Source organism: Scyliorhinus torazame, chromosome 5 (assembly GCF_047496885.1).
Source record: "Scyliorhinus torazame isolate Kashiwa2021f chromosome 5, sScyTor2.1, whole genome shotgun sequence".
Lineage (NCBI taxonomy): Eukaryota > Metazoa > Chordata > Chondrichthyes > Carcharhiniformes > Scyliorhinidae > Scyliorhinus > Scyliorhinus torazame.
In genome coordinates this window covers 202,808,576-202,914,605 of record NC_092711.1, presented here as the reverse complement: position 1 = coordinate 202,914,605, position 106,030 = coordinate 202,808,576, and the positions used below count along the sequence as shown (strand labels likewise).

The window sequence follows — 106,030 nt, the reverse complement described above, 5'->3', positions numbered from 1 at the left end:
ACCGACCCACAACTTTCAATAGATTGTGGTGTGAGAAGCACACGGCGTACTCTCAGGTGTGATACAGCAGAAATGGACAAGTGGTTTTTAAAACAAAACAATGTTTATTCTATGAACTCAAGTTAACCTTTTAAAACAAACATTGAATATCTTTATACCCATTACTTCTAAGATAACCCGAAAAGACTACAACACTAAATAATCCTTCAAACTGTTCCGTTAAACATCCAAAAGACTTCAAACCTTCACAAATAGGAGCAAATTAGGTTACATTCAGTATATTTATAGTCTTTGGATTGCAGAAATCAACAGACCAGCTCTGTGTTTCTTCCTGCAGCTCACATCAAAAAAAACAGACACTCCCAGCTGTGTTCTCAAACTGAAACTCAAAAAGCAGAAATGAGCTCAGCTCCCCTCACCCTCTGACATCACTTCAGTAATATGATCAGCTCCATTTCTTAAAGCCACATTGCTTGAACATCCATTTCTTAAAGGTACTCTCACATGACACCTCCCCCCAAGAAACAAAAAATAAAACATCAACTTCAAGATGGTTTCATTTTTCACCTTTGCACCATCAATTGAGAAATGCACACAGTAAAAGCACTTTACAGGTTCAAAATAAAACAACACATGCAAATAGGTATAATAATATAGTCCATTTTGTTTTCCTGTTTTTCTTCATCCAACCAAAATCCTTCCGTTCATCACATTCGTGACAAAGCATCAGGTATCACGTTTTCCCATCCTGCCACATGTACTATTTTTAAATGAAATGGCTGTAACAATAAACTCCAGCGAAACAGTCTGGCATTGTTATTCCGGAATCACTCCAAAAACGTCAATGGATTATGATCAGTACATATAATGGTGTCAGACGGATTGCTGGTCATATAAATGTGAAAATGTTGCAAAGCCAGCACCAAACACAAAGTCTCCTTCTCAATCGTGGAATAGTTTTTCTGGTGAGAATTCAATTTCTTTGAAAAATAATCAACAGGCCGCTCTAGCCCTTCGTCATCGTCTTGTAGAAGCACCACACCTACGCCCAAATCGCTCGCATCCACAGCCACTTTGAATGGTTTGGTATAATTTGGGATGACTAACACAGGAGCAGTGGTTAACACCACCTTCGGGCCGTCAAATGCCTGTTGACACTCCGCTGTCCACTGGAATTGTTACGCTTCTTGAGCAAGTCCGTCAGTGGAGCGACCACACTGCTAAAATTTGGTACAGATTTCCGGTAAAATCCACTCATACCAAGAAATCGCATTATTTCCCGTCGTGGCGAGGGTATCGGAAACTCCCCAATAACTTTTGTTTTCACATCCCGTGTGACCATTCGACCCTGTCCGATTTTATGGCCAAGGAAAGTGACTTGGGCTTTTCCAAATTCACTTTTGGCTAGGTTTATCACCAAACCCGCCTCCTGAAGTCAATTGAATAACTCCATAAGATGCTTTAAATGTTCTTTCCATGTCTGGCTGAAAACTAACATATCGGTGATATATATCGCACAATTGGGCAATCCCAAAACAACTGTATTAGTTAACCGTTGAAATATGAAATGTGGCTCGGGCGTTTTTCATGCCAAATGGCATAACTTTGAATTGGTTTATCCCATATGGAGTCACAAAAGCTGAAATCTCCTTCGCCCTTTCGGATAAAGGTACCTGCCAGTAACCTTTCAGTAAATCCAATTTGGAAATAAAAGCGAATTGTCCCACTTTCTCAATGCAATCCTCCAAACGTGGGCTAGGATAAGAGTCCGTTCTTGTAACTGCATTCACCTTTCTATAGTCCACACATAACCGTTGGGTACCATCTGGTTTAGGTACCATCACTATGGGTGAGTTCCATTGGCCGCAACCCACTTCAATTATGCCATTTTTAAGCATACTCTCAATCTCTTCGTTAACCTGTGCCAATTTTAAAGGAGAAGTCGAGATGGATGTTGTTTGATAGGAACAGCATTTCCCACATCTACATCATGTATAGCCATTTTAGTACTTCCCAATTTATCTCTACAAACTTGCCCATGTGATATCAATAACTCTTTGATGTCAGTTTGTTTTTCCTCTGGAAGGTAACTTAACAATTCATCCCAAGTTTTAAGAACATCCTCATTTTCCAATTTAATTTGAGGTATGTAAAATTCACAGTCATCTGTATTTGGTTTGTCACTTTGAGTTAGAATCATTAAAACCTCCTTTTTCTCTCCTTCCCTTTCAAAGTACTTTTTAAGCATATTCACATGACACACTCGGTGAGTCTTCCTTCTTTCTGGTGTTTTTACCACATAATTCACCTCACTTAATTTCTATTCAATCTAATACTGTCCACAAAACCTAGCTTTTAAAGGCTCCCCTACCACTGGTAACAACACTAAAACTTTATCTCCACTGACAAAACTTCGAACTTTGGATTTCTTGTCCGCTACCCGTTTCATCACATTTTGTGCAACTTTCAAATGTTGTCTAGCCAGTTCACCTGCTCGATTTAATCGTTCCCTAAAATTTGACACATAATCCAATAGTGTAATTTCTGATTTCTCACCCACCAATTTTTCTTTAATCAATTTAAATGGCCCTCTTACCTCATGACCAAAAATTAGTTCAAAAGGACTAAATTTGGTTGACTCATTAGGTGCATCCCTAATTGCAAACAGTACGAATGGAATTCCTTTATCCCAATCCTCTGGATAATCGTAACAATAAACTCTCAACAATGTCTTTAATGTCTGATGCCACCTTTGTAACACTCACTGCGATTCTGGATGGTACGCAGTTGATTTAAATTGTTTTACTCCTAAGTTATCCATAACTTATTTGAATAACTTTGAGGTCAAATTTGATCCTTGATCCGAATGAATTTCTGTGGGTCGTCCATATCTAGTAAAGAATTTAAGTAACTCCTCCACTGTCTTTTTAGCTGTAATATTACGTACTGGAATGGCCTCTGGAAACCTAGTAGACACATCCATTATAGTCAAAAGATATTGATTCCCACTTTTTGTTTTAGGAAGTGGCCCTACACAATCAATTAGAACCCTTGTAAAAGGTTCCTCAAATGCTGGAATGGGTATTAGGGCACTGCTTTTATCACTGCTTGAGGTTTCCCTATCACTTGACATGTGTGACATGATTGACAACACTTAACTACATCTTTATGTATTCCAAGGCCAATAAAAATGTTTCTGGATTTTAGCTTGAGTTTTCCTTATCCCCAAATGACCTCCCACTGGTACCTCATGTGCCATTCGCAATACCTCCTTTCTATATCCTACCGGCAATACTACTTGATGAACTTCTGCCCACTTTTCATCCGCCTGCATACGTACAGGTCTCCATTTTCTCATCAAGACATCACTTTTACGGTAATAACACTCTGGTATACTCTCAGATTCCTCTTCCGTATATGCTTTCTGACATATCTGTTTTATTTCTGTGTTGTAACTCCGCCAATTTTACTGAACAAAAAATACCCGTCTCCTGCTCCACCTGATCTTGTTCTTTTTCAATTATTTGATCAAAAACCGTTTCAGATAATTGCACTTCCACTTCATCTTCACTCTTTGATTTCTCCTCTTGCCTTAACCTGTGACTTTGCGACCTTGTTACTACACAATCCGGAAAAATCCCATGATATTCATCCTTCAACACTTCAGTTGTCTGATTTTACACTGGCTTATCAACCACAGTAGCGATCCAGCTATATCATTACCCAAGATAAACTGTATCCCTGGACAAGATAGTCTCTCTATTACTCCTACTACCACTTCACCACTCCTACTACCACTTCACCACTCTTCACTGGACTTTCCAACCTTACCTTATATAATGGAACTATTCCTCTCACCCTGAATTCCACATATTACCAACTTTTCTGGCAACATTCTTCCCAACGTACATAATTCCTCATCTCTTACTATTAAAGATTAACTAGCTCCTGTATCTCTTAAAATTGTGACTTCTTTATCTGCTCCTCCTGATACACATGAGTAAACATTACCCACACAAGTAAATTCTTGAAAGACATCTGGCACCTTCTTATCAATTACTTTTTGAACAGGCTGTACAATCGTTTGCACCTCCTTCGCTTCCCTTGGGCTTTCCTTGACCACTCTAACAAACCCCACTGTCTTATCCTGTTTTACCACATTAACCTTCCCAGCGCTTTTCTTCAACCACCAACACTGTGACTTTACATGGCCTAGTTTATTACAGTGAAAACATTTGAAACTTTGCATTTTTCTTCTACCCTCCTGGATTTCATTTTTAATCTGAGGTACACTCTCTTTATTATCTCCCATCAGATCACCTTTACCACTTGAGTATTTCTCATGTCCCCAGTTTCTACCCCTCACTGGCTGAAAATGATGTCGGAAACCAGGCCTTGATTCATGAACTAATTCATAATCATCTGCCATTTCCGCTGCTAATCTCGTAGTTTTAACCCTCTGCTCTTCCACATGAGTCCTCACTACATCAGGAATTGAATTCTTAAACTCCTCCAAAAGTATAATTTCTCTGAGAGCTTCATACGTTTGGTCTATTTTCAAAGCCCTAATCCACCTATCAAAATTACTCTGATTGAGCCTTTCAAACTCCATGTATGTTTGACCAAATTCTTTCCTTAAATTGCTAAACCTTTGTCTATAAGCTTCAGGCACTAGCTCATATGCACCTAAGATGAATTTTTTTCACCTCCTCATAAGTTCAAGATACCTCCACCGGTAGTGGTGCAAACACTTCACTAGCACTACTAACTTTGTTTGAATCAGTAATACCCACATGTCCTGCGGCCATTTCATTTGTTTAGCTACCTTCTCAAATGAAATGAAAAAGACTTCTACCTCCTCCTCATCAAACCTTGGCAATGCTTGGACATATTTAAATAGATCCCCACCACATCTTCGACTATGACGCTCTGTCTCACTATCCTCATCAATCTCATCCAACTGTATGTTTCCCTTTGCGACTGCCAATTTTAACTGACTTTCATGTTTCAAAGCCATTTTATGAAGTTCAAACTCTCTCTTTTTCCCTTTCCTCTCTATCTCTTTCTTTGTTTCTTTCGTCTCTCTCCTTTTCTTTTTCCTCTCTATCTCTTTCTTTGTTTCTTTCTTCTCTCGCCTTTTCTTTTTCTCTCATTGCATATTCAAGCTGCTTTAATTCTTTTTCATGTTCAAATTGCTGAATCTGCAACTGGAGCTTTGCCATTTCTAATGAGTCAGAATGTATCTCAAGTACCTCATCTACCTCAGTAAGTACCTCATCTTTTCGCATTTTGCCAGGCAATGTTAACTGCAATGCTTTTGCCAAATCTAACAGTCTGCTTTTAGTCTCTGTCCGTAAGGTATTGCGTGTTACCGTGTCCACCCCCAAAAACCCCTGAGCCTTTGAAAGAGCCATTGTCCACAACACACTCCCCACTTAAACTAAAATACCACACCTGAAAAGCAACCACAATATGCTCACCCGTCACTGTCCAAGTTCGTTAAGCCAATTCAATCAATAGACTTTTATCCCCCTCGAGCCCCCAATTGTTATGGATCCGGGTTTACAGAACCCCAAAGTGTTTCATGGAGTTCAACCGACCCACAACTTTCAATAGATTATGGTGTGGGAAGCACACGGCGTACTCTCTATGTGTGATACAGCAGAAATGGACAAGAGGTTTTTGAAACAAAACAATGTTTATTCTATAAACTCAAGTTAACCTTTTAAAACAAACATTGAATATCTTAACACCCATTACTTCAAAGATAACCCCAAAAGATTACAACGCTAAATAATCCTTCAAACTGTTCCTTTAAACATCCAAAAGACATCAAACCTTCAAAAATAGGAGGACATTAGGTTACATTCAATATATTTATAGTCTTTGGATTGCAGAAATCAACAGGCCAGCTCTGTGTTTCTTCCTGCAGCTCACAGCAAAAAAACCAGACACTCCCAGCTGCATTTTCAAACTGAAACTCAAAAAGCAGATGCTTCCCCCATCCTCTGACATCACTTCAGTAATATGATCAGCTCCATTTCTTAAAGGTACATTGTTTAAACATCCATTTCTTAAAGGTACTCCCACATGACAAATCCCAGACGTTAAATGACACTACCCATGTTGAAAACGTAAGGGCAGTGCCCTGCACCGTACCCTGTGTACCCAGCTGCCCATCACGCCAGGGAAGACCCAGAGGGAGAATCCCGCGATGGCCCTGTATATATTGGGCCATCGTGGGCTTCTCCCTCTGGGTCCTTCCCTGGCAGATCATAGAATTTACAGTGCAGAACGAGGTCATTTGGCCCATCAGGTCTGCACTAGCCCTTGGAAAGAGCACCTTACCTAAGCCCACCCCTCCACCATATCCCCCACCATATCCCAGTAACCCCACCTAACCATTTTGGACACTAAGGACTTTTAAAATGGCCAATCCACCTAACCTGCACATCTTTGGATAATGGAAGAAAACCGGAGTACCCACAGGAAACCCACCCAGAAACGGGAAGAACATGCAGACTCCGCACAGACAGTGACGCAAGCCGGGAATCGAACCCAGGTCCTTGGCACTGTGAAGCAACAATGCTAACCACTGTAACAGGGTTTCCTTTACTCCACAACAGGCTGATATTGGGTGTCACAGATAACTGTGAGTGTCTCTCTCCTGCAGATGTTGAAACCACAACCCGGCAGTGTCGCAATGGGACAGCTTCGTAAGAGAGAGGGAACAAGTCTCATTGTTTATACCGAACCAGTTGGATTGCCCTAATGCCAAACCAGTTAGGTATAAACCAGAGAGGCAGTTATCTGGCAGTCACCTGAGGCCTGTTTTGGGGCACAAAGGTACACATTGTATTCTTCTCTTTGAAGTTTAAGTAGTTGAGTCATCCTAAAGTCTGTATAAAAGACAGACAGAAAGCGCACTTAGTAAGCGTTGCGCTGGTCAAGGAGACACAGCCTGAGTGAGTGAGACACAGACAGAGTGAAACTTGGTAATTTGGTGCAGTGAGGTAATTCGGTGAAGAGTGGGAGAAGGTGCTTTTTCCCTACTATGTTGTTCTCTCTCTTTCTTCTGGCCTGTAACTTTTAATCAGCGGGGAGAGAACCTGAGAACATCTGAGACTCTCAGAAGGTAAGTAAATGATGTTTACTCATTTTTACTTTTATTACCTTTTCAAATTGTGTGTGTGTGTGTGGGGGGGGGAACTGAAGTGACATCACAGAAAAGCTGTGACCTGAGTGGCTGGTTGAGAATCTACACTAAATTTAAACAATTACGCATTGGTAACTAATTAAACATAATTACTTAATTATAATTTAGAAGGGTATCTAAGCCAGAGATCGGAGAGTACTATATTTAGCTTTCACATTTATAGTAGAAATTTAGTGCAAGGAAACAGATAGTTAACAGTAACTTAAAAAATTTAAAGAAAACGTTTAACTTTAATTTACTAATTAATTGACGCAATGTCAGTTAGAGGGGTGCAGTGCTCTGACTGTGAGATGTGGCAGGTCCGGGTGGCTTCCAGAGTTCATCTGCAGAAAGTGCACCCAACTGGAGCTCCTCACAGACCGCATGATTCGGTTGGAGCAGCAATTGTATGCACTTAGGAGCATGCAGGTGGCGGAAAGCGTCATAGATAGCAGTGATAGAAATGTGGTCGCACTCAAGGTGCAGGCAGAGAAATGAGTGACCACCAGAAAGGGCAGGCAGTCAGTGCAGGAATCCCCTGTGGTTGTCCCCCTCTCGACCAGGCATACCCCTTTGGATACTGTCGGGGGGGATAGCCTCTCAGGGGAAAACAGCAGCAGCCAGAGCAGTGGCACCACGGCTGGCTCTGATGTTCAGAAGGGAGGGTCAAAGCGCAGAAGAGTAATAGTAATAGTGGACTCTATAGTCAGGGGCACAGATAGGCGCTTCTGTGGACGTGAAAGAGACTCCAGGATGGTATGTTGCCTCCCTGGTGCCAGGATCCAGGATGTCTCCGAACGGGTAGAGGGCATCCTGAAGGGGGAGCGCAAACAGGCAGAGGTCATTGTACATATTGGTACTAACGACATAGGCAGGAAGGGGCATGAGGTCCTGCAGCAGGAGTTCAGGGAGCTAGGCAGAAAGTTAAAAGACAGGACCTCGAGGGTTGTAATCTCGGGATTACTCCCTGTGCCACGTGCCAGTGAGGCTAGATGGGCGCATTGATTGGAAGCAAATGGGCGTATTAGTGAGAGGCAGCATGGTTTTGTGAAGGGGAGGTCGTGTCTCACTAAGTTGATAGAGTTTTTCGAGGAGGTCACAAAGATGATTGATGCAGGTAGGGCAGTGAATGTTGTCTCTATGGACTTCAGTAAGGCTTTTAACAAGGTCCCTCATGGTAGACTAGTACAAAAGGTGAAGTCACACGGGATCAGGGGTGAGCTGGCAAGGTGGCAAGGTCATAGAAGGCAGAGAGTAGCAATGGAAGGATGCTTTTCTAATTGGAGGGCTGTGACCAGTGGTGTTCCACAGGGATCAGTGCTGGGACCTTTGCTGTTTGTAGTATATATAAATGATTTGGAGGAAAATGTAACTGGTCTGATTAGTAAGTTTGGAGACTTGTTTGGAGACTTGGGCGGAGAGATGGCAGATGGGGTTTAATCCGGACAAATGTGAGGTAATGCATTTTGGAAGGTTTAATGCAGGTAGGGAATATACAGTGAATGGTAGAACCCTCAAGAGTATTGAAAGTCAAAGAGATCTAGGTGTACAGGTCACTGAAAGGGGCAACACAGGTGGAGAAGGTAGTCAAGAAGGCATACAGCATGCTTGCCTTCATTGGCCGGGGCATTGAGTATAAGAATTGGCAAGTCATGTTGCAGCTGTATAGAACCTTAGTTAGGCTACACATGGAGTATAGTGTTCAATTCTGGTCACCACACTACCAGAAGGATGTGGAGGCTTTAGAGAGGGTGCAGAAGAGATTTACCAGAATGTTGTCTGGTATGGGGGGCATTAGCTATGAGGAGCGGTTGAATAAACTCAGTTTGTTCTCACTAGATCGACGGAGGTTGAGGGGCAACCTGATAGAGGTCTACAAAATTATGAGTGGCATAGACAGAGTGGATAGTCAGAGGCTTTTCCCCAGGGTAGAGGGGTCAATTACTAGGGGGCATAGGTTTAAGGTGAGAGGGGCAAGGTTTAGAGTAGATGTACGAGGCAAGTTCTTTATGCAGAGGGTAATGGTGCCTTGAACTCGCTACTGGAGGAGGTGGTGGAAGCAGGGACGATAGTGACATTTACGGGGCATCTTGACAAATACATGAATAGGATGGGAATAGAGGGATACGGACCCAGGATGTGTAGAAGATTGTAGTCTAGTCGGGCAGCATGGTCGGCACGGGCTTGGAGGGCCGAAGGGCCTGTTCCTGTGCTGTACATTTCTTTGTTCTTTGTTCTTTGTTCAGTTGCCCTGACTGCCACCTACACCTGTGTGAGTCTCTCTCCTGTGATGGTGAAATGTCACCTGGAAGCGCCACACTAGTGCAACTTCACAAGAAAGAGATAACGAGGGACCACTGTTTATCCCTAACCAGTAGCCTCTCTTGAGTGAGCGTGTTCGATGTGCTCGTTGCACGACTATGGAATTATGTCTTGGCAATTATTGTGACTCAACCTGAGCAGACAGTGAAAGGAAGGTGAGACTACAACAATGGTAGATTTAAAATTAAATAATTTATTCAAGTGAGTTAGGTTCTCCACAATTCAAACTATCACACACAAACACCGGTTATAAAAATACTATGGAAAAAAGGAGAGACTAAACAGCATGACGAAAATGCTTACTTTTACACAAATTTCCTTTAATGCCCACAAACATAAACACACTCATAAATAAACACAGAGTAAGAAATGTGCTGCTGCAGAGGGGAAGGAAGGCAGGGGTTTGGGTCTTCCAAACCTAATGTATTATTACTGGGCGACGAATGTGAAGAAGGTACGGAGCTGGGTCAGAATGCAGGAGAGTTTGTGTAGGGGGTCGGGATTGAAGGCGGCAGCAACAGCGCCGCTCCCGATGGCCCTGGGGAAATACTCAGGGAGTCCGGTAATAATAGCTTCATTGACAATTTGGAGGCAGTTTCGCCAACACTTCGGGTTGGGGGCAGGGTCAAGGGAAATGCCAATTCAGGGGAACCACAGATTTGAGTCAAGAAAGTGGGACGGAAATTTTCGGAGATGGGAGGAACACTAAAATATTTGTTTCTTAGGGGTCGGTTTGCAGGATTGAAGGAGCTGGGAGCAAAGTATGGGCTGGAGCAGGGGGAAATGTTTAGATACAAGCAGGTTTGAGATTTTGCCAGGATGGAGATACAGAGCTTCCTGGTGGAGCCGGCCTCCACATTGCTGGAGGTGCTGACGACAGGGGTGCTGGAGAAGGGGGTAGTTCCGGCAGTTTACGGGGCTATTTTGGAAGAGGAGATAGTACCGCTGGAAGGGATCAAGGCAAAGTGGGAAGAAGAGTTGGGAGTGAGTATGGAGGAGGTGTTCTGGTGTGAAGTGCTCCAGAGAGTGAACTCCTCCACCTTGTGCACGAGGTTGATGCTGATACAGCTGAAGGTGGTATATAGAGCACACCTTACAAGGGCGAGGATGAGCAGGTTGTTTGAGGGTGTAGAAGATGTGTGTGAACATTGCGGGGGGGCGGTCGCGAATCACGTTCATAAGTTTTGGTCCTGTCCAAAGCTAGAGGATTACTGGAAGGACGTTTTTAAGGTAATCTCTAAAATGGTGCACGTGAAACTGGACCCGGGCCCTGGGGAGGCCATATTTGGGGTGTCGGGCCAGCCGAGATTTGAAACAATTGGGGTTGGGGTGCGGAGGCAATTGTTGTGGCCTTCGCCTCATTGATCGCCCAAAGGCGGATCCTGTTGGGATGGAGATCAACCTCTCCACCCTGTGCCCTGGCGTGGCGGGGGGACCTGTTGGAATTCTTAACGCTTGAGAAGGTTAAGTTTGAACTGAGGTGAAGGATGGAGGGGTTCTACAATTCATTGCTATTATTCGTTATGCACTTTCAAGCATTGGATAACATCGAACATTAGGGGGTAGGGGTTGGGAGGGTTGGGGGGAGGGGAACTGTATGTGTTAATGGTGACTATGGGTGATTCCCGATTCCTTTTTGTTATTTGTTTCTGTTAACATGCAGGCTGCTGCTTGGGGGTTTGGTGGGAAGATGGGAATGTTGTTGTTGTAATGCGAATTGACATTGTATTTGTTGCTGCTTATTGTTTATTGTTGGTGAGTGTAAATTTGGGAGAAAATGTGAAAAAGGAGAATAAAAATATTTATTAAAAAAAAGAAAGTTGACGTGTTAATGTGCGGTGTAATGCATCCCACTTGATTAACGAGGAGGCAGTTTTTCTTTTTCCTGCCCTCTGTAGAAATCATATTAAGTTCTGTGGTAATTGAGTTTAGATGTTCATATCCAGCCTGGATGCAGGAACTCCAAATGTTAAGTTACGATGCAAGATTACTCAAACTGGGCTTTCTCGGTAGAAATCTCCTTTCGGCTTCCTCCTGCCCCACTGAACTGATGTCTTCATATCTCAATTCTACTTTTTTTCCTCTTGTCTCATCTTTTCCCACACATCTGTGACTCTGCTGATCCCCTCCTTCACCTTAACAATTTACAATTTTCACTGTCTCACCTTCATCATGATGTCCAGTCCGTCTACACCTTCATCCCCCATCAGGACAACCTGAGAGCTCCCCTTGTATTCCATAAACACACACCCTACCAGTTCCCAGCCACCACCATCCTCCTTCACCTGGCTGAACCTGTTCTCACACTGAGCGGCTAGCCATTGAACTCCACTCACTTTTTCCAAATACATTTGGAAATAAAAGATTGCCTTCGCTTTGCCTGTCTTTTTGTGGGATATGTGGAACATTCCTTGTTCCAGTCCGACCCAAGCCCCTCCCCTCACTTCTTTTTCTGGTACATCGATGACAGTATCAGTGAAGTCTCTTCAGTTCACCCTGAACTGGAAAATATCATCAACTTTTCTTCCAACTTCCACCCTCCTTTCACATTTACGTGATCCATCTTTTACTCTTCCTGAAATTCTCTGTCTTTATTTCAGGACATAGACTATCAGTGCCAATCTAAAACCAGGGGACATTATCTAAGTATTCTTCCAGTTTCTCAATAATTTTTAATCTGTTCCGAAGATGCAACTTACCAAGCTAACACTTTAGAAATATTCTCCTTTCTCCTTGACCAAGGATTACCCCCTCTATGGTTAGCAGGACCCTTGATCTTGTCTTCCCCATTTCTGGCAATTCTGCTCTACCCTTTCCCCCTCCATCCAAGAATCATGACAGGGTTTTCCCTTTTCCTCATCTTCCATTTCCAAAACATTGGGAGGCAACGGCATTGTGGTATTGTCACTGGACTAGTAATCCAGAATTTCAGGGTAATGCTTTGGGGACCTGGGTTCGAATCCCACCATGGCAGATGGTGGAATTTTAATTTAGTAAAAATCTGGAATTAAAAGTTTAATGATGACCATAAAACCATCGGCGATTGTCGTTAAAACCCATCTGGTTCACTAATGCTCTTTAGGGAAGGAAATCTGCCTCCTTACCCGGTCTGACCTACATGTGACTCCAGACCCACAGCAATGTGGTTGACTCTGAAATATCTTCAGGAATGGGCAATAAAAGTTGGCCTAGCCAGAGAAACCCACATTCCCATGAACGAATAAAAACAAATTCACCAGCCTCAATATTTAATGGATTATCCTCCATTATTTCTGTCACCTCCAACAAAATGCCACCATCAAACACACTTTCCACTTTTCCGCCCTTCCAGAATTGGGAAGGGACCATTCCCTCTGTGACATCCTGGATCACTCGTCAATTACCCCCAACAATCCCTCTCTTTGCCACACAACCTTTTCATCGAAATGCAGAAGATAAACCCTGTTGTGGGGAGAAGGCAGGAGATTGGAGACGAGAAACAAATCAGCCATGATTGAATGGTGGAGCAGACGTGATGGGCTGAATGGCCTAATTCTGCTCCTATGTCTTCTGGTATAAGTGTATTTTACATCCTCTCTTCTATTGTCCAGGGCCCCATACATTCCTTCCAGGTAAAGCAGCTGTTTATATATTTCAAATTGGTTTACTATATTTGCCACTCACAATACAATCTGCTCTACATTTAGAAGACCAATGCAGATTGGGTGAGCACTTTGTGGCACAACTCCCTCTGCCAGCATGACCCTGAGCTCCTAATTCTTCACCTTGCTTTCCTGTTGACCTCTCTGCATTTTTTAATTGAAACTGAATGTAAACTTGAGCAACAGCACCTCACCTTTCAACTCTGCACTCAACAAACTTCCAGATTAAATTTCAGTTCAACAATTTCCAACCATAATCTCTGCCTTCATTTTGTTTCCATTTTCTTTGCAGGTTTTGGTTTTACCCTTCCTTTCCTCTTGTTTTTGCTTCTGCACAGCAACTGTTCAGTATTCTACCATTCACACCTCCCCTGGACACATTATTTTGTTTCTTTATTTGTCCCATTACCACTTTCTCCAGTTCTGTTCACCAACTCCTTTGTCATTTAACCTCCCCTGTCTTCCACCCAATCCTAAACCTTCCCTGTTGTCCTTTTCCCCAGTCTGCCCCCCTTTCACTTTCTCAAAACCTATTACAGTTCTAAATGTTCCCAGTTATGATGAAGGGTCATCGGCCTAACACAATAATTCTGTTCCTCTCCTCACTGATGTTGCCTGACCTAATAAGTATCTCCACATTTATTACACTAATTCCTTGGAATTATATTCACTGGAATTTAGAAGATTAAGGGATCATTTGATTGACATTTTCAAGATATTAAGGGGAACTAATCGGGTGGATGAAATAAATTATTTCTGCTGGTTGGGGAATCTCAGACTTGGCGCACCGCCTAAAAATTAGAACCAGACCATTCAGCGGTGAAGTTAGTACTCAGAAATATTGGGAGAAATTTGGAGTCTCTTCTGCCTGTGGCAGTTAACGTTGAATCAGTTGTTAATATTCAATCAGAGATTGAAGGATTTTTATCAACCAACAGTATCAAGGTATATGGGACAAAGTCAGGTGGATTGTGTTCACTGACTGACTTATGCACAGTGCAGTTGTCTCTTTCCTGCTGTGTGGTGGCAGTGTTTCAGACTCCTGACTGGGTCTGCTCCAAGAACGTGCTGTAATGCCACATTACTGCAAACATGACTGGATTCAACTGGATTCAACTTTGATGGAAGTTATGGGGCAATACCTGCAAAGCTAACGTTTGATTCCTGATAAAGGCATTCAATAAAAGAACCATTAGTCATGATATCTTCAACGTGCTAATCAAATCAGTGTCCAGTAACTGAGTAATTTGCCAGCAAACTACATTCACACACAGGTTGGCAGGGCCTTTTGTCCAACTTGGTAAAGGGTAAAAAGTTCAAGGGATATGTTCTGTTCAATGTTTGATTTTGGCTTTAACAGACAGATCATAACATCGGCACTTAATTATCAAACAATTAACTAAGATCCAAACGAATTGTGTGGAACTGTTGTTTTAGAAAGCAGTTATGAATGACTTGGCGATGCTGTGAATGCTGATGCCAAGAATATTGTTATTCTGGAGTCAGACAATACCTTGACAGCCAATTTATCTCAATGACTTGCCCTAATAAATCATGGGCATGATTGAGTGGACTTCAAACTAAGCCCTGCTAACACAGCGTCACTCCCCAACCCCAACCCAACCTGCCCACCAACCTGAATGACCCCCCAACAAAAATGACATGCTCACAACGTGACTGACAAACCCCCCCATATCCATTCCCTCCCCAAGTCCTAACAGCCCCCATGTCCGACACGCCATCGCCGGGATGCCCCGGGTCCAGGGGGTCATCGATGGGGTGCATGTCGCCCTACGCCCACCGGCGGATAACAGGCCGCTGTTCACCAACCGAAAGGGGTACCATTCGATGAATATTCAGGTGGCCTGAGACCATTAGATGTAGATCCTGCACATCTGCGCCCAATTCCCGGGCAGTGTACATGACTCTTTCATCTTGACGCACTCAGTGATTTCCGACATGCCTAGGGAGCCCCCCCCCCCCACCCCCCCCCCTCCCCCCCACCCCCCCACCCCCGGCTGCGGTGCTGGTTGCTGGGTGACAGGGGTTACCTGTTGCGGTTGTGGCTGATGACGCCGAGATGGAGACCACAGACCGATGCGGGCGGAGAAACGCTACAGTGATGTCCATTGTACGACCAGGGGTGTGGTTGAGTGGTGCTTCAGGGTCCTGAAAATACACTTCCGGCGCCTGGACCGCTCTGGTGGGGCCCTCCAGTACGAGGCCGGGAGCGTCACACGCATCGTTGTGGTCTGCTGCATCCTCCACAATATAGCCCAGCAGAGAGGCGATGTGGTGGAGGAGGCTGAGGAGGAAGGGCAGGGCTCATCAGATAAGGAGGATGGTGGGGAGGGGGACAATGAGCGGCACATGGGCCTGGTCAGGCACGGGAGGCTGCACAACGCCATCACCAGGGCCAGCGCACACGGGACACACTCATCGAAACACCGTTCACAGACTGGAGGGAAAGGGGACGCTGGCCAGGGGCACGGATTGGTTCCAACTCCATCTACAAGTTTGCTGACGATACGACCATAGTGGGCCTGATCTCGAATAACGACGAGTCCGAATACAGGAGGGAGATAGAGAACCTAGTGGAGTGGTGTAGCGACAACAATCTCTCCCTCAATTCCAGCAAAACTAAAGAGTTAGTAATTGACTTCAGGAAGCAAAGTACTGTCCACACCCCTGTCAGCATCAAGGGGGCCGAGGTGGAGATGGTTAGCAGTTTCAAATTCCATGGAGTGCACATCTCCAAAAATCTGTCCTGGTCCACCCACGTCGACGCTACCACCAAGAAAGCACAACAGCACCTATACTTCCTCAGGAAACTAAGGAAATTTGGCATGTCCACATTAACCCTTACCAACTTTTACCGATGCACCATAGAAAGCATCCTATCGGGCTGCATCACAGCCTGGTATGGCAACTGCTCGGCCCAAGACCGCAAGAAACTTCAGAGAATCGTGAACACCGCCCAGTCCATCACACGAACCTGCCTCCCATCCATTGACTCCATCTACACCTCCCGCTGCCTGGGGAAAGCGGGCAGCATAATCAAAGACCCCTCCCACCCAGCTTACTCACTCTTCCAACTTCTTCCATCGGGCAGGAGATACAGAAGTCTGAGAACACGCACGAACAGACTCAAAAACAGCTTCTTCCCCACTGTCACCAGACTCCTAAATGACCCTCTTATGGACTGAGCTCATTAACACTACACCCTGTATGCTTCATCCGATGCCAGTGCTTATGTAGTTATATTGTGCTGTGTTGCCCTATTATGTATTTTCTTTTATTCCCTTTTCTTCTCATGTACTTAATGATCTGTTGAGCTGCTCACAGAAAAATACTTTTCACTGTACCTCGGTACACGTGACAATAAACAAATTCAATCCAATCCAATCCAATACCACACCCGCTCACCTCCTACACCACCGAACACCCTCACCTCCAACACTACCTCCCACACCACCGAACACCCTCATCTCCCATACCACCAAACCAACCGCATGCTCTGTTATAGAATCATAGAATTTACAGTGCAGAAGGAGGCCATTCAGCCCATCGAGTCTGCACCAGCCCTTGGAAAGAGCACTCTATCCAAGCCCATACCTCCACCCTATCACCATAACCCAGTAACCCCATCCCAACTTTTTAGGCACTAAGGGCAATTTAGCATGGCCAAACCACCTAATCTTTGGACTGTGGGAGGAAACCGGAGGAAACCCACGCACACACGGGGAGAACGTGCAGACTCCGCACAGAAAGTGACCGGAGCCAGGAATCGAACTTGGGACCCTGGAGCTGTGAAGCAACTGTGCTAACCACTGTGTTACTGTGCTGCCTTCTATGCTACGTTGCTGCCCTAATATACACCCGTGGGAGCACTGGGTTGGCAGTGACAGCGGGTCTGGTCCATGGGATGGAGGATAATGACAGCCCACTCAGTGGTGAGCTCCGCATCGTTAGACAATGTCTGACTCATGCCCACAGTAGCACCTCCCACCTGGGTGATCCCTGCATGCGAGCTGGCCAGTCCATCACACAGCCCTGTCGAATAGCTGGGGAGGGGTTGCTGAGGATGGTTGGAGGGAGGTGGGGGGGGGTGGGGTTACACGGTGCACCCATTGGGCCTCAGTCGTCCCCCACCCCCCACTCCCAGTGGCCAGCACTCACTACCCCACCCCCACACCCATCATCCAGAGCACAGAGACAGGTTTGAACAGTGTGAATATGTGTTTATTGTGAACAAATATATACAGTCTGTGCCCTAGTCCCTATAACTAAGCTGTGCCCTGCACTCATGCCAATTTAACTGGTGTCTAATTTTCTGGCCTTACGGGCCCTACCACTACGCCTTTGTGGTTCCCCAGACGGCACAGCAGGAGTGGAGGCGGCCTGCTGTGACTCCTGCTCTGCAGCGAGGGTCCCCGTTGGCGCACCTCTCCTGCGGTGGCCCGGCCTGAATAGGCCCGGGATTCTCCTTGGGCGGCCCCAGTGGTGTGGTGCTGCACTGTTCTGCCCACTGCCCACCAGATTCACCAGGCACAGGAAGGGGGGGAGTCCGAGGTGCTGCGGTGTTCCAGCGGGAGCCAACAGCATGGGCCCCATCACCGACTCCTCCTCAGGGTGCCCAAGGGCCCCTGGGCATCTCCATGGAATGCGGGTGCGAGCGGAACCATCCCCCCGAGGCCCCCCCCCCCCACCACCTGGCGCTGCCAGTCCTGGAGGCCCGCTCTGGTATCGACAGGGGTCTGAACGTTAGCGGCCATGGAGCACAGGGAATGGGCCATCTCCATCTGGGACTGCAACACATCACTCTGCGACAGTGCCACCATCCGGGGGTCTGTGCCACATCCGCCAGTGAGTGAGCCGTGTCCCTCAGGGTGTAGGCCACATCAGCCAGTGAGTTGGCCGCACCACTCATGGTGTGGCCAATGTCCCTCAGGGTGTGGGCCACATCAGCCAGTGAGTGGGCCACATCCCTCTGGGACAGGATCACCTCCCAATGTGTCTGCGCCATGCCGGCCGCACCTGGGCAATGCCGCCGATGTTCTCAGTAATGGCCTGTCGTGACAGGGCCATGCTGAGGAGTGCCACTGCAATCTCCAGCTGGCCCCAGCACAAGATTACCCGGGAGTCTGTACAGAATGCCCCAGGCCTTGCATAAGTTAACCCATGTCTGACACCGTCGCCCCCATTGCCTCCACCGCAGACGCCACCTGTGCAGTTTCGGCCTGGGTGACACGCTTGACCGGCACAACCCTTTGCCCCTACACGCAGATAGACTCCTCCACCTGCCCCTGCAGGTGCTGGAAGCCGGCCGTCATCCCCTCCTGTAGTCCCTGGGTCTCTGACTGCACCTGCACTATGGGTGGGACTGGATGTTCCAGGAGCCCGGGACCCATCTGGGTGGCAGCTGGTTCCTGGGCCCAGGCTGCCCTCCGACCCCTCGGCTGCTCCTACCTCTAACTGCTGTACCGGACCGACTGTGTCGTGCGCACCAGAGTGTGTCCCAGAAGCCTCTTCACTAGTCTGCCCAAATGTGGTGATAGTCTCTGAGATGGTGGAGGGTGTTGGAGACAGCAGTGACGGAAAATCAATGTCCTCCTCTGACCCGAACTCCGGGGTATGCTGGGTCACGTGCAGAGGACTGGTGTTCTGGCTGCTCTTCCCATCAATGCTCCACCGTCCGGGGGGCACTGGCTCTGGCACTGGCTGGGGCCGGGGGCACCCGAATGGGATGGGCCCATCTCCGGCAGGTCCTGTAAGACACAAGACGGCATGTACGGTTAGACAGCCAGACGGGGCCGAGTCGTGATGTGGTGAGGGCTGAGGTGAGGGGATGAGGGATGGCGTGAGTGGGGTGAGGGGGTCGGGGTGGGGAGAGGGTGGTTGGGGATATGTGTCATGAGGATCCTCAACAAGGCAGAGGGTTGTCATAATATACACCAGTATATCATGGTGCAGACACACACACTGATGGACACACAGTGGGACCAATCAACACACTGTGATTGTGTGCAGCCAACACCGCAGCCAATCACCAGTGAGAGCACACGCACTATAAAGACAGGGGGCATCAGAGTTCCTGCTCATTCGAGCTGCAGCTTCCTAGTAGGACAGAGCTCACAGCCTGCAGCACAGACATTCACCATGTGCTGAGTGCATCGACTGGTTAGGACAAGGCAAAGGTCTTTAGTTAAAGCTAGTATCGTGTTAACCCACAGTGAGAGTATGTTAAACTGTTAATGACTCAATAAAATAGTGTTGCACTATTTCAAGTGTTGGTGACCTGTATGTGTTCCACGGATCCAGAGGGCCCAACAAAACAAGGGCCTCACTTCATCGCCCGCCGCCAGCCTGCCCATCTGCGACCTCCCTCTCCTGGGGGCCGCCGACCACGTCCAGTGCCCTCTACCCGGGCACGGTGAGGGGACGCAGGTCTGGTGGTCCCCCGCTGGTCTTCTCCCGCTCCCGGCCTTTGTGCGCGGCCTTGTCCTGGGGCAGGAATGCAAACAATGGCACTGTTAGACAGTCTGCGCATGCAGCCCAAGGGTTGGGTAGATGATGGCATCAGCGGCCAGGGTACCCGGCCATTGCGGTTGGCATGGGTACTGGTATGTGGGGCAGGGTGGGGGTCCGGCCATCCTCCGGACGGTGGGTCTGGGTTACATGTATGTGGGGGGTAGGGAGGTTAGTGCCAGGGGCACAGCGTTGACTACTCACCCTGGCTGCCCTGTGGAGGTTGTGCAGTTTTTTTCTGCACTGGTTGCCAGTGTGGGAGACTTCGCTGACGACGCTGACGTCGGCTTCCACCTCCGCCTAGGCATGGCGAATGGTGGCGCCTGAGGACCTCCCTCCCAGGCTGGGGTACAGCACCAGCCATTTCCCGTCCACCGAGGCAAGGAGGGCCTCCAGTTCTGCATCGCGGAAGGGCGGCACTGCTCTCTTTGCGGCCATGTTGGCTGCGCCGCTTGTGTGTGGGAGGGGGAGAATCCCTTAAGTGCAGCTGCAGCTGTGCAGCAATCACGGAACTGGTGAATCCACCGCCTTTCTGCTTCCAGAATGCGGCATTTCACGTGACGCCCGTGCTAGCCCCTTTGGAGTGCCTGAATATCTTCACCTGGGGCGCCGTTTTTGCCGTCGTGGAACTCCATAGTTTTCATGACGACGTCAACTCTTAGTCTCAGAAACGGAGAATCCAGCCCTTGTTAACTATTGATAAGTTTCTCACTTTCAACTCTGATTTTCATCAACAAACAATTGTTACCTTTTAATTGTCATTAACCCAGGCTTGTTTGACTTCCATTTACATCAGGGTTTTATTTGCTAGTTTTTAATAAAGTGTTTCCATCCTTCAACATTAACAAACTCCAATTCCAACATATCAATTATAAAACTAAATATTTGCCCCACAAAATTTAATGCAGAGATTTTGAGCAATGATTAAAACCTTTTTACACAGGGAAAAATAAAAGCAAAATATTACGGATGCTGAAAACTTGAAACAAAACCAGATGGAAATACTCAGCAGGTGTATCTATTCCTATTTTAATAACATTTAATCATAATGAACAGGATATTGTCAGAACAGTAAATGAGTTTGAAACCCTGAAATAATGCAGGTTAATCTGCCGCATTGTAGATCAAACATTACTTCAGTCTGTAAAAACTGAGCAGTAATGTTGGTCGGTGTAATGTGCGAGGTTCATGTCAATCTCTGCTCAGTGCAGCCTGGACCAGCCGTTGTCCAGTTTCCAAAAGGTTGTTCAGTGAATCCTTCAGTGACTTGTAGGTAAAAGCAAAGGACGACGCAGCCCCAAAGATAGAGACAGCCATTGGACTGAAGCCGTGTTTGATCCCAGTTATCATACAGGTGATGGTGGTGATTCCTAACAGCACGTTGGTAACTGTCGGTGATATCTTCCTTGGAAATCGATGATTCGTTTCAGCTTTAAAAACTGAACTGAGCTTAGTGACTTTGTTGGCCAGACTTTGCACCAACCTGTCACTGAATCCCAGCTGCTTCCGGAGGTATATCCACCCAGAAACTGTGATCACGATGGTGGTAAATAAATACCACACTGGCACTAACATTGGCTCTGGAAATGGTGCTAACACTGGCACTGCACCCACTGTTCCGGAGAGAATGGCCAATAACAGGACTCTGGTCATCAATGTGCTTCTTTTGGGCTCTGTGATTTCCAGCATCATCTTTGGGATTGCGAGAGAGAAAACATTTGATTTAATGTTCGGGAGATCCCTGGCGAGGGTGGACTTAAATCTCGGGAAGTCATGTTCCTCCCGCTCAAAACTAGAGATCAGAAAAATGTCTGGTGGCGTCACCCCAACACTTTGGAAGTTAATGATACAGTCCCTGCAGATTATGCTCCAGCCTTCATTCAGGTCAGCACCTTGCATCTTCAGTGAGCGAATATCATTGTCTATTTTGGATCGGATATAGCAGAACTCTTTACCCTGTTCCTGAATCTTTTTGGCAATTTCTGCATCGTTCTCTCTGAATCGGGCCTGGGACACAATGATGAAAAAGTCAAAACTTTCAAACTTCACCTGCTTTAGGTAATTATTTAGTTCAAAACCAAAGGAATTTGTTCCTGGAAGGTCCCAGAGTTGGACATTAGGCAGAGATTGATAAGGATACCTGGTCGGCTCCATCCAGGTTTCTTCATTCCCAGTTGGAGCAGCTCCTTGGTCATCTCTCCGAAGATCTCTCATAGCGTTGATGAAGGTGGATTTCCCTGAACCCACATCACCCATCACTGCAATGTTAAGCTGCACATTGTCTAAATGGTCTGATTTAATCTTCATCTGAAGAATCATTGTTTCCAATTCCCCCGTGTTGTACAGAGATTGCAGGTTCCTGCTATCCTGAGCACAGAAGAACTTGGAGAGAGTAGACTGGGCCATTTGATCTCTGAAAATGACATAAATATACAAGTGTTAGGCATGAGCTCAAGAATATTTGAGAATATTCAGATCTTTAGGAGGATATTATCTAGTCCCATGTTACTGTGCATCGTAAAATTTAACAAAAAGATCACTCTGATGAAAGGTCATCAACCTGAAACATTAACTCTATTTCTTTCTCCAACGATACTACCAGACCCACTGAGTGAATCCAGCATGAACTGTTTTTATTTCAGTTTTCAAGCATCTGCAGTATTTTTCTTTAATATTCATAACATAGATTAAGTCAGTAGATGGTCAAGCTGATAACCATTTTGACTGCTATTCAATGTTATTCCCGTGTAAAACTGTGCTTGCTAAAGTTAGTCCATTCATTAAAAGTATTCAGTGTTTATTAAAGGCCAATTCCAGGTCAGCCCAACTCAGCATGGGACAATTCTTTGCACTGAAACCATTGCTTACAGTTATGTCTAAGGGGAAATTGTGTCTCATGTTACTTGGGACCAGCATCTCGCGCAGGACAAGGGGGTGAGAATCTGTTTCATCGGAGTACAATGGATCAGTGTTCATGTCGCGCTATTCATAAATTTACTATTTTATCATTATTTTAATTCACCATTCAGTAATTCGCTATTCACAAAGCCACTTGCACAGCCAACCCTCATTGACATGTGTAAGCAGTCATGTAAATAGTGATAGGGAAGACCTCAACCAGCAGGTGGCAGTAGATAACAAAACAACTGACACTTTACCTCGGGGAGTCTGGGGATAATCTTTGTAGTGGATAGTCACAATTTATAGTAGCTCTTAGTTAATTTAAAATAGTTTGTAGTTTTTAATAATATTCTTATGGTTATCTAACCCACACTATTGTTGAACAATAAAACTTTAACTAGTCTAGAATTAGACATTCTTTAGTGTATTTATTCCAACCAGCGAAGCACCAGAATGTAACAGACGTACCCTAGCATAAAATGTGGTCCCAGCAGCGGTGGCCATTTTAAGCGAGTAATCAAAATCACCATTTTATGCAAATGATGGGGCAACAAGTAATTACAAAGGCAAAGTCCAGCATTTAGAAAAATCTGTTCCAAATGCAAAGGCAAAAATCACTTTGCTAAACAGTATTTTTCTCATAAAAAATCAGAAATACCAAAGTCAATCAACGTGATTGATGAAATAAATCTCGAATCACAGGTGTGGCTCTGTGATCGAAGAAGACCAGAGACATTATAACTTGAGAAGAAAGAAAAATAATTTTGACTAACCACGTAGAGGACTGACAAATCTCACTCAATGCACTGCAAGGCATTGAAGTCCTTGATGGAAGGTCTGAAGATACCACACCAACTTTGAGTCACTGGTAATGTAGCTACAAATTGGCACATTTTTAAACAGCAATTCACACTCTAGGCAGCAGCTCTAGGTCTGCAGGCACAGCCCCTTGAACAGAGAATAGTGTTGTTGCTCATTGTAACAGGTCCACAAGCGATACACGTCTTTAACACCCTCGCATTTGAGAACAAAGAGGATAAAAATAGCTGATGAAGTTGTGAAAAAATGTGACCAGCACTGCATACCAAAGAAAAACAAAACATTTGAGTGCTATGTTTTTCGCATGCGTACACAGCAGGCAGGTGAACCATTTGATTGGTTTCTAATGGGCTTGAGGTTGAAGGCGCAGACCTGTAATTTTGCAACCCTACAAGCATTGATGATCTGCGATCAAATTATGTTTGGCATTAGTAATGACAAGGTCTGGGAGTGACTGTTGAGGGAGAAAGAACTCCAGCTCCATGATGCCATTAAGATTTACCATGCCAGCGAGCTAGCTGTGCAGCAGAATTGCACTCTAAACCTGAAGAATTTTGGAACAAAGCTCGAAGATGCAAGCAACACCATTAGTGTTGTGACGTACCCTAGCATAAAATGTGGTCCCAGCAGCGGTGGCCATTTTAAGCAAGTAATCAAAATCACCATTTTATGCAAATGATGGGGCAACAAGTAATTACAAAGGCAAAGTCCAGCATTTAGAAAAATCTGTTCCAAATGCAAAGGCAAAAATCACTTTGCTAAACAGTATTTTTCTCATAAAAAAATCAGAAATACCAAAGTCAATCAACGTGATTGATGAAATAAATCTCGAAGACACATTTTTAATAGATATAATATCTAGTGAAGATAAGCATTGTCACAGCATTCAAGTTAAACAGGCGTCAAAAGCAAATTTGTAGTAATAGCAATGCAGATGCAAGTGTTCAAAGAGATAACTGGACAGTTCATCTGATGATTAATAGAACATTAATTGATGTTAAACTCGACATTGGATCAAGAACAAACAAAGAACAAAGAAATGTACAGCACAGGAACAGGCCCTTCGGCCCTCCAAGCCCGTGCCGACCATGCTGCCCGACTAAACTACATCGAGAGGATCGAGAGACAATTTAATCAGTTTATCCGATTTGCAAGAAATGAAGACTAAACCGCACATTTTAAATACTACAACACCATTAAAAGATTACAATGGCAAAATAATTAATGCACCGTGTCAAGAACAAAGTGCAGACAGTGAAGCTTTCAATTGTAGACGCTGAGCGTGAATCTTTATTGGGAGTGAAGCACTCAAATTAATGAAAAGAGTCTACACTACACAAAATATATCAATGGATGCAATCCTGAAAGAACTTCCTGAATTCTTTCAAGGATCTGGAGTGTTACCGTTCACCTACCGTATGCAGTGAAAAGAAAATACACACACCAAAGGAACGGCTTAAGAATGAACTGGAGAGAATGATGAAACTGGGGGTGATAAAATGCATTGAAGAACCAATGGTTTGTGTGAACTCCATGGTTTGCGTGAAGAAACGGAATAATGACCTCATAATCTATATGGATCACAAGGATCTCAATTCAAACATAAAAGGAGAGCGCTATCCTATTCCAAAGAGAGAAGCAATCACGTGTGAGATGTCAGGGCAACATGTTTTAGCAAATTAGATGCATCACATGGTTTTTGGCAACTCAAGTTGGATGAGGAAAGCACAAAGCTGTGCACCTTTAACACTCCTTTTGGGCGATACTGTTTTCTCAGAATGCCATTTGGTATTATCTTAGCATCTGAAATTTCCATCGGGCAATGGAACACGTCGGAGAAGGAATTCCAGGCGTCAGCGTATACATAGACGCCATGATTGTATGGGGCTCAACAAGAGAAGAGCACGTCAAAAGACTTAGCAAAGTGCTGAGAAGCATCAAAAAGCATGGTTTAAACTGAATAAAAAAATACCAGTACCTTTCTGATAAAGGTATACATCCTGACCAAGAAAAGATCAAGGTGATTTTAACGTGCCACGTCCAACAGACAAAAAAGGAGTCTTCAGGATGCTTGGCTCGATAAATTTTGTCTGAAAATTTATTCCTAATTTTTCAGTGAAAACAACATGCTTAAGAGAAACCATCAAGAAGGACACCATTTTCCAGTAGTCGGACAAACATGAGCATGAGTGGCTAATGTTAAAGGAAGCATTGACGACAGCCCCTGTGTTAACATTCTTTGACCCTACGAAGAATATAAAAGTATCGACAGATGGGTCGAAAGATGGACTGGGAGCAGTGTTATTGCAGCAAGACAATAACGAGAATTGGCTTCCAATTGCCTATGCTCCAAGGTCAATGACTGACACAGAGCGGAGATATACTCAAATAGGAAAAGAATGCTTGGGCTTGATAAATAGATGAAACAAATTCCATGACTATGTGTATGGCCTACCGACGTTCTTAGTGGAAACTGACCATTGACCACTTGTGGCGATAGTAAAAAAAAATCTCAATGAGATCTCACCAAGGATACAACCGTATGATGAGGAAGTTGCAAAGATACGATTTTGATCTCATCTGTACGCCAGGTAAACATCTTGTTGTATTGGATGCACTATCACGTGCTACGGACATGAAAGAAGAGCAACACTTGGATGAGGATGTACAAGCACAAGTGAATCTTGTGACGGAATCCCTTCCAGTCTCAGATGAGAAGTCAAAACTAATAAGAGATAAAACCACTAAAGATGAAATCTTACAGAAGATAATAAGATATCTCACAGAGGGATGGCCGAAAGGATCCTGCTACAATTATTATAATATCAGAGCAGAGCTACGTGCAGCCAATGGGCTTTTGCTAAGGCAAAATAGAATAGTCATTCCACAACCGTTACGATCAATGAAGCTGAAAAAGATTCATGACGAGCCAGAGAGACGGTATAGTGGGCGGGTATCAATCAAGATATTCAAATCATGATTGGAAAATGTGCAACCTGTCAAAATGTTCAGTGCAAAGAGTGAAAAGGACCAATGCAAATTGGCAACATCATTACGAGTGCATGGCAGAAAGTAGGGATGGATCTGTTATCTGGCAGGAAAAGAATAGCTGTTTGGTAATTGACTATTTCTCTAAGTTTCCAGAAGTGGTACAACAAGGAAACCCATCAGCCAGGTGTGTCATCAACCTCACCAAACACATTGTTGCTCGCTATGGAATAGTGAATACCTCAAATTGTCATGAGCGACAATGGCCCATGTTTTACCAGTCATGATGGACAGCGTTTGCACAGATCTGTGATTTTCAGCATACAACGTCTAGCCCTCTGTATCCACAATCCAACGGGAAGGCTGCAAAAGATGTTCACATTGTGAAGCAGCTCCTCAGAAAAGCTATGGACAGCTGTGAAGATCGATATCTCAAGTTACTGAGCTATAGAGCAGCACCATTGATAAATAAATTATCTCCTTCGCAGTTATTGATGAACAGACAGCTCAGAACAACCTTACCATACATTTTATTGGAACAAACAAATCAAAATCTTGTGAGGAAGCTCACATTTCAAAAAAGGAGGCAGAAGAGGTATTATGACAAAACGACAAGAAGGCTCCAACATTAGAAAAAGATGACACAGTCAGGGTAGAAGATCCTGATGGAAATGGATAGTTGAAGTATGCTCAAGTACTAGAATCATCAGGTCCTCAATCATATATCATCATCACCGATGACGAGTAAGTTCTGAGACGAAACAGGAGAGCCTTGATGAAGGTTCAGCAACCTTTTGTTATGGAACCACAAGATGATGTTGTAAGCAATCCAAGGACAACTGAACAAGAGATACCTCAGCATACAGAACCAGAGCAAGATGAAAATGGACAAAACCAAGAAAAACAGCAAGAATCATCTTTAACAACACATGAACATCAAGCAAACTCACAGGTTCAACCGGTGCTTAGAAGGTCGACAAAACACAGAAGAAAACCGGACAGATTGAACTTGTGGTGAACTGTAAATATGTAAATAATGAACACAATATGCATATCATGTATATTGTATCGGAAATTGAAATAATGTATGCAAAACCATACATTTACAAAGGAAAGGGGATATGATGATATGTATAAGCAGTCATGTGAATAGTGATAGAGATGACCTCCAACCAACAGATGGCAGTAGATAACAACCACGTGACACTGTTACCTTGGGGAGTCTGAGGATAATCTTCATAGTGGATAGTCACAATTTGTAGTAGCTCTTAGTTAATTTATAATAGTTAGTAGTTATTGATAATAGTCTTATGGTTATCTAACCCACACTATTGTTGAACAATAAAACTTTAACTAATCGAGAACTAGACGTTCTTTAGTGCATTTATTCCAACTGGCCAAGCACCAGAACATAACACAGACCCTGACTAGAAATTCTGAATTCAGATTTCCCCCGTTGTTTCTCACCCAGTTTAACAGATAATTCAGTGAAATAGGTGCTTCAGTACAGATCTGGTTCAGTCTCAGAGCGGTTATAACATGGCTTCAGTTCGTCAACATTACTCCAGATCCCTGGATATCCTGTAATTATGGACTGAAAAGAATTGAAGTGATGTAACTGGTCAATTTTCAGCTGCATACTATAACTATAGTTATGCCTGTGACTCTATAAGAATGGACATAACACAGTATGGGATTAAATCGGATTGGCCGCTGTTGAATTTTCTCGGTTTGTCTGTGTGGGAACACAAGGGTTAAGGAGTGAAAACAGAAGAATGAAAACCTGGTCAGTAAACATCAGCATGAAATGTTCTGAGTTTTGCATCCGAAGGCAGCATATGGGCAATGAAATGACCAAACGCCTTTAATTAGAATATGTCAATATTCTGGTTTCTTTTTACAGTCATTTTAATGGTGCCAATACTTATCAAAACTCTAACAGGATAGAGCTGATTAAAAGAGCCTTCTAACTTCTTCTGCATTCACGAGTCATCATTCCAGTTCAAGCACTGAGAAACCTCAAAACAGAGATGCTTATCAAGAATGGGATGCTCGACCTCTTTCTAACAGTCAATAAGGGCATTTTGAAACAGTTCATGGGGAACGCTGTCACTCAGAGATGGCATCACCCTTGACCACTTGCTGAGCTGACCATTCAGTGAGTAGCCAATCCCTGATCACCACAGGTACTGAAAACATGTTCAGATGGGTATGGGGGAGCTGTAACTTGCTTTCTTCCTCACTGCACAGCCAGATGTTGGCCAACATGTCAAAAATTAGATCTTTTCCTCTGGCCATCTGACCAGTGTTCCAGGTGTGAATAGAGATGAGTGTGGGCTTGGAATTGTGACTATCATTCAGGGAATGTATAGACCTTTGGTCTCTTGGTTGACTTAAAGCAGAGAGCTGGAGGGCAACTGTCGTTTTCTTCATCTGGCTAGATTTAAAGACAGACGGCGGGATTCTCCGTTCATGAGACTTTGGGCGGGATTCTCCATTTGCCGACGCCAAAATCACGAAACGCGATTGGAGAATAGTTACCAACGCCAACATCGGGGTAGGCACCGGTTTGACGCCAAATTGGGATGCTCCGGCACCCCCAAAATGGCGTAAATGCGTCGCTCGTCACACGGGGTTAAAGTACAATAGGCATATCATAAGCGGGCCTGTCACCCTATTCTCCGAGGCCTCCCAGATTCACCGCCTCCGATGGGCTGAGTTCCTGACGCCGTGGTTCACTTGTGGTCTCAAAAGTTCTGAACCTGACGACGAGCCGGCTGAGCCAGAGAAAGAGGAGGTAGGAAATGACGTGGAGTGACTGCGGGCTGCTGGCCCGGACACCCCTGCTGGCTGGGGTGGGGTCCCCCTGCCAGGGCCAGGGGAAAGGAGGGGCAGGCTGAGCAGCCTGGGTGCCCCCCCCTCCCCACAGGATTGGGGCGTTACCCAGGTGCCGGCCGCCATTATGGCAGCCATCCTGCTACCATCCACCTCGGCACCTGGCTCTATACAGTGACAGCGGCCAGATGGGTGCACCCACCCCCGCACCCCACCTCCTGCCACAGCGTGCACCCCGCCGCCTAACACCCCATCCAACCGGCCGCCCAACAGGGGGACCACCCAGGGCAACACCCACGGTAGCCGCCAGTGAGGGTAGTGCCAGCCAACGGTACCCCTGGCAGCAGGGATGAGCTGACGGTGCCGGATACCAACAGGGCAGGGGTGCGGGGGTGGGGAAGGGAAATGCGTGGGCAGAGCCCACAGTGCCAACCGGGACCACTGTATAGCCCATGGAACCTGGCTGGGCGCGGGTGTATGCGCCATGCTAACATATTGAACTTTGAACCCCAGCAGACAATAGCAATGCTGGCCGCCGTGGCGATGGTCGCAGCTCTGCGAGATGCCTTGCGGCCGCGTTAGAGGGGGCAGCTCGGAGAAGAGGGGGAAGCTGCAGCAGCAGAGCGGCAAGTCGAGGAACAGGCTGCAGAGGACCGGGCTGCAGATGAATGGGCAGCAGAGGGACAGGTGGCGGCCACACAGGCTGGAGGGCCGGCTGCCCATCAGGCCGATGGGAAGGAGGCATCGCATGAGGCCTCGTGTGTACCGGCGCCGTCTGTCATTTGTGGACCTGCTGCACCAGACATGGCATCAAAGACTGCGGCTGAACAGAGAGACAGTGCAACACATCTATCAGATGCTGGCATACCTGGCACCGCCAGGGCATGGCAGAGGACAACCGCTCCCGCTGACCTTCAAGGTGACGGTCGCCCTGAACGTCTATGAGACGGGGTCCTTCCAGTCGCCGAGTGGGGACCTGTCAGGGATCTCACAGACCGCAGCGCACAGGTGCACCCGCACCATCACTGAGGCCCTATATGCCAGGCAGTGCAATATATCCATTTCCATGTGGACCGAACCCACCAGGATGTCCAGGCAGCAGGGTTCGCTGCCATCGTCGGGATGCCCCGGGTCCAGGGGCGATAGACTGGATACATGTCATCCTACAGGCACCTGCAGATCACAGGCCGCTCTCCACTAACCAAAGGGGATACCACTCGATGAGCATCCAGCTGGTCTATGACCATGAATTGTGCATCTTGCAGCTCTGCGGGAAGTGCACCCAACTTCAGCTCCTCAAAGACCGTGTTAGGGAACTGGAGCTGAAGCTGGATGAACTTCGGATCATCCGGGAGGCAGAGGGGGTGATTGAGAAGAGTTACAGGGAGGTAACCACACCCAAGGTACAGGACAAGAATAGCTGGGTTACAGTCAGGGGGAAAAAAACAAACAGGCAGACAGTGCAGGGATCCCTCGTGGCCGTTCCCCTTCAAAACAAGTATACCGTTTTGGATGCTGTTGGGGGGGATGACCTACCGGGGGAAGGCCCTAGCGGCCAGGTCTCTGGCACTGAGTCTGGCTCTGGGGCTCAGAAGGGAAGGGGGAGAATAGAAAAGCAATAGTTGTAGGAGATTCAATGGTTAGGGGAATAGATAGGAGATTCTGTGGTCGCGAGCGAGACTCCCGGAAGGTATGTTGCCTCCCGGGTGCCAGGGCCAGGGATGTCTCGGATCGTGTCTTCAGGATCCTTAAGGGGGAGGGGGAGCAGCCAGAAGTCGTGGTGCACATTGGTACCAACGACATAGGTAGGAAAAGGGGTGTGGAGGTAATAAACAAGTTTAGGGAGTTAGGCTGGAAGTTGAAAGCCAGGACAGACAGAGTTGTCATCTCTGGTTTGTTGCCGGTGCCACGTGATAGCGAGGCTAGGAATAGGGAGAGAGTGCAGTTGAACACGTGGCTGCAGGAATGGTGTAGGAGGGAGGGCTTCAGGTATTTGGATAATTGGAGCGCATTCTGGGGAAGGTGGGACCTGTACAAGCAGGACGGGTTGCATCTGAACCAGAGGGGCACCAATATCCTGGGAGGGATGTTTGCTAGTACTCTTCGGGAGGGTTTAAACTAATTTGGCAGGGGAATGGGAACCGGATTTGTAGTCCAGCAACTAAGGTAGCCGATATTCAGGACGCCAAAGCATGTAATGAGGCAGTGGGGAAGGGAACACTGACAAAGGAGAGTATTTGCAGGCACGGAGATGGGTTGAAGTGTGTATACTTCAACGCAAGAAGCATCAGGAATAAGGTGGGTGAACTTAAGGCATGGATCGGTACTTGGGACTACGATGTGGTGGCCATCACGGAAACGTGGATAGAAGAGGGGCAGAAATGGTTGTTGGAGGTCCCTGGTTATAGATGTTTCAATAAGATTAGGGAGGGTGGTAAAAGAGGTGGGGGGGTGGCATTATTAATTAGAGATAGTATAACAGCTGCAGAAAGGCAGTTCGAGGAGTATCACCCTATTGAGGTAGTATGGGTTGAAGTCAGAAATAGGAAAGGAGCAGTCACCTCGTTAGGAGTTTTCTATAGGCCCCCCAATAGTAGCAGAGATGTGGAGGAACAGATTGGGAAACAGATTTTGGAAAGGTGCAGAAGTCATAGGGTAGTTGTCATGGGCGACTTTAACTTCCCAAATATTGAGTGGAAACTCTTTAGATCAAATAGTTTGGATGGGGTGGTGTTTGTGCAGTGTGTCCAGGAAGCTTTTCTAACACAGTATGTAGATTGTCCGACCAGAGGAGGGGCAATATTGGATTTAGTACTGGGTAATGAACCAGGGCAAGTGGTAGATTTGTTAGTGGGGGAGCATTTTGGAGATAGTGACCACAATTCTGTGACTTTCACTTTAGTAATGGAGAGGGATAGGTACGTGCAACAGGGCAAGGTTTACAATTGGGGGAAGGGTAAATACAATGTTGTCAGACAAGAATTGAAGTGCATAAGTTGGGAACATAGGCTGGCAGGGAAGGACACAAGTGAAATGTGGAACTTGTTCAAGGAACAGGTGCTACGTGTCCTTGATATGTATGTCCCTGTCAGGCAGGGAAGAGATGGTCGAGTGAGGGAACCATGGTTGACAAGAGAGGTTGAATGTCTTGTTAAGAGGAAAAAGGTGACTTATGTAAGGCTGAGGAAACAAGGTTCAGACAGGGCATTGGAGGGATACAAGATAGCCAGGAGGGAACTGAAGAAAGGGATTAGGAGAGCTAAGAGAGGGCATGAACAATCTTTGGCAGGTAGGATCAAGGAAAACCCCAAGGCCTTTTACACATATGTGAGAAATATGAGAATGACTAGAGCGAGGGTAGGTCCGATCAAGGACAGTAGCGGGAGATTGTGTATTGAGTCTGAAGAGATAGGAGAGGTCTTGAATGAGTACTTTTCTTCTGTATTTACAAATGAGAGGGGCGATATTATTGGAGAGGACAGTGTGAAACAGATTGGTAAGCTCGAGGAAATACTTGTTAGGAAGGAAGATGTGTTGGGCATTTTGAAAAACTTGAGGATAGACAAGTCCCCCGGGCCTGACGGGTTATATCCAAGGATTCTATGGGAAGCAAGAGATGAAATTGCAGAGCCGTTGGCAATTATCTTTTCGTCCTCACTGTCAACAGGGGTGGTACCAGGGGATTGGAGAGTGGCGAATGTCGTGCCCCTGTTCAAAAAAGGAACTAGGGATAACCCTGGGAATTACAGGCCAGTTAGTCTTACTTCGGTGGTAGGCAAAGTAATGGAAAGGGTACTGAAGGATAGGATTTCTGAGCATCTGGAAAGACACTGCTTGATTAGGGATAGTCAGCACGGATTTGTGAGGGGTAGGTCTTGCCTTACAAATCTTATTGAATTCTTTGAGGAGGTGACCAAGCATGTGGATGAAGGTAAAGCAGTGGATGTAGTGTACATGGATTTTAGTAAGGCATTTGATAAAGTTCCCCATGGTAGGCTTCTGCACAAAGTAAGGAGGCATGGGATAGTGGGAAATTTGGCCAGTTGGATAACGAACTGGCTAACCGATAGAAGTCAGAGAGTGGTGGTGGATGGCAAATATTCAGCCTGGATCCCAGTTACCAGTGGTGTACCGCAGGGATCAGTTCTGGGTCCTCTGCTGTTTGTGATTTTCATTAATGACTTGGATGAGGGAGTTGAAGGGTGGGTCAGTAAATTTGCAGACGATACGAAGATTGGTGGAGTTGTGGATAGTAAGGAGGGCTGTTGTCGGCTGCAAAGAGACATAGATAGGATGCAGAGCTGGGCTGAGAAGTGGCAGATGGAGTTTAACCCTGAAAAGTGTGAGGTTGTCCATTTTGGAAGGACAAATATGAATGCGGAATACAGGGTTAACGGTAGAGTTCTTGGCATTGTGGAGGAGCAGAGAGACCTTGGGGTCTATGTTCATACATCTTTGAAAGTTGCCACTCAAGTGGATAGAGCTGTGAAGAAGGCCTATGGTGTGCTCGCGTTCATTAACAGAGGGATTGAATTTAAGAGCCGTGAGGTGATGATGCAGCTGTACAAAACTTTGGTAAGGCCACATTTGGAGTACTGTGTACAGTTCTGGTCGCCTCATTTTAGGAAGGATGTGGAAGCTCTGGAAAAGGTGCAAAGAAGATTTACCAGGATGTTGCCTGGAATGGAGAGTAGGTCTTACGAGGAAAGGTTGAGGGTGCTAGGCCTTTTCTCATTAGAGCGGAGAAGGATGAGGGGCGACTTGATAGAGGTTTATAAGATGATCAGGGGAATAGATAGAGTAGACAGTCAGAGACTTTTTCCCCAGGTGGAACACACCATTACAAGGGGACATAAATTTAAGGTGAAAGGTGGAAGATATAGGAGGGATATCAGAGGTAGGTTCTTTACCCAGAGAGTAGTGGGGGCATGGAATGCACTGCCTGTGGAAGTAGTTGAGTCGGAAACATTAGGGACCTTCAAGCAGCTGTTGGATAGGTACATGGATTACGGGAAAATGATATAGTGTAGATTTGTTTGTTCTTAAGGGCAGCACGGTAGCATTGTGGATAGCACAATTGCTTCACAGATCCATGGTCCCAGGTTCAATTCCGGCTTGGGTCATTGTCTGTGCGGAGTCTGCACGTCCTCCACGTGTCTGCGTGGGTTTCCTCCGGGTGCTCCGGTTTCCTCCCACAGTCCAAAGATGTGCGGGTTAGCTGAATTGGCTAATGATAAATTGCCCTTAATGTCCAAATTGCCCTTGGTGTTGGGTGGAGGTGTTGAATTTGGGTAGGGTGCTCTTTTCAAGAGCTGGTGCAGACTCAAAGGGCCGAATGACCTCCTTCTGCACTGTAAATTCAATGATAATCTATGATTAATCTAGGACAAAGGTTCGGCACAACATCGTGGGCCGAAGGGCCTGTTCTGTGCTGTATTTTCTATGTTCTATGTTCTATGTTCTGCGCCTGACACCCGGGCAGATTGCACAACTCCTTCATTCTGGCACACGGTGATTCCTGACATGTTCGAGGAGCACCCACCCCCCGGCTGAGGGGTTGGCTCCTGGGCGACAGGGGTTACCCGCTGCGGCCTTGGCTGATGACCCTTATCCGGCGGCAGCAGACCGACAAGGAGACCCGCTACAATGACAGCACGGTAGCATAGTTGGGGCAGCACAGTAGCATAGTTAGTGCAGCACGGTAGCATAGTGGTTAGCACTGTGACTTCACAGCTCCAGGGTACCAGGTTCGATTCCCGGCTTGGGGCACTGTCTGTGAAGAGTCTACACGTTCTCCCCGTGTGTGCGTGAATTTCCTCCGGGTGCTCTGGTTTCCTCCCACAGTCCAAAGATGTGCAGGTTAGGTGGATTGGCCATGATAAAAATCCCTTAGTGTGCAGAAATTGTCCTTAGTGTTGGGTGGGCCCCACAGCCCACCTTCTTGCCACCCTCCTACTCCTCCCCGTCCTGGCAGAAGCCCCCGGCCAGTCGCACAAGTGCCAGCAAACTATGCGAAGTTGGAGACGTTCCCCCTCATCCAACACGACGGCTGTTTCAACCTCGTCATCGATGGAGGCGGAGGAGCGTGGAGGCCCTGGAGAAGACCGGGTCAGGCCCACTAATAATACACCAATGGCGTTTACTGTATGTGCGGAGTGGACGCATTGACGCCGCTATCGAGGCACAGGAGAATTGCGATTTGGCGTGAACCAAGCGCCCGCCACGAATTCGGCGTCAGAAATGATTCTCCGCCCAATCAGAATCCCACCTCGAATTCCTGGCTGATAGAGACCAGGGGTGGGATTCTCCGTTTGCAGGCGGCGAAATGTGATGGGTGGAGAATAGCCTCCAATGCCAAAATTGCGGTGGGCGCCGGTTTGACACCAAATCATGATGCTCTGGCACCCCGAAAATGGCACAAATGCATCGCTCGCCGCACGGGCTGAAAGTACAGTAGGCATATGATTAGCATATGTGTCATGGGCAACCGCAACTCTGCTGGGTCTCACTTGCCCGCCGTTGACTGCACTCCCCCCGGCAACGTTCCTTTCCTCTGGGCCACCAGCCACGTTCAGGGTCCTCTGCTCGGGCATGGTGATGGAGTGACTCGGCAATGTCCACCTGCATCTGGGACACATCCCTCGGTGACTGAGACATGGTGTTGAGGCCCTCAGCCATCGTTATCACAGACTGAGTTATGCCTTGTACATCAGAATACATGGCTCGGACATTGTGCTCCAGGTTTTCCACTGCGCTCGTCACCCTAGGTAGTGTTGGCCTCAGTGCCATGCATTGTCGGCATGTCTCCTGTCCCTGAAGCCTTTGGGACTCTTCCAATCACCCTTGCAGTCATTGGAATGTCATTGACACCCCCCCTGAATCTCATTGCTCTGTCCTATCTTCTGCAATAGCTCTGGCTGAACCGTATCCAGAGGATCAGCATCTGGCTGGGACCCAGCTGTGTCCTGGGATCCAGGCGACCTCCGACTGCTGTCTCGTTTGGATGTTCCTGCCTCCACCTGGCGTGCATCAGCAGCTGTGTGGTGATCACCAGATTGTCCCCCGAAGCCTGTCCACTGATGTCACCCACCGAGGTGTGTGTCTCTACGCTAGTGGAAGTTGGGGGTGTAGCTGTGACTCATCGCTGGTGATATCCTCAGAGTGGGGGGGGGAGGAGGGGGGAGTGGACACAACTCCGACTGACTTGACCGCATCAGTTGGAGACCCTGCGAGACAATGGACATGTGGTCAGTGAGAGGGAAGGATCATTTGTCAGGCATGATCAACTCACTTGAGACAGGTCATTCAGATGAAGGGGTACTGGTTCCTTACCTCTCTGACGCAGGCCAATCCTGGTGTTGGTGCCTGCTCTCTCCTCGGGCAAACCCTCGATTTCCAGGACCCATTCCTTATAGTGGGTGAGGACTCGCATCTCAGGTATTCCTCCCCCACCCCCATCTTGGCACTTTTCTGCTTATGATTGGCTATCCTCCCCTGCAGGGACAGAGTAGGCCATGTGAGCCGCACACTTGACGGGTCAGGGGGTGTCTATAGCAGGTGGCATCTGTGGCCACGATGCCTAGATATGAAGGGGTTGTGCTGGTGAGTGCCAGGGGGTTCTGAGTAACAAGCTTAAAGATCGGATGTGGGGAGGGTGTGAGGTGTCAGCCAGTGGATTGAGGGGAGGGGGTTCTGTTTGGGAATTTGAGGGATGGCAAGTAGAACTGATGCCCGAAGAGAGGTGGTAACTTACCCTTGCAGCTTGTTGGAGGTCATTTGTCTTCTTCCAACATTAGATAGCAGTCCTCCTGGTCATGCTGTACACACTCACAGCCGCTGTCCCAGGCAGCATTGCTAACCCTGTTGCTAGTCCTCCAACCTCCTCGAGAGAACAGGAGGCCCACCTCTCATCCGCAGCGTCGAGAAGCCTTGTGAGGTCGGCATCCCCAAAGCGAAGAGCAGATCTGCGCGCTCCCATGCTTGTGTGTTGTTGGGAGTGAGTGGTAATGTTGAGATTTCGTGCAAGCTAATCTTTGGAACTAAGTGCCGTTGAATACAGGCCGCAATCTCACCAATGCGGCTAGCGTGAAACTCCCCGCCAAACGCGGCCAAAACCGGACTTCAACTTTTGTCCGCTGAATCGTTCCCTTCATGTTAATAAATGGTTATTTTGTTGTCAAAAGCTAATCGACAGTCCTGTGACTCTATTTATCCATATTTTCTAAAAACAAAGTTAACATTTGTTTTTTTGAGACAGGGTTCCATTCTAGGACATTCCCATTCAGCAGTAACATCAACTGGGATCGAAACGTCACTAACAGCCCCACTCTTTTCACTGTGCCCAAACGTACTAGCCTTTGTTTACCACACAACATGCCTCTTCCACCACAGAGCTGCAAATAATGTGCTGGATTCTCTGATTTTAAGGCTATGTCCTGAAGCCGACATGGGAATGGTGGTGTTTTATGACCGAAAATGCCGCGCAAAACGGCCACCTAACCTCCGTTTGGCTGGGGGTTAGCAGCCAAGCAGCATAGAGTCCCCGGCTCTAGCTGCTGACACGGCCCGGAGAATTGCCGGGTCCGTGGCCGCGCTTGCGCCACGTCAGCGGCCGTGCCGTGCAACATGGCGCCAGTTGAGCGCGGACCCGGCCTGCAAAATAGTGCCCCCACTTTGGCGAGCTCGTGAGCCCTGGACCTCCCCCCAACAATGCCCCCAGCCCTTACGAGAATCCCCACTGCCCGCGGATCGGCCCTCCTCCGTCTGTTGCGGCGCTGGACTGAGTCCGCAGTCGCCACGCCGAGTTCCCGACAGGTAATACCATGAGAGACACGCCGTCGGGAATTCGGCTGGCCCGGGGTGGAGCATCAGAGGGGCTGGGCCTCAGGCAACGTCCTGAGGTCGGCGATACGGCATGCAGCGTACTCCTAGAGTACACCGCATTGGAGGGTGCGAAGCATCGCGAAAGCGGCGCTACTCCCGATTTCGTCGGAAGCTGGTATTCTCCAGCCGATTGCCAAGCGTGATTTCGGCATCGGCGACCAGAAAATCCCACCCCCTGGCTGCACTTCCCACCATCACTCACCTGCCACTGAGCTCTCAGCACAGGGAAGTTTGTCAATGGCAGGATGGTATTGGGCGCTGGCCTGACAGAGCCCCACACCATTTTACTAGTCCCCTTGTCGCTGATCCACCACCATGGGGCAGGTAAAATCTTGCCCTTACTTTGTAACTCTGTTCTTCCCAACAGAACAGAACTTTGCCCGTTAGGAAGTTGATTCGTAATAGTTTGTTACCTGCTTTCTGTTGTTGACAGCAATGCAGCTACAAATATAATACTGAGTGCACCTAATGCTCAATGAATGAGAGCGACTCGTGTAGTACATTGGAACAAGGAAATCATCTTAAGTTATTGATCATTCATTTTAACTGGAAAGTTTACTTGTTTGTCAAGATTCTACCTGACAACAAGTGATCAGTGCAACAGTTGGGTCTTATTGGCCAGCCGCTGGGAATCTGATTGTTCAACAGGGATGTTGTATCAGATATTAAACCGTGTGACTGTTTCCCTCAGTCCTCCCGACATTGATTCAGAGATTCTGAAACAGCCTCATTACTAGATCAAGGTATGAATGTGTCAGGAGCATTAAGTTCTCCACAGGGAAACCGTGCAGAATAAGAAAACTGTGGCAGATCTGTGACGCTTCCAGTGTTCCGGTTGACTACGTCTGCAGCAAATGTAACCAATGGCAGCTCCTCACAGACGGCATGGTTCGGTTGGAGCAGCAGTTCGATGCATTTAGGAGCATGCAGGTGGCAGAAAGCGCCATAGATAGGAGTTACAGAGACATGGCCACACCCAAGGTGCAGGCAGAGAGGTGGGTGACTGCTAGAAAGTGCAGGCAGTCAGTGCAGGAATCCTCTGTGGCTGTCCCCCTCTCTAACAAGTATACCGTTTTGGATAGTGTTGGGGGGGGGAATAGCCTCTCAAGGGAAAACAACAGCAGCCAGATGTAATGGGCAGCACGGTGCAGAAGGAGGCCATTCGGCCCATTGAGCCTGCACCGGCCTTACAAAGAGCACCCTACTGAAACCCACGTAGCTACCCTATCCCCGTAACCCAGTAACCCCCACTTAACAATTTTTGGACACTAAGGGCAATTTAGCATGGCCAATCCACCTAACCCGCACATCTTTGGACCGTGGGAGGAAACCGGAGCACCCGGAGGAAACCCACGCAGACATGGGGAGGACGTGCAGACTCCGCACAGACAGTGACCCAGCCGGGAATCGAACATGGGAAGCTGGAGCTGTGAAGCAACTGTGCTAACCACTATGCTATCGTGCTGTCCTCCCAAGATTGCGCCTGTCACGGGTCCTATCTAGACCAACCAACCGCCTGTATCCTACTTTAGATGTGCAGGTTAGCTGGATTGGCCATGATAAATTGTCCTTAGTGTCCAAAACAAAAGGTCAGGCGGGTTATTGAGTTAAGGGGATGGGGTGGGCTTAAGTGGGGTGCTCTTTCCAAGGGCTGGTGCAGACTCGATGGGCTGAATGGCCTCCATCTGCACTGTAAATTCTATGATTCTATGAGAACAGTGGCACCACAACTGGTTCTGTTGCTCAGCAGTGGTGGGAAAAGTGCAGAAGAGCTATAGTTGTAGAGGACTCGAAAGTAAGTGGCACAGATAGGCACTTCTGTGGACATGAAAGAGACTCCAGGATGGTATGTTGCCTCCTTGGTGCCAGGGTCAAGGATGTCTTTGAATGAACACAGTACATCCTGAAGGGGGAGGGTGAACAGCCAGAGGTCGTAGTACACATAGGTACTAACGACATAGGCAGGAAGAGTGATGAGGTCCTGCAGAAGGAGTTCAGGGAGTTAGGCAGTAAGCTAAAAAGCAGGACCTCTAGGGTTGTAATCTCTATTACTCCGTGTGCCACGTGCCAGTGAGGCTAGAAATAGGAGGATAGTGCAGCTAAATAGGTGGCTAAACTGGTGGTGTAAGAGGGAGAGTTTCAGATTTCTGGACCACTGGGATCTCTTCTGGGACAGGTGTGACCTGTACAAGAAGGACGGGTTGCATCTAAACGGGAGGGGCACCAATATCCTGTCTGGGAGGTTTGCTAGCGTCACTCAAAGAACAAAGAACAATACAACACATGAACAGGCCCTTCGGCCCTGCAAGCTTGCGCCGATCATGTGTCCTACCTATACCAACCGGCTGTATCCTTCTACACCCCGTCTGTCCATGTGCCTATCCAGCTAAGTCTTAAAGGTCGCTAACGTATTTGCCTCAACCACTTTACTTGGCAGTGCATTCCAGGCCACCACCACCCTCTGTGTAAAAAACTTCCCCCGTACATCTCCACTGAACCTATTCCCCCCTCACCTTGAACTTGTGCCCCCTTGTAATTGTCATTTCTGCCCTGGGAAAAAGCCTCCAACTGTTCACCCTATCTGTACCCCTAATAATTTTATAAACTTCTATCAGGTCGCCCCTCAGCCTCCTTCTCTCCAGGGAGAACAATCCCAATTTATTCAATCTCTCCTCATAGCTAATATCCTCCATACCAGGCAACGTCCTGGTAAACCTTTTCTGCACTCTCTCCAAAGCCTCCATGTCCTTCTGGTAGTGTGGTGACTAGAATTGGACACAGTATTCCAAATGTGGCCTAACCAACGTTCTATATAATTGTGGCATAATTTTCGAGCTTTTACACTCGATACCTCGTCCTGTGAAGGCAAGCATGCCATATGCTTTCTTTACCATCATTTCCACCTGTGCTGCTACTTTTAAGGATCTGTGGACCTGCACGCCCAGATCTCTCTGTGTCTCTACGCTCCTGGTGGTTCTGCCATTTATTTTATAGCTCCCCCCTGAACTGAATCTACCAAAATGCATCATCTCGTATTTGTCCAGGTTAAATTCCATCTGCCATTTCTCTGCCCAATTTTGCAGCCTATCTACATCCTGTTGTATTCTCTGACAATCTTCATCACTATCTGCAACTCCTGCAATCTTAGTATCATCCGCAATCTTGCTAATCAGACCCACTATGTTTTCTTCCAAGTCATTTATATATATTACAAAGAGCAGAGGTCCCAGAACTGAACCCTGCGGAACACCACTAGTTACAGACCTTCACTCGGAAAAATACCCTTCCACTGCTACGCTCTGTCTTCTATGGCCAAACTAATTCTGGATCCATCCAGCAAGTTCACCTCTGACCCCATGTGATCTCATCTTTTGCACCAGCCTGCCATGAGGGACCTTATCAAATGCTTTACTAAAGTCCACGTAGATAACATCCACAGCCTTTCCCTCGTCAATCATTTTTGTCACCTCCTCAAAAAATCCAATCAAATTAATGAGACATGACCTTCCTCATACAAAACCATGCTATGTGTCGCTAATAAGACCATTCACTTCTAAATGTGCATAGATCCAATCTCTGAGAATCTTTTCCAACAATTTCACTATCACTGACGTCAGGTTCACTGGCCTATAATTACCCGGATTATCCTTGCAACCCTTTTTAAATAACGGTACAACATTGGCTATCCTCCAATCTCCTGGGATCTCACCCGTGGCCAATGAGGACACAAAGATTTCTGTCAGAGGCCCAGCGATTTCATCTCTTGCCTCCCTCAGTAATCTGGGATAGATGTCATCTGGCCCTGGGGATTTTTCAATCTTAATACTTTTTAATACACCTAACACTTCCTCCCTCGTAATAACGACCTGTTCTAAAGTGTTTACACATCTCTCTGAGACTCCACCAATCAGCCAAGGTCCCAGGTTCGATCCCAGCTCTGGGTCACTGTCCGTGTGGAGTTTGCAAATTCTCCCCGTGTTTGCGTGGGTCTCACCCCACATCCCAAAGATGTGCAGGGTAGGTGGATTGGCCACGCTAAATTGTCCCTTAATTGGAAAAATGAATTGGCTACTCTATTTAAAAAAAGGTGTGAAATCAGGAAGCTACTGATTCACTGTCACCTTTTTCCATTGATCCCAATGGGAATTAAAATCTGGGGAGATGTAAAACAGGCTTTGGATTCACTGTTTTACATTGTAAGGGTCATTCCTGTTGTTCCATCTTTATTCCTTCATTTCCCATTTCTTTTATTTTGCTGTTACATTTTTGACCCATGGATGATTAATAGACCTGTGACTTTAAGGCAAGCAGCTTGTAAGAAGGCCGTACCTTTCATTCAAACAGAAGAAACCGGAAGGCTATGCTGGTTTAGACTGAGATTGATCACTGACAGAAAGATCAGTAAAGACTTGGTTTGGTTTATTGGATGTTGGTCAATGAATTGGCCCAAAAGGCTGGACTCTGCCTGGCAACAGCTGATGATTGGATCTGGCCCCACTGGAATGTTTTTCAGTTTCAAAGGCTAAGTTTAGTTACAGTTTTGGTTCTGGCAGGAAGATGAAGGAGAGTCTCTGCAAACTCTCCAAAAATATCCAGCTAATTGTCTCCAGAAAGCCACTGTGATGGCTGTCTCTCTCTCTCCCGCAAGCAACTTGGTACTATTCTCTGGAGGCTAGTACAGAGGTCTGAAGACAAACCATGAGCTGAAAGCAAGGTTGATGTGAAATAAAGTGTCTCCCGAGAAAGCTGCTGTGAGCCATATAACTCTCCCCAGCAAGCTGCCTGTGATTACTATATTTTATAACCTATAGGGACTCTGAATGAACAAATCTGCAAAGAAGATCATTACAGGCTGTAAACCAGAGACTTTAATCTTCAAGCTGGCGGTGACTGATTGCCCTGCGCCAAGGGAAGAACTCCCGCACTCCCGACAAGCGACCCCTTTTGTACCTGTGTCATCCCAGCGTCCACGTGGCCAACAGTACTCATGCCTGTGAGTCAGAAGGTAGTTTGTGGACTACTTGGTGATTGATCACAAACATCTCAGCTAACACTCCAGCGCAGCACTGAGGGAGAGCTCTGTCTTCAATTACTGATGTATGTAACTTATTCCATGGAATTCTCTTAAAGAAGACCAGGAGAGTTATCCCCTCTATGAGCCAATAGTTAATGCTTCACTTCACTCAAAAACAATTAGCTTTCATTATCTCACTGCTGTTTGTGTTTGTGTAAGATTCCTGTGTGCAAAATTGCTGCCATATTTCCAACATTTCAACAGTGGCAACATTTCAAAAGCATCTCATCGGCTTAAAGCATTTGGAACTTGCGAAGATCATGAACTGTGCCTTATAATTGCAAGTCGCTCTTTAACTGGACAAGAGATAATTAAAGGTGATGGTGCAGATTCCTTTATTTAATTGCTTCTCCAATTCAAAAATCAGAATTGTTAAAACAATCATTTAAAACATGACAAGAAATGGAAATTGCAGTCAGACAGATTTAGCTGCATTCTATTTGGTTTCAAAGTATAGATTATTTTGCAATTAACTCTATAATATTGAATTACACTGCAATTGACTATACTATTGGATTACACTGCAATTGACTATACTATTGGATTACACTGCAATTGACTCGGTACTATTGGATTATACTACAATTAACTCTATAATATTGAATTACACTGCAATTGACTATACTATTGGATTACACTGCAATTGACTCGGTACTATTGGATTATACTGCAATTAACTCTCAAATTTTGAATTACACTGCAATTGACTATACTATTGGATTACACTGCAAGTGACTATACGATTGGATCATGCTGCAATTGACTCCATTGTATTGGATTATACTGCACTTGACTCTATACAATTGGATCACACTGCAGTTGACTCTATACGATTGGATTACGCTGCAATTGACTCTATAATATTGGATTACATTGCAATTGTCTCTATACGATTGGATTATGCTGCAATTGACTCTATTGTATTGGATTATACTGCACTTGACTCTATACTATTGGATCACACTGCACTTGGCTCTATACTATTGGATCACACTGCAGTTGACTCTATACGATTGGATTACGCTGCAGTTGACTCTATACTATTGGATTACACTGCAGTTGACTCTATACCATTGGATTGCGCTGCAATTGACTCCATACCATTGGATTACACTGCAATTGACTCTATACCATTGGATTACACTGCAATTGACTCTATACTATTGGATTACACTGCAATTGACTCTATACCATTGGATTACGCTGCAATTGATTCTATACCATTGGATTACACTGCAGTTGACGCTATACTATTGGATTACACTGCAATTGACTCTATACTATTGGATTACACTGCAATTGACTCTATACCATTGGATTACGCTGCAATTGACTCTATACCATTGGATTACACTGCAGTTGACGCTATACTATTGGATTACACTGCAATTGACTCTATACTATTGGATTACACTGCAATTGACTCTATACCATTGGATTACACTGCAGTTGACTCCATACTATTGGATTACACTGCAATTGACTCTATACTATTGGATTACACTGCAATTGACTCTATACCATTGGATTACACTGCAATTGACTCTATACCATTGGATTGCGCTGCAATTGACTCTATTGCATTGGATTATACTGCAATTGACTCAATGCGATTAAACAATAATTGGATGCTGTTCGTGGCACACCCCAAATTTTGGAACCACCCATCTTTACAGGGCCTCATAAAGGGGCCTCATAAAGGGGCCTCGGCCTTACTCCTTGAAGACAGCACACCGTCTCTGGATCAAACCACCGTAATCAGTATGCATACTGCCCCTGTGGAACAGACTAACTGTACACCCCTAGGAATGAACCCTGTTCATTTGGGGTCCTCAGTATCCCGAAGGTGGGGAATAATCCTATACCAGAAGTAAGGGGACAGCCGGTGCAAAATAGGCACCCGTCGGACAAATTCTCTTATTTTTAAAATAATTTTAGAGTACCCAATTATTTTTTTTTCCCAATTAAGGGGCAATTTAGCATGCATTGAGGAACAAGGAGTCAGCCTGGAGGGGCCCCCAGAGATAGAGGTCCCCAGTGTATGACCCTCTCCCCTGCAAACGGCGTCACTCCAGGCTCTTTTCCATAGATGTCACGCCCAGTTCCCGAAAGAAAAGAGGCAGGGAGATAGTGAGGAAATCCCAGCAGCTGCCGCTGTCCCCCAAACAGGGCCCGTTCCACCCAGTACAATTTAGCATCCCGGATTTGTTAAATTTCTCTGGGGAGGGGGTCAGCGATAACCCCCTGCTTCTAAAGTTCCCTCTGTCGCAACCGCTGTCTTCGGGCACCACCATTCCGGAGCTGTTTCCAGAGTTATATTCGGAGCCTTCCGGTGACCAGGCGGCGGGGTTGAGCAGGCATCGGCACCACCGCCTCCCACTGGCCCGGGACCCCGGGAGGAGCCTGAGCAGATCCTGCCTGTCGATGATCCCGGTGGCGTGATCAAGGCAGGCACTGGGTTGGTTGGTGGGCCCGTGTCGCCCGCCGCATTCAGTGTGGTGGAGCATTTAGGGCTGGAGAGTGACTGTCCGAAGGCTGTCAGCCGCCCAGTCTCGGGAGCGGAGGGTGCACATGAGGCTCTCTGCAGTGGGGTGCAGGGCTCACTCGTGCCTGACACTGTGTCGCCCCTCACACCCTCTGGGGGGACTAACGGAATCTGGCACATCATAATTGAAGGTTCTTTTGTTTTTCTGCCTCCGTAGATAGTTCAGGCAGTGTTCTATTGGGCAACCCCCCTCCGCCAACACCCCGACTCTGTCCCTCCCACTACCCTCCTTTCCGCTCTTCCCCACCCCCCCCCCCCCCCTCCTTCCTTTCCCTTCTGTTGGTACAGAGGCGAGGGTATCCGGTCTCTCCAGCGCAAAGTTTAGCGCTTATACCATTTTTTTGGTACAACTGTGTTGTGAGCTGTTTTAATGATCAGAGTATCCCACCCTCCCTCCCTGTACGTTGGTACTGAGGGGAGGGTACCCTATTTCTCCAACACAAAATTAGTGTTTTTACCGTTTGGCCTTGTATATATTTTTTACTGTTTAAATAAAAAGATATGGCTAATCCACCTAACCTGCACATCTTTGGGTTGTGGGGTGAAATCCACGCAGACACGGGGCGAATGTGCAAACTCCACACAGACAGTGACCCAGGGCCAGGTTTCGAACCCGGGTCCTCAGCGCCGTAGTCCCAGTGCTAACCACTGCACCATTGTTTTTGGGACCTTGATTTGAATTAATTTGATTTATTATTGTCACATGTATTAGTATACAGTGAAAAGTATTGTTTCTTGCATGCTGTACAAACAATGCATATCGTTCATAGGGAAGGAAGGAGAGACTGCAGAATATAATGTTACAGTTATAGCAAGGTGTAGAGAAAAGATCAACTTAATACGAGGTAGGTCCATTCAGAAGTCTGATGGCAGTAGGGAAGAAGCTGTTCTTGAGTCGGTTGGTACGTGACCTCAAACTTTGGTATCTTTTCCTGACGAGAGAAGGCGGAAGAGAGCATGTGCGTGGGGTCCTTAATTATGCTGGCTGCCTTTCTGAGGTTGTGGGAATTATAGATAGAGTCAATGGATGGGAGGCTGATTTGCGTGATCGACTGGGCTAAATTCACGGCCTTTTATAGTTTCCTGCGGTCTTGGGTAGAGCAGGCTCCACACCAAGCTGTGATACAACCAGAAAGAGTGCTGTCTACGGTGCATCTGAAGTTGGTGAGGGTCGTAGCTGACATGCCAAATTTCCTTAGTTTTCTGAGAAAGTAGTCATTGGTGGCCTTTCTTAACTATAGTGTCAGCATGGGGGGACCAGGACAGGCTGTTGGTGATCTGTATACCTAAAAACTTGAAGCTTTCGACCATTTCTACTTTGTTCCCATTGATGTAGACAGGGACATGTTCTCCATTATGCTTCCTGAAGTCGATGACAATCTCCTTTGTTTTGTTGACATTGAGGGAGAGATTATTGTTGTCGCACCAGTTCACCAGATTCTCTATCTCATTCCTATACTCTGTCTCGTTGAAATCCGACCCACTACGGTGGTGTCATCAGCAAATTTGAAAATCGAGTTGAAGGGGAATTTGGCCACACAGTCATAGGTGTATAAGAAGTATAGTAGGGGGCTGAAGACACAGCCTTGTGGGGCACCGGTGTTGAGGATGATCGTGGAGGAGGTGTTGTTGCCGATCTTTACTGATTGTTGCCTGTGGGTTAGAAAGTTCAGGATCCAGTCGCAGAGGGAGGAGCCGATGCCAAGGCCACGGATTTTGGAGATGAGTTTCGTAGGAATGATGGTGTTGAAGGCTGAGCTGTCGTCGATAAATAGGAATCCGACATAGGTGTCTTTGTTATCTAGGTGTTCCAGGGTAGAGTGCAGGGCCATGGAGATGGCGTCTGTCGTGGACCTGTTGCAGCGGTTGGCGAACTGTCGTGGATCAAGGCAATCCGGGAGGCTGGAGTTGATTCGTGCCATGACTAACCTTTCGAAGCACTTTTGCTGTACAAAAATAGTGCACTATTCACCTACATTACAACAGGATACTTCAAATGTCATTCATTTGTTGTAGGCTAATTAGCATTGTCCTCAGGATGTGGTAGATGTCAAATCAACACAATAGTATGTTTCTTTCTTGAATTTATGATGATTTATCTGTGCTCAGTGTTCCGATGTTTTAGTGCTGACCATTTTAATCAGTCCCAAATGCAGCTTTCGCTACTCCCTTTGCGTTCTCTGTAAGATCATCCAGTGCATCATTCAGAAATTTGTAGGTCACAGCAAAAGATGATACTGCTCCAAAGATGCTACCAATGACTGGTATCCAATCGAGAGCTATTTCAGCTGCTGAAACGGCAGCATATCTGGAACTCAGCAATGCTGTTTTCACAAATTCCTTGCTTATTTCACCCAACAAGGGAGTTTTCGCCACGTCTTTCAGATTTTCCATATGTTTCCCTGTTGTGTTAGCTAGTCTTTGAAGAGAGGCATCATCTAGACCCATATGTTTACGGAAATCGATGATTGTTTTAGCCAGTATTCCAAGATCACAAGCAAATGACAGGCCAGGAGCTGGCACCGCTCCCACTGCTCCGGAAATTATGGCCCACATCCAGATTTGTTTCTTTAGCTCATTTCGTTTCTTCTCTATAATCTCCACTGATGTGTTTTGAAGCGACAGCAAGAAAACATGTTTTTTTATGTCATCAAGATCACTTTCGAGGGCTTCCTTTAATGCTGGAAAATCAAACTTATTAATTTTAAAGTTTGATATCAGGAAAATAGCAGATGTTGGAATCCCTGCCTTTTCCAAGTTGCTGACACAGTAATTCCTGATCTTGTCCAGTTCTTCACATGTGTTAAACTTTCTACCTTCCAGTTTAAGAGATCGGAGATCATTATCAATTTTAGTTCGAACAAAGTAGAATTTCTTCCCCAGCCGTTTAATCTCTTTGGCCAGTTTTACATCATTTTCTCTGAAGCGACAGTCTGAGATAATGATGAAGAAATCATACTTATTAAAGTTCATTCTCTGCAGGTACATATCTGTTTGGAAGTTCGAAGTCCCTAGTCCTGGCAAGTCCCAGAAGCAAACACTTGGCAGGTTGGGATGTGAGTATGAAGCTGGTTCCATTGTGGTTTCTGTGGTACCAGATTTAGCTGCTCCCTTATCAGTGCTCTGGAGTCCTCTCATAGCATTGATAAAGCTGGATTTCCCTGCGCCTGACTCCCCTGTCACTGCGATTTGCAGCTCTGTATTGTGCAGCTCCTTTACCTTCTCCTGCACCAGAGACACAGCAGCCCCCAGCCCATCCTTTTCACAAATGGCCTTGAATTCATTCATCTCTTCAAGTGAAGAATATTGATATTGAAGATTGAGTGATCTCTGAAAGAGAATGAATATTTCATAGTGTATCATTTCCCATTGTGCCCTTACTTAAAGATTCAAGGAACACTATAATCAGTATTTATTGATTTCAAACAGAACAATTCACTCATAGCTACTTGAAGATTAATTGAGCGGAAAAACAAATGGGGTTGTCACTCTGTAAAATTAATGATCTCTCTATCATCATACTTTATTCCTGTTCTCAATGCTTCTAGGACATGTGTTGTAAAGATACTCCTGACGTTTGAGTAACTTATGTTCATTTTGGATTGAAACAGAATGTGCACCTACATTGTGGATTTATACTGATGGAGATTGGAATCATAAAGGACAGTGTGCTTATTTGATGCTGTTTTTCTCAATCGGGTAACAATTACTCTCACTGTCCTGGAGGAGTAAATAGATTAGCAGTGTTGTCATGTCAGAGGATGGAAAATAGATTCTCCCACCCCGCCTGCTGCAAGAATGCCACGGATGAGCCGCGTACAATGGAGAACTCCATTCACCTTGAGCGGGATTCGGTGGATGTGGCTGGAGAATCCCGCCGTATCTGAAAATGGGTGACAACATGTGCAGGCTGTGGTGACATAAGTAGAGAATGTAGACAGGAATTCTTGAGAGGTTAATGTACACACGGAAAATAAAAAACTCAATTAGGGATCATGTTCCAGTAGACAGAACCCAAAGTTAATTGTGAGATATAGATCCTGCCTCATGATACTGGAAAATCAGGGAAGGACAGAAGGAAAGGAAATAATGGATTGATATTGAGCTTGAGAAAATGATGGCAATAAATAGAAGAGGAAAGGAGCAAACTCATGTCAAAGGAGTAGAACGGAACGGGAAATGGATGATTTTGTATTTTTGTAGATCATCGAGCACAGGATTAGTTAACAGGACTTAGTGTGAGTTAGCTTACAGGCAGCAGGTCTTTGGATGATTTTAAGTCCATGGAAGGTGGAGGTCAGAAGAACATTGGGTGTCAGGTTTAGAAATAACAAAAACTTTGGTGCGGCCCGGTAGCCGTTGTTAGCCCTGGGACTACGGCTCTGAGGACCCCGGTTCGATCCCGGCTCTGGGTCACTGTGTAGAGTTTGCACATTCTCCCCGTGTCTGGTGGGTTCCACCTCCACAACCTCAAGATGCGCATGTTAGGTGGATTGGCCAAGCTAAATTGCCCCTTAATTGGAAAGAAAATAATTGGACACTCAATAAATGGAAAAAAAACTTAGAGGGTTTCAGCATAAATAAACTGAGTTTGGGACAGAATTTAGGAGAGAAAACTATACGACTCGATTCAACTAAATAGGAACAACGTCCCAAAGCGAGCTCGTTTAGCTGCGTGTTTCCCAGCGTTGCAGCGTCGAGAAACACATGGCTATTCAACGCCGAGGCTGCACATACTCCCGTTTTGTACACTGGGGGGCTCCACTCGCCAGAATGCGGCAGTATAGTGAGAGATTGGGACGTCATTTTTAATGCCGTCCTGAGGTCTGTGGCCCCCGAACCGATCCCCGACCTCCCCAGGACAAACTCACTATGGGAGGTTCCCTACCCATCCCCCCACCCACCCCTCCCCCGACCCACACAGGGCACCCCTGGCCCTGTCGTGCATGTGCACAAAATGCCAAATTGACAGTGCCAACCTGTCACCCTGGCAGTGCCCCCATGCCAGCTGACAATGCCACATACACACCTTGACAGTGCCAGGCTGGAACCCAGGTGCCACTGCCAGAATGCCAGGCTGGCACTGCCAGTCTGCCCAGGTGGCACCAGCAGTACCAGGACACCACCATGTCCAAAGGGCATGCAGCTGGGGGCCTCTGATCCTCTGGGAGATCTGGTCCCCATTTGCTGCAATTCTTCCTTAAAGTATCAGGTCTTTCAGTGACCATCCTGCTCTTGGAGAGTGGCTACTTGCCAGGAAGAAGGCAACATGTTGTTCAAGCCTGATCATCTACCCAGCATCCTTCTTCACCTCTGAGAGCACCTGTGCCCTCTCACATGCCTTGAGCCTCCTATCAACCTTCCATCATCATTGATAAACCAGCTATATCCCAGGCTCATCATTCAAGTATGGCTCAGGGGGAAGAGGCAGAAGAAGAAGGGAAAGAAACTAACTATATTGTTGATAAACATCCAGCTATGATTGACAGCTGATGGCCACATGAAAAGCAGTTAAGTGCTTTCTGTTGAGAAAAAGAGGGACTTAACTCCGAAATGTTTATAAATGGCGATCAGGTTCAACCCAGGATACTTGAGGTACATTAAAGCGTGAATAGAAATGAAATGAAACAATCCTGACGTCTGGCTGCCAGGAAGCTGTCAATTATAGCCTAGTAAAAGCTATTTCTCTGGTTCTGGTGGTGGCCATGGAGTGAGTGGTCATATATTTGGTAGATCCCACTCGTGGTGGATTTTTTTGGACCTTTTTCCCTGATGTACGGTGCATTTGATTGTCAAAACAGAAAACTGGTGAAGTAGAGGAGAAGGATTTCCCACCAGTGTATGAATTCATGGACCAGAAGTGGTCTGAAAAGGAGAGAACATTGGTCGAAGACGGGATTGGAGTCTGCAGCACAGGAGAATATGGTGGAGGGTCAGGGACCAGAACTGCCAGCCCAGTGGTCAATGGAGCAGCTGGTGGTCTTTCTTCAGGAGAAATTCGCTCAGCAAAGAATGGAATACCTGGACCCATTTATGACAAGGATTGATTGTGTGGAACAGAGACTGGAATCCCAGGGCCAGGTGATCCAGAAGGTGGAAGAGGTGGTGCCTGAGCACGAGGACCAGCTAGCCGCGATGGCGATGGAGATAGGGCTGATGAAGGACGATCAGAAGAGGCTGCAAGAGAAAGTGGCGGTTTTGGAGAACAGATCGCAAAGGCAGAACCTGATGATTGTTGGCCTGCCGGAGGGCAGCGAGGGATCGGACACAGGTGCATATGTGGCACGTATGTTCGAGAAGCTGCTGGGCGAAGGTGCGTTTGCTTGGCCTTTGGAGGTGGAGAAGACGCACAGGACGCTTATGAAGAAGCCGCTGAGGAATGAGCCACCGAGGACGATGGTGTTACGAATGCACCGGTTCCTGGACAAGGAACAGATCTTGAGGTGGGCCAGGCAGACGGGGAGCTGTTTCTGGGAAGGCAACAATCTGCGTATCTACCAGGACTTGGGTGCGGAACTGGCCAAATGAAGGGCGAGTTTTAACAGGGTGAAATCGGCCCTCTTTAAGACAGGGGTGGTTTGGTGTGCTGTACCCAGCATGTCTGTGGGTCACTTATGAGGGCCAGGAACTTTACATCGGATCACCAGATGAGGCGATGAACTTTATAAAAAACAGGGAACTGGCAGCTGATGGAGGACATTGAACTTGGGGGCGAGTAGATGTGTTTTTGATCTGCTGCTAAATTTCTCTTTTTTTCTTCTGGTTTTGTATGTATTGTTTTGTAGTAAGTTTGGGACCGTTGCTCCGTATTGTTTGCAGGTTACATTTGTTCTTAATGGGGGATAGTGGGTGGAATTTTCTTCTTTGATTTTACTGGGGACAGTAATGTTTGCATATGTATGTTCGAGCGGAGGGGAGGGAGATCAGTGGGGGGTAGCTTGTTTAGCACCATGGGCGGGGGCTACCAAGCTAGCTGGGCGGACTTGCTCACGGAAGCGCAGTGCGGGGGGCGAGCAGATGATAATCTTGTTGAGGGGGGTTGGGATTGTTATTTTGTTATGGGGGTGGGAGGGGGCATTGATCTTCTGACAGGAGTGGGGCTGGTGCTTGGAGACAGACTGGGGGTCGATGACGGTGGGCGCCCGAGGGCGGACCTGAAGAGGCGTGGGACGCGGGCTGAAGGCTGGCCTAAGAAGAGTTATGGTTGATCGGCAGGTGGGGGGGGGGGGGGGTGCCCACATGGGGCTGATCACATGGAGATCAGGTGAGAGGGTTGAATGGGCCGGTCAAGAGGGCTTGCATGTTTGCGCATTTGGAGAGCTTAAAGGCGGACGTGGCAATGCTACAGGAGACACACCTGAGGGTGGTGGATCAGACTAGGCTGAGGAAGGGGTGGGTTGGGTGGGGCTACACTCTAAAACTAGGTTGGTGGTGATTCTGTTCAATTTGTGGTAGGGAGCATAGTGGCGGGCTCAGGGGGGAGGTACGTTATGGTAAATGGGAAGTTGGAGGGGATGCCGGTGGTATTGATGAATAACTATGCACCAAATTGGAACGACACGGAGTTTATGAGGTGGGTGTTAGAGAAGATCCCGGACCTGGACTCGCATAGGCTGATCATGGGGGGGGGGGTGCTTTAATACGGTTATAGATCCGAAGTTGGAACGGTCAAGTTCGAGATCAGGGAGGGTGCCAGTTGCGGCGATGGAACTAAAAAGGTTTATGGAGCAGATGGGAGGGGTAGATCCATGGAGGTTTGGACGGCCAAGATCGAAGGAGTTTTCGTTTCTCTCCCATGTTCACAAAGTGTACTTCCGGATCGATTTTTCCGTTTTGGACAGGGCTTTCCTGGTGGGGGTGGTCGATGTTGTGTATTTGCCGATTGTATGTTGGACCATGCCCCACACTGGGTGGATTTACGGGTGAGCAAGGAGGGGGGGGGGGGGGGGGGGGATCAGTGCCCACATTGGAGATGAGATGCCGGGCTGTTAGAGGATGAGGTGGTGTGCGGGCGGTGAGGGAGGCCATCCAGAATTATGTGGAGATAAATGACACAGGGGAGGTTCTGGCAGCAACGGTATGGGAGGCACTGAAGGCAGTGGTTAGGGGGTACTGATTTCGGTGCGGGCTCACAGGGAAAAGGTGGAGCGGGCAGAGATGGATCGGCTGGTTAGGGAGATACTCTGGTGAACAGAAGGTACTCGGAAGACCCGGAGGCGGGGCTGTTGAAGTTACGGCAGAAGCTGCAGATGGAGTTTGGTCCATCAGGGAAGGGGGAAGGTGGTGGGGCAGCTGAGGAAGGCGAGATGGGCAGTGTGTGAATATGGGGAGAAGGGCAGTGGGATGTTAGCATAGCAGCTCAGGAAACGGGAGGCGGCCAGGGAGATAGGAAGAGTGAAGGATAGAGGGGGGAACATGGTCTTGGACCCAGAGGGGTGAACGGGGTGTTCAAGGTATTTTACAGTCGGCTGTATGAGTCGGAGCCCCCAGCTGGGATAGAGGGGATGAGGCAATTCGTGGAGGGTTTGGAGTTTCCGAAGGTGGAGGAAGGGTTGGTGGAGGGCCAGGAGCCCTGATTGGGATTGTGGAAGTAGTTGAGGGATTGAAGGCCTTTCAGTCAGGCAAGGCCCGGGGCCGGAAGGATACCCAGTGGAATTTTACAAGACGTTTTCTGGGATGTTGGGCCCGCTGCTGGTGATTGCATTTAATGAGGCTAGGGAGATGCCTGATTGCTGGACAAGATTTGGCCATGAGAATAGAGGACTGTTTTCTGGGGGTGATAGGGGAGGACCAGACGGGATTTGTCACAGGAAGGCAGCTGACGGCCAACGATAGAAGGCTCTTGAATGTCACCATGATGCTCTCCGAGGGGAAGGAGGTGGAGGTGGTGGTTGCTGTGGACGTCGAGAAGGCCTTCGACCGGGTGGAGTGGAAGTATTTGTGGGAGGACCTGGGGCAGTTTGGGTTTGGTCGGGGTTTTGTAGACTGGGTCCAGTTGCTGCACTGGTGACGAGTGTGCGGACGAACCGAGTGAGCTCGGAATATTTTAAACTTAGCCGGGGACGAGGCAGAGATGTCCACTCTCCTCACTGTTATTTGCCTTGGCTATAGGGCCATTGCCGATGGCGCTGAGAGCGTCAAAGGACTGGAAGGGGCTAGTCCAGTGTGGGGGGTGAAACACAGGGTATCATTGTATGCAGATGGCCTACTCTTGTATATTTATGACCTGTTAGGGGAGATGGGAGAGATTATGCAGATCTTGGGGGAATTTGGCCAGTTCTCGGGGTATAACTTGAATATGGGTAAGGGAGAGATTTTTGTGATCCAGGTGAGGGGGCAGGAGAGGTGGCCGGGGGAGCTGCCGTTTAAAGTGGTTGGAGGGAGTTTTTAATACTTGGGAATTCAGGTTGCACGGGGGTGGGAGCAGTTACATGAATTAAATCTGGTCCGGTTAGTTGAGCAAATGAAGGAGGACTTTCGGAGGTGGGACATGTTCCCGCTATCACTGTGGGGAGGGTGCAGACCGTAAAGATGTCGGTTCTGCCGAGATTTATGTTTGTCTTCCAGTGTCTCCCTATTTTTATCCCAAAGGCCTTTTTGAAGTGGGTTAATGCGGTGCTTTCTGGGTTTGTCTGGGTGGGTAAAACCCAGCGAGTAAGAAAAGTGCTGTTGGAGCGGAGCCGAGGAGGGGGGTTGGCCTTATCAAACTTTAGGAATTACTACTGGCTGGCAAATATAGCCATGATCAGGAAGTGGGTAGTGGGGGAGGGGTCAGTGTGGAGTGGGTGGAGGCGGCGTCTTGTAGGGGCACAAGTTTAGGAGCACTGGTAACGGTACCTCTGCCGTTCTCGCCAACTCGGTACTCCACAAGCCCGGTGGTGGTGGCAGATCTGAGAGTCTGGGGGCAGTGGCGGAAGCATATGGGAGTGGAGGGAGCCTCGGTATGGGCTCCAATTTGTGGTAATTACCGTTTAGTGCCGGGGAGGTTGGATGGAGGGTTTCGGAAGTGGCATAGAGCAGGGATTGAGAGGCTGGGGGATTTGTTTATCGATGGGAGTTTTCCTTGTTTGGAGGATTTGGAGGGGGAGTTTTAATTGCCGGGCGGGAATGGTTTCTGCTATCTTCAGGTGAGGGACTTTGTACGAAGGCAATTTTTGACCTTTCCGCTTCTACCGTGCCAGGGGATACAGGACAAAGTAGTTCCAAAAAGGGGAGTGGGGGAAGGGTAGGTCTTGGATATTTACAAAGAATTCATGGAGTGGGAGGGAACCCAGATCGGGGAGGTAAAGCGCAACTGGGAAGATGAGCTGGGTAAGGAGCTAGAGGCAGGTCTGTGGGAGGATGCTCTGAGCAATTCAACACGTCCTCATCATGTGCCAGGCTCAGCCTGATACAATTCAAGATGGTTCATCGGGCACACATGACGGTGGCCCGGATGAGCAGGTTTTTTGGGGTAGAGGACAGGTGTGCGAGGTGTGCGGGAGGGCCCACAAACCATGTCCACATGTTTTGGGCATGTCCGAAGCTCAGGGGATTCTGGCACGGATTTGCTGATGTCATGTCCACAGTGCTAAAAACAAGGGTGGCCCCGAGTCCAGAGGTGGTGATTTTTAGAGTGTCAGAAGACCCAGGAGTCCAGGGGGCGAAAGAGGCTGACGTTTTGGCCTTTGCCTCCTTGGTAGCCCGGAGACAGATCCTGTTACCCTGGAGGGACTTGGAGCCCCCGAAATTGGGGGTATGGGTTAGCGACATGGCTGGGTTTCTCAGGCTTGGGAAAATTAAGTTCGTCCTGAGAGGATCAATGTTAGGGTTTGTTCGGAGGTGGCAACCGTTTATCGGCTTCTTTGGGGAAAACTAAAGTCAGCAGATAGGATCGGAAGGGGTGGGGTTAGGGAATGGGGGCGGGGTAGGGGAGTTAGTTTAGTTTAGTTTAGTTCAGGCAGGATCAGCGAGAGGAGATGGAGGGACTGGGGAATTGTGTGTATAAGCCAGGTTGACTGGGTATGGTTGTTGGCTGTTGGGTGGGGGGGGGGGGGGGGGGGGGGGGGAGTTATGTACTGAATTATATTTACATTTGTTTTTTTACTTTGTTATTATAAAATCATAAATGCCTTAATAAAATGTTTTTTTTTAAAAAGCTATTTCTCTTTGAAGTGAATAGAAGCCTTGTAGATCAAAGGATCTGAGGGGGTTAACACCCTTGTGAAGTGGTTTTTACTTTCTATGAAGCTAAAGTTGCTGCATCCTCTCTCTGAGGCAACAGCCGTAAGGGACAGGTGAGTTTTAAAGCAGTGATTATTTTTCACTGTTTCTGTCTGGACAGCTCTTTAGCTTCCATGCAAGGGGACGGATTTATTTGGGGGGGTCTCTGTTACAGTGGGCGTCTGTTATTGTGGGGATAGAAGTGTGACTGCTATGAGTCTCTGGTGGTCGGGGTCTGTTGGGAGTTTCTGGTGGTGGGGAGTCTCTGGTGACAGGGATCTGGTGGAGGGGGTGGGGATTGAGTGGGCAGGATTTGCATTGTGGGGGAGGGGGGCCCTTCAATGAACATGGAGGCACCTACCTCACTGACATATACCTCCAACAATCTATGCCCACGTGAATCCCGGCTGAGAGGACCGGAGAATCATAGAGGCATGGAAAATCTGGTGCCGAGACCGTTAAATGGGTGCAACCCTTGATGCCATAGCCCCGATCCTGTTTCCTCCCCCTGATACTAGTGCTCTGCCTACACATTCCAAGGGTCACTTTACATCACACCAGGGTGATGAGCCTGGGTTGGCAGTGTCAGCAACTCTCTTCTAAAAGCAGGAGGGTGATGTTGACTCACTGTGAGGAAAGCTGTGGTGCTCCTCCCAATCTGAGGAAGTCTAACTCATGTCTTTCTGATGACAGTTCACTGATCTCCCAGCTCATTTCTGGGTATGCAATGGGGGAAATTTCTTCTGGGCCGCAGTAAATAGGGGGCAGGCATCCAGGGGGGTGGGGGGGCGGTTGGGAGAAGAGAGTAGTTCTGTCACACCAGGTTGTCTCAGAATGGTGCCCTCAGGACCTTTCATGTGGAGGTTGACCACTCCTGTGTCACCTTATTATGCCCACTGCCCAGGAGATGCAGTGCTGTCAGGAGGGGAGGATTCAGATGAGCTGGTGACTGCCAGAATCTGAGGGAGATGCTGGTGCATTGGGTGTTGTGGGGTTAAGGTAGAGTGTCAGAGTTTAGGGGTGGCAGTGATGCCGGGGCTGACAGGTGGGCACTCACTCTGGGAACTCGAAAGAGGTCATTTATCTTCTTGCGGCATTGGAGGCCGGTCTTCCTCGCGATGCTGCCAGCACTTACATCCTCTGCCACCTCATCCCAGGCTTCATGCATCACATGGGATGGAAGTCTTCTGCCAACCCTGGGGAGTAGGTTGGCCCTCCTCTCCCCCACTGCATCCAACATCTTCCCAATATCTGATCAAGGAAGCATGGTGCCGATCTTCGTCCAAGCTTCTTCTTGGCTGAAATGAGGCTCAGTGCTGCAGGGGGCATTTAAATGCTGCACTCGCTTGTCAAGGGCTAACAGCTGATCCCCAACTCCAGTGAATCACGTGCCTGGGAGTTGGAAATTCAGCATGAGTGATATGTGTGGAAAGATGGCTCATTTCCATAGGATGATGTGGGCTTATTCAGTGCTCCCAGCGGAAATGGGAAACATTTTAGTTTTCCCACTGGTAGCAACACTTAGAATAAAATCAGGAGAATTGCATCTGTAATTTGATATAATCTATGTTTGTATTGTTGAGTTTTAGAAATAAGGTATAGATTTCAATGAGTTCACTTTAGTGTTTCTGTGTAAGAATATGTTAAAACTTTACTTAGATTCATGTTGAGGAAAGGTGTTTGCATGTATGGGTGTTTTGATCTAATTTCAAATTGTGTTGGAGAGTTTATGACCTAAAAAGCAAAAAGAGATTAGAAATGGAATGAGCTGTTGCTCAGCAACTGGGGCTTCCTTTATGTTCGAAAGCACGTCTGAGTTTAGGGGTATGATTCAGCGGCCTTGTTGTGCCTGACTTGGTGTCGGGATTGTCATGTTCTTTAGACTGGCTGAAATGAATGATGCACTACAGAACATCTAGTTCTTGACTAGTTAAAATAATTTATTATGAAACAACTGTGTGGTAAAGATAACTAGAATAAATATAAAACAAACTAGTCACACTAACTAATTATTCTAGAGCTACTGCAAAATGCGTCGATCCACCAACACGATTTACACTACCACCTGGTGGTCGGAGGGCAGGTACAATATTATACACAGGATTGCTTATGCATATCACCACCATTGGAAATGTAGTTATTTACATTCATTAGATAATTTTTACAATTTAATAGGATATGCATACATATTTACATCTTTAAATTATCATAGATTATCATAGAATTTACAGTGCAGAAGGAGGCCATTCAGCCCATCGAGTCTGCACCGGCTCTTGGAAAGAGCACCCTATCCCCATAACCCAGTAACCCCACCCAACACTGAGGGCAATTTATCATGGCCAATCCACCTAACCTTCACATCTTTGGACTGTGGGAGGAAACCGGAGCACCCGGAGGAAACCCACGCACACACGGGGAGGATGTGCAGACTCCGCACAGACAGTGACCCAAGCCGGAATCGAACCTGGGACCCTGGAGCTGTGAAGAAATTGTGCTATCCACAATGCTACCGTGCTGCCCCATTATATACAGTCTGTCACAAATTCAGTCTCTCAGGTTTAGGTTGTAGCATTGTTTATCTTTTGTTTATCTTCTGAGTGGCTGCTGAACTTGTGAAGTTACTTCATGTTCCTTTGTAGTTGTGGATGCTGCTTGTTGTTCTTCTTGTATTGTTGTGTCTGTGTCTTGTTGCTGTGTCTCTGTATGCTGGACTGTATCTTCTGCAGCTTTCTTGGGACTACTAACCACTTCTTCTTGCGGTTGTATCACAAAAGGTTGCTGAACCTTCAGCAGAGCTCTTCTGTTTCTCCTAAAGACAACACCTTCATTCATGATGATGAGATACGAGTTTGGACCTACTTGTCGCTGTACCTTCGTATACTTAGACCATCCATTCCCTTTGGAATCTTCCAATCTGACTGTGTCATCTGGCTGCAATGGGTGGAGTCTTCTCACTGATCTATCGTAAAATCCCTTTTGCCTCCTTTTTTGTGAGATCAGTTGCCTCTCTATGGTTGACTGGTTCTTGAGGAATACAGGGCAAGGTCGTTGTCAGTTGCCTGTTCATCAGCAACTGAGCTGGAAAAAGCCCATTGATTAATAGTACAGAACGATATCTTAGGAGCGTGAGATAAGTGTCATCTCGGCTATCTAAGGCTTTTTTCAGGAGCTGGTTAATGGTATGAACGCCCTTCTTATCCTTCCCATTCGACTGAGGGTACAGAGGACTCAAGGTGACGTGTTTGAAGTTATACTGTCATGCAAATTCTGTCCACTCATAAATGTCGAACAGGGACCATTGTCTCTCATTACTATATTCGCTATCCCTTGGTGCGCAAAAGTCCATTTAACATTCTTCATGACACATCTGGCCGTGGAATTCGCCAGCTGTGCTCCTTCTGGATAATTGCAAGGTAGTTAATGACCAGAAGGTATTCCTTTCCATTCAAGTAAAAGAGATCCATGCCGACCTTCTGCCACAGAGTTGTGACAATCTCACCCATCGGCTCTTTGCTTTGTTTGCGTTTAAGTTTTGACAGGTTTTGCAGTTATCTACCGTCATAGCAATGTCGTGGTTTATCCCTGGCCAGTAAACGGCATCCCTGGCTCTACGCTTGCACTTTACTAATCCCAAGTGCCCTTCATGGAGTTTTGTTAGGATCATTGACCTTCATGATTGTGGAATCACAATTCTTTGTTTTCGCAGCAAAAATCCATTTGCATCACTTAACTCTGCTCTTACATTATAAAAACTGGAGCAGGAACCGTTAGGCCATCCCTCATGGAGATATGTTCTCATCTTTTGCAAGACTGTGTCTTTGGTGGTTTCTGTCTTTATTCATTTTGATTTGTTGTCAGATACTGGCAGAGACTCAGTGACGAGGTTCACATAGACCTGCACGTCCTCATCCAACTGCAGTAGGACAGCTCCCAAGCCATCCTTTGATTTGTTCGTCAAAATTTTCGTATTTTTCGCTGTGTCGATAAACGTCAGGATTGGCGCTGTTGTCAATGATACTTGCAATGCTTGCCATTCCTGTTCATGGCTAGTAGACCATTGAAATATTGCGTCTTTCATGATAGTTTCTGTGAGGTGTGCAGTTTTAGCTGCAAGATTGGGAATGAATTTCCCAACAAAATTTACCATCCCTAACATTCGTAATATACCTTTATTTTATCTTGATCAGGTTGAACGCCTTGTGCGGAGAGCTTGTCTCCCAGGAAAGTGACGCTGTCCATACCGATTTGACATTTCATACTGTTCAACTTCAAGCCATTCTTTTTAATGCTCTTCAGGACTCTGAGAAGCCTTTGTCAGGTTCTTCCTGTGTTGACCCCATATGATTATGGCATCCACATAAACTCGGACTCCTGGAATCCTTTCCACTATGTGCTCCATGGCATGATGAAAAGTTTCTGAAGCAGAAATTATGCCAAATGGCATCCTTAAGAAGCAATATCTTCCAAAGGATGTGTTGGAACATACATAACTTCATGCTTTCTTTATCTAATTTAAGTTGCCAGAAGCCTTGTGACGCGTCTAACTTACTGAAACATGTTGCTCCTACCATCTCACATGTTATTTCTTCCCTTTTCGGTATCGGATAATGCTCTTTTAATGTTGAGGTGCAGATCTTTAGGGCCCGTACAGATTCGTAGGCCTCCATTGCGCTTCTTGACACAAACCATAGTTTACCCAGTCTGTAGATTCTTCTATGTGTTTAATTATGCCTAAAGCTGCCATCCTCTCTATCTCAGCCTTTAATTTGTCTCTCAATGGAGCTGATACATGTCTCAGTGCGTGAATCACTGGCTTCGCGTTGGATTTTGTACGTGTAAGATTAAGTGCCAAAGCCTTGAAATATCTCAGGAAATTCCTTCAGGATAGAATCTACCGATGCATGTTATCTGGTTGCAGCGTTGTCTGCACTGCAAACACATTTAACTAGCTGAAGTTCCTCACATGATTCTACTTCTAGCAGAGATTCATGTTCCGCTGCTACAATGGAAAATTTCAACGTGTGAATTCTGTTTTTCAAATTGACATCGAGTTCACATGCTGCGAACATCGCAATTTCATTTCCGTTGTAGTCTCTGAACAATATTGTTTTGTTTACTCCCTGCAGTTTAATTCTCAGCTCCTTTAAATCTGATAAATTGATGAGGTTGGCCCTCGCACCTGTGTCGAGTTTGAATGTTGCAGTCTACCCGAGTTCCTCCTCACTAGTGTGGGAGCTGATATTCCATGACTTTCACAGATTGAACAATTGGAATATACCCTTGGGTCCATGAAGATTATGAAACAGGGATTGAAGAGAAAGATTCCAGGAAGATTAAAGTCAAAGGGACAACAGGAACTGGAATTTAAACTGGGTACTGTTTATCGTAATTCAAGTAAAAGGCAGAGAAAGGTCTCACAGTATCATGGAAAGATAAAGGGCTGGATTCTCCATTTGGGAGACCAAGTGCTGACGCCAGCGGAGCATATGTGGACTTTCGCGCCGAATGCAACTTCCACGTGCCAAAAAACGCACAGAGAATGACAGGGTCCCGGGCCATGCATAAGCACGGCTGGCAACCTAAACCGGTCATGGCATACAACAATGAGCAGGTTGTGCGCAACCCAGCCCGCCAACCGTGATCCCACAGCCCACCCCCTGGAAACCCCCCACCAGTCCACCCAGCCCTAGCAGAAGCCCACCCTGCCTGCGGCAATGATCCCGGCTGAGTGTGGCAGCGCTGGACATAGTCCGCTGCTGGCACGCCAGATTCCCGCACGGTTGGGACCGTGCCGTCGAGAACTCGGCCCATCGGGGGGCGTAGCCGGCCGATGACGCGCCAACGCCGTTGAGCTGGTGCGCGGCGCGTGTCAGTATGATACCAGATTGGAGGGGGCGGAGCATGGCAGATCAGTGTCAAACCTGTGCCGGCCCTGATTCCTGCGTCAGAATCCATTCTCCGCCCGATCGCCGATCTCGATTTCGACGTTGGCGACAGAGAATCCCGCCCAAGTGTTTTCAAATCATGGGATGTGAACTGGATGAATGAGTTGTTCCATTATCTGAAGGTGGGAGAGAAGGCAGCAAGGCAATGGAGAAGAGAGGAGAGTATGGGGGCAGGAATTCCTGAGAGGAGAAAATTCCCACCTCAATTACACTGTTAAATTGGATTTCATGTTCCAATAGGAGCGGAACTGAAGAGAATTTAATTGAGGGAAATGGAGACCAGCAGGATATGGGAGAACAGGGAAAGTGAGGGACAGAGGGAAAGAAGGTAATGATGGGTCCGATTCTCCGACCTCGCTCCACTCTCGCTTGAGTAAAACAAGGTTGGTGAATAACGGGAAGGCTGAAAATGAGAATCGTTCCAGGCACCGAACAGTTTGCGGTACTCCTTTAGACGAAATTGGGATCTCGCCGTAGCATGGCAAAAAGCCAATTATCACCACTTGAGCCGTATTTCCACAATTAACGAGGGGGACCCCATATCCAGTGTCCTCACCTGATTCATCGGCCTCCCCAGCAAGTGGTCACGTTGGCACCGATTAGTACTCATTTTGAAAAACATGAACCTGGCCGAAGAGTTGCTGCGGGGAGCCGAGAAGGTGAGTAGCCATCTTTGCTGCTTCCCCAGTGCATGGTGGTGGGGTGGGGGTCGCTCGGCTGTGGGGGTTGGGGCTGCCCTTCGCAAGGGTGGGCCATGATGGGAGGTTGGGAAGGAGGCACTAGGGGGCAACCGCGTGCGGCACCACTATGTCAACCCCTGGATCCTGTGTACCCATTCCGGGGGAAACCCTTGTCCCTGACTGTCTGCCCCCAGACCACTCATAACCCCCACCATCTGCCGAGGCATCTGGCAGTGCGGGTGAAGGCTATTGCTTATAGGGAATTAGCAAACGTGGTTAAGTGAGCATTTTGCACAATCCAAGTGGATTCCATGGGTGTGCGCAACATGTAGCATGTGGGAGTCATTGCCCAGCATTCTGATCAGACCATGATGTCTAAACAGTGCAGGAGACAAGACCACACATGCAGCAGCCAACATCCATACACCCAGGAGATGGTACACAGCTCTGGATCATGATCGCAGCCGGGGGGTGGGTGAGTGCAACGGGTAGGGGACCAGCTCCCAGTTCAGGTGAAGTTATGAGCCGTGTCTGAGATTCAGGGTCTAGGGTCCATTGAGGGCAGCCCGCTGCAGCCTGGAGTGTGTGGGCAGGGCATTCCGGGTGTGGGGGAGGAGGAATCAATGGGGGAATGGAGAGTCCTGGGGTGGCAGCCACTGCTGTTTCTCTGTCTAACAGCCTAGCCCAATGCCTTACAGATATTCAACACTATGGACAGTATTTTGGACCCCACAGAACAGGCGCGAGTGGTGCTGCTGCTAGGCTGGGCAGCCAGACCGGAGACAGCGGTAGCAGCAACGTCTGCAAATGCTCAAGGCAGCGGCTCATGTGCCAGAACTCGCAGCACACCCTGAGGACCCAGCAGCCCGTGAGGGACCTGTAGTGATCTGTATATCTGATGGTGTATGAAGGGTTAACAACTGCATCATAGTGTTAGACAACCACTAGATGGTAGCACTAGATTCAGGTATATAAACTGAACCTGGAAGATCCTCCCTCTCTTCGAACCAGAAGTGTCTAGACAGCAGAGATATAGCTGAGATATAGAGAGATATAGCTTAGTTGGCACGTGTAGTTAAACATAGTTAATATTTCTTTTGATTTACTTTATCATCAGTTTTTGTTCTGTAGAGTGAACAAACTCATTAGTATTTATATTCATCATTCATTCAACGTAATTTGCTTTAAATTGGAGATTGGTAGTTTCATTTAAATCTAACCATCAGACCATTTTGGAAGTAAAGCAAAGAGTAACGACATATTACGATCACATAATATAACATGGTACCAGGTTTTCGCTTCAGTAAACTAGCTAGAGTGATATGATTAGATCAGAAAAAGAAAACCGTAGCAGCTGTTCAACTGGAGAAGCATCGCAACAAACGAATCCTTCGAAGACATACGCCTCGATGGACCACGCACAAGCTCCACATCACCAAAGGATGATCGGTAATTTGAATGCAAATTGGAACTGTTTAATCAGCAATTTCAAATATATGTGGAAGCTGCAGACTTAACTAATGCAACTGATGCTTGTAAAATTGCATTGCTCTTAACAATGGCAGGACAGCGTGCAATTGAAAAAGACAACTCCTTTCAGTACTCTGCTGGTCAGGACAAAGCTAAATTTGATGTTATTAAAAGTAAATTCGACGATCACTGCAAGATCCAAACAAAGGTGACATTTGAACACTTCATTTTACATAAGAGATTGCAAAAACAGGGGAATCGTTTACGAACTTTGTGACAGACTTAAAACTTCTAGCTCAATCCTGTAACTTTGCAGCACTGCATGATTCTTTAATTCGTGACCAGGTTGCATTTGGGATAAATGATGAGCCCCTCAGAGAAAGACTTTTGAGACAACAAGATTTAACGTCAGAAATAGCGATTGAAAAATGCCGAGCACATCAGCAAAGTAAGAATCAGTACCAAGAGTATTATATCCGTGAAAAAGACGCAAAAATCCACCACAAGGTTTAGTGTGTAAAAATGGTGTCGCAAAAGATGAAGAAGCACGTTTCAGATGGCAACCACCTTGCACACGTGCACTAAAGCCCTGCACATGCGCATTTGTGAAAAATTGCGAGACGGACGAAAGCCGATCTGCGCATGCCCGAAGATGTGTTGTGCGTCATGACGTCAACGTCATGACGTGTTCTTAATGTGGAACCTCCCACTTAAAGAAGGAATGTCCAGCACATGGTAAACAATGCTCTAAATGTGGCAAATTAAATCATTTTGCTGCACAGTGCAGTTCTTCGCTCGCATTTGAACCTGCTAAACAAAACTACAGGCAGATTAATGTCCCCAGTATCAAATCACAAGAAAAAGAAGAGAATTTATCATCCGATACTGACAATTACTCACTGGAAAACATGTTCTTTGTTGGCATAATGGAGCTGTGTGAAGAATCCAATGAAACAACAAACGATCCTAAACAAATTAATTAAGTAAATTTTAATAATGAATGGAACACAGTCGTACAAGTTAACAACTGCCCAATTCTGTTTAAATTGGACACTGGCGCTTCAGTTAACCTGCTCTCAAGGCTGGATCTCAACAAGCTTCAAGATGGACCTGAGATACTTCCAGCAGCCTGCAGACTGAAAGACTATAACGGCAACTTGATTTCTTCAATAGGGTCATGCCATTTAAAAATCTCCAATAAACAAATGGAAAAGATCTTAAGATTTGAGATTGTCAAGAGTGACAAATTTTCACTTCTAGGTGCACAAGCATTTAAAGAATTGCGTGTCTCGTGCAGCATATTTATTTAGCGACCGCATCTACACCACTATTGGATGATGATATCCAATGCATTTTGAATCAATATCTTGATGTTTTCAGAGGCATGGGTATACTACCATTCCAATATAAAATCCTATTAAGGAAGGATGCCAAGCCAGTGGGACATCCGCCTAGGAGAATTCCTACTCCTTTGTGAGAAAGATTGAAGCAAGAACTAGACCGACTTCAGAACCAAAGGATAATCTCACGAGTCACTAAACCGACTGACCGGGTCAGTTCACTGGTTTGCGTTTAAAAGCTGTCCGGTGATCTACGCATCTGCATTGATCACAAGGACCTCAATAAGAACAAAAGAAGTGAACGCTATCCCATACCAAAGCACGAGGAGGTCACAAATGAGATGGCGAATGAGATGGCGAATGCACGCATCTTTAAAAAGTTAGACTCACAGGGATTTTGTCAAATGCAACTTGACGACTCGAGCAGACAACTCTGCACATTTAACACGCCCTTTGGAAGATTTTGTTTCAATCGTATGCCTTTAGGTATTGTAGAAGGGACTTTAGTTGGCAGATTAGTTACGTTAATACCCTGCATTCATTTTAACCAGCTGCTTGACTATATTTCATGGAAATAGGCACTTGGCAAAGCATGATGGATATTTAGCCTTATTTCAGTCAAGAAGTTCTGTATGAAATAGTCAGAAGGTCATACAATGTAAACAAGCGTTCAGCTGCACAATAGTTTGCTTGATGTGGAGATGCCGGCGTTGGACTGGGGTGAGCACAGTACGAAGTCTTACAACACCAGGTTAAAGTCCAACAGGTTTGTTTCGATGTCACTAGCTTTCGGAGCGCTGCTCCTTCCTCAGGTGACAGCATACAATTATTATTTTTCTTAGGCAAGGAACCCAAGACCTGTTATTAAAATCTAACTCCGGCCTGCTCGGTTTTCTGTCACTTGCTAATCTAAAGAATGCTTTCTGTCCTAGATATTGCTTACTGTATCATATAAATTGCCTGCCTTTACCTCTGTAAAGTGGGAACATTTGGAATTACTGTGGTCCCTTCAACTCCCCACGAACTTCGTGTTTAATTAAAGGAGCTTTGGTGAAAACTCAAAGTGCTGACGTATAATTTCTTCAACAAATTGACGTAGTCGTGCAGTTTCCCAAATTTAAAGGGAAGTGAACCCTGAAATGAATCTCGAAACAGGACTCTCTCAGCTGAAAGGGAGAAAGCCATAGTGTGACCCCAGCTGAAAGGGGGGTCCGCCGCTTGGCAGCCTTAATTACTGGCCAGTGACTCATGCTAATGAGAGTTATCCTAATTAATAAATTAACTATAGCTGCATGAGAAGAACAAAGGTGCCTCAGAGACTAAAAAAAACTGAACAATCAACAGCAAAAGGACTGATACAAGTGAGCGCTCCTTGTAGTATTTGTTAATAATTTCCCGCGGTCCTTGTTGTTATATGTATATCCTCTAAAGTATTTTTCAGAAGGAACGATGAGCATTAAACTCGATGCCCCCTCACAGGTGGTCCCGAAGCCTCGGTAAAGATATCCGGAGCGAGAAAGAAGGTGAACTCCTGAAAGAAGACAGATAAGGGAGTCAAAATGAGTAAGAAAATGAAAAGAAACAATCATAAAGCAATGGAATGAGGTAGGAAAACCTTTATGTCCCCCATAGGAATCTAATAAAGCTGACCCCCCTCTCAAAACAAAAAAACAGGGGAGTAAAAGAAATAGAAGATGAAGGTAAAAGCGTAACCGATGGGTTCCAGTCGGAAAGGGAATTCAGATTTGTCTGTAGCCGTGAGATAAGGTTAACGGTTAACTGTGATATTTGTGAGCTGTGAGAATCTGTTGTGTTTTGTTTAACCAATTAATTTTAGTCAAAGGATGAAGTGCTAAGTGGGCTGTATTTTTTTATCGTCTGTCATTGTGAGACCGAGATTATAACTTAAGTGATTTGTGTTGAGATTTCTCTAATGCACTGAAACATTGGAAATTAAAATCAGTTTAAAAGAAAGAAAATGTCTTTCCGAATAAAAGTAATTGAACATGAATAAGTTTTTAGATTACGTGAAAAGACGTAAATGGCATCATTCCAAGTTCTCCGCCCCTTTAGGTTCTGCAGGAAACATTAACGCACTGGTTACGAAGTAATCCTCTCTAAAACCAACTTTTCCTACAAGCGAGCGCCAGCTGTCACCCTGCTACAGTCTTGCCTGCGCCCTCAGAAGCAGAACATATGTATGATCATGGCTGTTTACAATTGGTTGAAGCCACCATAACCCCTCGACCTGATTTATTGAGTCACCTACTAGACAATCCAGACATCATCTTTTTCACTGATGGGTCAGCAAACCGACCAAATGATATGACCCTCTTGGCCGGTTGTGCAATAGTAACTCCATTCAAGGTAGTGGAAGCTTTTGCTCTGCCTTCGGGAACGTCTGCTCAAGCGGCCGAATAGTTTGCCCTTACTAAAGCATGTATTCTAGCTAGAAATAAAACAGTCAATATTTATACTGATTCATGATCCGCTTTGGGGTACTACATGATTTGGGCCAATTATGGAAAAACAGGGGATTCATAACTTCCTCCGACCAACCTATTAAACATGCTAAATTGGTTATAAATTTACGAGGTGCTGTTCAGCTGCCCAGCAAGATAGCCGTTTTAAAGTTTGAAGCGCATACTGCTGCAGACGATGAAGTCTCCAGTGGTAATAGATTTGCAGATAAAATAGTGAAGGAAGTGGCTCTCAAAGAGCAGCCACAACTACAAGCTGCTGCAGTTGAACTTCCGTCCACCATAACAGAACCAAAGTTAAAGCAGGCACAGGAGCAAGCCTCGCTACAGGAGCATCGCTCTTAGCTAAAAGTGGGTTGCTATCAAGACAATCATTAAATCTGGATCCATCCAAATACCCATGCAGCATGCCCCAGAAGTCTGTTTTTGCCACTATGTCGCCTTGCCCATGGGCAGGCTCATGTGGACAAAGGAGGAATGACACATGCCATATGTCAACAATGGTATGCTCGAGGTATTACGGTAACAATTGAAAAAGTAGCTCGCACATGGATGATTTGTCAAAGGAATAATTGGTGATAGTGGACATGTTTTCACGGTGGGTAGAGCCTTTTCCAACCAAAAGAGATGATGCTAGGAATGGTTGAATTGGATGGAATAATTAAAACTGCAGTTACAAAAGTGTGTCAACAAAATGGGCTGCTATGGCCAGATGCCATACCCATTGTAATGTATGCCCTGAGAAATCAGTAATAAGGGTTTAACCCCGTATGAGATATTAATAGAACGTCCCATGACAACTGGAACTAAACCCCCAATGACTCCAGCAGAAGTAGCCTTAATATGGGTAGATGAGGCATCACTAAAATATGCCCAGGCCATGTGTGAAACCACTGAAAAAAAAAATACATGAAAAGGTGCGACAGGCTCAGATGCATCCAAAAGAGGGAAATACACACCCTTTAAACCTGGAGATCAAGTGTATGTGAAAGCACTAAACAAAGATTATTTTTCTCCGAGGTGGAATGGACCCTACCAAGTGCAGCTAACAACCCGAACAGCCGTTAAAGTAAAAGAAAACCAAATGGGATCCACGCAACTCGTGTAAACTACATCATACAGAACTTTGAGAGTACTAGCGAAACGCTGACCAGAAGAGAATGATGGCGCGACCAGTAAAGAGGTAGCAGAATGGGCTCTAAGACAAAATAGTACAGGACGTGGAGAAGATACACAGAATATGTTCGATTGTAGATTAGCTGGATACGATATGAATAGGTCTGAGGAATGGTGGGGGCCTAGGTTTAATGTAACAAGTCAACAGCCCTGATTGTACTGGAGTCCCAAAAGGAAGTAAATGCTTTAAGAATCATAAAACATATGGGACCCACTCAGTAGGCACGAGTCAGTGTGATCAGACCTTGAATTGGCAACCCCCTATGTTCCAGCTTACAGCTAAAGGATTATTCATCTTTGATTGGTCAGGAGTTGAAAATCAAACTAGTGGAGGCTCCTGGGAAGGGTATCCGATTAGACTAATGATGACTGATAGTAAATGAAACGTGACTGCAGATTACAGCACGTATTTTATCTGTGGCCATAAGGTTTCTGGTTACCAGAAAATTGGGAAGGCTCCTGCTATTTGGGATACGTAGTCCCTTATGTGCATCACGCAGGACCATCCCCATCACAGGACGACACAAAGTATTGTGACATGGCACAAATGCTGGGAATAATGAGACCACCATTAGGAATAGCCACTAATAAGACCATAAGACATAGGAGCGGAAATAAGGCCATTCGGCCCACCGAATCCGCTCCACCATTCAATTATGGCTGATTTCAAATCCATTTACCCGCTCTCTCTCCATAGCCCTTAATTCCTCGAGAAATCAAGAATTTATCAACTTCTGTCTTAAAGACACTCAACGTCCCGGCCTCCACCGCCCTCTGTGGCAATGAATTCCACAGGCCCACCACTCTCTGGCTGAAGAAATTTCTCCTCATCTCTGTTCTAAAGTGACTCCCTTTTATTCTAAGGCTGTGCCCCCGGGTCCTAGTCTCCCCTGCTATTGGAAACAACTTCCCTACGTCCACCCTATCTAAGCCATTCATTATCTTGTAAGTTTCTATTAGGTCTCCCCTCAACCTTCTGAAGTCCAATGAATATAATCCCAGGATCCTCAGACGTTCATAGTATGTTAGGCCTACCATTCCTGGGATCATCTGTGTGAATCTCCGCTGGACCCGCTCCAGTGCCAATATGTCCTTCCTGAGGTGTGGGGCCCAAAATTGCTCACAGTATTCTAAATGAGACCTAACTAGTGCTTTATAAAACTTCAGAAGTACATCCCTGCTTTTATATTCCAAGTCTCTTGAGATAAATTACAACATTGCATTTGCTTTCTTAATTACGGACTAAACCTGCAAGTTTACCTTGACTCCTGGACTAGGACTCCCAAGTCCCTTTGCACTTCAGCATTATGAATTTTTTCACCGTTTAGAAAATAGTCCTTGCCTCTATTATTTTTTCCAAAGTGCAAGACCTCGCACTTGCCCACGTTGAATTTCATCAGCCATTTCTTGGACCACTCACCTGAACTGTCTAAATCTTTCTGCAGCCTCCCCACCTGCTCAATACTACCTGTCCCTCCACCTATCTTTGTATCATCGGCAAACTTAGCCAGAATGCCCCCAGTCCCGTCATCTAGATCGTTAATATATAAAGAGAACAGCTGTGGCCCCAACACTGAACCCTGCGGGACACCACTCGTCACTGGTTGCCATTCCGAAAAAGAACCTTTTATCCCAACTCTCTGCCTTCTGCCTGACAGCCAATCGTCAATCCATGTTAGTACCTTGCCTCTAATCCCATGGGCCCTTATTTTACTCAGCAGTCTCCCGTGAGGCACCTTATCAAAGGCCTTTTGGAAGTCAAGATAGATAACATCCATTGGCTCTCCTTGGTCTAACCTATTTGTTATCTCTTCAAAGAACTCTAACAGGTTTGTCAGGCACGACCTCCCTTTACTAAATCCATGCTGACTTGTCCTAATCCGACCCTGCACGTCCAAGAATTTAGAAATCTCATCCTTAACGATGGATTCTAGAATCTTGCCAACAACCGAGGTTAGGCTAATGGGCCTATAATTTTCCATCTTTTTTCTTGTTCCCTTCTTGAACAGGGGGGTTACAACAGCGATTTTCCAATCCTCTGGGACTTTCCCTGACTCCAGTGACTTTTGAAAGATCATAACTAACGCCTCCATTATTCCTTCAGCTATCTCCTTCAGAACTCTAGGACGTAGCCCATCTGGGCAAGGAGATTTATCAATTTTTAGACCTCTTAGTTTCTCTAGCACTTTCTCCTTTGTGATGGCTACCATATTCAACTCTTCCCCCTGACTCTCCTGAATTGTTGGGATATTACTCATGTCTTCTACTGTGAAGACTGACACAAAGTACTTATTTAGTTTCTCAGCTATTTCCTTGTCTCCCATCACTAGATTACCAGCGTCATTTTGGAGCGGCACAATGTCTACTTTTGCCTCCCGTTTGTTTTTAATGTATTTAAATAAACTTTTACTATCATTCCTAGTGTTACTGGCTAGCCTACCTGCATATTTGATCCTCTCTTTCCTTATTTCTCTCTTTGTTATCCTCTGTTTGTTTTTGTAGCCTTCCCAATCTTCTGACTTCCCACTACTCTTTGCCACATTATAGGCTTTCTCTTTTGCTTTGATGCATTCCCTGACGCCCTTTGTCAGCCATGGCTGCCGAATCCCCCCTCTGATAACCTTTCTTTTCTTTGGGATGAACCTATGTACTGTGTCCTCAATTACTCCCAGAAACTCCTGCTATTGCTGTTCTACTGTCTTTCCCACTCGGCTCTGCTCCCAGTCGATTTTCGTCAGTTCCTTACTCATGCCCCTGTAGTTACCTTTATTTAACTGAAACACCTTTACATCTGATTCAACCTTCTTTCTTTCAAATTGCAGACTGAATTCTACCATATTATGATCACTGCCTCCTAAGTGTTCCCTTACTTTAAGATCTTTAATCAAGTCTGGCTCATTACATAGCACTAAGTCCAGAATAGCCTGTTCCCTCGTGTGCTCCATCACAAGCTATTCCAAAAAGCCCTCCTGTAAACATTCCATGAATTCCCTTTCTTTGGTCCACTGGCAACATTATTTACCCAGTTCACCTGCATATTGAAGTCCCCCATGATCACTGTGACATTGCCTTTCTGACATGCCCATTCTATTTCGTGGTGCATTTTGTGCCCCTGGTCCTGACCACTGTTAGGAGGCCTGTACATAACTCCCATCAAGTTTTTTTTTGCCTTTGTGGTTCCTCAACTCTACCCACACAGACTCCACATCATCTGACCCTATGTCGTTTAGTGCTATTGATTTAATTTCATTCCTAATTAACAAGGCAACCCTGCCCCCTCTACCCACCTCTCTGTCTTTTCGATAGGTTGTGAATCCCTGGATGTTTAAATGCCAGTCCTGAACCCCCTGCAACCACGCCTCTGTGATGCCTACCACATCATACCTGTCAGTCACAATCTGGGCCACAAGCTCATCTACCTTGTTCCGTACACTGCGCGCATTTAAATATAGCACCTTTAATTCCCTATTGACCGTCCATTTTTGTTTTCTTAGTGTGGTGGACCTTGGTTTACTGCATATGAACTATGCGAACTACGAGACATCCTTGAGCAGGTAGCTAATAACACTGCAGAAGCTGTTAACCAGATAGAAACTGAGATGGTCGCTATAAGAGCGGTTGCCCTGCAGAATAGAATGGCCCTTGATTTCTTGTTAGCTGAAAAGGGAGGCACTTGTGCCCTGATTGGAAGTGACTGTTACACGTACATCCCAGATAACTCAAAGAAAATTGATAATCTGGTGGATCACATTCGTAGAGAGGTAACAAGATTATATGAAAATGAGGGATGGGAGTTTGGCTTTGGATGGTAGGATCGTTAGGACAGAGGATTGTGTTCTGGATTATAATGACCATTGTAACCTTGATTGTCGTATGGTTACTGTTTTAATGTTGCGTAAGATATTTTTATTGTACGAACACAGGAACAACCCTAGCCACCTTGCGTCCTTACTACCAGGCTCATAACACGCAGGGAACCGGCATACATCCGTTCCCCTTACATTATAACCCACCCTTCTCAACGGAGGGCACAATAATTTACTAAAAGGTGTTGATCAAAAGATCAACAAGGAGGGAATTGTGGAAGGGAAATTAATGAGTTGCCAGCTCAGAAGCATGCTGGGAAATGCTTGACTATATAGTTTAACACTGCTTTTGAATGAAAATAAGTAGGTCAGGTAACATAAATGAAATACTGCTTAATATTTTGGTCTCGGCCTTATTATGATAACACATTGTCCTCCGAAAGATAACAAAATGTGTACTTGAGTTGTTTTTAGCCAAGGGCAAGAACATATGTACTATGTATTTCATCTTACGTATTTTCCAACGTCTATTTAATATAAACATGACTGTTTCCTTCTAGCTGTTATTTCAGACTATAAAGATCTGGGGCGCGATTCTCCACTCCGACAGCAGAGTGTCAGTGCCGGTGTCAAAACAGGATTGTTTCACTCCGCGGTCGGCGCCCATTCTGGGACCCCATTCTGCGCTATACAAGGGGGCTAGCAGGGGCGGCTATCAAGCCAGAAAGCTGTTTCTGTGGAATAGCTAATGTGGAAAATGAATTTCAGTTTTGGTGGGATGGCAGGTATTTCGGTTGTAACTCCCAAACACTGATGGATCGTATCAAAGAGCATGAGCAGAGCTGGGTGCCCTGTTTCACAGAGACATGGCTCACCCCCGCCTCACCGGACTGTGCCATACAACCTGAAGGCTTCTCAATTCATTGGACGGACTGCACGGCTTAATCAGGCAAAGTGAAGAGTGGAGGGGTTTGCCTCCTCATCAACTCCTCTTGGTGCTTACTGCACCTAGAATACCTGAGGGTGAAGTGCTGCCCATACTATCTTCCATGTGAGGTCACTTCAGCCATTATCACAGCGGTCTACATCCCACCCCAGGCAGAAGTGAAGAAGGCGCTGGATGAACTGTACACAGTTATAAACAACTACGAAACAGAACACCCAAACACCATGCTCATCATGGCTGGAGACGTCAACAAGGCTAACCTCAAGTGTACTGCCAAAATTCCACCAGCACATGTTCTTTCCCACCAGGGGCGACAACACTCTTGACTACTGCTACTCAAAAATCAAGGTCTACCGTTCCATCCCCAGACCGCACTTTGGGAAATCAGGCCATAAGACAGTGCTCCTTCTCCCAGCATACAAGCAGAAACTCAAGCAGGAGAATCCAGCGAAGACTGGAGGATAGCAAATGTTGTCCCCTTGTTCAAGAAGGGGAGTAGAGATAACCCCGGTAACTATAGATCAGTGAGCCTTACTTCTGTTGTGGGCAAAATCTTGGAAAGGTTTATCAGAGATAGGATGTATAATCATCTGGAAAGGAATAATTTGATTTGAGATAGTCAACATGGTTTTGTGAAGAGTAGGTCGTGCCTCACAAACCTTATAGAGTTCTTTGAGAAGGTGACCAAACAGGTGGACGAGGGTAAAACAGTTGATGTGGTGTATATGGATTTCAGTAAAGCGTTTGATTAGGTTCCCCATGGTAGGCTACTGCAGAAAATACGGAGGCATGGGATTCAGGGTGATTTAGCAGTTTGGATCAGAAATTGGCTAGCTGGAAGAATACAAAGGGTGGTGGTTGATGGGAAATGTTCAGATTGGAGTCCAGTTACTAGTGGTGTACCACAAGGATCTGTTTTGGGGCCACTGCTGTTTGTCATTTTTATAAATGACCTGGAGGAGGGCGGAGAAGGATGGGTGAGTAAATTTGCAGATGACACTAAAGTCGGTGGAGTTGTGGACACTGCGGAAGGATGTTACAAGTTACAGAGGGACATAGATAAGCTGCAGCGCTGGGCTGAGAGGTGGCAAATGGAGTTTAATGCAGAAAAGTGTGAGGTGATTCATTTTGGAAGGAATAACAGGAAGACTGAGTACTGGGCTATTGGTAAGATTCTTGGCAGTGTGGATGAGCAGAGAGGTCTCGGTGTCCATGTACATAGATCCCTGAAAGTTGCCACCCAGGTTGAGAGGGTTGTTAAGAAGGCGTACGGTGTGTTAGCTTTTATTGGTAGAGGGATTGAGTTTAGGAGCCATGAGGTCATGTTGCAGTTATACAACACTCTGGTGCAGCCGCATTTGGAGTATTGCGTGTAATTCTGGTCGCCGCATTATAGGAAGGATGTGGAAGCATTGGAAATGGTGCAGAGGAGATTTACCAGAATGTTGCCTGGTATGGAGGTAAGATCTTATGAGGAAAGGCTGAGGGACTTGAGGCTGTTTTCGTTAGAGAGAAGAAGGTTAAGAGGTGACTTAATTGAGGCATACAAGATGATCAGAGGATTGGATAGAGTGGACAGTGAGAGCCTTTATCCTCGGATGGTGATGTCTAGCATGAAGGGACATAGCTTTAAATTGAGGCGAGAAAGAAATAAGACAGATGTCAGAGGTAGGTTCTTTACTCAAAGAGTAGTAAGGGCGTGGATTGCCCTCCCTGCAACAGTAGTGGACTCGCCAACACTAAGGACATTCAAATGGTCATTGGATAGACATATAGACAATAAGAGTATAGTGTAGATGGGCTTTAGAGTGGTTTCACAGGTCGGCGCAATATCGAGGGCCGAAGGGCCTGTACTGCGCTGTAATGTTCTATGTTCTATGTTCGATGTTGTGCAGTGCAGGTCCGAGGAAACAGAAGAGCTCATACGTGACTGCTTAGAGACAGTGGACTGGTCCATATTTAAGAACTCATCAACCAGCTTAAATGAGTATGCCACCGCCGTCACAGACTTCAATCAGCAAGTGTGTGGATGACTGCGTGCCAAAGAAAGCAGGACATAAATTTCCCAACCAGAAACCATGGCTCAATCATCAAAGAACAAAGAAATGTACAGCACAGGAACAGGCCCTTCGGCCCGCCAAGCCGGTGCCGACCATGCTGCCCGACTAAACTACAATCTTCGACACTTGCTGGGTCCATATCCCTCTATTCCCATCCTATTCATGTATGTCTCAAGATGCCCCTTAAATGTCACTATCGTCCCTGCTCCCACCACCTCTTCTGGTAGCGAGTTCCAGGCACCCACTACCCTCTGTGTAAAAAACTTGCATCGTACATCTACTCTAAACCTTGCCCCTCTCACCTTAAACCAGTGCCCACTAGTAATTGGCCCCTCTACCCTGGGGAAAAGCCTCTGACTATCCACTCTGTCTATGCTCCTCATAATTTTGTAGACCTCTATCAGGTTGCCCCTCAACCTCTGTCGTTCCAGTGAGAACAAACCGAGCTTATTCAACCTCTCCTCATAGCTAATGCCCTCCATACCAGGCAACATTCTGGTAAATCTCTTCTGCACCCTCTCTAAAGCCTCCACATCCTTCTGGTAGTGTGGCGACCAGAATTGAACACTCTTCTTATTCTTTGAACACTTGTTCTTTGAAAACAGCGCGGGAGGTGAGTGAGCCGGGACTTTGAAAACAGCGCGGGAGCTGAGTGAGCCGGGACAGTGAAAACAGCGCGGCAGCTGAGTGACCCGGGAGATTTAAAAAGCGCGGGAGATTTAAAAAGCGCGGGAGCTGCGAGTCGGAGCGGAGATTTTAAAAGATCGCGGCCTAGTTTCGGGAGCCGTTCGGAGGAGGAGGAGCAGTCTCTGTCAGGGAGAGAACCTGAGAACATCTAAGACACTCAGAAGTTAAGAAGGTAAGTAAGTGATTTTTACTCATTTTTACTTTTATACCTTTTTTCAAATTGTGTGTGTCGGGGGGAAACTGAAGTGACATCACAGAAAAGCTGTGGCCTGAGTGGCTGGTTGGGAATCTATACTAAATTAAAAAAATTAAGCATTGGTAACTAATTAAACATAATTACTTCATTATAATTTAGAGGGGTATCTAAGCCAGAGATCGGAGAGTACTATATTTAGCTTTCGCATTTCTATTAGAAATCTACTGCTAGTAAACAGATAGTTAACAGTAAATTTGAAAACTTTAAAAAAATATGTAAAACATTTTTTTAAAAAATTTTTTAAATTTTAATTAATTGACGCAATGTCAGTTAGAGGGGTGCTGTGCTCTGACTGTGAGCTGTGGCAGGTCCGGGAGGCTTCCAGCATCCCGGATGGCTTCATCTGCAGAAAGTGCACCCAACTGGAGCTCCTCACAGACCGGATGGTTCGGTTGGAGCAGCAATTGGATGCACTTAGGAGCATGCAGGTGGCGAAAAGCGTCATAGATCGCAGTTATATAAATGTGGTCACACCCAAGGTGCAGACAGAGAAATGGGTGACCACCAGAAAGGGCAGGCAGTCAGTGCAGGAATCCCCTGTGGTTGTCCCCCTCTTGAACAGGTATACCCCTTTGGATACTGTCGGGGGGGATAGCCTATCAGGGGAAAACAGCAGCAGCCAGAGCAGTGGCACCACTGCTGGCTCTGATGGTCAGAAGGGAGGGTAAAAGTGCAGAAGAGTAATAGTAATAGTGGACTCTATAGTCAGGGGCACAGATAGGCGCTTCTGTGGGCGTGAAAGAGACTCCAGGATGGTATGTTGCCTCCCTGGGTGCCAGGATCCAGGATGTCTCCGAACGGGTAGAGGACATCCTGAAGGGGGAGGGCAAACAGGCAGAGGTCGTTGTACATATTGGTACTAACGACATAGGCAGGAAGGGGCATGAGGTCCTGCAGCAGGAGTTCAGGGAGCTAGGCAGAAAGTTAAAAGACAGGACCTCGAGGGTTGTAATCTCGGGATTACTCCCTGTGCCACGTGCCAGTGAGGCTAGAAATAGGAAGATAGAGCAGCTAAACACGTGGCTAAACAGCTGGTGCAGGAGGGAGGGTTTCTGTTATCTGGACCACTGGGAGCTCTTCCGGGGCAGGTGTGACCTATATAAGAAGGACGGGTTGCATCTAAACCGGAGAGGCATAAATATCCTGGCCGCGAGGTTTGCTAGTGTCACACGGGAGGGTTTAAACAAGTATGGCAGGGGGGTGGGCACGGGAGCAATAGGTCAGAAGGTGAGAGCATTGAGGGAGAACTAGGGAATAGGGACAGTGGGGCTCTGAGGCAGAGTAGACAGGGAGAAGTTGCTGAACACAGCGGGTCTGGTGGCCTGAAGTGCATATGTTTTAATGCAAGAAGTATTATGGGTAAGGCAGATGAACTTAGAGCTTGGATTAGTACTTGGAACTATGATGTTGTTGCCATTACAGAGACCTGGTTGAGGGAAGGGCAGGATTGGCAGCTAAACTTTCCAGGATTTAGATGTTTCAGGCGGGATAGAGGGGGATGTTAAAGGGGAGGCGGTGTTGCGCTACTGGTTCGGGAGAATACCACAGCTGTACTGCGGGAGGACACCTCAGAGGGCAGTGAGGCTATATGGGTAGAGATCAGGAATAAGAAGGGTGCAGTCACAATGTTGTGGGTTTACTACAGGCCTCCCAACAGCCAGCGGGAGATAGAGGAGCAGATAGGTAGACAGATTTTGGAAAAGAGTAAAAACAACAGGGTTGTGGTGATGGGAGACTTCAACTTCCCCAATATTGACTGGGACTCACTTAGAGCCAGGGCCTTAGACGGGGCGGAGTTTGTAAGGAGCATCCAGGAGGGCTTCTTAAAACAATATGTAGACAGTCCAACTAGGGAAGGGGCGGTACTGGACCTGGTATTGGGGAATGAGCCCGGCCAGGTGGCAGATGTTTCAGTAGGGAAGCATTTCAGTAACAGTGACCACAATTCAGTAAGTTTTAAAGTACTGGTGGACAAGGATAAGAGTGGTCCTAGGATGAATGTGCTAAATTGGGGGAAGGCTAATTCTAACAATATTAGGCGGGAACTGATGAACATAGATTGGGGGCGGATGTTTGAGGGCAAATCAACATCTGACATGTGGGAGGCTTTCAAGTGTCAGTTGAAAGGAATTCAGGACCGGCATGTTCCTGTGAGGAAGAAGGATAAATACGGCAATTTTCGGGAACCTTGGATAACAAGAGATATTGTAGGCCTCGTCAAAAAGAAAAAGGAGGCATTTGTCAGGGCTAAAAGGCTGGGAACAGACAAAGCCTGCGTGGAATATAAGGAAAGTAGGAAGGAACTTAAGCAAGGAGTCAGGAGGGCTAAAAGGGGTCACGAAATGTCATTGGCAAATAGGGTTAAGGAAAATCCCAAGGCTTTTTACACGTACATAAAAAGCAAGAGGGTAGCCAGGGAAAGGGTTGGCCCACTGAAGGATAGGAAAGGGAATCTATGTGTGGAGCCAGAGGAAATGGGCGAGGTACTAAATGAATACTTTGCATCAGTATTCACCAAAGAGAAGAAATTGGTAGATGTTGAGTCTGGAGAAGGGTGTGTAGATAGCCTGGGTCACATTGAGATCCAAAAAGACGAGGTGTTGGGTGTCATAAAAAATATTACGGTAGATAAGTCCCCAGGGCCTGATGGGATCTACCCCAGAATACTGAAGGAGGCTGGAGAGGAAATTGCTGAGGCCTTGACAGTAATCTTTGGAACTTCACTGTCTTCAGGGGATGTCCCGGAGGACTGGAGAATAGCCAATGTTGTTCCTCTGTTTAAGAAGGGTAGCAAGGATAATCCCGGGAACTACAGGCCGGTGAGCCTTACTTCAGTGGTAGGGAAATTACTGGAGAGAATTCTTCGAGACAGGATCTGCTCCCATTTGGAAGCAAATGGACGCATTAGTGAGAGGCAGCACGGTTTTGTGAAGGGGAGGTCGTGTCTCACTAACTTGATAGAGTTTTTCGAGGAGGTCACTAAGATGATTGATGCAGGTAGGGCAGTGGATGTTGTCTATATGGACTTCAGTAAGGCCTTTGACAAGGTCCCTCATGATAGACTAGTACAAAAGGTGAAGTCACACGGGATCAGGGGTGAGCTGGCAAGGTGGATACAGAACTGGCTAGGTCATAGAAGGCAGAGAGTAGCAATGGAAGATGCTTTTCTAATTGGAGGGCTGTGACCAGTGGTGTTCCACAGGGATCAGTGCTGGGACCTTTGCTCTTTGTAGTATATATAAATGATTTGGAGGAAAATGTAACTGGTCTGATTAGTAAGTTTGCAGACGACACAAAGGTTGGTGGAATTGCGGATAGGGATGAGGACTGTCAGAGGATACAGCAGGATTTAGATTGTTTGGAGACTTGGGCGGAGAGATGGCAGATGGAGTTTAATCCGGACAAATGTGAGGTAATGCGTTTTGGAAGATCTAATGCAGATAGGGAATATACAGTGAATGGTAGAACCCTCAAGAGTATTGAAAGTCAAAGAGATCTAGGAGTACAGGTCCACAGGTCATTGAAAGGGGCAACACAGGTGGAGAAGGTAGTCAAGAAGGCATATGGCATGCTTGCCTTCATTGGCCGGGGCATTGAGTATAAGAATTGGCAAGTCATGTTGCAGCTGTATAGAATCTTATTTAGGCCACACTTGGAGTATAGTGTTCAATTCTGGTCGCCACACTACCAGAAGGATGTGGAGGCTTTAGAGAGGGTGCAGAAGGGATTTACCAGAATGTTGCCTGGTATGGAGGGCATTAGCTATGAAGAGCGGTTGAATAAACTCGGTTTGTTCTCACTGGAGCGAAGGAGGTTGAGGGGAGACCTGATAGAGGTCTACAAAATTATGAGGGGCATAGACAGAGTGGATAGTCAGAGGCTTTTCCCCAGGGTAGAGGGGTCAATTACTAGGGGGCATAGGTTTAAGGTGAGAGGGGCAAGGTTTAGAGTAGATGTACGAGGCACGTTTTTTACGCAAAGGGTGGTGGGTGCCTGGAACTCGCTACCGGAGGAGGTGGTGGAAGCAGGGACGATAGTGACATTTAAGAGGCATCTTGACAAATACATGAATAGGATGGGAATAGAGGGATACGGAACCAGGAAGTGTAGAAGATTGTAGTTTAGTCGGGCAGCATGGTCGGCACGGGCTTGGAGGGCCGAAGGACCTGTTCCTGTGCTGTACATTTCTTTGTTCTTTGTTCTTTGTTCTCCAAGTGTGGCCTAACTAAGGTTCTATACAGCTGCAACATGACTTGCCAATTCTTGTGGCCAATGAAGGCAAGCATGCCGTATGCCTTCTTGACTACCTTCTCCACCTGTGTTGCCCCTTTCAGTGACCTGTGGACCTGTACTCCTAGATCTCTCTGACTTTCAATACTCTTGAGGGTTCTACCATTCACTGTATATTCCCTAACTGCATTAGACCTTCCAAAATGCATTACCTCACATTGGTCCCGATTTAACTCCATCTGCCATCTCTCCGCCCAAGTCTCCAAACAATCTAAATCCTGCTGTATCCTCTGACAGTCCTCATCGCTATCCGCAATTCCACCAACCTTTGTGTCGTCTGCAAACTTACTAATCAGACCAGTTACATTTTCTTCCAAATCATTTATGTATACTACAAACAGCAATGGTCCCAGCACTGATCCCTGCAGAACACCACTGGTCACAGCCCTCCAATTAGAAAAGCATCCTTCCATTGCGACACTCTGCCTTCTATGACCTAGCCAGTGCTGTATCCACCTTGCCAGCTCACCCCTGATCCCGTGTGACTTCACCTTTTGTACTAGTCTACCATGAGGGACCTTGTCAAAGGCCTTACTGAAGTCCATGTAGACAACATCCACTGCCCTACCTGCATCAATCATCTTAGTGACCTCCTTTAAAAACTCTATCAAGTTAGTGAGATACGACCTCCCCTTCACAAAACCATGCTGCCTCTCACTAATACATCCATTTGCTTCCAAATGGGAGTAGATCCTGTCTCGAAGAATTCTCTCCAGTAATTTCCCTACCACTGAAGTAAGGCTCACCGACCTGCAGTTCCATGGATTATCCTTGCTACCCTTCTTAAACAGAGGAACAACATTGGCTATTCTCCAGTCCTCCGGGACATCACCTGAGGACAGTGAGGATCCAAAGATTTCTGTCAAGGCCTCAGCAATTTCCTCTCCAGCCTCCTTCTATATTCTGGGGTAGATCCCATCAGGCCTTGGGGACTTATCTACCTTAATACCCAACAGATGCCCAACACCTCGTCTTTTTGGATCTCAATGTGACCCAGGCTATCTACACACCCTTCTCCAGACTCAACATCTACCAATTCCTTCTCTTTGGTGAATAATGATGCAAAGTATTCATTTAGTACCTCGCCCATTTCCTCTGGCTCCACACATAGATTCCCTTGCCTGTCCTTCAGTGGGCCAACCCTTTCCCTGGCTACCCTCTTGCTTTGTATGTACGTGTAAAAAGCCTTGGGATTTTCCTTAACCCTATTTGCCAATGACTTTTCGTGACCCCTTCTAGCCCTCCTGACTCCTTGCTTAAGTTCTTTCCTACTTTCCTTATATTCCACACAGGCTTCGTCTGTTCCCAGCCTTTTAGCCCTGACAAATGCCTTACTTTTTCTTTTTGACGAGGCCTACAATATCTCTTGTTATCCAAGGTTCCCGAAAATTGCCGTATTGATCCTTCTTCCTCACAGGAACATGCCGGTCCTGAATTCCTTTCAACTGATACTTGAAAGCCTCCCACATGTCAGATGTTGATTTGCCCTCAAACATCGCCCCCAATCTAGGTTCTTCAGTTCCCGCCTAATATTGTTATAATTAGCCTTCCCCCAATTTAGCACATTCATCCTAGGACCACTCTTATCCTTGTCCACCAGCACTTTAAAACTTACTGAATTGTGGTCACTGTTCCCGAAATGCTCCACTACTGAAACTTCTACCACCTGGCCGGGCTCATTCCCCAATTCCAGGTCCAGTACCGCCTATTCCCTAGTTGGACTGTCTACATATTGTTTTAAGAAGCCCTCCTGGATGCTCCTTACAAACTCTGCCCCGTCTAAGCCCCTGGCACTAAGTGAGACCCAGTCAATATTGGGGAAGTTGAAGTCTCCCATCACCACAACCCTGTTGTTTTTACTCTTTTCCAAAATCTGTCTACCTATCTGCTCCTCTACCTCCCGCTGGCTGTTGGGAGGCCTGTAGTAAACCCCCAACATTGTGACTACACCCTTCTTATTCCTGATCTCTACCCATATAGCCTCACTGCCCTCTGAGGTGTCCTCCCGTAGTACAGCTGTGATATCCTCCCTAACCAGTAGCGCAACTCCGCCACCCCTAAATGAAATGAAAATCGCTTATTGTCACAAGTAGGCTTCAAATGAAGTTACTGTGAAAAGCCCCTAGTCGCCACATTCCGGCGCCTGTTCGGGGAGGCTGGTACGGGAATCGAACCGTGCTGCTGGCCTGCCTTGGTCTGCTTTCAAAGCCAGCGATTTAGCCCTGTGCTAAACAGCCCCTTTTACCTCCCCCTCTATCCCGCCTGAAACATCTAAATCCTGAAACGTTTAGCCGCCAATCCTGCCCTTCCCTCAACCAGGTCTCTACAATTGCAACAACATCATCGTTCCAAGTACTAATCAAAGCTCTAAGTTCATCTGCCTTACCCATAATACTTCTTGCATTAAAACATATGCACTTCAGGCCACCAGACCCGTTGTGTTCAGCAACCTCTCCCTGTCTGCTCTGCCTCAGAGCCACAATGTTCCTATTCCCTAGTTCTCCCTCAATGCTCTCACCTTCTGACCTATTGCTCCTGTGCGCACCCCCCTGCCATACTAGTTTAAACCCTCCCGTGTGACACTAGCAAACCTCGCGGCCAGGATATTCATGCCTCTCCAGTTTAGATGCAACCCGTCCTTCTTATATAGGTCACACCTGCCCCGGAAGAGCTCCCAGTGGTCCAGATAACGGAAACCCTCCCTCCTACACCAGCTGTTTAGCCACGTGTTTAGCTGCTCTATCTTCCTATTTCTAGCCTCACTGGCACGTGGCACAGGGAGTAATCCCGAGATTACAACCCTAGAGGTCCTGTCTTTTAACTTTCTGCCTAGCTCCCTGAACTCCTGCTGCAGGACCTCATGCCCCTTCCTGCCTATGTCGTTAGTACCAATATGTACAATGACCTCTGGCTGTTTGCCCTCCCCCTTCAGGATGCCCTCTACCCGTTTGGAGACATCCTGGACCCTGGCACCAGGGAGGCAATATACCATCCTGGAGTCTCTTTCACGTCCACAGAAGCGCCTGTCTGTGCCCCTGACTATAGAGTCCCCTATTACTATTGCTCTTCTGCGCTTTGACCCTCCCTTCTGAACATCAGAGTCAGCCGTGGTGCCACTGCTCTGGCTGCTGCTGTTTTCCCCTGATAGGCTATCCCCCCCGACAGTATCCAAAGGGGTATACCTGTTTGAGAGGGGGACAACCTCAGGGAATTCCTGCACTGGCTGCCTGCCCTTTCTGGTGGTCACCCATTTCTCTGCCTGCACCTTGGGTGTGACCACATTTATATAACTGCGATCTATGACGCTTTCCGCCACCTGCGTGCTCCTAAGTGCATCCAATTGCTGCTCCAACCGAACCATGCGGTCTGTGAGGAGCTCCAGTTGGGTGCACTTTCTGCAGATGAAGACATCCGGGACGCTGGAAGCCTCCCGGACCTGCCACATCTCACAGTCAGAGCACTGCACCCCTCTAACTGACATTGCGTCAATTAATTAGTAAATTAAAATTAAAAGTTTTTTTTTAAGTTACTGTTAACTATCTGTTTCCGAGCACTAGATTTTTACTATAAATGTGAAAGCTAAATATAGTACTCTTCGATCTCTGGCTTAGATACCCCTCGAAATTATAATTAAGTAATTATGTTTAATTAGTTACCAATGCTTAATTTTTTACATTTAGTGTAGATTCCCAACCAGCCACTCAGGTCACAGCTTTTCTGTGATGTCCCCCCCCCCACACACACAATTTGAAAAGGTAATAAAAGTAAAAATGAGTAAAAATCACTTACTTACCTTCTTACCTTCTGAGGGTCTCCGATGTTCTCAGGTTCTCTCCCTGACAGAGACTCCACCTCCTCCGAACGGCTCCCGAAACTAGGCCGCGATCTTTTTAAATCTCCGCTCCGACTCGCAGCTCCCGCGCTTTTTAAATCTCCTCTCTGACTCTCAGCCCCCGCTCTTTTTAAATCTCCGCTCTGACTCTCAGCTCCCGCTCTTTTTAAATCACCGCTCCGGCTCGCAGCTCCCGCGCTTTTTAAATCTCCGCTCCGACTCGCAGCTCCCGCTCTTTTTAAATCTCCGCTTCGGCTCGCAGCTCCCGCACTTTTTAAATCTCCGCTCCGACTCGCAGCTCCCGCGCTTTTTAAATCTCCGCTCCGACTCACAGCTCCCGCGCTTTTCAAATGTCCGCTCTGGCTCGCAGTTCCCGCGCTTTTCAAATGTCCCGGCTGTCTCTCCTCCCGCGCTGTTTCCACTGTGCTGGATGTCTCTCCTCCCGCGCTGTTTTCACTGTCCCGGCTGTCTCTCCTCCCGCGCTGTTTTCACTGTCCCGGCTGTCTCTCCTCCCACGCTGTTTTCACTGTGCCGGCTGTCTCTCCTCCCGCGCTGTTTTCAATGTGCCGGCTGTCTCTCCTCCCGCGCTGTTTTCACTGTCCCGGCTGTCTCTCCTCCCGCGCTGTTTTCACTGTGCCGGCTGTCTCTCCTCCCGCGCTGTTTTCACTGTGCCGGCTGTCTCTCCTCCCGCGTTGTTTTCACTGTGCCGGCTGTCTCTCCTCCCGCGCTGTTTTCACTGTGCCGGCTGTCTCTCCTCCCGCGCTGTTTTCACTGTGCCGGCTGTCTCTCCTCCCGCGCTGTTTTCACTGTGCCGGCTGTCTCTCATCCCGCGCTGTTTTCTGTGTCCCGGCTGTCTCTCCTCTCGCGCTGTTTTCAATGTCCCGGCTGTCTCTCCTCCCGCGCTGTTTTCACTGTGCCGGCTGTCTCTCCTCCCGCGCTGTTTTCACTGTACCGGCTGTCTCTCCTCTCGCGCTGTTTTCTGTGTCCCGGCTGTCTCTCCTCTCGCGCTGTTTTCAATGTCCCGGCTGTCTCTCCTCCCGCGCTGTTTTCACTGTGCCGGCTGTCTCTCCTCCCGTGCTGTTTTCTATGTCCCGGCTGTCTCTCCTCCCGCCCTGTTTTCAATGTCCCGGCTGTCTCTCCTCCCGCGCTGTTTTCACTGTACCGGCTATCTCTCCTCCTGCGCTGTTTTCACTGTCCCGGCTGTCTCTCTTCCCGCGCTGTTTTCACTGTGCCGGCTGTCTCTCCTCCCGCGCTGTTTTCAATGTCCTGGCTGTTTCTCCTCTCGCGCTGTTTTCAATGTCCCGGCTGTCTCTCCTCCCGCGCTGTTTTCACTGTACCGGCTATCTCTCCTCCTGCGCTGTTTTCACTGTCCCGGCTGTCTCTCTTCCCGCGCTGTTTTCACTGTGCCGGCTGTCTCTCCTCCCGCGCTGTTTTCAATGTCCCGGCTGTCTCTCCTCCCGCGCTGTTTTCACTGTCCCAGCTGTCTCTCCTCCTGCGCTGTTTTCAATGTCCCGGCTGTCTCTCCTCCCGCGCTGTTTTCACTGTCCCGGCTGTCTCTCCTCCCGCGCTGTCTTCACTGTGCCGGCTGTCTCTCCTCCCGTGCTGTTTTCACTGTGCCGGCTGTCTCTCCACTCGCGCTGTTTTCAATGTCCCGGCTGTCTCTCCTCCCGCGCTGTTTTCACTGTGCCGGCTGTCTCTCCTCCCACGCTGTTTTCACTGTGCCGGCTGTCTCTCCTCCCGCGCTGTTTTCACTGTCCCGGCTGTCTCTCCTCCCGCGCTGTTTTCACTGTGCCGGCTTTCTCTCCTCCCGTGCTGTTTTCACTGTGCCGGCTTTCTCTCCTCTCGCGCTGTTTTCACTGTGCCGGCTGTATCTCCTCCCGCGCTGTTTTCACTGTGCCGGCTTTCTCTCCTCCCGTGCTGTTTTCACTGTCCCGGCTGTATCTCCTCCCGGCTGTTTTCACTGTGCCGGCTGTCTCTCCTCTCGCGCTGTTTTCTGTGTCCCGGCTGTCTCTCCTCTCGCGCTGTTTTCAATGTCCCGGCTGTCTCTCCTCCCGCGCTGTTTTCACTGTGCCGGCTGTCTCTCCTCCCGTGCTGTTTTCTATGTCCCGGCTGTCTCTCCTCCCGCCCTGTTTTCAATGTCCCGGCTGTCTCTCCTCCCGCGCTGTTTTCACTGTACCGGCTATCTCTCCTCCTGCGCTGTTTTCACTGTCCCGGCTGTCTCTCTTCCCGCGCTGTTTTCACTGTGCCGGCTGTCTCTCCTCCCGCGCTGTTTTCAATGTCCTGGCTGTTTCTCCTCTCGCGCTGTTTTCAATGTCCCGGCTGTCTCTCCTCCCGCGCTGTTTTCACTGTACCGGCTATCTCTCCTCCTGCGCTGTTTTCACTGTCCCGGCTGTCTCTCTTCCCGCGCTGTTTTCACTGTGCCGGCTGTCTCTCCTCCCGCGCTGTTTTCAATGTCCCGGCTGTCTCTCCTCCCGCGCTGTTTTCACTGTCCCAGCTGTCTCTCCTCCTGCGCTGTTTTCAATGTCCCGGCTGTCTCTCCTCCCGCGCTGTTTTCACTGTCCCGGCTGTCTCTCCTCCCGCGCTGTCTTCACTGTGCCGGCTGTCTCTCCTCCCGTGCTGTTTTCACTGTGCCGGCTGTCTCTCCACTCGCGCTGTTTTCAATGTCCCGGCTGTCTCTCCTCCCGCGCTGTTTTCACTGTGCCGGCTGTCTCTCCTCCCACGCTGTTTTCACTGTGCCGGCTGTCTCTCCTCCCGCGCTGTTTTCACTGTCCCGGCTGTCTCTCCTCCCGCGCTGTTTTCACTGTGCCGGCTTTCTCTCCTCCCGTGCTGTTTTCACTGTGCCGGCTTTCTCTCCTCTCGCGCTGTTTTCACTGTGCCGGCTGTATCTCCTCCCGCGCTGTTTTCACTGTGCCGGCTTTCTCTCCTCCCGTGCTGTTTTCACTGTCCCGGCTGTATCTCCTCCCGGCTGTTTTCACTGTGCCGGCTGTCTCTCCTCCCGCGCTGTTTTCACTGTGCCGGCTGTCTCTCCTCCCGGCTGTTTTCACTGTGCCGGCTGTCTCTCCTCCCGCGCTGTTTTCACTGTGCCGGCTGTCTCTCCTCCAGCGCTGTTTTCACTGTCCCGGCTGTCTCTCCTCCCGCGCTGTTTTCACTGTCCCGGCTGTCTCCCCTCCCGCGCTGTTTTCACTGTCCCGGCTGTCTCTTCTCCCACGCTGTTTACACTGTCCCGGCTGTCTCTCCTCCCGCGCTGTTTTCACTGTGCCGGCTGTCTCTCCTCCCGTGCTGTTTTCACTGTCCCGGCTGTCTCTCCTCCCGTGCTGTTTTCACTGTCCCGGCTGTCTCTCCTCCTGCGCTGTTTTCACTGTGCCGGCTGTCTCTCCTCCCGCGCTGTTTTCACTGTGCCGGCTTTCTCTCCTCCCGCGCTGTTTTCACTGTGCCGGCTGTCTCTCCTCCCGCGCTGTTTTCACTGTCCCGGCTGTCTCTCCTCCCGCGCTGTTTTCACTGTCCCGGCTGTCTCTCCTCCCGCGCTGTTTTCACTGTCCCGGCTGTCTCTCCTCCAGCACTGTTTTCACTGTCCCGGCTGTCTCTCCTCCCGTGCTGTTTTCACTGTCCCGGCTGTCTCTCCTCCCGCGCTGTTTTCACTGTCCCGGCTGTCTCTCCTCCCGCGCTGTTTTCACTGTCCCGGCTGTCTCTTCTCTCGCGCTGTTTTCACTGTCCCGGCTGTCTCTCCTCCCGCGCTGTTTTCACTGTGCCGGCTGTCTCTCCTCCCGCGCTGTTTTCACTGTGCCGGCTGTCTCTCGTCCCGCGCTGTTTTCACTGTCCGGGCTGTCTCTCCTCCCGCGCTGTTTTCAATGTCCCGGCTGTCTCTCCTCCCGCCCTGTTTTCGCTCTCCCGGCTGTTTCTCCTCTCGCGCTGTTTCAATGTCCCGGCTGTCTGTCCTCCCGCTCTGTTTTCGCTCTCCCGGCTGTTTCTCCTCTCGCGCTGTTTTCACTGTGCCGGCTGTCTCTCCTCCCGCGCTGTTTTCACTGTGCCGGCTGTCTCTCCTCCCGCGCTGTTTTCAATGTCCTGGCTGTTTCTCCTCTCGCGCTGTTTTCAATGTCCCGGCTGTCTCTCCTCCCGCGCTGTTTTCACTGTACCGACTATCTCTCCTCCTGCGCTGTTTTCACTGTCCCGGCTGTCTCTCTTCCCGCGCTGTTTTCACTGTGCCGGCTGTCTCTCCTCCCGCGCTGTTTTCAATGTCCCGGCTGTCTCTCCTCCCGCGCTGTTTTCACTGTCCCGGCTGTCTCTCCTCCTGCGCTGTTTTCAATGTCCCGGCTGTCTCTCCTCCCGCGCTGTTTTCACTGTCCCGGCTGTCTCTCCTCCCGCGCTGTTTTCAATGTCCCGGCTGTCTCTCCTCCCGCGCTGTTTTCACTGTGCCGGCTGTCTCTCCTCCCTCGCTGTTTTCACTGTGCCGGCTGTCTCTCCTCCCGCGCTGTTTTCACTGTCCCGGCTGTCTCTCCTCCCGCGCTGTTTTCACTGTGCCGGCTTTCTCTCCTCCCGTGCTGTTTTCACTGTGCCGGCTTTCTCTCCTCTCGCGCTGTTTTCACTGTGCCGGCTGTATCTCCTCCCGCGCTGTTTTCACTGTGCCGGCTTTCTCTCCTCCCGTGCTGTTTTCACTGTCCCGGCTGTATCTCCTCCCGGCTGTTTTCACTGTGCCGGCTGTCTCTCCTCCCGCGCTGTTTTCACTGTGCCGGCTGTCTCTCCTCCCGGCTGTTTTCACTGTGCCGGCTGTCTCTCCTCCCGCGCTGTTTTCACTGTGCCGGCTGTCTCTCCTCCAGCGCTGTTTTCACTGTCCCGGCTGTCTCTCCTCCCGCGCTATTTTCACTGTCCCGGCTGTCTCTCCTCCCGCGCTGTTTTCACTGTCCCGGCTGTCTCTTCTCCCACGCTGTTTACACTGTCCCGGCTGTCTCTCCTCCCGCGCTGTTTTCACTGTGCCGGCTGTCTCTCCTCCCGTGCTGTTTTCACTGTCCCGGCTGTCTCTCCTCCCGTGCTGTTTTCACTGTCCCGGCTGTCTCTCCTCCTGCGCTGTTTTCACTGTGCCGGCTGTCTCTCCTCCCGCGCTGTTTTCACTGTGCCGGCTTTCTCTCCTCCCGCGCTGTTTTCACTGTGCCGGCTGTCTCTCCTCCCGCGCTGTTTTCACTGTCCCGGCTGTCTCTCCTCCCGCGCTGTTTTCACTGTCCCGGCTGTCTCTCCTCCCGCGCTGTTTTCACTGTCCCGGCTGTCTCTCCTCCAGCACTGTTTTCACTGTCCCAGCTGTCTCTCCTCCCGTGCTGTTTTCACTGTCCCGGCTGTCTCTCCTCCCGCGCTGTTTTCACTGTCCCGGCTGTCTCTCCTCCCGCGCTGTTTTCACTGTCCCGGCTGTCTCTCCTCTCGCGCTGTTTTCACTGTCCCGGCTGTCTCTCCTCCCGCGCTGTTTTCACTGTGCCGGCTGTCTCTCCTCCCGCGCTGTTTTCACTGTGCCGGCTGTCTCTCGTCCCGCGCTGTTTTCACTGTCCGGGCTGTCTCTCCTCCCGCGCTGTTTTCAATGTCCCGGCTGTCTCTCCTCCCGCCCTGTTTTCGCTCTCCCGGCTGTTTCTCCTCTCGCGCTGTTTCAATGTCCCGGCTGTCTGTCCTCCCGCTCTGTTTTCGCTCTCCCGGCTGTTTCTCCTCTCGCGCTGTTTTCACTGTGCCGGCTGTCTCTCCTCCCGCGCTGTTTTCACTGTGCCGGCTGTCTCTCCTCTCGCGCTGTTTTCACTGTCCCGGCTTTCTCTCCTCCCACACTGTTTTCAATGTCCCGGCTGTCTCTCCTCACGCGCTGTTTTCAATGTCCCGGCTGTCTCTCCTCCCGGGCTGTTTTCAGTGTCCCGGCTGTCTCTCCTCCCGCGCTGTTTTCAATGTCCCGGCTGTCTCTCCTCCCGCGCTGTTTTCACTGTGCCGGCTGTCTCTCCTCCCTCGCTGTTTTCACTGTGCCGGCTGTCTCTCCTCCCGCGCTGTTTTCACTGTGCCGGCTGTCTCTCCTCCTGCGCTGTTTTCACTGTCCCGGCTGTCTCTCCTCCCGCGCTGTTTTCACTGTGCCGGCTTTCTCTCCTCCCGTGCTGTTTTCACTGTGCCGGCTGTATCTCCTCCCGGCTGTTTTCACTGTGCCGGCTGTCTCTCCTCCCGCGCTGTTTTCAATGTCCCGGCTGTCTCTCTTCCCGCGCTGTTTTCACTGTGCCGGCTGTCTCTCCTCCCGTGCTGTTTTCACTGTCCCGGCTGTATCTCCTCCCGGCTGTTTTCACTGTGCCGGCTGTCTCTCCTCCCGCGCTGTTTTCACTGTGCCGGCTGTCTCTCCTCCCGGCTGTTTTCACTGTGCCGGCTGTCTCTCCTCCCGCGCTGTTTTCACTGTGCCGGCTGTCTCTCCTCCAGCGCTGTTTTCACTGTCCCGGCTGTCTCTCCTCCCGCGCTGTTTTCACTGTCCCGGCTGTCTCTCCTCCCGCGCTGTTTTCACTGTCCCGGCTGTCTCTTCTCCCACGCTGTTTACACTGTCCCGGCTGTCTCTCCTCCCGCGCTGTTTTCACTGTGCCGGCTGTCTCTCCTCCCGTGCTGTTTTCACTGTCCCGGCTGTCTCTCCTCCCGTGCTGTTTTCACTGTCCCGGCTGTCTCTCCTCCTGCGCTGTTTTCACTGTGCCGGCTGTCTCTCCTCCCGCGCTGTTTTCACTGTGCCGGCTTTCTCTCCTCCCGCGCTGTTTTCACTGTGCCGGCTGTCTCTCCTCCCGCGCTGTTTTCACTGTCCCGGCTGTCTCTCCTCCCGCGCTGTTTTCACTGTCCCGGCTGTCTCTCCTCCCGCGCTGTTTTCACTGTCCCGGCTGTCTCTCCTCCAGCACTGTTTTCACTGTCCCGGCTGTCTCTCCTCCCGTGCTGTTTTCACTGTCCCGGCTGTCTCTCCTCCCGCGCTGTTTTCACTGTCCCGGCTGTCTCTCCTCCCGCGCTGTTTTCACTGTGCCGGCTGTCTCTGCTCCCGCGCTGTTTTCACTGTCCCGGCTGTCTCTCCTCTCGCGCTGTTTTCACTGTCCCGGCTGTCTCTCCTCCCGCGCTGTTTTCACTGTCCCGGCTGTCTCTCCTCCCGCGCTGTTTTCACTGTGCCGGCTGTCTCTCGTCCCGCGCTGTTTTCACTGTCCGGGCTGTCTCTCCTCCCGCGCTGTTTTCAATGTCCCGGCTGTCTCTCCTCCCGCCCTGTTTTCGCTCTCCCGGCTGTTTCTCCTCTCGCGCTGTTTCAATGTCCCGGCTGTCTGTCCTCCCGCTCTGTTTTCGCTCTCCCGGCTGTTTCTCCTCTCGCGCTGTTTTCACTGTGCCGGCTGTCTCTCCTCCCGCGCTGTTTTCACTGTGCCGGCTGTCTCTCCTCTCGCGCTGTTTTCACTGTCCCGGCTGTCTCTCCTCCCGCGCTGTTTTCAATGTCCCGGCTGTCTCTCTTCCCGCGCTGTTTTCACTGTGCCGGCTGTCTCTCCTCCCGCGCTGTTTTCACTGTCCCGGCTTTCTCTCCTCCCACACTGTTTTCAATGTCCCGGCTGTCTCTCCTCACGCGCTGTTTTCAATGTCCCGGCTGTCTCTCCTCCCGGGCTGTTTTCAGTGTCCCGGCTGTCTCTCCTTCTGCGCAGTTTTCAATGTCCCAGCTGTCTCTCCTCCCGCGCTGTTTTCACTGTCCCGGCTGTCTCTCCTCCCAGGAGAGGTCTCCTCGCTCGGCGCCGAGGTCCCAGGTTTGATCCCGTCTCTGGGTTACTGTCTGTGTGGAGTTTGCACATTCTCTCCGTGTTTGCATGGGTTTCACCCCCACAACCCAAAAGTTGTGCAGGGTAGGTGGTTTGGCCACGCTAAATTGCCCCTTAATTGAAAAAAAACAGGATTTGGGTACTCTAAATTTTTTTTTTTTTTTTAAGAAATTCATATTTTGAATAGATCCCAGATTAGAAGGGGAAAAGGACATGCAGCAAATCACTTTACACATCATTAAAGCTGAGCTGTAATTTAATTTAAAGTTGTGACTATGGTTCTTTCTCATAATTTTGATAACTTTATTCAGTTTGTAGTTTGATTTCTTGCCACTTACCTGCACTGCTTCCTTGATGGAGAAGAGTTTACCAGTGAAGTTCTCACACTGACAACACCTTAATCCAGAGTGACTGGTTACTGCTGCTTCTCTCTCTCACTCACACCAGCCGCAATGAGGAACCGATCCAATAACACAGCCTTTTATAGCGGTGGACAGACTCCTGAACACTGTACACTAAAGAAAATAAATTCATATTTTGAACAGATCCCAGGTTAGAAGGGGAAAAGGACATTCAGAAAATCACTTTACACATTATTGAAGCTGAGCTGTAATTTAATTTAAAGTTGTGAATATGGTTCTTTCTCATAATTTTGATAACTTTATTCAGTTTGTAGTTTGATTTCTTGCCACTTACCTGCACTGCTTCCTTGATGGAGAAGAGTTTACCAGTGAAGTTCTCACACTAACAACACCTTAATCCAGAGTGACTGGTTACTGCTGCTTCTCTCTCTCACTCACACCAGCCGCAATGAGGAACCGATCCAATAACACAGCCTTTTATAGCGGTGGACAGACTCCTGAACACTGTACACTAAAGAAAATAAATTCATATTTTGAACAGATCCCAGGTTAGAAGGGGAAAAGGACATTCAGAAAATCACTTTACACATTATTGAAGCTGAGCTGTAATTTAATTTAAAGTTGTGAATATGGTTCTTTCTCATAATTTTGATAACTTTATTCAGTTTGTAGTTTGATTTCTTGCCACTTACCTGCACTGCTTCCTTGATGGAGAAGAGTTTACCAGTGAAGTTCTCACACTGACAACACCTTAATCCAGAGTGACTGGTTACTGCTGCTTCTCTCTCTCACTCACACCAGCCGCAATGAGGAACTGTTCCAATAACACAGCCTTTTATAGCAGTGGACAGACTCCTGTACACTGTCAAATGGGAATCAAGCACAGTGGAAGGTCATTTGTTGCCAGGGAGATTATATTTTTACAGTTTCTGATTCCCAGATGTCTATATTTAGATAGTTACTCTGGATACAGAATCAGTGAATCATGGACGTGCATTTTGTGATTGTTGGGAGTTAGTGAGCCCAGAAGTGCATGTACAATCTGATCCAGGGTGAGAGCGCATTGTCCCCGTGATTTCATGTTGGGCCGTCCAGCGTGCAACACATCCTGAGATAGGCCGGGGGAAACAAGAGGGGCAGGGTCACGTTGGGCACTGGGTCCAATGGGAACCTGGTGTGGGCTTTAAATCGCTGCAGGCAGGATACTGAAGGCTGCTAGGGGTTGTGGGAAAGGAGATCAGAACATCCTCCACTAGATCAAAGGAAAAATATCTGCAGCTTTAATGGCCTTAACACCCAATGCCGGAGGGCAAGTCCGGTGGGCACTTCACCTGCAGTGTCCTGCCTGCAATGTTTTTATGATCTCAGAAGGTTCATACAAATTTATGGTTCATTCACTTATGTTGGAACTCTGAGGCCTGTGGGACTGGCAAGAAATGACTGAGCACTCACCCAGGGTATCGTAACATGCTCCACGTACTGTTGAGCAAGGAGCAGGAATGGTGCTTGGGTGCTTCTCAGGATGAGGCATTCATTGCCATTAAGATGCGTCTGTCTTCAAAGCAACTTCTTACACATGGTAATCTGGCTAGGCCTCCAATTTTAACATGTGATGCTTCCCCTTATAGCATCGGGACGGGGCTAGCCCATGGATGGGACAATGGCATGGAATGCCCCGTTGCATTCATTTCAAGGACCCTGGCGGATGGTGATTGCTGTCCCAGGCAGATAAAGAAGGAGGCTTTGGCTGTGATTTTTGGCATTAAGAAGTTCCATCAGTATGTGCATGGTCAACAGGAGAAGCTCCCAGAGATTCTTCGGTCTTTCACCCAGATATTCTCCGAGTTCAGTTTGGAGGATGCCGTTATATTGTGGGGCATTCGGGTGGTCATCCCCCCGCAGGGTCAGGAAGCACGACTACAGGACATGGCCACTGGGGACTTGGAAAATGAAAATGTTGGCCCGGACTTATTGTTGGCCTGGTGTAGATGGGGACATTGAGAGAGTTGTGAAAAGCAGCCTGGTGTGCCAGGAACTCCCATCAATGACCCTTGGTAATGGCTCGGACGCCGATGGGTTCGCCTCCATGTGGATTTTACGGGACGTTCATGGGGTCCATGTTCCTGGTGGTGATGGATGCCACTCGAATTGGTTGGAAATGTGCAGGTTAATCTCCGCGACATCCAGGGCCATGATTGAGAAGCACCGGGTGGGTTTTGCACCCATGGGATCCCGGTAGTCCTCGTGATGGACAATGGTACGCAGTTCACTGGTGAGGGGTTTGTTATGTTTATGTGGAGAAACAACATTTGGTGTATTCGGACTGTCCCATATATCATTCCTCATCCAATGGAGTAGCAGAACAGGCAGTCCAGACTTTCAAATGGGGCTTGAAGAAGCAACAGATTGTGTCTATAGACACATAGTTGGTGAGTTTCCTGTTTAATTGTCGTACGATGCCGCATGTGATGACAGGGATCGTTACTGCAGAGGTATTGATGGTCGACATCTCAGGACTCTGCTGAGTTTGACTTTTCCAAGCCTCATTGCCAAAGTCAAGCAGCAAGAGGAATCACAGAAAAGACACGACGGTTTGAGGCCGCCGGAGTGGGCATTTCACATTGGGGATATGATATTTGCATTCTGGTTTCCAGGGGTATTACTGGAACAGATGGGCCCGGTCTTGTATAAAGCGTGGGTCAGGGGAAGATCCTAAAAAACATTTGGACCAATTAACCAGGTGTGAGCCCACAAGTCAGGGCGTCTGACCGGCAGTGGTACCCATTTTGCTGTACCAAGAGCTGCCCCTCAGTCTGAGGGCCTTGCCGTCCGGGTTGCCATGCCAGGACATGCAAGAGGGTGATGACTCGGTTTCTGACGTAGACCCAGCAGTGCCATGCTGGCGGATGACATGTGTCCGGCACCAATGTCGCAGCAGTACCTCTTCAGCTGTCTGCCAGGAAACAGCTTTCTACTACTCGATTCACTTCACGCAACCCAGAGCCACCACAGGTGGAAATGCAGTTGCTGTTGAAGCGGCGCAGAAGGCAGCCTCCATTGGTGGCTGAAGGGGAACTTTGGACTTTGTGGGGGGGGTGGGGGGGGGGGGGGCGTAAACCCCATGAGGACCATGGGGAAACAATGATTGATCTCCAAATGGACCACGTGGAGTTCAAGCTCCAAATAGGGGGCAGAGGCCAACTACCTGGAACTCGTTATGAGCAAAAGTTAAAACCAGCCCAGATCAGGGCCTGGTGAGATAAGTCCTCCCAACCAGGATTGCACTGGGAGTGAGATGCTGCATTATGCAGTCCATTATGCAGTCCATTATGCTACTGTGCTGTTAAACGTGAGTTGATTAAAACTTAAACTTAACACATTGTAAGAATATTCTTAATTGTTTGTTTCTTTTCTTGGTCTTACCTCCAGTTTTTCTCTGAGGAGAGTCTACTAGTCCAGTGATAATGATGCTGTTTCAAAGTTGGATCTGCACTGAGACGTGATTGAAACAGTCACAGTTTAATATCGGATATCACAGCCCTGTTAAAGGATCAGGTTCACAGAGAATGTCCAATGAGACTTGAGTTTAGAACAGCCTCACTTGTTGTCAGGGAGAAGCTTAACAAACATGTTAGCATTCACTGAAAAAGGAATGATCAATATTTCACATTTCTTCCTTGTTCTATTTTAGCATTGAATAGCAAACATGCATTTATCATCATCGTTGGCTGTCCCATGATTTGAGAGTTTACCATAGATGTTCATGTAACTGAACTGCCCGGTTCTTGACCAGCAGATCTTTGGGCACAAGGGACAGGACATCCATAATGTAGTGGGATCCGAAGAGCAGGAAATGCTTCCTTTCTCTGCTGCCTCTCTGCCTCATTATTACGGTGTTGAAACTATGATGCAGTTTGATGGACAATTGGTCAGCGAGGTTTCCTAGTGTCACACGGGAGGGTTTAAACTAGTATGGCAGGGGGGTGGGCACGGGAGCAATAGGTCAGAAGGTGAGAGCATTGAGGGAGAACTAGGGAATAGGGATAGTGGGGCTCTGAAGCAGAGCAGACAGGGAGAAGTTGCTGAACACAGCGGGTCTGGCAGCCTGACGTGCATATGTTTTAATGCAAGAAGTATTACAGGTAAGGCAGGTGAACTTAGAGCTTGGATTAGTACTTGGAACTATGATATTGTTGCCATTACAGAGACCTGGTTGAGGGAAGAGCAGGATTGGCAGCTAAACTTTCCAGGATTTAGATGTTTCAGGTGGGATAGAGGGGGATGTAAAACGGGAGGCGGAGTTGCGCTACTGGTTAGGGAGAATATCACAGCTTTACTGCGGGAGGACACCTCAGAGGGCAGTGAGGCTATATGGGTAGAGATCAGGAATAAGAAGGGTGCAGTCACAATGTTGGAGGTTTACTACAGGCCCCCCAACAGCCAGCGGGAGATAGAGGAGCAGATAGCTAGACTGATTTTGGAAAAGAGTAAAAACAACAGGGTTGTGGTGATGGGAGACTTCAACTTCCCCAATATTGACTGGGACTCACTTAGTGCCAGGGGCTTAGACGGGGCGGAGTTTGTAAGGAGCATCCAGGAGGGCTTCTTAAAACAATATGTAGCCAGTCCAACTAGGGAAGGGGCGGTACTGGACCTGGTATTAGGGAATGAGCCCGGCCAGGTGGTAGATGTTTCAGTAGGGGAGCATTTCGGTAACAGTGACCACAATTCAGTAAGTTTTAAAGTACTGGTGGACAAGGATAAGAGTGGTCCTAGGATGAATGTGCTAAATTGGGGGAAGGCTAATTATAACAATATTAGGCGGGAACTGAAGAACATAGATTGGGGGCGGATGTTTGAGGGCAAATCAACATCTGACATGTGGGAGGCTTTCAAGTGTCAGTTGAAAGGAATTCAGGACCGGCATGTTCCTGTGAGGAAGAAGGATAAATACGGCAATATTCGGGAACCTTGGATAACAAGAGATATTGTAGGCCTCGTCAAAAAGAAAAAGGAGGCATTTGTCAGGGCTAAAAGGCTGGGAACAGACAAAGCCTGCGTGGAATATAAGGAAAGTAGGAAGGAACTTAAGCAAGGAGTCAGGAGGGCTAGAAGGGGTCACGAAAAGTCATTGGCAAATAGGGTTAAGGAAAATCCCAAGGCTTTTTACACGTACATAAAAAGCAAGAGGGTAGCCAGGGAAAGGGTTGGCCCACTGAAGGATAGGAAAGGGAATCTATGTGTGGAGCCAGAGGAAATGGGCGAGGTACTAAATGAATACTTTGCATCAGTATTCACCAAAGAGAAGAAATTGGTAGATGTTGAGTCTGGAGAAGGGTGTGTAGATAGCCTGGGTCACATTGAGGTCCAAAAAGACGAGGTGTTGGGTGTCTTAAAAAATATTAAGGTAGGTAAGTCCCCAGGGCCTGATGGGATCTACCCCAGAATACTGAAGGAGGCTGGAGAGGAAACTGGTGAGGCCTTAACAGAAATGTTTGGATCCTCACTGTCTTCAGGGGATGGCCCGGAGGACTGGAGAATAGCCAATGTTGTTCCTCTGTTTAAGAAGGGTAGCAAAGATAATCCAGGGAACTACAGGCCGGTGAGCCTTACTTCAGTGGTAGGGAAATTACTGGAGAGAATTCTTCGAGACAGGATCTACTCCCATTTGGAAGCAAATGGACGTATTAGTGAGAGGCAGCATGGGTTTGTGAAGGGGAGGCCGTGTCTCACTAATTTGATAGAGTTTTTCAAGGATGTCTCTAAGATGATTGATGCAGGTAGGTCAGTGGATGTTGTCTATATGGACTTCAGTAAGACCTTTGACAAGGTCCCTCATGGCAGACTAGTACAAAAGGTGAAGTCACACGGGATCAGGGGTGAGCTCGCAAGGTGGATACAGAACTGGTTAGGTCATAGAAGGCAGCGAGTAGCAATGGAAGGATGCTTTTCTAATTGTAGGGCTGTGACCAGTGGCGTTCCACAGGGATCAGTGCTGGGACCTTTGCTGTTTGTAGTATATATAAATGATTTGGAGGAAAATGTAACTGGTCTGATTAGTAAGTTTGCAGACGACACAAAGGTTGATGGAATTGCGGATAGTGATGAGGACTATCTGAGGATACAGCAGGATTTAGATTGTTTGGAGACTGTTGCCTGGTATGGAGGGCATTAGCTATGAGGAGCGGTTGAATAAACTCGGTTTGTTCTCACTGGAACGAAGGAGGTTGAGGTGCGACCTGATAGAGGTCTACAATATTATGAGGGGCATAGACAGAGTGGATAGTCAGAGGCTTTTCCCCGGGGTAGAGGGGTAAATTACTAGGGGGCATAGGCTTAAGGTGAGAGGAGCAAGGTTTAGAGTAGATGTATGAGGCAAGTTTTTTACACAGACGGTAGTGGGTGCCTGGAACTCGCTACCGGAGGAGGTGGTGGAAGCAGGGACGATAGTGACATTTAAGGGGCATCTTGACAAATACATGAATCGGATGGGAATAGAGGGATACGGACCCAGGAAGTGTAGAAGATTGTAGTTTAGTCGGGCAGCATGGTCGGCACGGGCTTGGAGGGCCGAAGTGCCTGTTCCTGTGCTGTACATTTCTTTGTTCTTTGTTCTTTGGTCACTGTGTTGTTAGATGTAGAGGCTTGATCGTTCTTGTTTCTTGTTTTATGGTGTCTTTGCTAATCTACCTATTTTAGTTTTTATGGACAAAATCGTGGTACCAGGTATTGTTCTCTGCCTTGCTCTAACCAGATGGCTTTGATGTGCAGTGGTGATCAGAGAACGAGTCTTGTAAACTAAAAAACCTATTTATTTAACACTACAATTGGATTCAACATTTATCCCTAAGAACTCACAGTTGATTAAACACACATAAACTATATTCATCTAAAATCTAACTCACTTACTAATTAACTACACTCATGCTCTCTCACTAATCTGCAGTACTCCTAGCTCAGCTCCTGCTCCTACCACCTACTCCAACCTCCTGTCCCACAAGGTTCAGCGTCATCCCTTATATATTTCAACGATTAGCTCCCTCTACTGGCTGTCTGTACACATTTCATTAACCTTTCCATTACCTTCATGTATGATAATACCACAGTCACCATTCTGAATGCTTGGTAGCAAGATCCTCCCAGCCATTAAAACCAACACTGTTGTGCTTCAAGGAAAGCATCAGAGTGTCTTTGAAGTGTTTTATTTATCCATCCACAGAACGTTTGCCTTTTGGAAAACTGAGAGAACAGAATCTGGTGGGGAAGGACCGTCCAGGCACAGTATCAATCCATCACAGTTGATTTTGTAGGAGTTTTGTCTGAATCCTTGTGGAATGCAAATGGTATGTTGGCCTTCATAGTGAGAGGATTGAGTACAGGAGTGGGATGTTTTCCTACAATTGTATAGAGCATTGTTGGGGCCACACCCGGAGACATGTGTGCAGTTTTGGTGCACTTATCTGAGGAAGAATGTTCTTGCTATGAAGGGACTGCAGGGATAGTGATAATGATAATTGCTTATTGTCACAAGTAGGCTTCAATGAAGTTACTGTGAAAAGCCCCTAGTCGTCACATTCCGGCGCCTGTTCGGGAAGGCCGGTACGGGAACTGAACCCGTGCTGCTGGCATTTTTCTGCATTGCAAGCCAGCTATTTAACCCACTGTGCTAAACCAGCCCCGGTGAAGGTTTACCAGGCTGATTCCTGCGATGCTGGGACTGTCATATGAGGAGAGACTAAATTGGTTAGAAATATATTCATTGGAGTGGAGGGATCTCATAGAAACTTATAAAATTCTAACAGGATTGGACAGGGTAGATTCAGAAAGAATATTTCCGATTGCGGGAAAGTCCAGAACTGGGGGTCATAGTTTGAGGATAAGAGGTAATCTTTTTTGACTGAGATGAGGACAAAGTTCTTTACCCTGAGAGTGGTAAATCTGTGGAATTCATTACCACAGAAAGTAGTTGAGGACAAAATGTTGTGTGATTTCAAGAACAAATTCGATACAGATCTTGGGGCTGAAGGGATCAAGAGATATGGGATGAAGACGGGATCAGGGTATGGAATATGATCAGCCATGATCATAATGAATGGCGGGGCAGGCTCAAAGATCTGAATGCCTCCCCTGCTTCTCTTTTCTATGTCTCTGTGCATTATCTGTCTTCAAGAAGGACACTGGGATTAGTTCCAGGATTCTCCCATTAAATCCTCCTATTAAATCAGAGACATTGCTACTTTCATGAAGATGATATATAGTCCTTGCAATGCAGGAGTGTGGTCAGCTCTCTTGAATGTGGAATTGAAGAAGTCAAGACTGGTTTGCAAGAGTGGCAGTGACACCGTAGCCATCCACGGACCGTATATCATGTGGTCAACATTGTTTGTGCAAAGAGGCAAATTAGATGAAAAAGTTTTCCACCTTGGCAGCATTAAATACTGACACCAGAGGACAATTGATCGTTGATGAAGTGAACAGCCACTGTCAGGAAGATTGTAAATAGTATGGGGCTACTATTTGAGCTCTCCCACTGCAGACAGTTACACTGTTGAAATTGGGAATTTTGTTTTCTTTCCAAATCAGTAGGATGAATTCATAGAATCTTGATGTAAGCAAAAGTTCACTGGATTTGAAGATCTCAGCTGGAACCCATCATGGCCACAGTTTTTTTAATCATCTATATTGTTCCTTGTTGCAGCTCTCAATCGATGGTGGTTCCCCCATTGATCCTACAGCAGGGCACAGAGGAATAACCTCGAGATGGACCTCGAGTTGTTTTGCCAGCCAATGAAGGTTGTTTGTTTTTGTTCCAGGAGGTGACATTTTTGAACGTCAATTACATTGAATCAGTCCTGGTGACTATCATGCTTGAATCCATTGGTCTGGACAGATAAGCCGAGCACAGCTGACTTGATCTGATCCCCATGATCTGAAACTGCGTTGGATGTGTGAAGATTTTCCAGATTGACTGTGAGCTGTGCTTGGAATTCTGAACTTCAGTCGGGATGCTTTAGAGCTGAAATATTGATCTTCTTTCTCTTGGGCTTTGGTTTCTTGCGATGTCTTGGTTTTAGGTGGATGTTCATCACAGATTGATCAATTTCATGATCTGATCAGCAAGCAACAGTTTGCAGTAAGACCAGGACATTATCTAAAGGAGTTCTAAGATTTGTGAGAACTTATGAATGCCCGAGATGAGGTGAGAGTGACTGCCCTTGACAGCAAGGCAGCATTTGACCGAGTATGGTTTCAACGAGCCCAAGCAAAACTGGAGTCAATGGGAATCGGAGGAAAACCCTCCTCTGGTTCGGTCATACTTGGCACAAAGGAAGATGGTTGTGATGGTTGGAGGTCAGTCATGTCAGCTCCAGGACATCACTGCAGGAGTTCCTCAGGATGGTGTCCTAGGCCCAATCATCATCAGTTGCTTTATCAAAGACTTCCCTTCCATCAAAAGGGAGGCACGGTAGCACAGTGGTTAGCACTGTTACTTCACAGCACAATGGGCCCGGGTTCGATTCCAGGCTTGGGTCACTGTCTGTGTGGAGTCTGCACATTCTCCGTGTGTCTACGTGGGTTTCCTTCGGGTGCTGCGGTTTCCTCCCACAAGTCCCAAAAGACGTGCTGTTAGGTGAATTGGACATTCTGAATTCTCCGTCTGTGTAACCAAACAGACGCCGGAATGTGGTGACTAGGGGCTTTTCACAGTAACATCATTGCAGTGTTAATGTCAGCCTACTTGTGACAATAAAGATTATTATTATAAGTTCAGAGGTGGGGATGTTCACTGATTATTGCACAATGCTCAGCACCATTCACAACTCCTTTTACTGAAGTGGTTAATGTCCAAAAGCAGCAAGACCTGGAAAATATACAGGCTTGGGCCAGGAACAGTTGTGCCACATAAGGGCCAGGCAATGACCATCTTTTCTTGACATTCAAAGGCATGAACTTCGCTGAATCCCCCACTATCAACATCCTGGGAGTTACCATTGACTAGAAAATGACTTGGATTAGCCACATAAATAATGTGGCTACAAGAGGCAAGGAATTCTGTGGCGAGCAACTCTCCTCCTGACTCCCCAAAGTATGTCCATCATCTCCACGTCATAAGTTCAGAATGTGTTGCAATACCCTCTACTTACCTGGATGAGCTTCAATAACACTCAAGAAGCTCAACACCATCCAGGACAAAGTAGCTCGCTTGATTGGCATCACATCTACAAACATTCACTCCCTCCAGTGGTACACAACAGTGGCAGCGTGTACCAACTACAAGGTAAACTGCAGGAACTCACCAAGGCTCCTTAGCAGCATCTTCCAAACCCACCACCTTCGAGAAGGACAAAGGCACCAGACACATGGGAACATCACCACCTGCGACAATTTCCGTTGTTATTAATGCCACACATGAGGCAGTCTCGCAACAGCTCCGGGGTTCACCCAGCCGTATTGCACCGCTATCTCTGCATGATCACTGAAGGTTTAGGGTCGTAATGGTCTGTGACAAGTTCTACAAAGAACAGAGAAATGTACAGCACAGGAACAGGCTCTTCGGCCCTCCAAACCAGCGCCGACCATGCTGCCGACCTAACCATACTGCCCTTCTACATTTCCAGGGTCCGTCACCCTCTATTTGATCCTATTCATGTATTTGTCAAGATGCACCTTAAACGTCACTATCATACCTGCTTCCACCTACTCCTCTGGCTGCGAGTCCCAGGCACCCACTACCTTCTGTGTAAAAAACTTCCCTCGCACATCTCCTCTAAACTTTGCCCCTCGCACCTTAAACCTGTGTCCTCTCGTAATTGATACATACACCCTGGAAAATAGCTTCTGACTATCCACTCTGTCCATGCCCCTCATAATTTTGTAGACTTCCATCAGATCATCCCACAACCTCGGTCGTTTCAGTGAGAACAACCTCTCCTCATAGCTAATGCCCTCCAGACCAGGCAACATCCTGGTAAAACTCTCCTGTATCCTCTCCAAAGCTTCCACATCCTTCTGGTAGTGTGGCGTGCAGAATTGAACACTATATTCCAAGTGTGGCCTAACTTAGGTTCGATACAGCTGCAGCATGACTTGCCTATTTTTATACTCAATGCCCCAGCCGATGAAGGCAAGCATGCCGTATGCCTTCTTGACTACCTTCTTCACCTGCATTGCCACTTACAATAATAATATTTATTAGTGTCGCAAGTAGGCTTACATTAACACTGCAATGAAGTTACTGTGAAAATCCCCTAATCGCCACACTCCAGCGCCTGTTCGGGTACACTGAGCGAGAATTCAGAATGTCCAATTCACCTACCAAGCATGTCTGTAGACCTATGCACCCAGATCCCTCTGCCTGTCAATATTGTGAAGGGTTCTCCCATTTACTGTATATTTTTCACCTGTATTAGACCTTCCAAAATATATTACCTCACATTTGTCCAGATTAACCTCCATCTGCTATCTCTCCGTCCAAATCTCCAAATGATCTATATCCTGCCGGATCCTCTGACAGTCCTCATTGCTATCCACAATTCCACCAATCTTTGTATCGTCCGCAAACTTCCTAATCAGACGAGGTACATTTTTCCCCACATCAATTATATATACTAAAAACCGCAACAGTCCAGGTTCATTAAAGGTCTTCAAATCTGGGGCTGCTGGGTAGGTGAGGCCTTTGATTACACTGAAAGCTGGGGCTCTGCAGGTGGTCTGGAATATTACCATTTTCCGGTCGACTCCTGCAACACAATTAGAGAGGAAGAAATACCGCATCCATTGGGTATACTGGGCCCAGTCTTCCACACCTGCATCAAAGGCTTCTAGTCTTCCAAAAAGCTGTATTTTTAAATCCTCATCAACTTTATTCTCGTGCTGAGGAATTCAAATGCACTCTGGAGGTCCAGAATTGCAGCTGTAGTTCTTTCTCATTGCCAGTATCCAAGCTGAGGAGACCCGAGCAGGTGATTCAAACAGAGGTTTATTTATAACCAGAAGAAAAGGCCAA

General features: G+C 47.4%; 2 protein-coding genes across 2 annotated transcripts; both read right to left on the bottom strand.

Moving 5' to 3' along the window:
- Positions 1-20,699: 20,699 nt before the first annotated feature.
- Positions 20,700-23,516, bottom strand: LOC140420897 (interferon-inducible GTPase 5-like). Its single transcript, XM_072505024.1, has 2 exons — positions 23,361-23,516; positions 20,700-22,099 (listed from the first exon to the last, which is right to left on the bottom strand). The coding sequence occupies exon 2, from the start codon at positions 22,090-22,092 to the stop codon at positions 20,878-20,880; it is 1,215 nt and encodes a 404-aa protein (XP_072361125.1). The 5' UTR covers positions 22,093-22,099; positions 23,361-23,516; the 3' UTR covers positions 20,700-20,877.
- Positions 23,517-46,002: 22,486 nt separating this feature from the next.
- Positions 46,003-94,883, bottom strand: LOC140420898 (interferon-inducible GTPase 5-like). The gene is made up of 4 exons (XM_072505025.1): positions 94,716-94,883; positions 94,358-94,534; positions 94,000-94,176; positions 46,003-49,061 (listed from the first exon to the last, which is right to left on the bottom strand). The coding sequence occupies exon 4, from the start codon at positions 49,017-49,019 to the stop codon at positions 47,868-47,870; it is 1,152 nt and encodes a 383-aa protein (XP_072361126.1). The 5' UTR covers positions 49,020-49,061; positions 94,000-94,176; positions 94,358-94,534; positions 94,716-94,883; the 3' UTR covers positions 46,003-47,867.
- Between the last annotated feature and the right edge of the window lie 11,147 nt (positions 94,884-106,030).

Coding starts and splice junctions, on each gene's coding strand:
- LOC140420898 (XM_072505025.1), bottom strand. CDS start 49,019: ATGAATGAATTCAAGGCCATTTGTGAAAAGGATGGGCTGGGGGCTGCT.
- LOC140420897 (XM_072505024.1), bottom strand. CDS start 22,092: ATGGCCCAGTCTACTCTCTCCAAGTTCTTCTGTGCTCAGGATAGCAGG.